At 40.0% G+C, this 106,354-nt stretch overlaps 5 protein-coding genes across 10 annotated transcripts in view; 2 read left to right on the forward strand and 3 right to left on the reverse strand.

The window, feature by feature from the left end:
• Positions 1–3,417: 3,417 nt before the first annotated feature.
• On the reverse strand, positions 3,418–15,396 carry il13ra2 (interleukin 13 receptor, alpha 2). 3 transcript variants are annotated; one of them, XM_071205409.1, is made up of 9 exons: positions 15,068–15,396; positions 13,925–14,319; positions 13,498–13,649; positions 12,861–13,017; positions 12,671–12,788; positions 12,113–12,297; positions 10,926–11,080; positions 5,160–5,307; positions 3,418–4,253 (listed from the first exon to the last, which is right to left on the reverse strand). In XM_071205409.1, exons 2-9 carry the CDS (start codon positions 14,001–14,003, stop codon positions 4,135–4,137), a joined length of 1,113 nt encoding a protein of 370 aa, XP_071061510.1. In that variant the 5' UTR covers positions 14,004–14,319; positions 15,068–15,396; the 3' UTR covers positions 3,418–4,134. The 3 variants fall into 3 exon arrangements, with proteins under 3 accessions (XP_071061510.1, XP_033955309.1, XP_033955310.1); XM_034099418.2 differs by having other exon boundaries at positions 4,213–5,307; positions 13,925–14,022; positions 14,209–14,319; XM_034099419.2 differs by having other exon boundaries at positions 4,213–4,340.
• A 9,915-nt stretch (positions 15,397–25,311) lies between these two features.
• lrch2 (leucine-rich repeats and calponin homology (CH) domain containing 2) lies at positions 25,312–58,374 on the reverse strand. The gene is made up of 21 exons (XM_034098729.1): positions 58,065–58,374; positions 48,304–48,448; positions 47,933–48,059; positions 47,383–47,488; positions 46,407–46,543; positions 46,102–46,232; positions 45,524–45,611; positions 44,365–44,461; positions 44,139–44,236; positions 43,917–43,984; positions 42,284–42,388; positions 41,698–41,766; positions 41,351–41,410; positions 40,528–40,576; positions 40,238–40,378; positions 39,169–39,219; positions 38,999–39,062; positions 37,017–37,129; positions 31,794–31,931; positions 30,175–30,252; positions 25,312–29,661 (listed from the first exon to the last, which is right to left on the reverse strand). The coding sequence occupies exons 1-21, from the start codon at positions 58,372–58,374 to the stop codon at positions 29,542–29,544; spliced, it is 2,295 nt and encodes a 764-aa protein (XP_033954620.1). The 3' UTR covers positions 25,312–29,541.
• A 5,999-nt stretch (positions 58,375–64,373) lies between these two features.
• Positions 64,374–75,894, forward strand: LOC117458329 (U2 snRNP-associated SURP motif-containing protein). Of its 4 annotated transcripts, none has more exons than XM_034098724.2 (24): positions 64,374–64,481; positions 65,784–65,868; positions 66,352–66,463; positions 66,817–66,917; positions 67,083–67,150; positions 67,234–67,343; positions 67,426–67,490; positions 67,594–67,759; positions 67,860–68,059; positions 68,583–68,626; positions 69,731–69,835; positions 69,915–69,981; positions 70,183–70,352; positions 70,437–70,599; positions 70,693–70,772; positions 70,874–70,961; positions 71,042–71,173; positions 71,578–71,764; positions 71,992–72,072; positions 72,151–72,214; positions 72,322–72,472; positions 73,679–73,789; positions 75,264–75,442; positions 75,529–75,894. In XM_034098724.2, exons 2-24 carry the CDS (start codon positions 65,791–65,793, stop codon positions 75,647–75,649), a joined length of 2,643 nt encoding a protein of 880 aa, XP_033954615.1. In that variant the 5' UTR covers positions 64,374–64,481; positions 65,784–65,790; the 3' UTR covers positions 75,650–75,894. The 4 variants fall into 4 exon arrangements, with proteins under 4 accessions (XP_033954615.1, XP_033954618.1, XP_033954617.1 ...); XM_034098727.2 differs by having other exon boundaries at positions 64,389–64,456; XM_034098726.2 differs by lacking the exon at positions 64,374–64,481 and adding an exon at positions 64,514–64,730.
• Positions 75,895–76,340: 446 nt separating this feature from the next.
• On the reverse strand, positions 76,341–91,460 carry wdr44 (WD repeat domain 44). Its single transcript, XM_034098723.2, is given in 21 exon segments — positions 76,341–76,938; positions 77,015–77,149; positions 77,251–77,378; positions 78,889–79,004; positions 79,109–79,210; positions 79,316–79,507; positions 79,588–79,710; positions 80,459–80,575; positions 80,949–81,010; positions 81,102–81,240; positions 82,435–82,586; positions 84,965–85,071; positions 85,174–85,257; positions 85,630–85,766; positions 85,869–85,964; positions 87,074–87,213; positions 87,878–87,983; positions 87,985–88,491; positions 88,683–88,766; positions 90,018–90,051; positions 90,942–91,460. Coding segments are annotated over 21 exon segments (2,727 nt in total). The 5' UTR covers positions 91,019–91,460; the 3' UTR covers positions 76,341–76,849.
• Positions 91,461–94,123: 2,663 nt separating this feature from the next.
• klhl13 (kelch-like family member 13) overlaps positions 94,124–106,354 on the forward strand; it is a 34,136-nt gene continuing 21,905 nt past the window's right edge. Inside the window, 2 exon segments of the mRNA XM_071205389.1 lie at positions 94,124–94,239; positions 95,907–95,978. The gene's annotated coding sequence lies outside the window, so the exon portion shown is untranslated.

Consider the following 106,354-nt stretch of genomic DNA (forward strand, 5'->3'; position numbering starts at 1 on the left):
TGTCAAAGGTGACGTGGTTACATGACAAGCAGGCGTAGGGTTTCTAAATCCTGACACAGAAGTGATCAAGTTACTTGTTATACCACGCATACGTAAAGCATGTTGTGTTTAGTTAAACATTGGTGACGAATGCAAAGTAAAACATTGACTCAGGCCAGTTGGAAAAAAAAGTTGTATTCTCTACAGTGGAAGAATATTAAAAACATTTAAGGATGCACAAACACCCACAATGTACCATCTGATCCACATAGTTTTCAAATAAGTTTCCTTAAGCGTGTTTCCTTTTCTTTTACTTGGCAGAATAATGTTTTAGATTAGTAGTTTTGGGGTTGTAAAGGTCAATATGCAGTAGATGATTTGTAAGCGCTCCACCCACACGGTTACTGCTCTGCCTTCGTTGCCACTTCAGGGTAAAAAGGAATATGCACTTAAACAAATTGACTCATCAAAGGCTTTGTTTTAAAGCAGTAAAACGAGTCGCCCATTTCCCCTGCGATCTAATTAGTGTACTTGCTTCTGACTCCACCATGAGCGACTCACCCACGTCTTCCTCCATCTACTGGTTGAACTTGATACAACCTGGTGCAAGAGCCCTCCAAACAAATCCTTAAAGTTGATATTTTCTCCTAAAATGAAGGGTGATATTTGCAATGTGGCATCATTAACTACAATATGCATCCATAATCAGTTTTGTCTGGTTTGTTACCTCGGTTCTCTCTCTTTGCACTATGCAAATCAAATGGTGGAACAGATGTTGTTTTATTACAAATCAGACATTAAAACTGACCTACTGTAAAACCCCATCTCCAAATTGCAAATTATCAACACAAGTTTATTTAACATGGCTAAAGCACAATAATTGTTTCCTACAGCAGCTGAGGATACTTCTTTGCCTGTGCAGCTGCTACATGCTCTCATCTCTGAATATTCTCAGAATGACAGCTTTTCCCAGCAGAGGAAACAAAACCAGAGCAGCACAAAATCACTCACTGCAGCTGTTTGGTCCGACAACACATTTAGTCTCGTTCGATTATCATTCTCAAGCAGTCAAATGTATTTGTATGGAAGACAATGTGGCCCCTTTGGAGAGTAGCCTGGCCCCTGGGAGCAGTAACCAGCCAGGCCCTGCACTCTTTCACTCTGCAGGGACAGATTCCAGTTACTGAGCCTGGGGGCCAGAGACAGCCATGGACCCTGATGTCTTGACGCCTGAGGAGGATAGCATTTAGATATATGATCAACTGAGATGGTACAAAAAGACATCAAACTATAAATGCAGACCTGAAGCAGTCCTGTGATCCTCAGCAGTGGACGTCCTCTGCTGCCGAGTGAGGCAGATTAATGGACTGAGAAATAACACCTGGGCTATACATTACCCTCCAACCAATCCTCTACCAAGCCTGGCTCCACCAAAATTACATATTAACCTGAAAAAAAAACGTGTTCTCCTCGATCTTTCTTGTGATAACTTGCACTCCCCCCTGTTTCCCGTTAATTCCACACACTGTTTCTGTTCTGAACACGGTGCTTGAAGAAACCTGGCATGAATACAACAGTCAAATAACTTGCACACTGTAACTGATTTACTAAGCTTCAAACCGTCCATTATCTTCTGTTTTGTCATGCAGTAACAGACAGTGCTTTAGTTGCAGCAGTTCTGACCAGTCCTCGTTGAAACATGAATAAGACTTTTCAGAGTTTGTATGTGGGCTTTATTAAATCACTATTGATCAATCATGTCAGGACAATGTTATCATCAATAAGCTAAATGAATGAAACAAGAGAGACACAACTACCCATCGACACACACACACACACACACACACACACACACACACACACACACACACACACACACACACACACATGGTCGGGTGTGAACATGGCGACCTGCTGCTGTGGGAAGCCGTCAGCTGCCAGGCCGACCTTGTGGATGTCAATGAGTGTTGGATCAAACACCGAGAGGCAGAATCAGACCGCAGCCAGATGGTTACTTTCCCAACATGAAGGAAAATATCATGAAGTTTAAATGTTGTATTTAATTCAGATCACTGCAATACACTTTTTTGGCATGAATGCTACTAAAACAGTATTGTCAGAGCGACAAGTAATATTATTCAGAAAAGAAGAGGACCAAGGTGAAATTCATAAAAATCAAAAAGTACCAGTCTAGCAGTCTACCAAGTCTAGCAGGCCTAGCATTACTATACGTGTGGGGACCTACATCTGTTTATACAGTCACTTGTGGGGACTCGCCTCCCTTATGGGGACAAACTGGAGGTCCCCATAAGGGGAATCATTAATTTTAGGGTGAAGACTTGGTTTGGGTTAGGGTAAGGGTTAGGGTAAGGGTTAGGGTAAGGGTTAGGGTGAGGTTAAGGGTAAGGGTTAGGCATGTGTTGGTTAGGGTTAAGGTTGGGATAAGTCTCCAGGAAATGCATGTAAGTCAATGTAATGTCCCCTGAAGTGATGTATACATGGTGTGTGTGTGTGTGTGTGTGTGTGTGTGTGTGTGTGTGTGTGTGTGTGTGTGTGTGTGTGTGTGTGTGTGTGTGTGTGTGTGTGTGTGTGTGTGTGTGTGTGTGTGTGTGTGTGTGTGTGTGTGTGTGTGTGTGTGTGTGTGTGTGTGTGTGTGTGTGTGTGAGAGAGAGAGAGAGAGAGAGAGAGAATCTGTTTAAATGGTTCTGAAAACAAGGAATCATTCACAAAATGTAATGTAAACTAAAACAAGACAAATAATTATGTTAGTCAAGTTTTTTTTAATAAACACAAGTGTTCAATTTTAGGCCCACTGACCCAGGTTGAGTGAAGTATATTTAAAATCAAAAGTTTTTCAATATGAGATCTACAATTGTAACGTCTGTGTTAACTAAAGACAAGAAACAGACAATTGAAAGTGCCTGCAGTGATTCAGATCTATCTCAGGCTGAATTAGCTTTAAATGTTTTAATCCAAATGTGGTCCTCCTGGAGCACAGTATATGGAGAGATCATGTGTGTGGCAAGATGACCAATGAAATTACAACCACTTATTTCATATATTTTACAGTTGTTTAATCTGTAGTTAACTGAAGGAGAAAAAAACACTCATTTTGTCATGCTATGTGCTATAGCTTATCCGAACACCAGAGGGCAACATAAGCTTTAACAAAACTAAAGTGTCCTTTGTTCCAATACTTCAAAAATCTAAAACCAGGTAAACAACATAATATTTTATTTTACATGTTAAATATATTATCATAAGGGTACTGATTATTCACTTAGTTATTAACATCAGGTGTTTTGTCTACTTGCAAATGTAAGGGCCTTGCTCATTAGGATTGATTCACACATTCACACGTTTAGCTATGCCAGCGTAAAATTGATTACCTAATTTCTCTGATCCAATCAGCTTATAAAAAGTAATGACAACAATACATTTTGACCAATTCAACTATTTAATAAAAAAAACACACAGCATACAATGTAATCGACAGATGTTGGCAAGAGTTACATGTTGGCAGTCAGGTTGATTTACAATTCAAAAACTTCCAAAGACAAATGGCAAGGATTAATGGCATTGAAAACATCTGAAACTCATTTATTCTCTTTTACGTTGTTTCAAGTAATAAAATCTAAATCTGTTGCATCAAAACAAAACAAATACTTTAAAAAGGATTCTTGTAAATTAGATTAAACATAATAAAATATATGTTTGTTGAACTAAAGTTGAGGCAAAAAGTCATCAATTTAACAAAAAAAGACTACAAGACATCTGTGGCATGTGGCAAGACATCTGGCATATAATAAAACTTCATAAAACTAAATCCCAAAGAACAAATACCGGCACTTGCTCCTGAACACAACATCTGCATTTGATGCAGGAAAAAAGTAAACAAGAAACTAAAAAAAATCATCATAAAGAGCGATACCAACCACCAAAACATTTCCAGTTAAAATGACTGGAAAGTAGTTCATGTTGATTCAGGCGTTTGCATACACATTTTGATGAACATTTTCATCGTGTGTGTGTGTGTGTGTGTGTGTGTGTGTGTGTGTGTGTGTGTGTGTGTGTGTGTGTGTGTGTGTGTGTGTGTGTGTGTGTGTGTGTGTGTGTGTGTGTGTGTGTGTGTGTGTGTTTAATGTGTAAGAGTACTCACACTTTCAGCACTGCCCCCACACACAGCGACAGCACCAGAATGGCAAGGATGGCAAAAGCAATGTAAACATAGACAGGTACAATGTCCCATGGGTTAGATGCTACCTCTCTTTTTTCTAAAACACACAAACACACACACACAAATACACACATACTTAAATGTATGTAATTTAAATATGTATTCATTTTATTGTCTTATCCCCCTATTAATAAAGGATTTATTCAATTGATTGGTCGGTTGGTCGGTTGGTTGGTTGGTTGGTTGGTTGGTTGGTTGGTTGGTTGGATGGTTGACAAAGGTTGACAAAGGTCAGGTTTATTTACAGTTTACTCAAATAATCAATAGAACATCTATGAATTAACATAGACGCGTGGACTAACATTTCTTCACAAATGTCACAAAATATAAAGACTAAAGGATTAAATTATACTCAATAAAACCTGCCAACAAGGCAACAACTTGATGAGGTGAATATCAGCAACACATTGAACATGAGGCAGGAAGCTGGATACAACAGTTATGGGTGTCCTTCTCTAATTGGCCAGGTTTCAATTATTGAATGGCCGTGCAGAAAAGAAACCTCATGAAACAGACAGATTTCCACAAGGGGGCACTCAGTGATTACTTAAAGACCTTTTAAACACAATTTGATGCCGACATCAGGGTTCCTCCAGGTCAGTGTGACTCTTGAGGAATTGTTTATTTAAACACAAAAATCACTTAACATAATTATTACTTAGAGTGAATCAGGATTTGGAATGCCAGATTACAAATAAATCCCTCAGCAATTATTTCACAAACAAACACTACATATATAACTCATGGGAAATTCTAGAAAAAGACTGGGACAGTATTGATGAGCCTTTTAAAAATATTGTATGTTTTCCATAGTAAGCTAGTTTGTCACAAGCTGGTAACCTGATTTCATGCTAGAAGTTGTTTTGTTATAGAGAACAATAAAATACTGGGTTTACTGTGTTTTCCCATCATAATGTAATGTTTACATTTGAAACATCTTTACCTGGTTGGCATGTCTGAGGACTCCACTCACTCCAGAAGCCCTTGTTTGCACAATACTTGCTCAACTTGGACCGAACCCTGAAGCAGTTTCTCTGAGTGTCGTGGATGGAGGACAGTTTTAGACTCTTCTGATTGGTTAAAATCTGTTGCTGTGAATGACAAAAAAAAAGTATATCATTATTTAAATATAATATAAGTAAGTTAAAGCACATTAACTGTAATGCTTTACAGGCTAAAAGCAACATTATTCACCATTCATGTAGCCTATTGTTTGGTTCATTAGGTTGTGTCACACTAAGGTTTGATACATCTTCTACTTGCTTCTTGCAGCACTAACTAGACACACACAAAGAGTTGGCACATGGTGAAATAAATGCTGACATATAGCAGGCAAAGACCCGGATGAATGTCTCACGAGTGAAGGTCTTATAAACGTAATAAAACTATAAAAAAGTAAGCTCTAAAAGTAAAGTTAATCTAAATTATATCCAAATCAAGATACAGTCTATTGCAATTTCCAAATTGCTAGATGCCCAATATTTGTCAGAATACATATTGAATTAAATTCTGTCATGCTGAAAATATTTCCTGCCTTCTACATAATTTCAGGTGTGTGTGGACTGTCAATGTGTGAAGCTCTATTAAAAGAAATCTGAATGAAATGGAGTTGTGAAGAGCAGAGGCGTAGCTGTGGGTGGGCCCGGGTGGGCCTGGGCCCACCCACATGCACGTCTGGCCCACCCACAGCCAATCAGCGCTTCATAGCGCAGAGCCGGGAAGCCCAGAAGGAAGTGCCACAAACTGCAGTTCATCTAGTGGCCGACAGGGGATGGATGCAAAAAGGAGCAATTCCCATAGACCCCCATGTTAAAATGCCCAACTTCACAGCAGAAATAAACATGTTTCCAGCCTGGATCCAATAAAACTTATTCTGGATATAGTTAGATTCCACCTTCATGACAATGGAATAGGGAGTGCATTTTTTTACCGTGAATTTTTATAGTAAGTAAAGTAACTTTTGCCGTGAGTGAATGAAAGTATTATTTCTTCTTGAGGTCTGCAGTTTAGCGTGGACACATTTGCTGAATATGAAAACACTCAGTGTGTGCCCACTGTGCGACTGTCAAGGATAAACAACCTGTGCCCCCGATATATGTTGTATGTATTATTGCTACACAAACATTACATTGCAGTTTAAGTGTCGCCAACTCCGTTTAAGAGATCTATCCCCCGTCTGTGTGCGAGGGGGCGAGGCAGTTTACACACACGCAGCTGCTACATGCAGCAACACACACACACACACACACACACACACACACACACACACACACACACACACACACACACACACACACACACACACACACACACACACACACACACACACGGAGGAGATGGCGGAGAGAACGCGCTCCGAGCTGTGGTTAAACTATAGTCGTGTCGATGTGGACAATACTCGTTACCAAAAGTGGAATAAGAGTTTAGCATGTAAGGGCGGTAACACGAGTAATTTGTCTAAACATTTATCAAAAGTGCTCCACATCCAGACGGAGGAATGCACCGGGTTCGACTGTCTTTCTCGCAGCTCTGTAGCTTCATCCACGAGTAACGTTTCCACGTCAGGTGTTATGTATGCTAGCAGCAATACACGGAGTTAACTCCATTATACAAACATAGGTTAATGATTAGAGGAAACTGAGTTATTTATTTTGTTAAAGTTTCAGCTATTCTGTTTACAGTTCTGTCATCAGATTATTTAGTACGATTTGTTAAAACATTGTTGTTTCTTTTGATGTGAAATATTATGTATTTAATTTAAATAAAAAGCAATGTTAGTTTTGTTCACAATTTGTTTAGTTAGTTGACCTCATTTTTTTCTCCAAAAGAACCGATAAAAGTAATGTTAAATGACCGGATCGATAAGACATAGACATACTTTATTGTCATTTCAACAAGACACAGAGTGTACTATTAAAACGAAATTTCGTTGTACTGGCTTACAGGAACAGGACAATATAAAAACTTGCTAAAATTGTACATATAAATAAATAATAGTGACGTGGTGCTGATCAAATTAAAGATAAAGTGTGCGTTTCAAATATAAAGACTTACGATACATATAAATAAGATAGACATACTATATAACAAATATGTGCTCTTTACACAGCGTAATGTAATCTTTATGTTACTGGTCTACTTGCTGTTCAGCAGTCTGATGGCTTGGGGAAAAAGCTATTGCAGAATCTGCTGTTCTGCTCTTAATGCTGCGGAACCTCTTGCCGGAGTGCAGCAGGGAGAACAGAGCGGTGAGGATGAGTGGGGTCTTTAAGGGTGTGTTCACACCTAATAGTCCGCTCTCTGGTGCGCACCAGACCACAGTTTGTTACATTGTTTCATTTTTCAGAAGGTTCGGTTTGCGTTCACACGGGCAAAACTCAAACGGACTATAAACTACGGACTAAAAGTCATGTGGGGTACAAACGCAAATCCCGGCAATTTCTAGCGGAGCCTCCGCCATGGAGCATCGGCACTTTCGGCAGGTTATTCTCATGCTGCTGTTAGTCTGGAGATCAACAGACATATGATTATATAATCAGACAACGTCCGTTAAAAAACATTATTACATGGCTTTGTTGACTGTATACAGTTTGGCTGAAACTAACTGACAAGACAAGAGCGACAAGAAAACAGCGGTGCAGTAACCATGAGAGACGTTCTGCAGTCTGCAGAGGAGGGAGTTTCACCGACGACAGGTGTTCTTACTTTTATGTAGCTGACGGAGAATTTTTACTTTACACGTCACTGTTCAACACTTAATTCTGCTTTACTCTTTAACTAAACAACCGCGGATGTCTTGAAAGACTCTTTCGCTAAAGATTTTTGAAGATATCCGCGTTCTTGTGACTCGTAAATACTGTGCTTCCTATGTTTTGGTGCGGACTGCGTTCACACCAGCGATGAACCGCTCCAGAGTTCGCAAGCAAGCGCTCCGAGACCACCTATTTTAGCGGACCAGAGTCCGGTTGTTTAGTTCACTTCAGAGGTCTCGGACTGCGTTCACACCGACCCAAATGAACCGCACCAAGCGGCTAAACGCACCAGGGTTCGATTCAACCGGACTATACAAGGCAGGTGTGAACGCACCCTAAAATGTTCTGGGCTTTTGTCAGGGAGCGTTTCGGTGTCTCTGATGGGAGGGAGAGAAACTCCGATGATCTTCTCTGCTGTCCTGACCACTCTCTGCAGAGACTTCCAGTCTTTGGCGTTGCAGTCTCTCGACCAGATGGAGATGCCGCTGGTCAGCACGCTCTCTTTGGTTCCTCTGTAGAACGTGGTGAGGATGGGAGGGGGAGCTGTGCAGGAAGTGTAGGCGCTGCTGTGCCTTCTTAAATAGTGATGTAGTGTGAGTGGACCAGGTCAGACTGCTTGTGTTATGCACCCCCAGGAACTTGGTGCTGTCTGTAGTCTTCACTGCTGTGCCGTTGATGTGGAGTGGTGGGTGACAGTGCTTTTTTTTCCCGAAGTCGACAATCATCTCTTTTGTTTTATCGACATTCAGGATCAGGTTGTTGGTGTTACACCAGTCTGTCAGATGTTTCACCTCCTCCCTGTAGGCCTGTTCGTTGTTGTCCCTGATGAGTCCCACCACTGTTGTATCGTCCGCGTACTTTATGATGTGGTTGGTACTGAACCTGGAGCATAAGCATAAGCGCTATCGATAAAAGTAGTAGTACCGTTAAAGCCTTAACGATACCCATCCCTATGTGGATATCAGTTGTACACACATTCTGAGGCCGCCGTGCCTATGTTTTTTGTTTTCACTGCTAATTTATGCTTATGTTCTATTAGTGCATTAAAAAATCATTAAAATCATTAATGAAGTTTCAGCTCAGACCCCACACTTAATATGTCTCCCCCTGGCCCACCTACATTTCTCCAGGCCCACCCACACAATAATTCCTGGCTACGCCACTGGTGGAGAGTTGCATGTTCTTTGGTTTCTCACTTCATTGAAGGCAATAAGTGAACCGTGCTCCTGTTCTAACGCCCCATTGAATCTGTCTGCCTTACTGGAAGTGTGAGATCACAATCTCATTCACTGCCAATTCCATATTCTACCTTGCCCAGGTGGTGGTTTTGAGTGGTGAGTTGCAGTTAAGTTCTGCATCCGTCTGTGACAGTGCTCAATCTCAATCTCAATCTTTATTTATTTATATAGCACATTTAAAACAACCTTCGGCTGACCAAAGTGCTGTACAGGGCAGGCAGTAACTACAATAGTGAATAACCCAATGGGAGTACGATAATAAAAACAATAATTAAAAACATAATAAAAAGCACAATAACTAGAAACAATGCAGCCGCATTTTGGACCAGCTGCAGGCGACGGATCAAGCACTTGTCAACAACAATATAGAGGGAGTTACAGTAGTATAAACGAGACGTGATAAATAAGTGGATTAGCTGTTCAAATTCCTTACTAGGAAGATAGGCTTTTACCTTCCCCAGAAGCCGCAGCTGGAAGAAGCTTGTCTTGACAACTGAGCTTATCTGTTTGTCAAATTTAAAACAGTTGTCAAAGATGACTCCAAGATTTCTGACAGAGGGACGGCTGTAGGAGGCTAAGGAGCCGAGTACACTATTAAAGCCATCCAGGAGTTCAGACTGTCCAAATATTATAATATCTGTCTTCTTTTCATTAAGAGTCAAGAAGTTGATTTCCATCCATGATTTTATGTCTTTCAGACAGCTAAGCAAGGCAATCCTAGATTCCTTATTTGCTGTTATAGGCAGGTATACCTGCAGATCATCTGCAAAGCAATGGTAAGAAATGTTGTGCTTTTTAAAAATTGACCCCAGAGGTACTGTAGTAAATACAGACTGAACAAAATGGGGCCCAGGACAGAGCCTTGTGGGACCCCATATGCTAGTGGGGCTGCAGCTGAAGAATACTGGCCAAGATGCACAGAAAAGGTCCTTTCTGACAGATAGGATTTAAACCATTTTAGGACGTTACCTCTAATACCGACACACAGTTCAAGGCGTGATAACAAAATGTGGTTGTCAATGGTGTCAAAAGCAGCAGACAAATCTAAAAGCACAAGCACAGCAGAATTCCCAGAATCAGCAGTTAAAAGAAGATCATTCAAAACTCTTAGAAGAGCAGTTTCCGTGCTGTGGCGTGATTTAAAACCAGACTGAAACTTCTCTGATATGCAGTTTAAAACAAGGTGTGACTGCAGTTGTGCTTTGGGTGTTTCCGTCTCTGAAGCGATGGGTGTGGACCTAGCTCAGAGCGATGTGGATCTGTGTTCAGTGAGTGGTGTATGTGTTGTGTGTGTTCCATGTGTTGCTGCTGGTGAGCAGTATAAGGTGTGTTTTATGGGGGGAAGTGTTACGTGCCGTAGTGTGTGTGTGGTCGTGTGTGTGTGTGTTTTCCTCTCTCTCCCTCTGATTGTCCCCAGGTGCAGCCTCTCCCCAGGTGCTCCTAATTGACAATCAGGGCTTCCTTATAGGACCGGAGGAGGACGGCAGTGAGGGCCTTCTTTCTCTCCTTCTCGTCTGATAGATAGTGCGGTAAAGGCAATTTCTGAATATTTACTATATGAGTATAAGACTCGAAATTGGCCTTATCCTGTTGTATGCAAGTGACTTGGCAGGGATTTTTATAACTATTGTGCATTTCACAATTTATGTGGAAACAATTCTAGGGAGTGCAGTTAGTTTCTCTCAACAGAAAAAAAAATTCATAATAAGTTAACCATACCGAAGTAATTTTCCCATCAGGTCCCTCTTGATTGTGTTCCACCTTCCACTCCAGGCAGTGAGCAGGGACCCTCCCAGCAGGACTGTTCCAGCGGAGATCCAGCTGCGCATCAGGATCTGTTCGCAGATCAAGCTTCTCTGTTGTTCCCGGCTTTACTGCAGACAATTAGGAACAGATTTCAGATTGTGACAGGAAGCTGAGAGGATCAGATAAACCCCCAAAACACCTGCTCAAACTATGAGGGCGGTAATCACTCTAATCTCTCTGATGCCCCGGCCACACGAGGACGAAAACGGCTAAACGCATAGGATTAACGCAAACGCAATCGCAAAAAACCTTCCGTCCACACGCAATATTCACCAGATAGTGTCTGTCCACACGAGACCGCTCCGTTTAGCTCCAACCGCTGGAGAAGCTGCAGTACATATGCAGGAGCTTGTACGTGGCGCTGTAACTTCCTCCACAAAAACAGCGAAGAAGCATGGTTGTCATGGTTGCCCTTCTGTTTATTCTCCGCGGTGGGGGCCGAGGGAACCGGGCAGAGTTTTTCGCCAGTCAACGTGTATTAAAGTTTAAATCTTCCGACAAAATTATAAAAGTGCCGGTCAAAGGTCTTCTTTGTTATTTATTGAGCTTTAAAACAAATGAATAACGACTCTATATAATATAATAATAAAATACACGGAGCCTCTCTTTTTCCTCCCTCTCTTTGGACAGCGCCAGTGTCTGTCTCATGCAGCAGCTGATCCAGTAATGAGTGACCCGGCCGACAGTAATAAACATATTTATAACTAGTTTAGGTAGTTTGAGAGGTGTCTCCGTCCTGTCAGATTAGACTTCACTCGCGTTTATGTCCATATCGAGAGAAAGATAAATAATCTGAATTCAGTGTGCAGTTTACTTTGACGCGGGGGTGAGCAGCAGAGGTGGGGAGAGGCAGGGCTATTGCCTCATCATTATCAGAAAATGATCGTATAGGGCGTACACACGGAGCGGTTGGACCCCCCAGAGCGTTGCGTATGCCGTTCTATCCACATTGGGACCCGTTATCGTTTCCGCAGTCGTTTAGTGCCGTATTCGGTCGTCCTCGTGTGGCCGAACGGTCTATATGGCACTAAACAGTAACGCAAACGACCGTTTTCGAAAACGGTTGTTGTTGTGGTTTAACTACTCCAACATGCATGCACCTTGGTTTGTGATTTGAAGGGAGACAAATGCTGGTTTCAGGGGTCCTTCCTGGGAGGAGCCATTCACACAGAAGTTGATATCAGTGAATTCAGGGAGGGAGCTCTCTGTGAAGTTGCAGCCGCTCCTGGTTTCACCTGTTTTGACATATGTGGGGCATTCCTCTGCCTGCTCCAGCTCCTTGTGCCTACAAATCAGATAACAAACAGCTTAATGGGAGCTATCTGTTCATCCAAACAGTTGTATTGCTAGTGAGTGAAATGTGAAGAGGTTTAAGATGATCTCACATGGTACAAAGGCATTATTTTCATGGTACTCAAAAACTCTCAGAATTCAGTAAACTGTTTTTTAGGATAATAAACTATTCTCAGCACAACTGAGGCTGTTTGGTCAGAGAAGTGGACAAAGCCAAGGGATCAGCAAAGTCTATGATTCTAACTTACAGTCATGATTACCTTTAAACATTTTCAAAGATTTCTATCTAATAGATACTTCTTTCTGAACCAAAGTGGTGGATTGGCTCAAGCGGCTATAAGTCTCATAGTGGTCACATCACATACCAGAAATAAAGATGTTGCTGTGAGTTGGCCGGCAGCTTTGGGCTTCTTCCCCAATTGCACTCCACGTATTTCATGTTATGGTAAACACAGACAAAATCCTGCACAGGGGTACCAACGCCTAGAGGAAGAAAAGGTGATAAACAAACCATATATGTTCTTATGTTGTTGTTCAACATCTGACAGGACTGACCTGTGCTGGGAGGTTTCTGGACCACTTCAGTGTAACTGGAGCTCTTGATCAAAGTGTCGTTGGTGCACGGACCTCTCAGCAAAGTGTACACTCTCACTCTGATATCTTTCATCAGATCAAACTGGGCTGTGTAAGTCCTCTTAAACGTCCTGATAGGCTGCAAATCCAGAAACACAACCATGGTATTTACATCACAATTTATATTTGTGTAAACCACACTCAACAGCGATGCCTTTTGATATTTCTGAGTCAGGTTCCTGGAAACCTGACGCTTTTCTTCCCTTTAAGCTTTTATTTATAGTCTGTTATTGTCAGTCAGTCCTGACTCCTATTTAAAACCAAATTCAATAATAATATACTTTATGAGACTTGGCTGTGGTAAAATGATATTCAAACTCAAGCTGCAATAGCATGCTGGATTTTAATACTTTTAAAATCCACGTGCAATTGGTCCGTCTGAGCTTCATTCATGCATTTTCATATTCATCCACCACATACAGATAAGATCATTATCTTAGTCATAAATTATTAGTCTTCTCACTTTTCATTCCAATCTGACTTAAACACCAGTACATTTTATAGTTTCTTTATTCAGTATATGGTTCCATAAGATTGTAATAAAGTGGTGAGCACTTACACTCCAGCTGTCACTGTATGAGTTGAAGTACTCCAGCTGATAGAGATGAGAGCACTCTGTCTCATTGATCTGACCGGCTGGGGGGCTCCATGAAATCTGGAGACGTCCGAAATGCCCAAGGTCTAATATCACAAGATCGTCAGGAGGATCCACTGCAGGGGAAAACATATATTTAACAATTATTTAATGAACAGTGTCTTTTTATTGAATTTTTTTTTTTAATTAAACGGTTAATATTGAATCTGTGTTCAGACACATTTCTTGTAGACATTTGCACAAACTAATTAGCTCCCACACTTGCAACACCTGCAGAACTACACACTTAATTTGCCTCCCCAGTGAATGCATCTGCTTTTATTTTTGACTGGTTTCCTCATCATGCATGCGACTGATAAGTTAAATATGATGTAAACAAAGTTGGACCCACCTGTAAGACCATCGCAGTGCATGCTCTCCCTGCAGGTTATTAAGAGCAGCATCACAGCCATCCAGGATACACTCGCCATCTTCTTATAACCAAGAAGACTATAAAAAAAACTCAATAAAGAAGTTGTACGATCTATTTAGTTTGACCGGATTAAAAAAAGAAAACAAATTAAAAACCTTCCCAAAAATTGGTACAAAATTAACCATTTAATATTAAACCAAGTATAATTAAATAATAAAAACTATAAATATAACTTTAATTCAAACTCAATGTAGCCTACTTACGTTGCGTTAGAGACCGTGTTCCTTTAAAGCAGGATCAGTCTTGTGTGGACAAACACTGAGGGAATATTCCGAGAGGGAGGGGCGTCTGTTCTCCGGTGGTGGTGTCTCACTCTGCTGAGGGAAGTCGGTGAGACTAGGGCTGCAGTCGGATAGTTTAAAAATCAGCTCCTAAATTCTAACCCTATCGTCTATTCCTTGACCTCTGAGTGAAACGTCACGGGGTTAAGGGATAGTGGATAGGAGAATTTAAAAGGACTTAGGAGAAGAGACTGCGGTACTTTAGAGAATCCGAATGCACTTTCACTATCCGACGTGTTTATGATGCGCCAGCGGACGTCATTGTGTGCGTCTGCTGCTGTGGGGAAACTATGGAAACCACAATTTTCTATACAGCGGACGACAACATGGATGTTTAATAAGAACGAGGGACTACTGTAAACTCATCTAGAGACTCTGCACCGTGCTCTGATGCTGCTGCTTTGCTTTATGAACGTGGACAACAGAGAAACATATTCTTCAGGACCAAAGTTGGAATTGAAATAAAAAAGGAAAGTGAAACTGCTCGTCACCCTCTCCCTCCGGTCCACATTAATACAAATGATCCCAATACGTATGATTGTATGAACTAAAGATCTTAAAATCAATACAGATGTATTTATTATAAACGTTAGTCCTTAACATCTATCACTGTGTATATCACCATTCAAACATCTTTTAAAAGTTGAACAAACCCCACACAGCTCAGTGAAGACTGAAATGTTGACTTTATTTGATAATTTCAGTAAAAACTAAGGTTCATATTTCTCTCTTTGATTATAATACTGATGAACGTTCAAAACAAAGCACTTTGGCAACTTACCACCTATGTTTTAAAAAGCTTAATAAGCACCGTAACTTTCATGATATAATTTCTCCGTCATAATCGTTTTTTTTCCGTGAACGGCCGACTGTTGAGTGACGGCAAATGCTGCGGCTGCAAGGCATTGTGGGGCAGCATTTTCGCTTCTCCTGCCGGTTAGGGAAGTCCAGTGGTTCCTAAGCTAAAGGAGGTTATACAGGAAGTTTGAAACCTCCTTTCCTATCATTCTCATCATTCTAGAGTATTCGAACGGCACTTATCATGGCTGCCACTGAGGGACTTCCGGGTCATTTCACTCCTTTAGGAAGGTTCCTAAGCTAAATGGACTATTCGACTTCAGCCATGGCCCCTTATCCGCAACTTCGTTTTGGCGAGAATGCGATGTGCTGAGGAGGAAGGGGGCTGGCATGGGGGTGTATGCTAATTATTACGATGTTGCCAGAATTTGTGAATGGAAAAAAATAATTTACCTGGGATGTCTGCCCACAAATACATACTAAATAATCATCTCTTGAATCTCCTGCAGACAAAGCAACCAACTTGAATCTCAATAAATCACTGAAATGATTAAATTACTCTGTTGGAGTACAGTTTATCCAATTCGAAATTATTTGTATTATTATTCCCAGCCACAATAATGTTTTCTGTAGTTTCTGCAATCATACAAACATACACAACCAATATTCAAATCATGATAAAATATTGTAATATCTCAAAATTAGATAGCCGAAAGTCTTATTGAATTAAATCTATACGAAAAAAACATCTGCTGAAACTATGCAAATGTGCAGTGGTCAAGCAAACTAAGCTAGTTAGTGTGAGATCAATCTTTAAAATATACATGTTGACTATAACTATAGCCAACATGTAACCTTCACACCTCAACCGCTCCCTGAGGTGTCTTCACCACGAGACACTAAAAAAGGGCATAATCCATCACTCGCTTTCCCAAAATCCTGTTGTTTTATGTTAAGACAGACTTGGATCACTGCCTTTGAAGATGAGTTGTTGAACTTGATTTTGTTCTGCCATGCACCACATCAGTGCCAGTGCATTTCCTTAGGTACTGTAATTAAGTACAATTAATAATAATATCTACATCTTCACTCAACTTCAATTATTTGATAGCTTTAGTAAAATACAATACACACATAAATTATAATGCCATGACTATATAGTTTAAGACAACAAGCAGTATATAAATTGCCCCGCATACAGTATACTGGCAGATACATTAGAAGGATTACCCATCAATGCATCAATACCTATTTGCAATTTTTTATTTAGGATAGTTTGATGTTCAAACTTACTCATGTTATATACTTGTCATAAGTACATTTGTTCACACCGGATGTTGACTGCCAAGCCTCCCAAGGACCGAAACTACCTTGCAGTCTTGTAAACTACAAATAATGTACAAATATGGTAGGGTTCTGTGTGTGTGTGTGTGTGTGTGTGTGTGTGTGTGTGTGTGTGTGTGTGTGTGTGTGTGTGTGTGTGTGTGTGTGTGTGTGTGTGTGTGTGTGTGTGTGTGTGTGTGTGTGTGTGTGTGTGTGTGTGTGTGTGTGTGTGTGTGTGTGTGTGTGTGTGTGTGTGTGTGTGTGTGTGTGTGTGTGTGTGTGTGCTGCACTTGCTGCCAATTCTCCAGTTCTCACGCCGTTCCTCATCAATCAATCAATGTTTATTTATATAGCCCAATATCACAAATGTTACATTTGTCTCAGTGGTCTTCACAGTGTGTACAGAATAGCAGTATGACAATACGACACCCTCTGTCCTTAGACCCTCACATCGTACAAGGAAAAACTTCCGAAGAAAACCCAGTTTAAAGGGAAAAATGGGAGAAACCTCAGGGAGAGCAACAGAGGAGGGATCCCTCTCCCAGGACGGACAGACGTGCAATAGATGCCGTGTGTAAATTGAAAAGATAATACATTTGCAACATAGGTAGTCCAAATGTTTGGAAATGCATGTGTGTATAATAGGAAGATGAATCCACGAGGATATCCATCCAGGACCGATGATCCAGGACCACAGCCACGACTCAAGATCCAGCGCTCGCGATCCAGGACACAGGACCGCAGGATCATCCATGACTCCGGATCCCAGCGTATATAGACACCAAAAAGAAAGAAATGTGGGGAAGCTGGGTTAATCGGAACATGAGTGTACACGGGTATAGACAGAGAGAAGGAAGAAGTAAGATGTCCCCCGACAAACTAAGCCTATATCAGCAAAACTAGGGGCTGAATCTAATCAGCCCTAACTATAAGCTTTATCAAAAAGGAAGGTCTTAAGCGCACTCTTAAAAACGGATAGGGTGTCTGCCGCCCGAACACAAACTGGAAGCTGATTCCACAAATGTGGAGCTTGATAAGAAAAGGCTCTGGCTCCCATTGTACTTTTAAAGATTCTAGGAACAACCAACAACCATGCATTCTTGGAACGCAATGCCCTAGTAGGACAGTAGGGTATAATGAGTTCTTTAAGGTAAGATGGCGCCTGCCCATTAAGGGCTTTGTAGGCGAGAAGAAGAATTTTAAATTCTATCCTGTGTTCTATAGGGAGCCAGTGTAAGGCAGCCAGAACAGGAGTAATGTGGTCCCTTTTCCTAACTCTGGTTAGTACACGAGCCGCAGCATTTTGAATCAGCTGAAGCGACTTGATTGACTTCTTGGTACTCCCTGATAATAAAGAGTTACAATAATCCAGCCTAGAAGTAACAAATGCATGGACTAGTTTCTCTGCATCGTTTTGAGGCAAGATATGCCTGATTTTTGCAATGTTACGTAGATGGAAGTAGGCGGTCCTTGAAATTGATTTTATGTGGGCGTTAAAGGATAAATCCTGATCAAATATAACACCAAGATTCCTTACAGTCTCACTGGAGGCCAAATTAATGCCATCCATAGTTAGTATGTCTTTAGATAATTTGTTTCGTAGATTCTTCGGGCCAAGTACAATAACTTCAGTTTTGGTCGTGTTTAACATCAAAAAGTTTAAGGTCATCCACGTTTTTAAGTCCTTAAGGCAGTCTTGAATTTAATTTAGATAATTAATTTCATCAGGCTTGATTGATAAATATAGTTGAGTATCATCCGCATAACAATGAAAGTTTACAGAATGATTCCTTATAATATTGCCTAACGGAAGCATATATAATGTGAACAAAATAGGTCCGAGCACTGAGCCCTGTGGCACTCCATGGCTAACTTTGGTTTGCGTGGAAGATTCATCGTTAACACGTACAAACTGAGAGCGTTCAGATAGATAGGACCTAAACCAGCCTAAAGCAGTTCCCTGTATGCCAACTAAGTGCTCTAGTCTTTGCAATAGGATATCATGGTCGATAGTATCAAATGCAGCACTGAGATCGAGCAAAACAGGAATAGAGACAAGTCCCTTGTCTGAGGCTATTAGAATGTCATTTGTGACTTTAACCAGAGCTGTCTCTGTGCTATGATGTATTTTAAAGCCAGACTGAAAATCTTCAAATAAATCATTGTTTTTTAAGTAATCACACAACTGTTTTGCGACCGCTTTCTCAAGAATCTTTGAGAGGAACGGAAGATTAGAAATAGGTCTATAGTTGGCTAAAACCTCTGGATCGAGGTTGTGCTTTTTAAGAAGCGGTTTCATCACTGCTACTTTGAATGATTGTGGAACATAGCCTGATAATAAAGACATATTCATAATATTTAATAAAGAAGTGCTAATTAATGGAAAAACCTCCTTCAACAGCTTAGTTGGAATTGGGTCTAACATGCACGTTGATGGTTTAGAAGAGAGAATCATTACATTTAATTGTTCAAGGTTAATGGCTGAAAAGCATTCTAGTTTACTATCTAGTGTAATATTAGAACTTACATTTCTGGGAGCTGTTGATAACACTATACTGGTCAAAGGCAAGAGGTCATTAATTTTGTTTCTAAGAGTAACAATTTTATCGTTAAAAAAGCACATAAAATCATTACTACTGAGTGCTATGGGAATAGAAGGCTCAATGGAGCTGTGGCTCTCTGTCAGCCTGGCTACAGTGCTGAAAAGAAATCTTGCATTATTCTTATTCTCATCTATTAATGAAGTCATTGTTGGTGATTTTAACATCCATGTTGACAACCCCCAGGACAGAGGGGCAAAAGAACTGGTTTGTGTTCTTGATAGCTATGGACTGACTCAGCATATGACGGAGCCCACGCACAATAAGGGGCACACTCTGGACTTAATTATCTCAAAGGGTCTGAATATCTCTAAGGTTGTGGTGACTGATGCACTCTCTGACCATTCCTGTGTTTTCTTTGAGAGCTCTATTTCTGTTCACAAAAATGTTCAAAAAGAGGTAACCACAAAGCGATATTTAACTGAAAATACTAAGGAAATGTTTACTCAGAATTTTTCTTCCACACTTGCCCCTGCTAACATCTCAGTAAATGAGCTAGCTCCAACTAAGGTAAAGGAAGTGACTGGGAAGAAAATATCTCCATGGAGAAAGGCCATGACCGTGAAAACAGAGAAAAGAGAATGTCGAAAAAAGAGAATGTCGAAAAAAGAGAATGTCGAAAAGCGGAACGCAGGTGGCGAAAAACAAATCTCCAGGTTCACTTTGAAATCTATAAAGAGAGACTTGGCCTTTATAATTTGGAATTGAAAAACGCACGCCAATCGTTCTTCTCTGACATCATTACCAAAAACAAAAACAACGCACGTGCCTTGTTTGCTACCGTCGACAGACTAACTAACCCCCCAGTGTCAGTAGCCTCTGAATTTCTATCCACCAGGGCGTGCAATGATTTTGCCTCCTTTTTCACTGACAAAATTCAGAAAATCAGACAAGCAGTCAGTGCCTCTGCATCAGGTACAGCAAATGTGTTGTCTCTGTGTCCACTTAACATCAAGTCAAACACCATGACACAATTCCATCAGATTAATGATAAAAACTTAGAGGACATTATACAACTTCTGAAGTCCTCCTCCTGCTGCCTTGATATTATTCCAACAGGATTTTTCAAAGATGTTTTGCCTTGCATGGCCTCAGATCTACTTCATATAGTAAACAAATCTCTTCACTCAGGTATTTTTCCACAGGCCCTGAAAACTGCAGTCATTAAACCGCTCTTAAAAAAGAATAATCTAGATGCTTCAGTAATGAACAATTACAGGCCCATATCAAACCTCCCATTTCTAGGTAAAATTATTGAAAAAGTTGTTTTTCAACAGTTGAGTAATTTCTTGCATTTAAATTACTGTTTTGATGTGTTCCAGTCAGGCTTTCGTCCAAACCACAGCACTGAGACTGCTCTTGTAAAGGTCTTTAATGACATCCACTTAAACACAGACAGTGGCAGAACTTCAGTGTTAGTTTGTCAGTTTGTCAGTGTTAACAAATCTATTAGAAAGCTGCAGCTGATTCAGAACGCCGCTGCTCGAGTCCTCACTAACACTAAGAAAGTGGACCACATCACTCCTGTTCTGGAGTCTTTACACTGGCTTCCTGTGTGTCAAAGAATAGATTTCAAAATATTGATGCTGGTTTATAAAGCACTGAATGGTTTAGGCCCAAAATACATTACTGACCTCCTGCTAAACTATGAACCATCCAGATCTCTCAGGTCTTCAGGGACTGGTCAGCTTTCTGTCCCCAGAGTCAGAACTAAACATGGTAAAGCAGCGTTCAGTTATTATGCTCCAAATATCTGGAACAAACTCCCAGAAACCTGCAGGTCCGCTGCAACTCTTACTACTTTTAAATCCAGGCTGAAGACTTTTCTTTTTGTCGCTGCTTTTAATTGAACTTTTCATATCTTAAACTGCACTGTAACTTTTATCCATGTACTTTTTCTAAACGTAATTAAACTCCATGACATTTATGAGAGGGACTGCTCGAAAGCAGAGATATTTGGAATATCTGGCATCGACGGATGAAAAATAGTGTTTTGGTAACACAGAGTGTTTTGGTAACACTTTTAAAGACTTTGTTATGGAAGCAAAGCAGGGGAGGGGGTGTGTACAGCCTCCTGAGGGTCCGATTGTGGATGTCATGCGAGCAAAATATGGTGAAGAAAGTCTGTCTAAATTAAATCATATTTTAGACTGCACTGTAACTTTTATCCATGTATTTTTCCTTAATGTTTATTTTATTAGCACTGTAACTTTTATCCATGTACTTTTTCTTGTAATGTTTAATTGAACTATTCATATTTTAGACTGCACTGTAACTTTTATCCATGTATTTTTCCTTAATGTTTATTTTATTAGCTTTTCTTTTTTAATGCTTAATGTCTTTCATTTCTTTTTTGTAAAGCACTTTGAATTACCCTGTGTCGAAAAGTGCTATATAAATAAACTTGCCTTGCCTTGCCTTGCCTTAGTATTATTAGATCTCAGTGCTGCGTTTGACACTGTTGACCACAACATATTACTAGACCGACTGGAAAACTGGGTGGGACTTTCGGAAACAGCTCTAAATTGGTTTGAATCCTACTTAAAGGACAGAAACAACTTTGTTTCTATAGGTAAATACACATCTGAGTTGACAAATATGACATGTGGGGTGCCTCAAGGCTCCATCTTGGGGCCTCTTCTCTTTAACATCTACATGCTACCACTGGCTCAGATAATGAAAAACAACAAAATAAGTTACCATAGCTATGCGGATGACACACACATTTACGTAACAATTTCACCAGGAGACTATGCTCCAATTCAAAAACTGAGTAAGTGCATTGAACAAATCAATGACTGGATGTGTCAGAACTTTCTCCAATTAAACAAAGATAAAACTGAGGAAATGGTTTTTGGAGCCAAGGCAGAACATATAAAAGTTAGCACTGAGCTTCAGCCTGCAATGTTCAAAACAACAGATAAAGCCAGAAATCTAGGTGTAGTCATGGACTCTGACCTGACTATCAACAGTCACATTAAAACAGTTACTAAATCAGCCTACTATCACCTAAAGAACATATCTAGGATTAAAAGACTAATGTCACAGCAGGATTTGGAAAAACTTGTCCATGCTTTTATCTTCAGTAGACTGGACTACTGCAATGGTGTCTTCACAGGTCTCACTAAAAAATCTATTAGAAAGCTGCAGCTGATTTAGAACGCTGCTGCTCGAGTCCTCACTAACACTAAGAAAGTGGATCACATCACTCCTGTTCTGAAGTCTTTACACTGGCTTCCTGTGTGTCAAATAATAGATTTCAAAAATACTGCTGCTGGTTTATAAAGCACTGAATGGTTTAGGCCCAAAATACATTTCTGACCTCCTGCTAAATTATGAACCATCCAGATCTCTCAGGTCTTCAGGGACTGGTCAGCTTTCTGTCCCCAGAGTCAGAACTAAACATGGTAAAGCAGCGTTCAGTTATTATGCTCCAAATATCTGGAACAAACTCCCAGAAACCTGCAGGTCCGCTGCAACTCTTACTACTTTTAAATCCAGGCTGAAGACTTTTCTTTTTGTCGCTGCTTTTAATTGAACTATTCATATCTTAGACTGCACTGTAACTTCTATCCATGTATTTTTTCTTTTTATGTTTATTTTATTAGCTTTTAATTTTAATGACTGATTTTAAATGCCATTTTCTTAATGTCTTTCGTTTTTTGTAAAGCACTTTGAATTGCCCTGTGTTGAAAAGTGCTATATAAATAAACTTGCCTTACTCTGGACCAGATGCAGACGAGATGAATCAAGGGTAAATCAGAAGGGAAACTATGGACTTGGGCAAAGACTTGAACAAAAATACTGCCACAGCCAGGAACGCATGATTGTTAGCATGTGTACCTGTTTGTTCAATTAAAGTGCTGACATGCTATCCAAATCTCAATAACACTACCATGGAACTGGTAACATCTAAACACTCAGGTCATTCCTTGAAATGATGTGAGAAGTTCATACTGGATCAACTTGACAGCTGCAATGATTTATTTTTCCCAAGAGCTTTTGTGCTAAAATGACAGCTTATAGTTGAGCTGTGTGGCAAATTAAGTCTAAACGAAGTGGATTGCGATATCTCTAAGTGAGAACAGTACAGGTTGGTTATACATTCATTCAAAATCAGAGTGAAAAGTGGCAAAAAGTAAAGCATTGACTGAACCTAAACATGAAAAATGCTTTCGCCTGATTTTTATAACTGTACATTCCTGTAGATTGATTGCTGACATACAGTAGAGCTAACGGCCACAGGCTGAAAAGGGCTCAAGGGTAAAGAAACACAAATACATACCCTGAGCAGCTAGATACCTAATAATTGGTGTTCTTGTTTTGACTTACAGTGTTTATATAACTGTATTTCAATCAGGAAAGGCCTTAATGTTGTGTCTCGTCAAATGTGTACGTTTTGTTAATGTATTATGTCTGTCATTTCATGTTTAGTCAGGTATTTATGTCAAGTCAGGTTTTCATGTTATTTCACGTCATGTCTGTCTATTTAGGTCCTTTATCTCTCGTCAGTCCCTGTGTTTCATGTCATGTCTCGTTTTCCATTTTCCTGTTTTATTTTGTACTTACCTCTTGTCTCTCATTTCAGGCCCTGTTACTTCCTCCCCTTGTGTGTTTTCCCACCATGGTCAGCGTCTGCCCGCCCCTGATTGTTTCCACCTGTTCCCACTCACCTCATGTTTAAATAGTCTTGTCTCTCCCCTGTCCTGTGTAAGTTCGTCTGGTTTGTTTCCCCAAATGGTCGTGCCAAGCCTCAGCAAAGAAAGGATAGTTTTCACTAATGTCAGGTTTTGTTGTTTTAAGTTATTCTTAAGTTCTCTTTTTGTTACGCTTTGTTTTTTCCTCCTTGTGAGCGCTTTTTGTTAAATCCAGTACCTACTCTGTTAAGAGGGATTATCTGTTCTTTGAAATTAAAATACATTTGTTACATTCAAGACTTTGTCTCTGGGTCGTGCATTTGGGTTCTCAAGTTTGTGTCGAGGTTGTGACACTTAAGGTGATTAGAACCCCTTGTGATATGTGTTATGTTTATGCATGGGGTTGTTGTGTTGTTTCCTGTTGTTGCTCCTTTTACCCCTCACTACTCTGTCTCTCCTTCTCTGCAGGGCTGGTGTGTGACAGGGGGCGTGGCTGGTATTCTCCTGGCTGCAGATGAGTCACACCTGTTCCCACTCACCTATTCAACCTTCTCTTTAAGAGCCTGGCCCTCACCTCTCTGCCAGAGAATTAAATGCCGTTCGACAATCCAGAATGCCTTTCTGCAGCCTTGAGTCTAGTTTTGTTCATTTTGCAGTTTTTGAGTAACTTTTTGAGTTTTTGCCAGGGACGTTTTCCCTCTGCTTTGTTTTTGGACCTTTGGACCTTGGACCAGCCAGCTCCCTGTCTTCAGTAACTGCCTTGGACTAGCTTTCTTTATTAAACACATTGAAACTTTATTTGTGTCAGTCTCTGCTTTGGGGTCCTAAGTAGTATCCAAACGCCACAATATCAATCTTAAGTATTTAATGATAGGATGCACAAGGTCTGGATTTAGTGAGGAGATCAACCTGGGCGCTGGATATGATGACTGGAGGTGAAGGAGGGCTGCAGCCATGAAGCCTGAAAGGTCAGCTCTTGTCAATAGAGAGTAGAATAGATCTAAAGTCTGCATATTAGAGGCAGCGAAAGAGGATGGATCACAAGTGCAGTCATCCTGATAGAACTTGCGCTAAGCTTTATAATAACTAGACATTCCCACTATTTGCTCCATCTTGCAACAGGGAGATGATCCCATGCACGCAAGGGGACTCGTTGCTTATATGTACAACGAGCTGGTATATTTCCACAATAAAGAACTGCATCAGCAGATGGTGGCACATTAAAGAGGCCCTTTTATTCTTTTTTGGGGTTTCTCCTTTCTGTAGATGGTCTGCAAAGGCTAAAATCCTAAACTACACTCCACCCCTGTCTGTAAAGCCTCCATTCGACTCCTTTGTTAACCTCAGTAACATACCGACATCACTATGTAACACTTCTTCCACACATTGTACGCAATAGGCTAAGGGTTGGGACATCTCTAAGCGGTTGACCAATCACAACAGAGCCGGCCAATTAACCAATCAGAGAAGACTGGGTTCTGGTTTCAGACAGAGGGTGAAAAGAGGTGCTGCAGCACAGACAGTATGAGAAAAAACAAACACTTTTTGAACATTAAAGCATGGAGACAGCAAAGAAAGAACCTGAAAATGAGCACAATAGGGCCCTTTAAGTTACTGTATGTGGCAGATCCTGAGGTTAATGCATGTAAAGTAAAGAAAGACTGGGCTGCAAAGAATTTGACTTTATTTTATATCGACCATTTTTTTTTAAGAAATCCCTGGATTTTTTACAGATGATATGTACAGAAGTTCAGCTTCAGCCATTTGTTATTCTTGCATGCATTTGAGTCATTACAAATAAATACAAAAAGCTTATATACACACACTCACATTTTCTTGGCAGTGTAGTATTTAGACATGACTCACTGTTTCACTGTTTTCTTTGGATGAGATGACAATTGTTAAACCCTAAAATAAATAAATCTGACGGCAGGTCTGATACAAAAAAAGGATGACAGGTAAGATCTAGTGCAACGAGGCAGAACACCGCTTGAGGTTAACACATAACATCGAAAATCACATTTCTGAATGTCTATAATGTTTTTGTTACAGGCTTGTAAAGGAAGTGCAACGGAAAAAAAGGGCTTGATCCATCATGGCTTTCCCAAAACCAATAAACAGCATCTTTTCTAACTTGCTTCGATACATCATAAAAAAGCCTTACCCAATCGATAGCACCGTTCTTAAAGTAAAACTGTTGACAGATGATAACTGGCATGTTTAAAATGGCAATCATAATACATTTCATCAGTACAGTTTTCACATCTGCATCGTTCCTCCAAATAGGGTCAACATTTAAATAAAATAGGTGTCAATTTGGACTGAATATGTTCGTAAAGGGAGATATTCATCACTAAAATCATTCCTGAAGAAATCCCCTTTTGATGAACCTCCAGTGTAAAAGGTCAGGGACAATGTTCACAGTCCAGATTCTTTTTAAAGAAACACAACCTAAAGTTAAACTGTTTTAAAATTAAACAATGTAAACATATACTTGAAAAAAAATCTTGGTTATCACTGCGAAACATACAATTTCGTAAAATCATAACAAAAGCCTTCTTAAGCTCAACAACTCCTGCTTGTTGCTAGAGCATCACTAGATAGATATCTGTCTACAGTGTTGACAGTGCCATGGTTATGCTTTTGCTCAAACACTGAAGGCTGCGATGAAATGATACCTTCATGATTTGGCACTTAGATAAAGCAATGAAAGATCAGCATGCGGTAGTGTATGCAGGTAAAAAAACAAGAGTGGCATCAATGGGAGGTTTAAAAACAGAGTACAACATCAGGTTGTAAGGTAACAACGACCTGAAGGAAACTGTTGTAGAAGAGAAGCAAACAAACTTGGACCATATTCATTTGAAAACATGTAGGGAGATGTACCGGCCCAGGCATGCAGTGCATAATACCCTAACAAAGGAAAACCATACAGATGTTGAGTCATGTGGAGCCCTTTCCCCAGTGTCCCCCTAGCTTTGAATTGCCATCAATAAAAAGATAAAGGAATCTCAAAGTTTGAATGCAACCCATGATTATTTCCAAGTTGTGAAGTCGCCACATCTTGTGGAAAAAGTGTTGAATCAAGCTGTTTTTGTTTTCTACAGTAAACAAACGTTTCTTTCCACAGGCGAGTGACTTTCAAGGTAATTTGCCCAGCTCTCCCTTTCTATGCAATTTACACGTATGTATATTTATTAATCCTACACCACTTTACCACACATGATCAAACCAATAAAACTCACCTCTCTGTGAGCCCCTTATGTGCCTTGATTCATTCGGTGCCAGTATCTTGGCAGTCATTTCTTTTCACCTAACTCCAAAATGCAAAGAAACTGTGAGTCATTTAAAAAAAGCATTTGAATATTTATAGTAACATATAGTACAGCAATACAAACCTACAGTAAAGAATGGCCAGATATTGTTGGCTAAAGTATATTTGACACATCCGTTTTGTTCCTTCATTGCCTCTAAACCTGGAAGTCAAGACATAGAGTTTGTGAGTATGCTACCTTCAGTAATAATACCTTCGTTGTCCTTACTTGTTGAGAAATTACCAACCAGCTTCTGTGATGCTAACGAAGCGCTGTTAGCTACACTTTCTTAGTTTACATTTCAGATTATGCTTGTGTTTCATTATACTGTAAGTGCTAAATATGGGCTATACGTTATGTAGACGCTTATGAAGATGCAGCACGCTGTTGCACACTTTATGAACATGTGTCCATGTTTTTAAATTGTAATGATAAATATAAAGTGAGCATTAAAGACAACCTTCACTGTACACTGCTGCAGCCTGAAGGAGTGTAATGGACCAGGGTATTATTAACTGATAGTCGATAGTATTCTGCAGAAGAAAAGGACGTGACATGAGACGCGTACAAACTTCACACTTGGCATAATGCCCTGCATTGTTTGGAATCCATCCAGCATTTCTTCCTTGGAAAATGAAATCTTAAAATCTGTCATTACAGGCAAGTACTGTCGAAGGCTGAGGTTCTCAGGAACAGCATTCAACGTGTAACCCGCCCGTGGGATAGGCAGCTGACACTATGAAAATAAGCTGAAAAACATGCCCTAATATAACCTCAGGTACTCCTTATCAGAGTTTGTTTGTCTATGACAAGTAGACTATTGTGTTATTTGACATTGAACTCAAAAGTAGAACATCTGTTTCTGTTGCACAACATCTAAAACATCCTGTGAAAAAAGGAGAAGAGAGAAATACAGGGAGAGAAAGGTGTAATCCAGGTACTTATGTTATAGTGTAATTAGAGTGCAGCAAGCCGAAAAACGCTCCTCCTTTAGGGCACAATATGTCGTGTTTTTAGGTGTTACCATTTTGTTGAATTTGATGGCATTTGTGGACTTTCAAGATGTTGTCCCATATGTTTCAGCAAGACAGACAATAACCTCATAGTACTTTATGGCACCTTTTGCATCATGATTAGCTTTGTCTTCACTACACATAAAAGCTCTGCTCTGCTTCTTGTGTTGTTAACATGGGCTTCAGTAGCTTAACTAGCAAGTCTTTAATCAAAGCCAGAGGTCATTGAACATGTCACATCAACGTGTCACTGATAAATGTCCATGTTATGGAGTCTTTCAATTCTCAAATAGTCACTCTATATGTAAAATAAACCATTAAAGCACCTAAATAAAAACCTTTTGGCCGTTATCATTGACAGAACAGTATAATGAAGTCCTAGTGACAGTTGAATACTTATTGATTAATAAATCTTTACTTTACACTATTATTGTTCAGCATTTTGGATACCTAATTTAAAAAGGTGACCTGCTACTGCCTGGACTAAGTTGAGAAACCTTCTCAAAGTTAACAAGTTCAGCACAAAAAAAAACGAAATATTTGAGATCTAAATGTGCAGCTGCATCACACTGGTACCAAGGGGTAGGATGCAAAAAGCAACAACATATAAATATAAAACAAAAGAATAAATAATAGAATTTCCCTGAAATAATGAGTTGTAAAAGATTCCTGCCTGGCACGAAGATACAAGCGTGCCATGTGTGGAAGGTTTGCGTGGACTGATTTGTGTCGACTATGGCCCAAAATGGCAATGATATTTGGCAACGACTGGAAAGAAAGTATAAAAGCTTTAGAAAAGTCGGATGACAGAATATTTATCAGAAACCTTGCACGAACAATAAAAGAAATGCTATAAAACAGGACCATTGTGCTTTTGGCTACAACCAGCACATGTTCTTACAGTGGTCAAATGTCATAGCATGCAGCTTTGTATTTTTTGTAAAGTAGTCAGTTAAAATCATTTTTAACAGGAAACACCCAGAAAAACCAAATGACTAATGACCTACAGAGAGGTTTAGTTCTTATACTTTTTTTAGAAGCACGCCCTGCCTCTCCCTCAAGAAAGCAATAGAGTCAGGATTTCGGAGCAGATACAGAAGTGAGATTATGTAAAACAAAATTACAAAAGGTCAGATCTCTTTAGTGAAAGAGTGAGTCACATGTCTGTCATCTCCTCACCGCAAATATCTCACACATCAGCATTGAAATGTTCTCAGTACTGGCCTTTGCAGGTTCAATAAGCACGGAGCATGTTGAGAGGTAAATACATGTCTTCATCAAAACATTGGATCTTTTCTGTCTCTCCTCGGGGAGTCCAAGCAGTGCAGGAACACACATTGACCCCCAGCAACTAGGAACAGTATACAAGTGGAAATCTGATGGACAGGAAGTAGGGTGGCAGCTGACATCATATAAAAAGACAGAGGAAGTTCCCCTCCTGTCTCCTGGTTCAGTCAGGCAGAAGCAGACCCCTGTTGGGTCCTCCCCCCGGGGGGCGCTCTGCTCCCTGGTGGTGGTGGTGGGGGGTCGACTGGAGGGCTGTGGGTTGTACACAGCATTCGGGCTCTTGTCAAACAGCTGACAGGGGGGTGGGTCTTAATGGAGGCAGATCCAGCAGAGCCTGGATCGTCATGCCAACCTTCACCAGGCCGCGCTCCTCCAGGATGTGATGGGGAAGGCACAGCTTGTCCTGAGTCGAGACACATCAGTTACACTTTATCTTAGCAGATGATTTATAGTTTAATTTGCTGAGGTTGGGAGATTTTCCAACTGTGAAATGTTTAATTAAATGAACCTGTAATCGAAACTGTTGCTTGTTTTCCTTGGGCAAACCTTGGAATCTTTGTGGCTGACTAAATCATGTGTGAGAATTGTTAGTAACAGCACATTGCCTAATTCTCTATAAAACTGATATTTGCATATTATATTTAGAACATTCACCCCTGGAAATGTGTACCTCTGTAAACTTGTAACTGAGTGCATTTAATTAAACTATTGCCTTTTTTATGCTTAAATAACCGTTTTTTTACTGCTTTAATTTGTTTGTAAAAGCAACCTTGCAAAAGTCGCAGTATTTAAATAAAATATAAATAAAGAGAATTCTATTCTGTATAATAACTTTGTAAAGGATAAGTTCACACACAACAAACAAAATACACCATTTCTTTAAGTAAGTAGTAATGAAATATTTAAATAGTATTACCTGTGTGACACCCAGCTTCTTACAGGCATCCAAGAAGTTCTCCACATTCCTACGGCATTTAGCCATGCTAAGCTTTGGCTGGAGGCCGGAATATCAATCATGTTAGAAAATATAATCAGGACACACAACACTTTTCATAAAGCTGTGGGGATTTATAGGTCAACAACAATGCTTATAATTACTCCCAACTCTTAAAGGGACCCTATTAGGTCGTGCTTTTTACAGTACTACGGGTTCCACAGATGACATTTTTTTATGATTTTTTGTCAAAGCACTTAAGTAATTCATTGCTATCGGGATGTTAAGAGCATCGAGCCGGTTTCTCAAACTTACCTACCACACCTTTAACGGAAAGAAAAAAGAAAAAAGAAAAAAAAACAACACCACCAAAACATCACATGTACAAGGTAAAGTGCAATGTTGCACTTTTCTGTTTTTTTGTTTCTCTTATTTTCCTATAATACTGTAATGATTGACTGTGAATAACAAAATATGAAAGACAGACCATCTATTTATATGTATTTATTTATTTTGAGAAAGGGGCAGGTAATATAAGATTACTTTCTTCTCCCTGCTCCTTTTCGGGTATGGTGTGTTTATAGATAAATGTTTTGTAAGTAATTGTTATACATTAAGTTGTGCATACCATGAACTGAACAAATAAAAATGAAATGAAATATTTGTATTTTGTGCCTCTACTGTGTCATGTTTCCATGCTTTAATGTTAAGAAAGGTCTTTATTTTTCCCATCTGCCTCTTTTCACCCTCTGTCTGAAACCAGAGCCCAGTCTGCTCTGATTGGTTAGCTGGCTGGCTCTGTTGTGATAGTTCAACCACTAAAGCTGGAGCCACACGAGAACGGTAACGGTCGTATCTGCTACAGTTCTCTATCATATAGACGGTTCGACAGGGAAACGCAGATAACGATAACGGGTCCCAAGGTGGGTAAATCTGCGGTCGAAGCGCTCTGGGGGGCCAAACGGCTCTGTGTCTACGCCCTATACGATCATTTTCTGATAACGATGACGCAATAGCCCCACCTCTCCTCACCTCTCCTGCTCACCCCCGTGTCACCCGCGTCATTGCTGATGTGTTTCGCCAACAACATCAACAACAGTTTTCCGAGTGTTTCGATACAGGTCCCGGTATCTCGCAGGACAGTGCACCCTGCTTTTGGTGTATTTTGTGGCGGAAGTACAGCGCCACTTACAGGCCCGTCATATGTACTACAGCGTCTCCAGCGGGTCGAGCGGTCTCGTGTGGAAGGACCATGGGAAGGACACGTTTCTGGTGCCTATTGCGTGTGGACGGAAGACATTTTTGATAACGATTTTGGTTTGTTTGCGTTACCGTTTTTGTGTGGCTCCAGCCTAAGACATGCCCCCTTAATCACGTACAGTGTTGGATTGCCAGCCAATCGAAGCGCGAGTGTTATATAGCGATGCCATGTTGTTGAAGACAAAGGAGGATTCCAATGGAGGTGTTTCAGGCACGGGGGGGGATTTTAGCCTTTGAAAATATATAACACTCGACAGGAAAGAGAAAACCTCAAGAAGCATAATAAGGCCCCTTTAATTATGTCAAGTGAGAGAGCTTGTTTGTGCTTTCAGTGTGCTTACCACAGCGGGAGACGGTACATGGATGCTGGCGACTGACCGAGGACAGATGTGATTGGCTAGATGGCAGAGGACCACCCCGTCCATCAGAGCGGCTCCAACATCCTCTGGGAGCAACACCTTCAGTCTGGTCTCAATGTTCTGCAAACACATCCACAATGACCTCATCACATCACTATTTACATACACATGTTCACTCACATGTTTTCAGACTGTCTGTTCTTTATTTACTCGCTTTATAAAAGGACCAGCTGATGTGCTTCGGAGAGTGTCCTGACCTGCACTGCACTATCTGAGTTAGTCATCTTTTGGCAAGTTGATAAATATATTCACCACTGCAAATACTTTGAGAATATGTGTTTATGTTAACTTGGTAGTAGATGAGTGGTCCCAGCACATGGCCTATAACTATAACTGCAACGTCTCAGCTTTAAGTCTGCATGTCTTGTATATATACAAATAGAAAGTAATTTTCCAGTTCTAGTGTTGTGTTGTTATGTTGATAAATAAGAGTTCTTATAAAGCACATGTGTCAAACTCAAGGCCCGGGGGCCAAATCAGGCCCTTAGTGGATTTAATTTCGGCCCGCAGGATAATTTCTAATTGCTATTAGTTCTGGCCCGCCAGTATATTGCACGCACACCTTCACTCAATCCTGAGGATTTCCTCAGCTCAGAGCCTGACCCCAAACATTGATGAACTTGCACCGAAGATGAGATGCCAAGTATCTGAACTAGCATCACAGAGCAGCACACTGAGTTTAAATGGATGTTTCCTTCTGCACTTTTTTTTTCTGTGGAGAAATGTAATCATAAGAAATGACTCTGCAGATAGAGCCATAAGAAATGAATGCAACTGATTATTTAATGTTTAATGTTGTTTTTATAGGCAATAATTTAAGCTTTGTTAGTTCCAGGTTTAATATGTGCAAGTTAATTTCAATACGTTTTACAATAAACATTGAACTAGTACCGATTTTTTTATTTTGGCCCACTGTATATTTTAGTTTGACACCCCTGTTATAAAGTAACCTTCTACCACTACAGTGTTTTCATTGTTTGAACTATTACTGAAGATTGACAAAAGTCCCCCTCTATTTCTCTCTTTCTCTTCACCATAACTATAGTCTCTGTCCCTCTGTTTGTGTCCAACCCCTATATATATATATATATATATATTAATATATATTTCCCTTTCATCCTTCCATGTTTTGAACATCTAAATGAGAATGCCATCATAATGCATGGTGCCAGATAAAGCTGTGTTTTACAGTATTTTCTTTTACCCCAACCTTGCTGCTGCCCTTTGGTAAACAGCTGTGTCTCAACCCCTTTTGTGCCCGAATGGTTCTTGGTGATTGAGTTTCACAAAGTAGAAGAAGTCACATACCACAGGGTTTCACATATCACAGAAGGAGTTGAAATAATAAATATTTGGAACCGTTAACATGCAGAAAGCCTCTTTGTGTTTGTGTATGAGGGTAGAACAGGTCCGACAGATCAAAGTGGGCAGAGTCCAATGAGTGTTTGTCACCATGATGGAGTCAGTGGGGAGCAGCGAACACATGATGCAGTTTAGCCTCATTTTGTATCGACAATAGTGATGAATATATTACTGATTATCACAATGAATTCAAAGCAGTTGAAGAATTTGTTGTAAATGATTTTTGACGGACAAAGAGTTCTTCTGCTCTTTACAAATGTGAAATCTGGTCTGTCACTCCTGCTTCTTTTCTGAAAGCCCTTCTGACCTTTTCCCTGGGAATAGAAAGCTGTGTAATCTCTCACCAGCAACAACAATGATTTTATTGAGATAGAAAGTTCATCCATGTAAGAGTCAAGACTTGACTGTATGGTCGATGTCAAGGGTCAAGACTTGAAAGCCAACATGGACAAGAAGACCTTGAGATTTTTTTAAATAATGGGAAAATTACTGGGGATTTCTAGCAGAATTACAATGTTACTAAAAAACTCAAAAATAGTCAGATTTATGTCTCCTTTTATCTGTAAGCTGTTCTGTTCGATAGGCTAATACTTTAAGTGTGAATCTATACGCCTACTGTTTGAGCTTGCTTTATGGTTTTCACTTTCTTAGGTTCATTTGTTATTTTTATAATTAGGGTTATCAGTAGGTGAACCCATGTGTTCATAAAATAGTGTATGTGAGTTTAACTGTATATTAAACAGAGCCTTTTCTCTCAGCTCAGAAGCAGCTTTTTTAAACTGTAGTATGTGCTCATGTGTTTCATTGTTGGTGGATAGGCTACTGCCTGAATATGCTTACTGAAAGACAGGTTCTCCTATAAATAAAATCTCTGAACAGAGGACACTTTTTTTGATACTAAATATCTTGGTTTTTTCTTCTTCTAAGGTCACATTGTTCTGTTGTGTTAGTAAAAAAACATCTTATTGATATTTCTTTCCTTTTGTCTTTATTTGCATTGCATTTGATAACAAGGCAACACAAAAGTAACGGAAAGTAATCCGGTTAAATTACTTTTATATTTTGGTACTCAAATTAGATTACTTTTTTTTTTTTTACAGGCAACTAGTAATTGACAAGGATTACATTTTTAAAAGTAACCCTCCCAATCTTGGTTCTTTTATACATGACATACTCGATCTTTCTGCCTAACTAACAAAGCGCCTGAAAGCATGATCTGATATCTTTCGCTAAATCACATCTCTGTTTTTGTTACTCCTCACTATTTGGGTTACCTTGATCTTATCCCTCAAGCTACTAACCTTTGGTTTCATGCCCAGCCTACCGGCTTCTCACATACTTAGGTGTGTCTGACAGTCTCTGACTTGCTGCTGCTCTCACCTCTGTTTTCTCTCTTGGTGCAATAAAGTTTAGGATGTCAGTTTGCCTTCACTCTTCTTGTTATGCTGTGGACATACCTGGTATCTCACTTCTACTACTATCTGTTCAATCTGAATTTAAGCCCAATTCAATGTAATGGACCAGGGTATTATTAACTGATAATCGATAGTATTCCGCAGAAGAAAAAGATGTGACATGAGACTCGTGCAAACTTCACACTTGGCATAATGAACTGTGAGCCCTGCATTGTTTGGAATCCATCCAGCATTACTTCCTTGGAAAATGAAATCTTAAACTCTGTCATTACAGGCAAGTACAGTAGAAGGCTGAGGTTCTCAGGAACAGCATTCAACGTGTAACCCGCCCGTGGGACAGGCAGCTGACACTATGAAAATAAGCTGAAAAACATGCCCTAATATAATCTCAGGTACTCCTTATCAGAGTTTGTTTGTCCATGATCAGTAGACCATTCTGTTATTTGACATTGAACTCAAAAGTAGAACATCTGTTTCTTGTTCTCAAGAAAGTACTGCAGTCGCTTTACCGCACCATTGTGACGAAAAGGGAGCTGAGCCAGAAGGCAAAGCTCTGTCTACCGGGCCATTTTCGTTCCTACCCTCACCTATGGTCATGAAAATGCTGTCCTACTAGGGCATTGCGTTCCAAGAATGCAGGGTTGTTGGTTGTTCCTAGAGTCTCTAAAAGTACAATGGGAGCCAGAGCCTTTTCTTATCAAGCTCCACATTTGTGGAATCAGCTTCCAGTTTGTGTTCGGGCGGCAGACACCCAATCCGTTTTTAAGAGTGCGCTTAAGACCTTCCTTTTTGATAAAGCTTATAGTTAGGGCTGATTAGATTCAGCCCCTAGTTTTGCTGATATAGGCTTAGTTTGTCGGGGGACATCTTACTTCTTCCTTCTCTCTGTCTGTACCTGTGTACTCTCATGTTCCGATTAACCCAGCTTCCCCAAATCTCTTTCTTTTTGGTGTCTATATACGCCGGGATCCGGAGTCATAGATGATCCTGCGGTCCTGTGTCCTGCATCGCGAGCCCTGGATCGCGAGTCGTGGCTGTGGTCCTGGATCATCGGTCCTGGATGGATATCCTCGTGGATTCATCTTCCTATTATACACGCATGCATTTCCAAACATTTGGACTACCTATGTTGCAAATGTATTATCTTTTCAATTTACACACGGCATCTATTGCACGTCTGTCCGTCCTGGGAGAGGGATCCCTCCTCTGTTGCTCTCCCTGAGGTTTCTCCCATGTTCCCTTTAAACTGTGGGTTTTCTCCGGAAGTTTTTCCTTGTACGATGTGAGGGTCCAAGGACAGAGGGTGTCGTATTGTCATACTGATATTCTGTACAAACTGTGAAGTCCACTGAGACAAATGTAACATTTGTGATATTGGGCTATATAAATAAACATTGATGGATTGATTGATTGATTGAAGGATGGGTCATGACCAAAAGAACGAGATCGCGGATACAAGTGGTCGATATAGGTGTTCTCCGCAGGGTGGCTGGTGTCTCCCTTAGGGATAAGGTGAGAAGTTCAGTCATACGGGAGGGACTCAGAGTTGAACCGCTCCTCCTTCGCGTCGAAAGGAGCCAGTTGAGGTGGTTCGGGCACCTAGTTAGGATGCCACCTGGGCGCCTCCCTAGGGAGGTGTTCCAGGCATGTCCAGCTGGGAAGAGACCAAGGGGTAGACCTAGGACCAGGTGGAGGGATTATATCTCTTTGCTGGCCTGGGAGCGCCTTGGGACCCCCAGTCAGAGCTGGTTGATGTCGCCAGGGAAAAGAAAGTTTGGGGCTCTCTGCTGGAACTGCTACCCCGCGACCCGACCACGGATAAGCGGGAGAAGATGGATGGAACATTGAGTTAACAAATAGTTCCTTGCAAAGATTTAGAGGTAAACTGCGCAAATTAAGTTGAGTTCTGTATTTACACCCTCCACCTGAAAGAAGGAGCCTCGTTTAGCTGTGAGTTTGACAACAAAAGGAGTTAGATCCGTGATGGAGTTGGAGTGGATAAGGATCGGTTTGGAATTGGGCCTTACAGTTATTAAATCCAGGGGGAAAATATGATACCATCAATGAAGAGGGTGTTACTCATTAACAGGCCTTTAAGAATGTGCTCACAGTGAATTAACCCCCTTTCGGATTTATTTTGTCAACGATAATCGTGCAGTTTTGCGTCTGCCCTATTGTCTAGAGGAAATAAGATGAGTCATTGATTGGACTGATACACAATGCAGTGTGACTCATTTTCTTAGAAACTGAATGGACGCACACACAAGTTATAAACACTGGAAAAAAAGCAGGATCTGGCAGGCTTCTACTTCACCACAGTGACTCAACGCTTTGTGCAAAGATATAAACAAGCTGTGAAGCTCCTGACCTGTCGCAGGATTCCTATCTGCTCGATTTCCTCCCTCAAGTGCTCCATCTTCCTCCTCATGGTGAAGCTGGGGTCTGTGGAGGCGTACTCCTGGCGGCTTCCTTTGGCGAATGCTGAAATAATAAATGGAGTCTTTTGAGTTCCAGATCATTTACAGCGAAACAAAAAAGACGTTATTATAGTAGAACAGCAACCATTGAAGCGGCAAATTCCACTCGTCAATTCTCGATTTCCCGACAAAAAGCCAAAGCTCTTTGAGTGAAGATAAGCGGTAAATCTTGATGTTATCTGCGTTTAGACGCCACAGTAACCAAGTGTAGAACATTTAAATCACTGCAGCTTACCGCCAACGGTTTTTCTAGAAATGAATATGATTATTATCTTTTGTCCTCATAATACAACAACAAAGTACAGGCCAGTACATTTCCTAAACACATTTTCTTCTCCTAAAATGTTTTGTTTTAATTTAATCCCCCGCAAATCCTTTCAAATCAATGGTTCCCTTGTTTCTGGAAATGAAGCTTCTTACAACATATAATACGGTTGTTTTCCAAAAATCTTCAGTTTAATGTGTGACAATATTCAAAGAGTTGTTTTCTGCTCTTATTTTAAAACTAATTCACACTTTAATTTGACTTAATCAGACTTTCATACAACCGTCATCTCCCTGAATATTTGGCACCTACTGTATATCTGTGTTTAAGAAAAAATTAGATACAGGGTTCAATTTGATGATGTTTCTTGTTTAGTTAGAATTAGATCTTCCTTACAGTCCCAATGAGAAGAACAAACCTTCTGTACCAATGCAGTGACTTTTACTTTACTACATTATAGCTTTATCAAGGCAATATTTAGGGAGGAATAACATACATTTTAAACATGACAAACATTTGCACGGCTCAAGCTTCTCCACTTTATCCTTAATTAAAATAACTGAATACATTAGATGTTTGACTGTGGAGACAGAAGTAATTATATAAGGTGTACATTTGATCCTATCGTACTAGTTGCAACCTTATATCAAAGTTAAAAAAATGATTGCACTTTAGCCAACTCAAAATAAAATGCTGATTTAATGCATACCTAGTAATGGTTAAATACAATGTTGCTACTTTGTACTTCTACTACACTACAATCCAGAGGAGAATAGTGTACTTTTACTGCACTATGTTTGTAACCTTTAGTTACTTTGCAGATTTGTATAAGTGATGTGAAATATAAACACTTCACACTTAAATGAGACTGAGAAGTCATATCATTAGCTGCACTTCTACCAGCTTTGATAACACATCAATAATTACAATCAAAACATATAATATATATATGATTCTGGAATGGGGCAATCTGCATAATACTACTTTTGGTACTTTAAGTATATTTTGATGCTAATACTTTTACTCAAGTGACATTTTGATTGCAACTTGTAACAAGAGTATTCCTACACTTTGGTAGTTCTACTAAGTACCAGGTCTGAGTATTTCTTCCACCTCTGCATACTTTAATAAACATGCAGGACTTTTTAAAATGGTAGCAGAGTATTTCTACAGTGTGCTACTTTAAATGAAATGTCCTCCACCACTGGGGACAGATAGCTATGATGACAAATGATTTCCATGAGTCTTTCCAAATAAAACAACATGCTGACATTGGCCGATGACAAGTGTGCTGTGCCTTGTCCTTGCCAGAGCTCTGATAGAAGGATTCTGAGGAACTGTTGATCTGCTTTCTATCAGAAAGCAGATCAACAGTTCCTCAAAATCCTTCCCCATTTCTAGAGAAAGGACGCTGGGACTCCACCTAAACAGAATCCGTCTTGGCTTCAGAAAGGAGCCTTTGTTTTATATGAAGCAATGCCTCAGCCACTGCACATATAAAAAAGGTTATCTCTGTGAACCCATGTTCCATGCATATCCCTGCAGTGGAAAGGAAAACCACTGCGTCTAAGAGTTAACTCGGTTATGCTTCAAGCCATTGTGTTTTACCTGATCTTGGCTTCAGTCCAAACACTGTTAGGGTGGTGCTGAAATCTGCGTTGCTCAAACCCTCCTGGAAACAAATCATTTATGAAAATCAGAAAAGGGTATTTTCTTAGAACTGAACATTGATGAAAAAACATTTCGCATGTTTTCTTCAAGGTGTTTCTCACACGTACCTCACACTCATCGTTGCCGTTGGAGTTTTTGCGAGCCGTCTGACACTTGTACTGTCAGGAAAGAAAACACATCATTTTAAGATCTTACTGACATACATGCGCTTAGATCAGTGGTTCCCAACCTTTTTTCCCAAGAGCCCCCCCAAATGACTCCTGTTGGAAGTTGCGCCCCCCCCGACACACAAAAATGCTACAACTACTGTCACAAACTAGATGAATGTGAAGTATTTTTGCTAAAGGAGGATGAAAGCGTAATTAAGGAGCACTATTGGAGTGACTTTGATGGTTATTGGACTCAGGATTAATTCATTTGGATTCCCACTGTATGAAGAAATTAAAGGACGGCGCAGAAGTGGAAACAATTCACAAAGGGATTGAACTGTTTAAAACACATGCTCAAAGTAAGCCGGATTTTGCCGATGTGTTTATGTGGATTAAAAAGTCGTAAATAATCTACAAAATGGAGGAGACCGATCTGATCGGAGCAACTGTGACAAATAATCCAACTGAAACCGGCATGGACAATGACTATGTTTTAAAAATGCGCTTATCCAGACAAGCCCGGTTTGGACACTTTACGGGCAGAAGAAACATTTCTATCAAAGAAAGAATTATACATTTCTGTCTTTTTATGCCTTTAACTTGAATTATTATTCAAATTAATTAATCAATTATTTTTTATATTTTATTGTAATGTAGAGACAAGGCTTTTATTGCCAATCATATATTGCTTTACAATTATATGTAAAAAAAAAAAAAAAAGTCTAAATATGATATTTGGCCTCAAATCATCTGAGGCCTGGCCCAGGTTGGGAACCACTGGCTTAGATGATTTAAAATAAGACAATCGTTCGTTAAATGTTATTATTAAGTCAGTGAACCATAAAACTAAAGAAACATTTGAAATGATCCCAAAACATTCTACATGGCTAGACACCAAGTACTGTATGTAATAAATCATCAAGGAGTTTGAATGTTTCCTCAGGCAACTAAAGAGGGTTTGTTCTGCAGAAAACCCATTTCGATTAGAAAGCTGCTGTCACTTAGAGACGTGTGTTCACTCTCACACCTTCAGATAATCTTTTCTCAGGTACTTGTTCCTCCTGCGCTCCTCATTCTGATTGAGGACCGGTGGGACTTCGGGCCACTTTGGATCTGAATCTGACGAATCGGTCTTCAGGCTGCCATCAAAGGAGCAGGAGGAAGACGGCTGCAAAATGAGGCGGATTAAATTAAAATCATTTTCTCTGCATCCTCCAGAGAGAACACATCACATGAGAAATGGGAGACGTAATAAACAAAGGCACAGAACTTATTTTTTGTTTGATATGTTTGCTTTAAAGTAAGAAGAGTGTGTACCTGTCCACTCAGCACTGAGGCTCCACTGCTCCCTTCATCCAGAGAGGCACTGGAATAAAGACACGTGGAGCATAGGATGACTATCTGTGTTTTACATTAGAATGACATTAAAAGGCACTATGAGCCTAAATAAATCCTTCTGGTTACTCTGTCTGAAATTTGGATTTGCAAGTGCTTGTTCACTACCTGCCATCATGTGTGATTAGATTTATAAGGTTTATTAGAGACATTTCCTTTTTTTTATTTCATGGACGTTAGCACTCACACTATAAGTGCCTTGAAAAGCGATACTGTACCTTAGTGTTTTTATTCAAATAACCTGCTTACAACATAACTTAATGGATGTTGTATGATTATTATAAGAGCATGATGTCCTTTATAGTCTAAGTAGCCCATTTGGTAGTTGCTAGTTTGGTATTTGGCCATAACATTAATGTAATGCAGCTTAATTTCATATAACATGTACACTAACTTCAATCTATATATGAATATTGTATATTAAATAGACACTCTACAGGTATACATCTTTTACTGGTGATACGTGTATATACACTGTTTTGTTTATTTTCTACTTTTGATCTATATATTTACTTATACTATGTTCATTTTGTATTTTATTGAATGTTGTATTCATGTGCAATGAGTTGTCTACATGCTGCTGTGACGAAATCATTTACCAGTCTGGAATCAATAAAAATTGATCTAATCCTAATCTAATCTAATCTCTAACAGCCGAGAGAAAACATTATACCAATAAAAGCAAAATGATTGCTAGGTATCTGTTAATTGTTACAACTGTAAAGACCTGTGGTACAGTACTTACCTCCGAGGCTGGGGGGGGGGGCGCGGCTTGTTACCCAAGCTTCCAGAGTGACTCAGAAATCTGCCGACACAAACAAAAGTGTGTCTTGGTACAACGATGCACATCAACAAGCCCTGTGACTATAGCACTGACTCATGTTACTCAACAACCTGTACACAAAACAAAAAGAAACAATTAATTTAGGGGTGGAATTCAATGGAAATGTGGCCTCTTGAGCAACAAAGGGCGATCACAGAAAAAAGTCAGCTAATTCCACTTCTCTTCCCACTCACTCATGCACATGGTTGAATACCCACTGTAACATAAAACAACCTGTGAATTACGATAAAGGAAGTCTCTCCACCCACCTGTGAGCCCGGCCGGTCACCCTCCGTCGGTGAATAAGACTCTCCGCTCGGCAAATCAAGGATCGTCGTCTAGAACAGAATAGACGTCGAGTTGAGGAAGAACGCAGCGAACACGAGAGGATCAGGATGGGGCAGAGAGGCAGTGAGAGACATGCTAATAAGGACTCCAATGGCACACGTGAAATGGAGATGTATTTGAGGATGTAAGACAAAACATCAGCGTTGATATTGAGAAACAGAGAATGAAAACACCCAGTGATGAGAGGAGATGTACTCAAATGTGAACAGATCTATTGAGGCGTGTGGTGCAGTGGTTTGTGTGTTGGTGTTAGGATCTGGGGGTCACAGGTTCAAACCCCACTGCAGTCAGCATGTCGTTGTGTCCCTGAGACACTTCACCCCAGATTGCTCCTGTGGGGATTGCCCACAGTATTGAGTATGTAAGTCGCTTTGGATAAAAGCGTCTAACAAGTGACATGTCATGCAATTTAAGGAGAATGTAAAAGCAAAAATATTTTTATTTTAGATGATAAAGTAAGTATGGGATGTCTGTTACTCTACTTAAAGAAAAGTGAGACCCACACACCTGTTCTGCTGCTCCTGCTGAAGAAGTTGAACGGCAATCTTCCTCAGATCCAGCACTTCCTTCAGCTCGTCATCCTCCTCCTCAACTAGCTGCTCCTTATCGGAACTGGGAAAAAGTTCAGGATGAAAGTTATTAACACCGGAAAAACTCTGGATATTGACTCACAGGTTTAAACATTTGGAAAACTCATTATCTTGCCCAAATTCATAAAAAGGTCATCAAAAAACAGCTGTCAAAACACGAAAGCCTTCTTTGATATAATAATAATAATGCATTTCATTTTTTATTAGAGCGCTTTTACAGGTGCTCAAAGCGCTTTACAAGTACACATTACACATATTAGACATGTAAGAGTCATTACTGCGCACATTACCCACAGGAGCAAATGCGGGTAAAGTGTCTTGCCCAAGGACACAACGGCCTGACGGCCCGTCCACACAGCGGCGTGAGCTGACGCTTGCCGGCGGGCGTGTCTGAAACTCGACCAACAACCAATCACATGAATCTCCCGCCCCTGACACACAAGCAGCGGTTTGATTGGCTAGAGCTTGTACTGGCATATGATTCGATTGGCTGACGCTTCTGCCGAGGCGTCAAAAGTTGAACATTGCTCAACTTTTGCAGCGAGCCACACCAGCTACGCTTCACGTCGCTTCCCACGATGCATTTCGGCTAAAAGTAACGTCACCCCATTCAAAGTGAATGGTGAAGCGTCAACGCACGCCGCTGTGTGGACGGGCCGTGACGCAGTGGCGGCCGAGGCGGGATTCGAACTGGAGTTCACCAACGCCCCTTGATCTGATGACCAACCCTCTAAGCACTGCGCCAAAAAACCGCCAAAAAACCACCCCATATACAAACTAAATGATGTGTACATTTTTTAGACCACTTAATGATGAAGTTGTTGATGTCATGTAGTGTTAGTCCCTTCAGCCAATGATTGTCAAAAATGTGCTGAAGTTTTAGACAGCCTACCAACGTGGACCAGAATACCAATATAGCTTTAAATATATATTTTATTTAATCGTGGCACCCAACTCCTTTTTTATAAATGATCAGAACTTAATTTGAACAGTTCTAAGACCAAAACGTATAGGTGATAGCTGACCCTTTACACTTAGTTCACAAAGGGAATCTGCTGGGTTCACTTTTGTTTAATGTTTCAGGTGCAATTTTTAGTCGATTGCATTCTTCTTAAATATATTACACAGAAAAAGACAGTTATACAACCTTCAAAATGTTCCTCCAAGTTTGAAGTTTCTTGTCATGTAGCTAAATCACTTTATAATAAATATGAAGTAAAACCATTGTTTCTTGAGCAGTAGCTAACACATTCCTCTGTTGGCCCTATAACGGTCTTGAACTAAGGTAACCGAGGATCAGGATTTATACATTAGCAACCTTGGGATAAACAAAATAAATGTTTCTGAGGAACATCAAATGTCATTCTGAATTTTCCATGGGCAAGGGCTAATGGCAACCAACCAAATGTTGACTCATTGATGTGAAACTCCTTCTACAGAAATCATGGCAAGCCTTTTTCTGAAAAATAAATGGCATCTATTGTATAATAATAAGACGATACGTGTTTATGCAAACATCAGAGTGCAAATGTACTGAACATTGGACTCACCCTGATTCCTCTTTCCAGTTCTCTTTATCTTTGCTTTGGTGAGACATGTTAAGAACCTTTTCCAGTTCCTGAAACAAACACACACACACACACACACACACACACACACAGACACAAATCACAAATGCATCGACAGCACTGGATCTGATCTCTTCCTGTCCTTTCTTCACTTTTCTTTATGCTCGAATCTTCCTTCTGGTGTTTTGATGTATCGATTCATACCTTTATACAAGACACATGACCGCTCTGCTGCCCGTCACACTCTGACAGAGCAGGATCCTTGTCCGGGTTGGGGTCTATAAAGTCATAGAGATCCTGATCTGATAGAGGGAGGAAGCATCCGCGGTCATCAAATAAACGTTCAAATTGTAGGCACTTCATTCAACCACCCCGCGCTCTCCCGTTTTATTGCTTTCAAAGGGAATATGTGATACTTATTTTGGGTAACCTTTGCAAGAGTCCATTTTGGAGAGGAGTGAGAGGGCATCAGCACGGGCTGTCTCTGAAACCTGAGAGTGGAGGCTGACTGTGTCGTCGTCTGAAGGCTGCAGGGGGGAAGAAGAACCACAAGTCAACTCTTGTTCCTATTTCAGGGATTTAACTGAATGCATCGTTGACTGGATGAAGTCTCTAATGTTGTTCTGATCCCACGGATATAAAAGTGTTTTGCAACAGTAGCAGCAGGAAGGTTACTGTGTCTGGGACTCCCACACACATTTCCAGATGTTGATTTTTCCACAACAGTCATGACTTAATCCCCTGTCTGTCCACAAGTTACTCTCGAAGAAACTTTTAAACTAAGCCGTAACACCATAAGCAAGTCCTTCCAAAGCAAGTGCCAAATTAGCTTCCAACTCTCAAAAGATAGTCTGTTGCCGATTGCAATTGTTATCGGTCTCTCAAGTCTGCCTTTTTTTCCTCATAAACCAGTTTTTTGAATCACTGCTTGGCTACTTTGGCCTCTTTTGATTAGATTTTTGCAAGCATACTTTTGAATTGTGGATTGTGAGGCATAAAAATACTGTGTTATTTCCTGCCTGAAGCCAAAAGGTTTGAATTTGTAGATTAACATGAATATGAAATATAAATCACAGGCTTATCACAATCTGTCTGTGTTGTGTTTTTGTCATGTATAGTTCTGTCTTTGGTTTCCTGTCTCTGTGTTCCCCCTCCCATCTGATTTGTTACTGCTGATTGTGTGCATCTGGTGCCCTGTGTTGTCTCCTCCCCCTCACCTGTGTCCTGTTCAGTTGATTAGTTTGTGTGCATTTAAGTTCTGGTTGTTCTGTCTGTCTTTGTGAGATTATTGATGTTGTTGGGAAGGTTTTTTTGTTCAGAGGGATTTTTGTGTTTTTGCCTTGCCTTATTTTACTTTGTTGCTAGTTTTGCAAATAAAGTATTTTGAATTTGGATATTCTGCATGTGGGTCCTGTGTACCTTGCCCTCCAGCCGTGACAAGGCAAGCAGCAATGTATTATAATTGTCCAAAGGCCATACTTTGACGTTCTTGTATCTTTACATTTTTCAGTAGTAAAGTAGTAAAATACAATAACATGATCATCACGAATTGGCCATGCCATTAGCATCTTTAGGGTTTGAACTCGGACCTCAGTCGTAGACAGCCTCTTGTCGCCATTGTCACTACCGATTCCAGAGTCAGGCCCGTGGTTCTTACTGGGATAAAAATCTTCCATGCTGGAAAACAAAACAAACTGCTCATTAGGCCTGTATTTTTGTAACCAACGTAACCATAACATGTAATTTGCAAGCACACAATTAACAAAAGTAAGTCATTCTGTTAGAGTATCAACTATAAGGCAACTCATGTATTAGTCAATCAGCAGAAAAAACAATCAAGTCATAGTTTAATTAAAGAATTTTGGTAATTATTTGGTGAAAGGTAATTTTTCATGCAAAAATGGCAGAATATTACTTTTTTATTACTTACTTAGCATCTCAAATATAGATATGTCCTGCCTGTATATGTTCAATATCATGTTAAACTTAATATTTTGGACACAAAAACAAGATATTTGATAAACTAGGATAGTATTTTTCACTATTTAAGGACATTTCATAGACCATATGCAATTCAAAACTATAATTTGCATTAATTGATAAATATATATTTTTTAATGCAGCTCTTTATGTCATAGTCAAACATTTACCGTAAATGAGTTAGTACCTATCTGTGAGTGGCTGAGGGATGCATCGCTTGCCGAGGGAGGGGAGGTCCAGGGTGTCCGGCTTCTTGTCCGTCCTGCACGCCTGGATGTTCAGGTACTTCAATATGTGCACTTTGCCCTTCAGGCAAATCTGAAACATACAAACGCACACGATGTGTTTCTGTAGTCTGAGTTGTAAAAATCCTCAGTCCTCCACTAGATGGTGCAACTGTACCTGGTTTGTAGAGTGAAAACCAGAGAAAGAATTTGTGCTCCATGTTGACAACATATTTTGACGTCAACAGAATTGTACAAATGCACGTACCTGTGCGGGTGGAGACTGCATAGGATTGTTATCTAGGATGATGTGCTGCAGCTGCCTGAGTTTCCTGTAAGCCGGAGGAATCTCTGTGATCTTATTGCAGGAAAAGTCAAGGCGGATGAGAGGTAGGTCAGACAACTCTGTAAGCAGACCAGAGAAAAGCTTTTGTTAAATGTGATGTACAGTTAACGAAATGCAATGGGGGACACATGATATGCTTTGTAATGCTGGTGGGTTAGACATAGTAGGAGTGCAGCATAACCCTGAGTCATGTCCACATTGATCTGGTTTCCAGGCTGAGCTACTGAATATAGTACCATGGCATCTCAAAGGAGTACTCCAGTTTGTATTGTTCTATATATATATGGGGAACTCAATTAAAGTGGAAGCACATTACTTTTCTCTAGTATGAGTCAAGCTCCAAAAATGAGATATCCCACAATTCCCAAAATTCCCCTTGTTAGGTCGTTCACAGTACATTGTCTTTTTGAAATGCAGATATTCCATTTAAAATATTCTAGTCTCACAGCTCCTCTCTCCACCTTTAGGGTGTGATACATATTTTTAAATAAATTCACTCAAATTCAAATGCAAGCAGAGAAATGAAAGGTTTCTGCAACTGCCTTTCATCACAGAGTTCAAACCCTCATGTGACCTGAACACACTTTACCAAACAAAGTGCCCTGAATCATGGCAAACACTTACACTTAAGGCTTTACTTTTGTAAAATATAAACAAAATCAAAGGCTGCATGGTTTGTTGCTTTATGTGAAATATTTTTTTTTTAAGCATGACAGAACTCCAGGATTATTCAATGTTGCTTGATACATATTATTAGCTGAACCCGTGGTTAGTTAAAAAGTTAAAAGTTAAGTTAAGTTAAAGTTAAAGCCTTTTATTGTCACTATACACAAAGTATAACGAGATGCAGAGTGCATAGTTTATGAATGAATGGATGAATCCGGTGTGATGGACTGACCCTCAGGCAGCATGTGAAGACAATTCCTCCTGATGTTCAGTTCTCTCAAAGCGTAAAGCCTCCCAACCTGAGCCGGCAGCACCTGGATCTCATTACAGCTCACATCCTGCAGGGGGAGACAAAGTGTCAAGAATGAGATTGTTCTGGCAGTACCATTAAAATACACACACACATACCATGTATACATCACTTCAGGGGACATTACATTGACTTACATGCATTTCCTGGAGACTTATCCCAACCTTAACTATAACCAACACATGCCTAACCCTAACCCTTACCCTTACCCTTACCCTAACCCTAATCCTAAACCTAACCAAGTCTTCACCCTAAAATTAATGATTCCCCTCATGGGTACCTCCAATTTGTCCCCATAAGGGAGGCGAGTCCCCACACGTGACTGTGTAAACAGATTTAGGTCCCCACAAGTATAGTAATGCGCCACACACACACACACACACACACACACACACACACACACACACACACACACACACACACACACACACACACACACACACACACACACACACACACACACACAGCTCACCAGTTCCATCAACTCTTTGGCCTTGCCGATCTCCTCGGGGATGGACACCAGCTTGTTGTTGCTCACAAGCAGAACTTTGAGGGGGAGGCTGAACAAATATTTTGGCAAAACTGACAGGAGATTGCGGCTGTAGGGAGAGATAAAACATTGACCTATTTTAAAAGAAGTATACATGTAGCAGTGAGTATGCAGACACGGGGAATAGAGTGTCAGCAAAAGAGGAAATGTCTGTCTTTCATGAAACATGCCCGGCTTTCAGTGTCCTAAAAAGGGAACAAGCACTTCTTCAAGAGATATAAAACCGGACACACAGGACACACACTTATTTAATAAGACACAGGAGACAAAACACAGTGATAGCAATGACTCACCTGATGTCCAGGTATGTCAGCATCTGCAGGTTGATAATGGCTTCTGGGACGCACTTGATGCAGTTGTGGTAGAGGTTGAGCGACTCCAGGGGGGCGAACAGACACAAATCAGGGGGGATTTCTGTCAGTCGATTCTTGGACAAATCTGCAAAGCAAAGGGACAGGAGCTGGTCAAATATGTGCACTTGGAAAACACATCGGACATTATATTATCTTTAAGATCTCCATTATGTTTGCATCAAGCATGAGGCGATATGTTTCAAAGAGAAATCAATACATCTGTGTGACGGAGCCTCCTCATCGAACACTGGTCTAAGATTTCACCAGAGTCTCAAGCCTCGAATGGTTTGAGTGCTACTGGCAGTGTGATATCTCAGTATTTCCAATATGGATCTCACTGGGAGTGGCACAGTAATGGATTTCATTTGTATGAATGTTTGCAATGAATTAGAACTCACTCCACATCTTCTCTTTATGTCAAATATCAGTTCCAAGCGGAGAGATAAGGAGATAAAGACTCAAGATGTATTCAAGAAAAAAAAATGTATATCGATGTATTTCTCATTTGAGCATTTATTAATAAAGTTATTTGTATGACACCTTAGTATTTCTGAAGTTATGGGACTGAAATGTGTGTTTTAGCACATAAATGTGAAATATATTTAATGAAATGTGATTTAGTGATATGTGATGTGACAGAATGCATCGGATTTATCTTAAATTGCAGCATCAGTTTGCAGCTAAGGCTGTATTTAGTCACTGTTGTATTTTAAGCTAAATGCTAGCACAGCAACAGAAATAAAATGACAACATGCTAATGTTAAGTAGGGATAATGTATGACATCTTCACTTTCTTAATTTGCGTCTAACTACTCATTGGCTGATTGACACTAAACACAGAGTAAAGGCTTATGGTAATGTCTTTGGTTTTGCAGGTAATTCAATTGATTAACAAAGACAGGGAAATATTGATATTAGTTCCATAACAAAGGTACAATTAGTATTGAAATGTGTCACCTGGTTAGTATAGACCACACTATGACTCATGTGCTCTGCAACTAAAGACAATTAGCAGCAAAATCACAGTCCTTCATTAACCAGCCAAGGGTGGTACTATTCTGTAACAAAAAAACAGTCTGAATATAATCGTTGCTCCAGTCAATCGATGTTAGCGTAGCGTCTCATTTGCATCTTCCTCTTATGATAAAATATTTAGATACTAGCTCTCTTGCCTAAGAACATGGAGGTAGAGAAGAATACCCATTCAGCACTTTCCCATACACATTACAATGTACTATATTATAGTCATCATCATTAAGCAGACTTGTAGAGGCCTACATTTCATACATGCGTTTTGTATAACGCGTAAAGCCTCGATCAAGTCACATCAAGGTTGCTTGAATCACTCAAACAGACTAAGACGTTTCCCTGCACACACACACGCACACAAATCCACACTATCTTTCTATTTCTCTCCATCGTCAATTAAATAACACAAACAGCATCCATTTAAAAAGGAAAAGTGAGGCTACATGGGGAAGGTGAGAACAATACATTTAAAGACCACATAATTGATAAGACTTCACCTTCAGACACATATTGATTCAGCGGCTGCAAATTAGAGTGTGTGCATGCCTGTGTATGTGTGTGTGAACGATCTTGTCTCCTGAATTACCTCTGGGTGACATGATAATTAGGTGCCTCTGTGAGGACCTGCACAGCCAGCCACAGATAAAAAGGGCTTTCAATTATTCTGTCCCACCTCACTGATGTGCCACAGCCATACTGCTGAAAGCAAAAACGACTCCATCTCCTTAATGCATGCAATCACATAGTTACCAGCCTTTATTAAACAATTAAGCGATATGGGCACTACTTTGCACTCACTGTCTGACTGTTAAAGAGGACATAATAAGCTTTTGGGGGTTTTTCTCTTTATTTCTAGTGTGTTTTATAGGAGTTTTTTGCATGTAAATGGTCTGCAGAGGCTAAAATGAATGTAACTATTCAACACTCACGCTTCTATTGGCTAGCGCTCCAACACATTGTAAGATATAGGCTAAGGGGCGGGACATCTCTAAGAGGTTGACCAATCACAACAGTGCCTGCCAGCTAACCAATCAGAGCAGACTGGACTCTGGTTTCAAACAGAGGGTGAAAAGAGGTGCTGCCGCACGGGCAGTATGAGAAATACATTTAAGTATTTTAAAATGTAACAGTAGAAGAACAAAATATGATTGTGAACCTAAAAACATGCTTAATGTCCTTTTTTAGAGGTTTCTGTTTTCCGAGGATGGATTACTTATGTCAGTAGCTTTTATTCAAGGATATTTTTAATAAATGTATGCAGACATTAAAGCCTTTAATCCTTGTCATAAGGCGAGCAAAACTATTGTGTCGGTGCTTTTTTGATAGACTTTCTTTAACAAGTATTAAATGTTCAGAAATAGACCCGACAGAACTCTCTGTAGCTGTGGTCTGAGCTCTGACAGCAGCCAATAAGCAGAAGTGAGACGCAGACCATGAGACAGTCAGTACGAAGGGGAAATTAAGTCGTGAGGTTGAGGGAGACAGACATTACCACACAGGGAAAGACCAAAGCTGGGGTCACAGGGTCTACTTGTTTTCCATTAAGAGTCAATTGTGCCTCTCCCTGAGGCTCGGACCTTGATGCTGTAACGCAGCTGTACACAGACCTCCCTCCCTCCAGCCAAACAACTGGGGATTCTTCTGTAGCGGAGGAATCATATGGGTGGATGGGCGATGGGGGTGGGTGGAGGCAGTCTTTGTGAGCCTGTCCGTCTCCATCCCCTTTTCCCTCCTCCATCCCAGGCCGAGCACCATCTGCAGCTCACAGCCGGGCTTTTATCCTCCTACTGGTCGCCCACTGCTCCATCCAGGCTCCACCACGCTGCACCCTCACGACAAATCACTAATCTATTCATTTATGTTAGTAGTGCAGATGATGTCTGGCTATGTTTTTCCATGACACAACTAACTTTATACTAGCAGACATCCTGCTGAGGGCTGGAGGAAATAACAGACTACAGTCTCTCTCACTATACTGCTGCTCCTGAACGGAAAATAGCAGGTTGCAATTTTAATCTTCAACCTGAGATCATCTCAAGATTCAAGGCTTTTATTGTCATGTGTGCATACAGTAGCTACAGTGTAGTTATGACGATGAAAATCTTAGGTCAGACGCTCCTCCAACAGTGCAATACAATAAAACATAAAATAGTGCAAGTAAATAAAATAAAATAGAATATAATAGAAATAGTGCAGACTAGTCTATATACAAGTAATTGGAATATTGATGTATATATATATATATATATATATAAGTTGCAAACAGATGAATGTTATGGATGTTCTTTCAAAAGTTCAGGTGTTTAGCAGTCTAATGGCCTGTATCTTAATAAAACGGTGCAAGAATATCACTTTTGGTCGACCAGAAATCCATACATCAAGTGCAGAAAACTGCAAAGAAATGTACACGCAAAAATACTACCATCCAATCATTTATTTTAACACCTCAGTGACTTCTATACAGCGCTCAATTTAATGAACATGTCAAAAACATGATTAATTGGGGTTAATTATTTGCACTCGGGGGAAACGCGTGTCTGGCTGGCCGGTTAGGGAGTGGTCTGGAGCCTCGCTGAGTTTCAGGAACCTTCTGCTGGTCAGGGATGTTATGAGCTTCTGCTCATCAATCTGCTCCTGGAGATACTGGGGCTGTACCGCTGTCTTTTCTTTTTTTTACAACCGAAGCTTTTACTGACGATTTTTATTAAGCTTTATAAGCCTGTTACCACATTATCACCCTAAAATAATTTAAATCTAGGAACTAAATCCACAATTTGAATACAATTATTCATCAGACTAAATGTGTTACTCTGGTTAAAGCAGCAGAAATGTTGTTTTTGAAATGCAAAGAATATAGTAAGTAATTTTACACATTAAACATGTTCTGACTTTTCGAAATGATTGCATTGCATTTTTTCTTTAAATAAATACATTTAGATTTGTACGTCATTTTTTTATCACACAATTCAAAAAACATACGATCCACAACAGGAATATAATTCTACAAATAATTGTATACTCATAATATTAGTGTAGTAGCCTATTCTTTATCTGTAACCGTGTTGACATATTGGGTTTGGATAGAAAGAATATTCATGCCAAAAAAGGATGCCTAGTATTGAAAAGTTTGAACCTTATCAATCTGCAAACCGGTACAGGTACAGCCCGAGGAGATACACCAATGGGGTTTCTCATAATGTTGATAATGAGCCATGACAACAGTGATAAGATGAGCTAACAACTGAAGCTGGTGTCCAGGAGGGCTCAGGACTTTTGCTGAATCACTGACAGGTGGATGGTGATGGCGGATGGTGATGGAGCGGTTAAACTGTTGTGTGTGTGTGATGTTTGGCGGGGGGCAAGCAGCTGTATTTGCACGGTTTATTTGTGGGGGTTGTCTGTTGGTGCTTTCATTTGGGACATTTCACTTTTACTACACACACGCAGGCATTGCATTACAGTCACACAGTCTATACTTCCCCTACCAGCTCTTCTACGCTTCAACCCTTGATGTTCAGCAACCCCATACCGACAACATACTGTATATACACAATAAACATACCCAGACACATTATTATAAGCACTTAAGATATAAAATATGAATGCTCACATAATGCTTGATTTATTTTGTATGCTTTGGTCCAAGGAGGTGATACACACATAATCCATAATGTATGGGTCACAGTCTTGGTGTTTATATCTTCTCTGGTGAAACTACAAACGGTCATGAATAAAGTATATACTGAGTGGAATGAAATCAAAAAATGTACCCATATTTTGCATTATATATGAGGAAACAGAAGTCATGACTGTACACTTGACCCCTGGCTGATTCTCACGGAGGAGGTGTCGGATCAAACCGAAGCATGCTCTAAGGTCTTATTCAAATAAACAAAAGCACAGTCTGCATTTAATGACACAATAGTTTCTTAATTTATTTGCAGGCTTCTTTTAAAGATTATGAATGGGCGTTTGTTGGTTTTTACTTCTCTAATTTGCAGGGTGAAACCATTTTGTCTTCGATTTATTGCATTTTGAGATGTATATGTAATGAATTATGCTTATTTTTTGGCAAAATAAATACTAAAACATTGTTTAATTAATTAAAATAGTAGTTAATTCATAGATGGATCATAATTTAAATAATCACATGCTGCAGCCCTAAAATTAAGTAGAACACAAAAACAAACATATTTTAACTGCACCTAGCATTACATATTGGCCTAATTTACGAAAGTTATGTAAGGTACAGTGGGCTAATCATACTTTTCCAGTTAACATTTAATAATCTCCAGTTAGCATTTCCTGATAAGCCTTTCTCAACTATTTCATTGGTGAAAACAGACGGACAGACGCCAGTGCGTGCATAATACAAAATTCACAATTGTTATTTCAATTTTGGTCATTTAGCTTTACTATTGAAATATTTAACAGTGGCGTCATTTGGGTGATAAGGCATTGTGTTCCTGCAGACAGGTATGCACATTTCTTGTCTAGTTGTCTGACCAGTTTGGAATGTGTTTTTTTTCTTATATTACTATGATCAAGCAAAAAATTGTTAGAAGTAAAGAAAAGCAGCACGCTTTGGAGACAGCTCTTTAAAGTAGCCTCCCTCAATAAATAAACAGCCATGATAAGAGGAAGGACAGGGAAGACTTTAATAAGACGCCTAAGATATTTCTGAGCACAAACAATGAGTAGCACAGTGAAGTGCTCTGCTGTGTTTTTATTTGCCTTGGGTCTAATAGCATTTTGACTGAGTGTCTGTCATGTGCTTTTACTTTAACGAGCCGTGACACTCAGCAGTATTTACACTGGTTGATTATTAAATCCAAAAATAACAGCACGATCCTTTTGTGTCCTCATGGAGACTGTCCTTCACAACTAAACTTCTCAGGAATGTAAACAAAGAAGCATTCTTGGAGTTCGCTTCAAGTCACGATCAAATACAAATGTGTGATATTCATTTTTCCACCTTTTTTAGAAGATGGACACGGTATACAACGAACCTTCGAGTTTTAGGTTTGATCATGGCTGTCAAATCACCTTTGCATGCACTCCCAGTTGGCTAGAAAACTCACCACTTTATCTTTTCTTTGACCTTGCATACTTTTCATTCTGAGATTTATTTGGCTGTTAAATATAACAACACACCCTTCCCAGAGGATACAAGAAGGCGAGAGATTTGTAGTGAGACAGATGCTGTCTTCATTTATGAGGCAGAATAAAACAAGGGAATATAAACCTAACCACATGACCCATATTCTTAAGTAAACTCAATTCCTTATGTTCTCTCAAAACCAAACAAAGTTGTTGGTAAAAAACGACGTGTTTGGATTCCCCTGAGCTACCATACAAAAACCCATATGTTGCCTGTCTGAGAATAGTGCACATGTAAACACACTAGCGCTGCAAAGAATGATCTATTAGTGGTCTACTCCAAGTCCTTTTTAAAGAAGCAAAGGTAAAACTTCTCTAATTTCTGCTACTTCAATATGATTTGTATCTATTTTCTTTACTCCTTTGTCAAAGTAAAAGTAATATATTTGAATTGGGGAAAAAGACAATCATATTGGTCTAACCTTTTTTTAAACCTTTAGACCAAACAAATATTCCTTGGAGAAAGGAAACGACAATAGAAAAAGTTGTTAAATGCACCTAAAAAACAACCGCAACCGAAGCCCCTCACTGTCTGACGTGTGTGTAACCTGGGGGGCCAGCTAATGACAGGCAGGGGCATGCTGGGAAATGAACCTGAGCATCTGCCCAAGTTGGTGCACTGCTCCTCAGCCCTGCTCCAAGGTCAGGGCAGCAGATCGGAGCTCTCTCCCATGGGAAAACAAACTGAGTGGAGACAAACTGCCAGAAGTTCACTGCAAACAGACACCCCTGTGAGAGCCTCTCTCTTCCTCTGTGTCTACACACACTGGGGCCTTCTGCTGCTCATTAGTCAGATGGAGGCCACTCGGTTAGACCCTATTCTATGAAGAAAACGAAAAAATCCTAACACAGCAAAAGGATGAGGTTGAAATTATAATAATACAGAATTAATGCTTGGATGCAAGGAATAGTTTGGACTTTGATATTCCAAGGGCATTTGCCTTTATATTGCCATGGTCCAAAGACATCCTATCATTATAATTCTCAGAGGAAACAGTACATTTCACTCCTCAAAAGTGTATTCAAATGAGCTCATTTTTCATTCAATTTAAAAGCTAAATCTATCGAGTAAAGTGTAAAGACTGTAAGCAGCGTCTGTTCAATTCACAGCACAGATTGGAGATGGTGTAAAGGATGTTACTGCAGCGAGGTGTTTATCTCTGTTAGCACATTTCAAAGTGAGACTTCCCTCTGGCACACCCAGGCATCGAAATGAAGAAGTGAAAAAAAAAGGTGAAAAGACTGCAGCAGTGACGGGTTGCAAGCAAGACAACAAAGGTGTCAACATATCTGTTGTGACTGCTATCAGTGTTATGTAAATGCCCTCGGCAGTTATTTGGAAATCCTATATACAACTCTCTTGATACATTTGGACAGTCCTGCTTTAGATCTAGACAAGCTGATCGTTATTAAAGGATATTGTGTGTGCAGTCTGCCCAGGAGTCCAGAAATAGTGCTGACTAACTGAACTTCCTGTTGTGTCCGTCTCCTCTTTAAGGACCTCTGTGCATAATATCTATGGCACCTCGTCAGGATTTTCACACTTTTTAGACACAGGTCATTTAAAATAACAGATCACTGACATAGAAAAGCAGTATCAAGTCCAAATTGTTCAACCTAATGAGGGGGAAGCCTGATAAGCTGCGGTCTATAAAAACGGTATGTTTATTTAGAGCTAAGCTCAAAACCACCCTGTTTTCTCAGGCCTATGAAAGGTGTCAGTGTGTGAGCAAACCCTGTGTCTATAAGTAAGTATGTATTTACTGTGTTTAAATGTGTGTGCAGGTATTGGGTGTATTTAAATAGTCTTTATTTCCATGTTCTTCATTGATACCACTGTGCTGCATATGCCTGATATGTTTTGCATGCCTCTTTCTTCGTTTTTGTCTTTCTTTTAAATGTAAAGCATTTTGAGATTCGTAAAAATGCAATAAGCTCTATACATAAAGGTGCCTTGCCTAAAAAAACGCCCATCCAGTGGATCCATGATTTGTCTCAATGGAGCCATAGTTTTTTTAAGGAATATAGACTATAAATTGAATTTTCAATTAAACTTCGATTCCATGCATTACATTACATGTCATTTGTTAGACACTTTTATCCAAAGCGACTAACATACATTGAGTACTGTGGACAATCCCCACAGGAGCAATTTGGGGTGAAGTGTCTTGCCCAGGGACACAACGACATGCTGACCACAGTGGGACTCGAACTTGCTATCCCCTGATTCAAAGTCCATCATACTATCCACTGAGCCACAGCCTCCCATGCATGTGTTTACATCTGTCAGTCGAACGGTTAGCAACAAGCTGTCAGTATATGAAGAGATACCAAAGTCGTATGGCAGAAAATGTAAATCCCTGGGGGGTAAGGGGCTCTCCAGCAAACAAGCTGCAGCTTGCCATGAGCTGCACATGACGGAGTGACACCATATGGTACCTCTGAGAGGAGGCAGCATATGTCCATTATCATGAATTAGAATGATTTATATTTAATTGTCAATAACATTCATTTAATCAGCCTTTATATGATGTATATCATATAGAAATACATTAAATAATCTCCTTCACAGGGGTTTCTTCTAACACAATCTTATCAGTATAGTCTATTGTGTCATCCTTCATGTGTAAATTAGATCATCCCTTTATTAAATCACAATGTCTAATATAGTCTGCATTAGACATGCTGTGATAGCACAGCAAACAGAAAACATGAGACTAATACTGACCTGCTGACTGACCCACCTGACTATATGATACATTAATATACTTCCTTCTTGTGGACATCAAATACTAAACCAAAGAACATGTAAATAATATCTATGTGCGTACTACTTAATGAAACCAAAAGCAGACAAGGGCTTCCTCCCTGGCAGATCTTGTTATATGGGCATACACCCAGGCAGGCAGGGGGGTGAGGCTGCAAGTACACTGCATGCATCTTTTGTCTGGTAGTGCCGAAAACGAAAAAAAAACAAAAACGAAAGATGAAGAAGCATGAGGGCCCCCTACGTTTCTCACATGCTCACGACAAATGATAATCGGTGCGCACGAATTTACAACTGCCCTATAGGTTCATTCATATTCTGCTCCAGTAGCCCGGTGCCAGATCCAATGCAGCTCGGTGTACAAACCACTGCACACACAGCGCCTGGGTGCGTCTCATTCATGTGTCCCAGGAGGGGGGTGGGTACTAAAAGCCGTAAGCGTCGACCAAAACAACCACACAGCAGCAGCCGAGCCCCTTGTGCAATAAACTGGTGTCATACATGACCCTAAGTGGACAGTAATTACAACCAGGATGTATAGTGTATTATTTCCAGCGGACGGTATCCCTTTAAATATTGTCACCTCCACGTTACTGCGCCTCTATCCAGAAAATCACGAAAAGCCATGGACAATGCGGGCATGTTGCATACACAAAGACATCAAATGTGTGAGTGAGCACATTTTTATATCATGAAGCACATTGACTCGTGGGTTCTTGTAGTCCATGCCTGCACAGCAACCCACCTGCTTGTGTTGTGTCGCTCAGATCCTGGCTCATCCCCGGGTACTCCCTCAGCTTCCTGCCGCTCAGGTTGAGTATCCCGGAGCACACGGCATCCTCCAGAGCCCGGTCCAGGCTGCGGGCCGTGTGGTGCTGCTGCTGGTGCTGGTACTGGCTGAAGCCCGGGGTCCAGGGAGGTCCGCTGGAGTAGTGATGGCTTTGAAGAGCCGTGACAGCTCCCACACCTCCCTGACTAGACGCCATTTTCGTAAAAAAGAAATTACTCTTACAATAATAAGAGCGCACAGCGGCAGTATCTCCGCCCATGCGCATACGGGCTTCATTCCCTGGACGGACGCTAGGGGATGGGCTTCTGAGGTGGTGCTGCTGGTGATGATGATGATGATGGAGCTGGTGATGGTGAGCATGGTATAGTGGTGGCCATTTTAGGCTGTTACCCTTCCTCCACCTGCTAATATCAAACTCCCATCAGGGGACCCAGTGCAGCACAGAGGGGACAGGGGCCCTCATGCAATCTAACATTCAGATGTATTTAAATGAGGCTACCAATGCCTGGAGGACAGTGGATGGCATTTGACAAATTACAATTGAACTATCAATCAATCAAGTTTTATTTATATAGCCCAATATTATAAAAAAAACAACACATGTTTGCCTTAGAGGGGTTTCAAATCGGCATACAACACCCTTTCTCTTGAGATGCACATCAAAATCACATTTACCTAATGCTAATGTAATGCAACCTTATACTCTGATGTAAAGCATCATATGTCTGTATGATATTATAGACTTACAGCAAAGTACAGCACCCATAGGGTCATTACCGTTTGTTTGTTTGTTTGTTTGTTTGTTTGTTTGTTTGTTTGTTTGTGCAATTATGATTCATCATCTGCTTCCACTACTGGTTCGGGAACAAACTGAAAAGAGGAAGCTTTGAGCGAAATAATAATTGTTACATAGATTGTCACTTTGATAACTTCACAGCAGCCTATTATTTAAACAGGTTAATTCTGCATCCTAATGAGGTTCAGGAGAGATTATGAGCAGTAAAGCCTAACGGTTTTAATTTTTCAAACAGTCCTCTGGTTGGCCAAAACACACCATGTCAATCCATGCTGTTTGGCTCAAAAGATTCCGGGTCCCTGGGTGTGGGATATATTTGTGTGTGTGTATGGGACATATTATATAACAACCCTAATTGAAAGCATACGTGCTCAGAAACGCATACGTTAACTGTTCATCTGTGGAATGTTCTCATTATGGGATTCCTTGCACCTGTTTAGGGAGTTGGCAGGTAAATATATAGCATGGTCAAAACACCATTAAAAATGATAGGCCAGAATATCAAAAACACCATTAAAAATGATCTAGGCCGAAATATCAAATAAAGTACGATTGACTAAAGGAATTCAGGATGGTGCAACAATGGTAGAGAAAGTCAAGGTGAAGAAGGAGGGCCTGCCCTGAGACCCTCATGGTGTCTGGTACCTGAGACCCTCATAAGAAAGGCATAGCAACTGCTAAGAAATGAATATAAGAAGAAGCCTGAACATTGTAAAGGCAGTCACTCAATGGACCGACTCGTGTTGGCTGAACTCTGTTGAATCTTCAATTACATTACATGTTAGACGCTTTTATCCAAAGCGACTTACATACTCAATACTGTGGACAATCCACACAGGAGCAATTTGGGGTGAAGTGTCTTGCCCAGGGACACAACGACATGCTGACTGCAGTAGGGTTTGAACCTGTGACCCCCGGATCCGAACACCAACGCTCTAACCACTGCGCCACACGCCTCGATAAACTCTATTCTATTGGAGCTCTTTTGACTCTGTTGATTTTTTGAAAGTTAAATAAGTGTTAACATAGTGGAGTCAATATCACCATACGGAGCATTTGAGACTTCCCCATTTCCAAAAAAAAATCTGAGATTTTCCATTAAACTTCATATTCATTGTATTAAGTATACGTTATGCTGTTAGAAATGGATGTTGGTCAAGCTCTCACACTTTTTATAAATTAACTGCAAGTACATGCAAACAGCAAAATGTATCCACCCTGTCATGGACAACATTCAAAGAGTAAATACATTGTAATTACATAGTGATTATAAAATGTACATTTTCAGAAAGCTATATCCCTTTCTCGAATATATTTCAGTTAATGGAAAAAGTATTTGGATAATAATGAAATTATGGCAAACTATTTGTACCATGTCCACCCTGTCATGGGAAGTATTGCTGACAGGGTGGACAAGGTACAAATAGTTTGCCATAATTTAACCTGACAGGGTGGACAATGACAGGGTGGACATTTTTGGCTAATATTAGCATTTAATGAGCACATGGTGGACCTTCAGTTAGCAACATGATTCAGTTAGCAAGGTGACTGTGTACTGTTTATAAATATATTTCAAATTTCTGAAAGGTTTTTATATTAATTGACATTTCACTATGACAGAGTGGACATGTTAAGCTTGACAACATCCAACTACACACATAATATGATTACAATTTCGAAATATAAGTTTAAAAACTTACTTTGCCACTAGCCAATGTCTCAGCCTCCATTGAGGAAAGACATGGTGGTAGTAATGTCACTGAAAACATCAGAGGGTTTTTTATGGGGCAGTTACCCCTTAATGACAGGGACAGGGTGGACAGCAAATGTCAGGGACACATGAAACATTTTCAATATTATTATGAAAATAGAATATACATGATCAAAATGACTGGTTTTATCAAATAACTCGTTGTGGACAATAAAACCATATCATTTTTTTTTTTAATGTAGTATAATTTAACCACTTATTACACACACACTGTAGTTATGGGACATGCCAAAATCAAGTACATCCAATGAAAAAATAAGGTATAAAATGAAGGAAACACATTTCAAGAGACTTATCATTGTACTGATATGTGTGTAAATGTTTGGCCTTTTATAATAAGACCTCAGAGTTTCATTATTCTGCTACATTTTCATGATAACTGAGTGATTCTGATGGGGACACCAAAGTTACTTTATAGTGATATTGACCCAGTGTTGTGAAGATCTGGAAGAAATCCGGCCCAACTCCAGAGGTTTCTCCACAGCAATGGCCACCACCAAATGTCCTATAAGCAGGGGAGCGTAAGGGGGTGAAAAGTTAGGACGATTCTTAGGGCCCGTGACTGACAGGGGCCCAAACAATTTTAGAACAGAAAAAAAAATCACAAAATCCCTGCCTGTAAGTGACTCTCCGGTTGACTGGTCAGCCATATAATAATTTGTTGTTCCTGTATACAATTCAAGAGTGCCAAGTCCATTCAAAATCTTACTTTTTGTTAAAATAGCATAGCATCAAAATAAAGTTATGTATTATAATGTTGATTCAATTATGTGTTCATCACTTTAGTGTTGCAATTAATACAAAAGTAGCTTATTTGAGAAACCTACTAACAGGGAATGTCCTTCATAATAATACATCACAGTCTATTAGTTTATGTATGATTTGTATCAATAATCCATTTTTTGAAAGTAACTTAAGTTATGAAATAAATAGAGGTGGAATAAAAAGTGAAATAGAAGTACAAAGAACCATATCATGGAAATACTCAATTACATCAAAATTGCACTAGAGTAAATGTGATTGGCTCCTTAATGTCATAAGAAAAGAGGCTATTGACATCATGGGAATTTAAAGAAGCATAACTTGTTAAAGTGAGCACAGGAATGATTCGACTACAATACATCACCTAAGAAAGACAAATGTCTATGATAATAAGAGAAAGTCTTTGTCATGAACAGTGGTGTAAAGTAATTAAGTACATTTATTGAAGTACTGTACTTAAGTACAATTTTGAGTGACTTGAGTATTTAAATGTTGTGCTACTTTGTACTTCTGCCCCACTACAATGAGGTACATGGTGTACTCCTACTCCACTAAATGTATTCAATACCTTTTGTAACTTTTCAAATTTTGATTAATGATTTGAATTGTTTTATTAATGGTTTGCATTGTATCCAACCGTTAAATAAGACTGAGGGGAGAAGGGGGTAAATTGAGCCAGTGGGTACATGTTACCACCCCCTGTAACCAGGCTACGCCTTATAGTTGTAATCACGTGACCAGAAATTATGCAAGCTCCTCCCATTTCTCATTGCCTGTGAAAGAGAGATGCTTATTGTGGTCTGGTAAGTAAACATGTTTACAAAAAAACGTTTTTTGCTTGTCAAAGTACATTTTCTAGATGTCAGCTATATCATTAAGCTAAAGATGACTCTGAATTTTAATGCTAGGCTATTTTTTCTAAAATGGTGGCTATGGGGTAAAGTGAACCATGGGGTAAGTTGAGCCAGTTTTCAATGGAGAAATGAATGAAAGTAGGCCAAGTTGATAATAAGAGCTCATTGTAGGCTACATTTAAAGTTGGATTTACCCTGTGTTTGATTGGTAAGATCAGGGCCGGCCCTCGGCATAGGCAGTATAGGCGAATGCTAAGGGCGCATCAACCCATAGGGTGCGCCACAAATTGGGGAGAAAAAGAAAAAAAAAGTTAGAAATTAAAAAGATTATTTTTTTTTTTTTCATAACAACACAATATCCCGATTTTGGATCAACAAAGTACATCTTATTATCTTATACTAACATAACTACGCCTATATTGCGTACAGTGCCCATAAACTATGGCACACCCCCCCCCAAAATCAAGTTGAACTGCCCCAGCCCCAGTAAAAACCAGAGGTTTATGTGAAATCGTTATTTATTTTTTGAAATAATGGTAGTGTGCAATTAGAGGTTTTAATTTTATATTTGTGTTCATTTAAAATAAATCAAACTCCCAAAAAACGTACACAGCTTCTGTGTGCTTTTATTAAGCGGCCGCGGGGGGGGGAGCTTTAGAGAGCTCTCTCCTGAAAGACTGAGAGGCTCTGATAACCTCAGCTCAGTGAGGTAAAGGCACACCTTTATATGATCATTATAGTTATAAAAAAATAAGAGAATAGGTGAAAAACAGTTATAAAATAATATATGACAGTACAAAAAAGTTGTGATTTGTAAAGTATCCATAAAGAAAAAGAAAATCTACTTACAGTTCTGTTTCATATGGGTGTTGTTGAGAGATGTATCCATAGAGCTCCTAATGTTGCTCTCAAAGTGCACCAGATTGATGCTTTTAACTTCAATATTAAAAAAAAAAAGTCTTCCCGGGGGTGCATGCCCCCGGACCCCCCTAGAGAAGGTGAGGTCCCCCCCACTTAAATCATCTTCAAATGGATAGGAAACTAAATACAGTTGCACACATCTTGTGTCCATATCTTTCTGTGTTGGTGGTGATGCCACAACCATGCATGCGCGAGTCATAGTAAGTGTAAAGGCCCTGACACACCAACCCGATTTTGGGAGTCAGAGGCCGTCAGAGGCTGTCGGGCATTCGCGGCGCCGTAGTCAGGTTGGTGTGTCCCGCACCGTCGACCGTGACACGCCTTATTTGGACTGCCAGACCCGATGCATGGCCGATTCAACATGTTGAATCGGCCATGCATCGGGTCTGGCCAGCTAAAATCTTGCCTAGGGCAGCAAATTGGTCAGGGCCGGCCCTGGGTAAGATGTATGAAATTGTATCACCATTTGTATGATTACTTTTCCTTTTAACGTGTTAAAAAAAAATCAATCGAAATCAAAACTAAACTTCTATTTGGTTTGTTATTTATTGTTTAAAGTTACCTTTAAGATTTGTTGTAGGTATTTCCAGGTTTGAACAGTGGTTCAATTTACCCCTAACCCGGAGCAAGTTGAGCCACAAGACCACTTTTTTTTAAGAAGTAATATTTTCACTGCCCTTGATCAAATATGAATTCCTATCATTGCCATTGATATGAGACATCCTGAATTATAGGTGTGTGCTTTCATTTGACTATGTGTCAAGCTCCTTGCTTAGAGGACAGCATAACTAAAAAAAATGGCTCAACTTACCCACTCTCCCCTACATCTTAAGCTTTGATGCATTATGCATTAATAATTATAATCAAAATATATAATATATAATTCTAAAATTGGCTAATTTGCACTTTTAATTTTGGTACTAAAAGTATATTTTGATGCTAATACTTTTCAACTTTTACTTGAGTAGAATTTGCAATGCAGCACGCTTACTTGTAACAGAGTATTTATACACTCTGGTACTTTTACTTTTACTTAAGTACAAGATCTGAATACTTCTTCCACCTGTTTTGACTACAGTAGTGTATGATAATGAGAGAAAGTCCTGGTCATGAATATGTAGCAGACAGACTCAATTTATTATTACCGTGCAGTACCGAGCAGCGTCCTCCTCACTCAGCTCCAGCCGGATGTCTCTCCACTGCTTCATGTTGTGATAGAAATAGTCGTCGCAAGCCAAAAATGGTGAAGCAATAGCATGACACACATTGTAAGTTACTGTTTTAGCTAAGCTATATTAAGCTATGTGCATGCAATGTGTACGGAGAGTCGGTGCTTTGTGGCGTAACAGAAGACAGTATTAGACTGAGTTATGTTAGCAAGCGTTAGCTCAGAGAAGCTGCACGACATCCACAGTTAGCAGATGTTAAGATAAAGATGTATCTGTATGGGTCGTGATATTATCAGGATAATTGTCGACGAAGATACATAACCTGTATTCAGCATGCAAAGGTTAACGGTGAGTTAGCTTATCATGTCACTTGAGTCCAGAGACAGTGAGCTAAGCTAAACAGTGGTGTAGCTAACGTTAGCAAAGTGATAGCTCATAGTCAGTCCAGGCCTTTTAAACACCGTTTGTGCTAAAAACCGACCAAAAACAACGTGTGCTTTACCTCTGCATGAGAGGACATCTCGAGCATTTGTTGAATGGTGTTATCACGTTGAACCAGGTAGCTGTATGTATATACTGAATTCAATGTGCTTGCTTGCAGCTCACTTGTTGTGAAAGTGTTGTGATATGTTATACAGCTTGCAGTGTGCATGTGGTCTGCATACTGCTAGATATAGCTTTGTGTTCAAATGTGTGAAGTTGTAGTTTTGGTAACTCTTGCTTATTTTCCTTACACATGACTTGTATCTTTTATCTGACCATAAATACATCATGATACACATAAGTAAACAAAACGCTGTTTAATAATATTGGGAGGGATGAAACCCTCTTTAATGGTCACACGTGCAGAGCACACACATGTGTTCTCAGCTTTTAACCCATCCTAGTACCAGGAGTCTAGTACTAGGAGCAGCTATTGCACAGCGGCCGGGGAGCAATGGGGGGGAAGGGGGATGTCCGGTGCCTTGCCCAAGAGCACCACAGCAGGGCAGGAGGTGAACTGGGACCTCTCCAAGTAGCAGTCCACACTCCATTTTTAGGTCTGGTCGGGGACTTGAACCGGCAACCCTACAGCTCACAGTCCAATCCCCTACTGACTGAGCCACTGCCGGACTCTCCCTGAAAGTGATGAACAGTTTGTTTGTGCACATAATCATAGAGGATGTCATTCATCTTTGAGACAAGGATAAAGATAACAGGATTAGAGTCATTTCAATGAATTAAAGCCCTACTTCTAACTACCAAAAGCCAGGCTGTTAATACAAATAGGTAAGGGGATTTTGTCAGAGATCTAATAGAGATTTGTAAGTGTGTCAGCAGTTGTTAGTCATTTTTGAAATTTTATCAATGAATTACTTAATGATTGTATTCATTTGTTCTTCATATTGTTATTTTTTCCAGGGTAAGCATGGCTGATAGAAAGGGAAAACCGATCACTCCGATCAAAACACTCTCAAAGAAAGAACAAAAGGAGCTCAAGAAAAAGGTAAAGACGATCGGGATCTTGTGATTTTGGATCTGATTTAGGCATAGAGCTTTGTGAATTTAGAGAACAGCATTTCGTAGCAGGGCTAAACGATCTGGGAAAAAATTGTAAAAATTGCGATTATTTTTGATATTACAAATGTGATAGGATTGCAGTTGCGATATAATAAGAGGGAATCATCCTTTTTTCATTGGAAAATAAATCAAAAATAAATATGGTTTGATTTTTTTGTGAACATTTGACCAAGCAAGGAATAATGTCATCCGCACAATACAAATTGCCGGCCAGGACAACGTATAATGAAATATTGCACTTATCCACATTATGTTGCATATTAATCAAACTAATTAGCCCTATTTCGTATTTTGAGGATACACATATTGCCTGTAAAAAGACATTGTATTCAACGATTATTTCATATTTAACTTGATAAACTGTGAACCATTGGACGGAAATGATGTTTTGTGTATGTAACATTTCCAGGAGGAAGAAAAAGCAGCAGAGGTTTTTGAAGAATTCTTGGCTTCGTTTGAAAACACCAAGAAAGGTGGAGGGAAAACGTTTGTCCATGGGGGAATCGTGAATGCAACTAAAGGTTAGCACACAGTAGGAGTTCCTGACTATTCGATCTAGCATTAAGATACCTGAAAGTAGCAATTAAAGAATATCATGCTGACTTTTTCAGGGCCCATATCTTTTTTTGAAAGGTTAAATCTACGTTGGCGACCTGTAGTCAGTAGTCCACTATCACTTTTAGTTTAAAGGTCCCACCATGTCATGGCCATTTCTACTGATCATAATTCCGTTGTTGAGGAATACTAAAATAGATTTATACTGTGCAATTTTCCAAACTCACATTGGTTTCTCATACAGCATCTCTGTATAGAATGTGTATTCACTATCTGTTCTAAACGGCTTGTTGGAGATTGCTTTGTTTTATTTTTGCAGAGGAGAAGGCAACCGAGGTCAAGAAAAGTGAGCTTTATCGACCTGCTTCGAATTTTGTCCCCTTTCCCCAGCATGTATCATCTGCTGAGAGCAAAAAGGCTGTAAGTTGTTGCATTGATGTTCATGTTATAGAATCATTTACTGAATTAAGTATGGATGTAAACTTACTTTTGACATTATCTCAACACCTCAAACTTTTAAGTGCAATTGTACAAGCAGCCAGTTGTGATATGATAATCACAATGGCTCCCTTTTTTGATTAACAGACACAAAAAAGAAAGTCAGACGAAAAGAAGAAGAGTAATCTTGAACTCTTCAAAGAAGAGCTTAAACTGTAAGTCTTTTTCAACGTTTTTTCCGATAAGTTGATACATTTTTGGCCTACCTAAACTTATTGTGACATCTGAAAAAATGCAGAATCCAAGAAGAGCGTGAGGAGAGACATAAAAAGAAGACCAATGACCCTGATGGGGGGGGAGGAGGAGGATGTGGAGGAAATCTGGATATACTATTATCTGGACGATCGGGTAAGAGCCCTCTTAAAATACAAGAGTTTTATAAGTGGAAAAAATGACCTAAAACATGCTAACCTCAGCTTTTTCCCTACAGTATTATATGATGACCTAACAGTGCCAACCACCACTAACCTCTACATCGGCTGCATTAGCCCAAAGGTAAAACATGTCTTTGACTGGACATTGGACTGGACACTGACTTTGATTGGCTCTGCATTGATACATTTACTTTTCTCACCATTACATTGTTCTGTTCTTTCAGATGAACGAGGAAATTCTCTGCAAAGAGTTCGGTAAGTATGGTCCTCTGGCCAGTGTGAAGATAATGTGGCCCCGAACAGACGAGGAGCGCTGCAGGACCTCCAACAGAGCCTTCGTGGCTTACATGACCCGCAAAGATGCAGAGAGAGCCTTGGCTTCACTCGATGGTAAAAATAGGTTTGATTTACAGGCAGATAATAACCTTTCCCCTGTAGCTTTTATCATGCTGTCCTGTTCCACTCCTACTGATTATGTTTTGATTTGTAGGTAAAGTCATTATGGGGTTTGAAATGAAGCTGGGATGGGGTAAACCAGCTCGTATTCCACCTCAGCCTCTCTACACACCGGTGGGGGTGAGGGCCACGCCACCCCCCCCATCTGGTCTGCCTTTCAACGCTCAGCCGAGGGACCGCTTCCGCAACGACTTCACCAAGCCGCTGGGCATGTCCAAAGGAGAGATGGACAAGGTAAACATCTCTTTGTTCTCCCGGGTGTCTGCATGTTTTATTTCAGTAATGTGTGTTTCACTAAGCAGTACAGGCGCTCATATTTAAGTCATTTTTCTTGTAAATGTCACTAAGCTAATTGATTAGAATCACAGACTCCATCTTTAATACTACATTAAAATACAAGCTTTTACAACTGCCCTGCTTTATCATTCAGTGTCATTTCTCAATGTCTTGGAAACTAATCTGTAATTTCTCATCATTAATTATTAAAAGTTGGGAACAATTTTTATGTTGCATGTTTGTTTATTCATCTAGTTAATCACACTGTCCGAGAAGTGCCATATCACACGATGCAGGTGTATCGAAAAGCCCTAATTCAAATTATTCTGTTTGACTGTGAGATAAATCAGCTTACATTTTCACAGACATTTCACCGACTATGAATGCTATCGTCGTTTTCTATGCTGTATGTATCCTGCAGTGTTTCATCTGTACGAGTACTCACTTTTTTAATATTTTCACCGTTTGACTTCACAAACAGACTCTGTCCGAAGCCGTAGTCAAAGTGGTTATCCCGACAGAAAGGTACAGACACTCTTCTTTCTACGACCGATCAGCTGTTCTAACAGTGTTACAGGACCCTTACAGATTGTGTCAGGAAGGAAGTTCCAGTCCTAAGAGCTGTACAAAAAATCTCACGATAGAACATGGTTAACGACCCAAGGTCGTGTTGCATAGCAAAACATCAGTGGACATTTTGTAATCCGCAACTAAAGACTTGAGGGCTTTTGTTGTTGAAGCCAAAGGTCCCCATGGCCTCCGATTTACCTACAGTAAATGCACTTAGTATGTTTTTATAGCCACTTAATTTTCTCTTTTAGTCTAGTGCTCAATTACCTCAGATTATTCATGTTGTTCCAGTCATAGTGTTGATGTCTTTTAGCGAACAACTTTGATCCCTGGCTTTCCCATTGGTAGGCTGAGACACTGCAGACGGATACAGCTAGAAGGCAGATAGATGTAATGTTAACTCACAATGCAGATTCATGCTAGTGCCATAAATAAAACAAAGTTCTGATTTAAGATACTGTGTATAGTACTGAATAATAATAAGAAGACTTAATTGCAATGTTACAAATAATCAGGTAACACTGCATGAACATACTCTCAGGCTTAAAGCACCAACACAGTAGCTTTTTTTTTCATAACTGCAGCCAGGAATGTTTTCACCCTGATTCTCAATTGTCAAGTATACATTTTGAGACCCTTGCATCTCAAGAAAATATCCTACGTCCAACTAAACGGCAACCGTGTATGCATTTTGAAGTTGAGACAGTTTTATTACATACTGAATATAAAAAATGGCCACAAAATTGCAATGTGATTTTGTAGGAATCCTCTCAAAAATCAAGGTAAAATGGCCAATATTAAAATGTTGACTGTGACTCTCATATGTCTCATATTTTTTTGTAGTCCTCTAGATGTCTCGTCAAAATGATTGCGTCATCACCTTGAAATATAACTATGAACAATATGAACCATGTTCTACAGCTCAATGTCCCACAGGCTGTCGTCTTGTAAAATAGTGAATGCTATGACATCGAACGACACTGTTTGAGTGTAGAGAGGAGATTTCATGTTTTAACTGAGTGCACACCCCGGTCTGATGCCCTCTTATTTCCCCAACAGGAATCTATTATTCCTCATTCACAGGATGATAGAGTTTGTGGTGCGTGAAGGACCTGTGTTTGAAGCTGTTATCATGAACAAGGAGAAAAACAATCCAGACTACAGGTGAGTGTTTTGCTGCACTTGGTCTAAAATGTTATCGTAAAGGGTATAATCTTAATTTGCTGTTTTTTCATTTTCTCAGGTTCCTTTTTGAAAACAAAAGCCAGAAGCATGTGTACTATCGCTGGAAACTATTCTCCATCCTCCAGGTATGTTTTTGTATTCCTTAGCCTTGTTTCTAAAAGATTTATCTGGGAGAACTTCAAACTGTTCAATCATTTAAATGGTAATCTCATTTGATGGGAAATAGCTATTCTGATTTGAAACACAAGCTTTTACTCCATGAAAATGAAATGACGGGTGTTTTTATATGTGAGTTTCTAGGTTTCTGACCTTTATCTTCTCCACAGGGACAGACCCCGACAGAATGGAGGACCGCAGATTTTCGAATGTTTCGGGGGGGCTCCATGTGGAGACCCCCTATCCTGAACAACTACTCTCAGACCGGTGAAGATAGTGCCGAGGCAGAGGAGGAAGCTCCCCCTGAGGAAGAGGTGAAGAAAGGGCAGCTCAAAGCAGAGTAAGTGCAGGCATAATGACATCTCCATACGTACATGATTTAAGTTGGATTGAATGTAATCCTTTGTTATTCTTTACGATTCAGGCACAAGCAGAGGTTGGAGACTTTGCTAAAAGAGCTCACTCCCAACAGAGAAGATATCGCCAATACCATGCAGTTCTGTCTTCAGAGGGCAGACTCGGCAGAGGAAGTCGTGGGACACATCACTCAGTCTTTCTCCTTGCTTCAGACGCCCCCTCAGAAGAAGGCTAGTTTGCCTCCCTTGTGTAATCGAAATGTCACTGAATGTGTTAGTAAAGTGTGTTACTCACATCAGTTTTCTTCATCCTCATTCCCACAGATTGCCAGACTATATCTCGTGTCAGACATCTTGCACAACTCATGTGCCAAAGTGCCCGGTGCATCATATTATCGTAAATAGTAAGAGATGTTTACCCTAAATCAGCTTTAACACCTGTTTTATGTTGTATTTCTTCTTCATGTGACAGTCTAACGTGTCTCTGCCTCTGTTTTTTTTTCAGTTTTGAAACAAAGCTTACACAAATATTTGGAGACCTTAATGCAGCGCATAAAAACATACAGGCCAGGCTGCAGGCAGAGCAGTTTAAGGTAATCACGTGTTTCATTTGCCTCGCATTTCAACTTAAACCAGAACAACATAAAAACCCTTGTCCTCCCTATCCCCCCAGCAAAAGGTCTCGTGTTGTTTTAGAGCATGGGAGGACTGGACCATATACCCCGAGCCATTTCTAATCCACCTTCAAAACATCTTTCTGGGCTTCACCAAAGCTGTAGAGGAGACGATGGAGCCAGTGGTGGAGGTGAGCTGAATATTTAACTACTCATTGATCCCATCGTCTACACTCGGTGATTAATCGAAACAATCATTGGCAGATGAATCTATACTGAAAGTAATCAGAATACCTTTATTAGTCCCACAGAGGGGACATTTACATTGCTACAGCAGAAAAGAGCCAAAGACAGCTTAATGTTACCTAAAGCGTGCACAAAAGTATTAAAGTAATAATATTAAAAAGTTACACATTATACAAAATACACATCCTGTAACAGTTCTGAGGATTTAGCAGCCAGGCATACATATATATATTGCACATAGTTGGTATTTAACAACAAGGGGTGTTATAGTCTATTGTTGTGTGTGTGTGTGTGTGGGGGTCTAATCGTTAGTTGCAGGCCTGATGTGCACTTATCTGTCTCCTCGCAGGAAGTATCCTCTTATCTCGATGGCGCGCCATTGGACAACGCGCTCATAGACGGCTTGCCTCTCAGAGCGCCCGTGGATGACCTCGACGGCTGCCCCTTAGGCTGGGACCCTCTGGACGGGGTCCCTGTTGACGACATTGACGGTGTCCCCTTGGGAGTTGCCATTGACGACATTGATGGCATGCCATGTGAGTCCACCACAAATCAAAAGCACGTCTCTGAACCAGAAGTCCACCGTCTCCTGTTCCCGTTATCAATGATCTCTCAAGTGTCTAAGATCAATACACGATCAGTCCATGGCTTGTTGTCTGCAGCTGCAGTGGGATGCAAGCACAGGATTTTCCAACAGGAAATTATAAAGTCATCAACTTCATTAAATGGCTGTCCTGACCCAGCTGTCTCTTTTTTTCCTCAGTGGAGGAGGGCAGTGTTCCTCTCTCCGGCGTGCCTTTGTCGAAATGGGAGAAGACGGTTGACTCCGGGACGTTTTCCCAAGGTAACACAGGTCAATATATGCTTATCATATCAATCCCGCCCTCTGTGATCCTGCTTACTTTACTCGTTTCTTTCGTAGTCATGCTTGGGTCCAAGTGGGACATGGTGGTGGAGAAAACCAGTGCGAATGAAGTGAAAGTAAGGTAAGGTTCCTGTGGTTTGCATCGTTGCATCTGGCTACATCTACGAGAGGCATATTACACAAACCCGGTTTAACAATGAATAATTCTCCCTCCCCTCCTGGTGACAGTGCCAACTCGCAGGATGGTGATGACGACTCTGAGAGCGACAGCAGTGATGACGGCGGCGGTTCGTCCAAATATGACAATGCATATTTCCAGAGCTCCCTCAAAAGTTTTCAAATGTCCGAGAGCAAAAGGAAACGGTTGAGAGAGCTGGAGGCAAGTCCACATTCATGAATTCATTCATGAGAGGAATACAGTATTAGCGTTTGTATAAAAAAAATGTATTTGTCCTCTTTAATCATTTCCTGTGGTTAGACCCATTCTTCCTCTCGCTCAGTGGTTTCCAACCGTTGGGTCAAAAGATCGCAGGGGGGGCGCCAGGCCTCAGATGATTTGAGGCCAAATATCATATTTAGATTTTTTTTTTTTTTACATATAATTGGAATGCAATACATGATTGTCACTAAAAGGCTTGTCTCTACATTACAATCAAATATAATTGATTAATTAATTTGAATACAAATTCAAGTTAGTAGCTATTATAGGCATAAAAAGACTGAAATGTATAATAATAATATAATATAAATGTTTCTTCTGCGCGTAAAGTGTCCAAACCGGGCTTGTCTGGATAAGCGCATTTTTAAAACAGTCATTGTCCATGCCGCTTTCAGTTGGATTATTTGTCACAGTTGCTCCGATCAGATCGGTCTCCTCCATTTTGTAGATTATTTACGACTTTTGAATCCACATAAACACATCGGCAAAATCCGGCTTACTTTGACCATGTGTTTTAAACAGTTTAATCCCTTTGTGAATTGTTTCCACTTGCGCCGTCCTTTCATTTCTTCATACAGCGGGAAACCAAATTAATTAATCCTGAGTCCAATAACCATCAAAGTCACTCCAACAGTGCTCCTTAATTACGCTTTCATCCTCCTTTAGCAAAAATACTTCACATTCATCTAGTTTGTGACAGTAGTTGTAGCATTTTGACACTTTGAAACTTTAATTACCGCTGTTGGGCGCAACTTCCAACAGGAGTCATTTGGGAAAAAAGGTTGGGAACCACTGCACTAGCTCACGCTTTATGCCATGTTACAAACATCTCCTGTCAGAAATGTTTAATTTTGAATAGAAGACGCTATTAAAGAGGCCCTATTATGCTTTTTGCCACAGTAGAGGCACACAATACAAATACCAACCTGAACATGAGCATGTCATCTTTCTTATGATTATTATTTATCATTACTTATTCAATATAAAAAGTCGAACCATAGTTGTATTGTCATATGCAATAGCTTTACAGTCTGCATTTGACTCCATAGTTGTTTGCCTCCCTACAGTAGCATCTTCAACCGTGTAACAATATGTGAAATGGTAGTAAATAAATATACAGAACTGATTGGATGTGTTTTGGCACAGGTGAAGGTAATGAAGATCCAAGATGAGCTCGAGTGTGGAAAGAGGCAGAGGAAGTCGGGAATGAGCATACAGCAGCAGGTGGAGCACTACAGGAACAAACTGCTTCAGAAGGTGAACTCTATTCTTCAGTTGAATCTGGAGAGACTTAGTTTGTAGTTGATAACATTTGTATAGCCGTATGCACAATAGCGTTCTGGAGATTAGACCCCATCATACTGTGATGAATTAAGGGGGAGGAGAAGCCGACTAGAAAGAGAAACCCCCCGGGGTCTAGACTGGTGGCAGTGAATACTAAGGGAAAATAGAAAATCCGGAGTGATGAGGGTTCTTCTGGGCTTTCCTGCCTTGGATCTGAAAAACTGGAGGTGGAGGGTTGCATCAATTCTCCTGAACGATGCTGTCAGGGGAGAGAAAGAGCAGATTTTAACGTTTTGCCAGGTGTGCTGTGATTGGCTGTGGGGAATAAGATGCAGCCGATTGGTTTAGCTGGGGTAAGTTGCGCCTTTGCTTTATTGAGAAAAGGGGCGAGTGAGTGAGGGAGAATTGTGAATGAGAACGAGTCTTCCTGAAAGAACTTGCGCTGAGCTTCATTTAATAGTCTCTTAAGCACAAATAAAAACCATGACTGATGTGTAATAGAAACATTTCTTTAATCAGGAACAGCATGGGGCAAAATTTACAAAAGTGCTTGCTATTAGTACATTAAAATTAGACTGTGAAATTAGTCAGTTGGCACGGTAAAAAAACAGTGTTACAGACACGCCCAAAGTGAAAATGCAAAGCCAGGTAGCAAGCCATTTTAGATCTGCACCAACTGAGAGGGAGCATCTAGCTTCAGCTGCTGTTTGTGTCCTAATGTGTTTTCCAAGTTGTTGTTTTTTACTATAAACCGATTCTTTTGAGTATTTTCAGAATATTTTACCCACAAGATACCCATTTTCAATTACTAACCCTGTGGTATTTACCCAAAAATACAGAAAATTATTCATGAAAAAGGGTAAATTGGGGCTTTGATCAACAGCAAAACTTAATCAACAAACATCTTCAAAAAGTTTCATCTCCCAGAAGAATGCTCACTACTTACAAAACACATGCATTTCCGCTCACACATTTCCAGTTAAAACTCTTAGAAAATGTTTCAAAATATATTTTCTTTTAAATAAGGCCACCATTTCCCTCAATTCAAAATAATTTTCTACATTTTTTGTGATTAGTTTTTGTTATGAATTATAGTTAACCCATGGTGAGTATTTGATATACAAATACTTTTGTGGTTGTAGTATTTCAGTTACACTGCTTGATTCATTGTTTTTGACACAGGAGTTTTGTTTCCGTGTCAAAAAAACTGTTACCCTGCCTGTAAGTGTTAATGCTGATATCTTTCATTTCTGTAGGTGTAGGTGAGCATGTGTTAAATGGGTCGCACAAACTAAACAGCTCCCCCTTGTGGAGAACCTGCACTATGTTTTAGTTGAATTAGTAATTGATTAGAAGCCAGTTGTGTCGTATTTTGCATCTTAACAGACAAAAACAATAAAAGCCTTTTATCTGACTTCATTGGGATGTTTCACCGTGTCTACTATAGGAGTTTGAAAAAGATGAAGACAAAAACGAGAGACTGACATCAAAGCCCAAAGACAGGTCGAAGGATGACAGGAGGGACAGAGATCGGAGCAAACGAAGTGTTGAGGGCGTCAGGAGACGAGGAAGGAGTCGAGATCCAGACGACCACGCCCGAAAGTCGAGGAGCATCTCTCCTTTAAAGCAAGTGCCAAGAGATTTATTTGTGGAGCCGATGCATTCATCCATAACGTCTGTCAGTCTGTTAACTTTCAATTCTTTTTAAACAGGACAAGGTCTCCCAAATGGTCCAAGCGTTCCCGATCACCATCTCCAGACCGGAAGACCAGGAAGTCCAGGTCGCGGTCGCCACATCGCTCCCATAAGAAAGCAAAGAAGAGCAAACACTGACTCTCATCCATTGCCCTGCTGGTATCCATGGGTTACACAGTGCTCTTTAAAACAGACGAACATGTCCGCTCTTTTGGTCCCAACTCACTCTCCATGCAAGACTCTGCACTCTTTTTTTTGTATGATGAAGTTTGAACACTGTAACTAATTATATATATTTTTGTTTTAATGTTTGTTTTTAAAATGATAAGCTGAAATGTTGCTGCAGAGTTCTGACACTAAATAAATCACGGATGTTGATATAACATGTGTGTGGAGGAGATGATTTGTAGGGCCAGGTATCAAAACTACTTTAACTGGTCATTTTTTAATGTCAAAACATTTCGTCAACACGCATTCCTCTAGTTTGTGTGGACTTGAGTAAATGAATAGAGCATTATTTGGTTCCGTTTACAAAAGCAGCAAGTATGCAATGTTACACACTGAATTTACAGTAACATTAATAATGACATGTGCTTTCATTGATAAAAAATAATATCAAAACGTCATTAAGAGCCAATATTGTTCTTGACCATTTTTAAAGATACCCAGCCCAAATCAATAATAGCCGTATACTGATTTCATGTACCGTAGATTTGCTGTCATCTGCTAAAAATGTTCGATAAATTACAGAAATAAGATTTAGAAGTTTAATTTAGAAAAGTGATCTAGATTTAGGCACAAATCATTTCAAACCACCTTGCTTCAGACAAATGGTTACATCTCTTTAAGACACATAAATGAGTGACTGACATTAGGACTTAGCTTTTCTAAAACGTGGGAGCAAAAGAAATTAGTAAGGTGCCCATACTGTTACAAAATAACCTAATCTTGCCATACTCCATCCGGGCCACACAGCTGTAGATGAACACGTATGTTTCTGAACAGACAACACACACGCTTGGCATTTCTGGCTCTTTTTTCCCTTAGCGCAGAACCGTTCACAGTTGCTTGGTATTCAAGATAAAAAATAGAAACGTGACCGGGATTCACACTTCCTCTGTATTGTACAGTCTATTTCCTCCATTTATTCCCTTCTATGTTAGGGTCCATGTTTTCCCGAAAGAAGGCTACAGACGGCTCGTTGTCACAGAGCGATAACCTGTGACAAAGGTTAGGTAGTGGGTGACGTCAGAAGGCCCCTGACAGACTCTCCTTCGTCTTCAGGAGCGATCTCCTGCAGTCTGCCTGAGTGTGAGGAGCTGACAGCCTCTGCAATGCTTAGTACTTTTTTACATTGATGAAAACCTTGATGGCTCCAGTGAAGTCAGCAGAAAGTAGAACCTCTGTGTGATCCGTCTTTAGGGCTCCTACAAAGGACAACACTCAATTTAAAGTACCGAAATGTCTTGATGTTGTGAAATATGCCCGTAAAGGGAAACGTACCTGAGGGTATGGTTTCAGAGTCAGTGGAGTCCAGGCTCTTACACTCTGCTTCTGGTTTGTCTGCTCCAGGTTCTGGCGGAACAATAAGGCCTGGGTGGGGTGCAAATACTGCTGAGGTGACCACTGCATTGTGTGCTGAAAGATAAGTCAAGGTTTAGTGTCAGTTCAATCAAGAGGGAACAATAAGTTATACAGATAGTTGCATTAAAATCAAGCTTAACATACAACATAGTTACCTTTAATTCCTTCCCAGAAGTCATTGCGGTCCCGTCGTACAGAAGTGAATTTGCTCAAGTCGTGGTAAGTGCTCCAGATGTACACGTACTTATCCTCTGAACCACTGACTATAAAGGAGTAGTCATGACTGCAGGAAGACAATCCTACAGTTAATTAAGGCACAGTCAAAATGACAAAGACAAAGTGTGCTTTATGGTGGCAGGGCAGATTTTCTTTACTGTAAAAGGTCAGTGTTCATGTTTAACAGTTGGAGATGACAGTAAAAAAACATGAAAAGGAAAATTTAGGCAACACCTCTACTTTCAACTGCAACTCTTGCATGGAGTCTATTGCTCAGTAATGCTAGTTTAAAGTGGACCTATCATGCTATATTTGAAATATATATTGTAGGGCCATACCTATACAAAACATGTCTGTGACGGTTTTTTTTCAAAATACCAAACAGTTCACCCATTGTAGCCATGCCTCATACTGCTTAAACCTTTCTTTTGAAGCCCTGTTAGAGAAACGCGGATCTTGGGTCCTTAGCTTGGAAAAAAAAAGAAGAGGAGGCGGAGCTAATGCCTGATCAGAATTAAATTAAATTCTGCTGTGATAAAACGCCATCCTGTTTAAACCACGTCAAGGAATATTTCTGAAATAGTATGGAGCTCACATGCTTTTTCTCTTGCAGGTTTATCACAAGGTGAGTTATTTTTGTATTTCCTGTTTTTAAAAACACATGTGCTCTCCAGTACAGGTTAGCTCCGAGTGTTAGCGAGGCTTGCTAATGTAAACAAAGACGAGATTACGTCCAAAACACGTCAGGCATTGTTTCTGATAGCAATTTTCTGTGGGTCCGCTGCCGATTTGACGTCAGTTCGGATGGAATCTGTATCCGCTCGTTGTACACCCGTTTTTAAAAGATTTGGGTACGGAGGAAAAGAGAGAGGGTTTTATTTTCTGACGCTGCGTGAGTTCCCCGACGCACCGGGGACACATATGTATGTATAAAGACATCACAAAGTGCATTTTGCATGATAGGTCCCCTTTAAAATAATGAAAGGGGCCCTAATATGCTTTTGGGGGTTATAAAGGTTTTTGGGTACCACTTTACAATAAGACTACCCTTATAAAAGGGTTTACGAATAATTTGTAATTAATTTATTAATTAGGTTGTGAACACTTTATAAATCATGAATAAGCTTTTATAAGACATGAGATAAACAAGGCACCTGTGACCGGTTGCTTGCCAAATAGTGAGCCCACATTTATCTGTACTGCTAAGTCTTATATTGGCTGCCGAGCTTACTTCGTCGTCTTCAACAGCCAGCATCCTTGGTATCTGTTGTTCACCGAGTTGATTCTCGCTAAGTAGCCAATATAAGGCTTAGTCATCTTGCCAAATAGTGAGCCTGTGTTGATGTATGCAAACTATGTTAGAACTGGTTTATAAATTGTTCTTAATGATTAATAAAGTGTTTACTACCTAATTATAAACCCTTTATGAATCCTTTATAAGGGTAGTCTTATTGTAAAGTGGTACCGGTTTTTGTGCATGTAAATGGTCTGCAAAGCCTAAAATCCCAAACTCCCTCCAGAAGTTGTTTCTCTCTCACACACCTTTATTAAAAACGAGGAAAGAGAGCCATCCTCACCTGAAGCTGGCCTTGATCTGGCTGCTGCTGTTGACATAACCTTTGTATTTCATGGATAAAGACAAGTCCCTCAGGTCATAAAGGCGGATGCGGGAATCGTTTGAGGTCACCAAAATCTGTCAAAGGGGGGAGGTCATTTCAGAGGTCTGTTTAAAATGCCTAATCATAGGGACATCACACCTATGATTGAAACATGTATCTGTAGTGCAGATCGTGTTACCTTGTTCTCTCCAGGTAGGGGCTCAATGCCGGTGATTTTGCGTCCTACTTTGTTCCTGCCTCTAGTGGACCTCACATGAATTTGAGTGTGGTATTTCAGACGCTAAGGAAGGGGAAAACAGAAAATGCATTTAACTGGGAATTAATACAAAACGTTTTGATGATATAGCAGTTAGCATTCGCAGGAAAGAGTATCTTGGCTCGGTACCTCCGTGTCATAGAAGATGCATCGGCCATCGTACGTGCCGATGACGGCGTACTTCCCATTTTGGCAGAAGTTAGCTGCCGTGATGAGACGTGTTGTGCCGTCCACCTCGTTCCACAGCGCCACCTTCTTGTCAGGAATGTTCCAGAGTCGTAGCTTCCCATCCAGAGAGCCACTTAAAAAGTATCTGTCATCCTGGGAAACAAGAGGAAAGCGTTGTATAAAGTAAATAAATACAGATGTGATTTATGATGAGGGAAGGTGACTCGACTTACTCTGGGGTGGAAAGCAATGGCTGTGACGAAATCAATGTGCTGAAAGCAGCAGAGACACTCTCTCCTCGATATGTGCCACAATCGCACCGTTTTATCCATGGAAGAGGAGAGCAGGAAGAAGTTCTAGATTGACACAAAAAAATGTGTAAGACGAGATAAAACTAGAATTTTTCATTTAATCGTTTATTTGAAGAGGCACATTGATGAACATTGAAAACAAATAATGCTTTAAAAACGTAAATATGCCGGATTTTAGCTTTGAGCTAATTTCCATCCGTAGTCCCTCACATACAACATTTAAGAACATGACATTTATATACATAGCAAAAATAAATACATGATATGCAGAAAGCGCATGAGCAGCATATACTTTTCTTGTACTCTCTTGTACAGCTGTTCTATAGGTTTCAGGTTTGTGGCACAAGCAAACGACCAGTTTGTCAAACAGTATTCAATGTGGGATAGAATCATACAGTGGAGGTATGACTTTGCAGCATTGACAGTTAAGAAGGGTCTAATTTGTTTAAAATGTTGCAAGTTGAATTTAACGGTATTGGATACTTTCTTAATATGTTTCTTAAAAGTCAAGTTCGAGTCCAATATGACTCCAAGATACTTGAAGTGGGAGACTAGTTCTATTTCTGCTCCGTTTAAAAACACATTGGATACTTCGCATACTGTTTGTTTTGCATTTAACTGTAAGCAAATGTTGTTCAGCCAGTGTTGAACCTTGTCCAAAGCATTTGAGAGACAGGATGAGATCATTTCAGTGTTTTCCCCATGTACAAAGATGAAGACGAGGGATGAAAGAAGGATGAAGAGGGCAGTAAGACATCACCTGATATTATCATGTCTTTACTTATTCATTTACCTTTGACCAGGACAAGTCCAAAAGATCCGCCGTGTGGCCTTTATACTTGCAGAAGGGAATTTGACGGAAAGGGGCGTTTCTATCTTCTGTGTCTGGGTCCTCTGGAGCACAACTTGCCTAAGACAACAACAAACAACAACAAAACTGTAAAAAATACACCTATTTCTAAAAAGGGAAAGAATATCCATTTCTTAAAATAGAACTGCACAGCTTTTTGTAATTTATCATAAACGTCTTGTATTTTCTTTTTTGTATTTATATATCTTGTAAAAAAAAAAGTATAATAGTTGTGACTTCTCTTTAATTATTTCATGTTTTTATATTCTTTCATTTATGTTACTGTGTTTATTTATTCCTTATTATACACGGAAGTGCCTTGTTTGTGAAACCTATTTGGCAATAAATACAATTCTGAATTTAATCACTGATTTTTATATTTTCTTCTAACACTTGATAACCGTAAGTAAAAGGTATTATTCATTTCACTCACCAGGTGGTCGTCAGATTTGGAGGAGCATAAACTTTCCTGAGAAGGAGACGGTGAAACTCGACCTGCAGGAACCAATCAGAAAGCATCTTACTGCAGCCAAAGCTGGCCATCTAAACGTATCAATCATCACACCACAACAAAGAAAAACCTTACCTTCAGTGTTGTACTTCATTCTCATATTATTGAAGTAGTCAAAAGCAGTCTTCAAGACCCAGATGCGAACCACATTGTCCTGGCCGGCTGTGGCCAGCAGCCTCCCGCAGTGAGAGAACTTCATCGTCCACACGGCCCCCTGAGGGGAAGACACAGAGGCTGTAATACTAGCCTGAAAGGTCCCCTATATACTCCTTTTCATCAATATATTACAGGTCTCAGATATATACAAAACATGTCTCTGAAGTGTTTGGCTCCAAACACCAAACAGATCATTGCAACATCCCATAATCCCCTCTGTTTCAGCCCCGTTTCAAAAGTGCTGATTCTCTGTCTGTTACTTTAGATGAAAATAAGGAGCCCCTTCCCACGACCCTCTGGGAGATATTTGGTTTCACACCAAGTACTTTGCCGTACTTAGTGCCGGCACTTAGTACCCCAGGGCACTAAGTACCAATCGTGTTCACACTGGAGTACTTTTCCCTGAGGGAAGATTACGCAAATGAGCCGCTGATGTCACTTCTTCTGCTTTGGGTTCACTGGCAGGCCGCAAACCACTTCACGGCGTATACTGCCACCCGAAGTCCCCGGCCGGAAGTCCCCGGAGTTAGGGACTGGCTTCAGTAGAAGCTGCTGGGACTCCCAGCAGCTTCTACTGAAGCCTTCAGAGTAAATCACCAGAACGCAGACACCTCCTCATCTCCACCGCTCCCATGTTTTCTTTTGTGTTGCCATAAGTTAGTCTCTCTGCGTTTCTGCGCTGGGCTAATGCTAATAATACTAATGCCACAAATACAATGGCGTCTTCACAAAACTTTTCAGAGTTTTACGGGGCGTGGTTTGCAATTCGCCCAGCCAATAGAAATTGGTACTTTTTTGGTACCACCTCTCTAGCAGGCAATAAAAATGGGTAGTAGTTTGGTGTGAACGCGACAATAGGGGTACTAACGGAACTAAATGGGAAAAGTACGGGGGAAAAGTACGGGGGGAAAGTACTCCGGTGTGAACGCGCCTATTGGTGCTCTAGGAGGAGATTCAGGTGATAAGGTGGGGGTTTACCTTGGTTGGTGATTGGCTAATGGTTACACAAGCCAACAAATCGTTATGACATCATAAAGTGGCCGAAATCTGATCAGCTCATTTTCAGACAGGTTTTTATATAAATGGATCAGGACAAAAAGTGAGAGAATCTTTGTTCCTGAAACTGTCAGAATCTCTTTACACAGAGGGGACACATGTTGATGTAGAAAAGACAAGAAAAAGTGGATTTTGCATAATAGGTGCCCTTTAACTGGCAACCTTCTTTAAGCATTGTAAATGAAGATGGTCTTACCGTGTGCTCTCCACTGAGGTCCTGCACAACCTTTATCTGATCAAAGTCAAAGGGGCCCTTGAAGCTGTGTGCTGCCTTGAACTTGGCGGGCCGGGTGTAAGGCATGCCCTCATCGTCACTCGATGACGGATCGTCCTGGTCTGTGTGGAACACTGAGCCGAAACAAAAAACATAACTCAGGTTATCAAACCCTTCGCAGCAGCAGGAGCGCCAATATCTCATTGGAAAATCCTTTAAAATTGATGTTCTCTTTAGAAGCAACATTTATCCTCAGATGTTTAAAGGAATGGTATGCTCATGACACTCATTTTTAAATAATTATCATCCGATAAAACAGACCAGTCTCTGCCAGTCTCTCTTTTTTTTTTTTTAATCCGATGACATTATCAGTGATTTTAAACTGATTATATACCGAAATAACATCAACACTGTGGGCGCCGCCATTTCCCGGACGTGACGTAATCCATGCGTTTGGTTTTCGAAGACACGTTGATCTCCATGTTATTTACTGTAGTTTCTCTATTCAAATATGCCTCACTGTATCGCGAAATATTGCCATAATTCGGATAGGAACAATCCACGGAATGCTCGGTTCCATCTGTTGCCAAAAGGTAAGCGTAAGAAGTACATTCGGAGGCAGTGGCTAGCGAAATGTGGCCGGCCCGAACCGAAAGATTTACAGGCTCATGTATGCAGCGAACATTTCAAATTTCCGGACGACTACTCTGAGAGTATGATCAAACATAACATGGGATTTAAAGAACAACCATTACTCAATGGAGATGCAGTACCATCGGTCTTTCTGGTGTCATCACCGACCAGGACACCAGTTCGGCCAGTAGAGAAATCGCCCTCTGCAAGTGTGAAGCGACGGAGGAGCAGAAGTAGTGCTCGGAGTAAGAATAAGGTATGTTATAGCGCATTTCCATTGCAGCGGCTAGCCCCATTTTAACGTCCTTTAGCGGCCAGGCCAGGACAGTTTTTGGTGGCCTTTCCATATAGCGTAGTACCGGCTAGTGTGTATTTTACGCCAGTTTTTTCCGGCCCCATAAAATCGTGATTCTATGGCCAGGGACAACGAAGCTGAGTATGCTAAACTAGAGAGGGAATCGCTAGCAAGGGTGGTACTACATGCATACATATAGTATCTTATATCATCTTCCCATTATACACACATGCATTTCCAAACATTTGGACTACCTATGTTGCAAATGTATTATCTTTTCAATTTACACACGGCATCTATTGCACGTCTGTCCGTCCTGGGAGAGGGATCCCTCCTCTGTTGCTCTCCCTGAGGTTTCTCCCATGTTCCCTTTAAACTGTGGGTTTTCTTCGGAAGTTTTTCCTTGTACGATGTGAGGGACTAAGGACAGAGGGTGTCATATTGTCATACTGATATGTATGGATGAATTCCCCCATCCAATCTCTTCACATTGGTCAAAACTTGTTCCTCTGCTGACGAGTCCGAACTGAAATACCCCACCATGTTTCCGTGTGTTGACAAAGTGAACGCATGGATGACGTCACGACCATCACGTGACTACTGAAAATGGCAAACATGGCGGCGGCCAGACGGAATATACAGGTCTTGATAAAAAAGAGCTATAAAATCATTATTTACCGGGGAATATCGCTGATTTTTTCAGGGTATGGTTTAAACATAACATTTCACTAAATACTGAAGTTTTGATTAATTATCTAATGAGTGGACCATTCCTTTAACAAATGTTCGGTGTTAACTGTTTCCATTTTCATGATTAAGTAGAGCTTGTTCCAGATTTAATAGCCTCACACTCAACAGTGAAACATTTCTCAGGGATGCATGTCAAATCGTGCTAACGTATTGGAAAATGTTCTGATAAATACCCTCACAGGGAAGACATGTAGATACGCGAGATCACTAAGCAAAGGGAAATACATGCCCTGCTCAATCTGCTTGGTGAAGCAAAGTTGGTTGAGTTATTTATATGTGGTTTTTGATGATTCAGTAGTGCACATATTTTAATGTTGCCATTAATGTTAATGACAGCGTGTGATGCCCCTGTGGGTTCATCAGTGGAGAGGGTGTGGCTGTCCTGTCTTGGCTGCATTGATCGCACTGATTGCAGTAACTCAGGGCACCTGGGTCTGGTGCTCTCCAGCTAAAGCCTCTCTGCTCCCGTCTGTTCTCTCTCTCTGCTTTTTCCTGCAGAGCACCCGGCTCTGATGAGTATAAACCAAAGTGAATTATTTGTCCTTCAATATTCTCAAAGCCCACATCCGTTTATAAATGGCCTTCTCAACAAAGTGTCTTCCCCTGCCTGCACTTCTCTTTACCCTGAATTCTGTTCTCCTTCCACTTGTAATTTAACACAAAAAAGAACCACTATTATAAAAAATGTACATAAGAGTTTAAAATCACTATATACTTTAACATGTAGTTTGGAGCAGTAAGAATATAGGTACTTTTCCACAAAAAAACAACAAGAAGTGTTTTCCTGAAATCTAACTATAAGCACAATTACTTCTGATAGTTGTGTTCTTTTACCTTCATCTCGCACACTTTTCACTTTGTTGACTGCCTTCTCTCCGTATTCCTCAGCCAGATGCTTGGCCTTCTTCACAGACTTGCCCAGGAACTTTTTAAACTGGGTCCTGGTTATAAATAAAAGGGACAAAAAAAATTATCTATATTTGATCACGTGGTGAGAAGGGGAAGAACATCAATTCAAGGAACAGGCTACGATAAGTCCTTACGTTTTCTGTTTGAGTTTTCCTCCATCTGTGTCAGCCAGAGGAGCCTGAGCCTTGTCATCGTCGTCCGACTGCGCTGCATCATTCCTGAGAGGAACATTTAAAAAAAGAAATTACCGTTAGCTTAAAAAAGGCTTTGAGTGGTGGGAAATTGCTACTAGAAAAAGGCAGTGCTATAATGAGGATGTGTCTTATATCAAAAAGCCTATTCCCTTTTTTAGGAAAAACTCTTATTATTAATAGGAAATCATTTCTATTGCATAATCTTTCCAGTTTTTGAATACACATGTGTTTTTATACTTGATAAAGCACTGTTTATTCTTTAAAACACATTATTGTTCTCACAAAATAACTACTCATTACATGGAACAGTGCTGAGAAAGATACAGATATGATTCTGGCGTCTCTTGCCAATACAAATATGACATTACTGCAACTGAAATATTATTCTCTGCTTACGAAATGTACTCCTTGGTCCTCCTCATGATGTGCAGAGTGAGGGGGTTTATCGCTGCAGGAAGTTTCTCCTCTGCCTGGATTAAAGGGATCTCCTCTCCAGTGTCCAAATTCTTGATCATCACACTGGCAAGGATTTCCTGTTTGAAGATAACGTATAAGGAATGCGCCAGAGGTTGGGTTATGGCTCGTATTCAAGTTGAAAAATGTGGCAGTAACAACAAACAGAGGGGGAGTCTTACTTCATCTGTCAGTTCTCTACCAGAGTTGGAACGTGGCCGCTGGGAGCCTGGAGTTTCTCCTCCGTCGTCAAACGAGGCCCGGCCATCCTCATTTTCCTGAAAAAACAAAGCAATGGTGAAATTGTGCAAATAAAGTTTCATTTTGAGGATGGAGCGAATTCACTTGAACAGACTGAATTCACAGGATTGCTTCATTAAGGTGCGGAAGCCGTTTTTGACATTGCTGGAGGATAATTCATAATTTAATTAAAGAGCTCTGCTGCTGCTTGTATTTGACTTACTCTGTAAAGACTGCGTAATTCTTAATTGTGTTTGATGTTTGGCAATCCATCCACAGGCTTTTTTATTTTTTTGTTTTCTCTTTGCCTCCTTTCGGTATTTTGTTTTGTTTTGTTGCTAGTGGGTTACCCTTGGCCTTTTTGTTTATGTCTACGATGCAGTCGACTGGCAGCTTTAGACTATTCTCAGGAATTGTCAATGTAATACCCAGCTTTTTTTTCTTTTCTTGTACACCATGTAAAGCAGGGTTATTCAATTGGCGGCCCGCGGGCCAAATCCGGCCCCGGGGTGATATTTACTGGCCCTTTCAGTATAATGTTAAAAAGTAAAAAAAAAAAAAATGTAAGAATTTTTTTTTGGGCCAGAGTGCTTTTATTCCAGAGACGGTGTTAAACTGAGAGATAGAGGGGAAGACATTGCCTGGAAACTTCGGCGGGCTCGGGTTTCGAACTCACCTACAAGCTACTGTAGTGACAACTCCTGTCATTTATTGCATCTCTGCGTGAATGATTAGATAATTTCACCTAAATGAAATCAAATTAAATGATGTCGATGGTTAAATTAGCTGTAGGCCTACTGAGTTCTGAACTTGCCATTTAGATCTATAAAGGCCTTGGGGCTATGTTGTTTGATTTAATTAAACACAATATATGCACTCCACTATGCTGTTTACTGTATCTGAAGCTCTTAATATGATAGCTCATATTTCAAGCCATCTTTTTCCCGGCCCCTTGCTTTGGATCATTTTCATCAACCGGCCCCCATTCCAAACTAATTGAATAGCCCTGATGTAAAGGTTCGGGCACCTACTTACTGTATACTGTGTATGTCTTTGCTTTATTGTATCTAAAAGAAAAATTCAAAATGAAGTTTCATTTTGAGCATTTCTGGAGGGAATATTCGCTCAGTTTTGCAGCCTCACTGACCTGCGCTGTGACCACTTTGTCTCCACTGATGGCGCTGGCCAGATCCAAGGAATGCTGCAGCTCTTTGGTGAGGCTCCGCACCGTGCTGCTGGGAGACACTAGGCCGGACGGCTCCAGGACCTCACAGCCGCCTGCAGACACTGGACAACACAACAACACAACACTTGACAACCTGTCTGCTTTGTGTTTATGAAAGCAGCGGTATGACTTGGTAGTGGATTAAACAGTAACATAATCAGAGAAATCAATTTGCCGGGATGCTTGTACTCGAACATAGAGGAGAGGACTCTGTGAGCTGTTCTTTCATTATCTCAAACACATAGCTGGGAAAACTCATGTGTAGCAGTGAGCGAATGTTCCCCTTTTGTCAAATAAAAGGTTTCTAAATATAGTATTGCATGGTTAGAACAGCTATAAAATAAAGTGTTTCCGGTGATGATGGCTGCCGTGTCTTTGGCTCCTCTCCAACCCTGTTTTATTGTGTTGCACTGTTGGAGGAGCCTGTGACCTACGTTTTTCATTGACTTATGTAGCTATGCACAAATGACAATACAAGCCTTGAATCCTGAATGGGTTGTGAGACAACAGCATAACCCTAAACACATTTGATTAAGTAAGAGATCATAGTTGTTTTTCAACGTTTCCAAACCTCCCATTGCTCTAAAGTGCTTTCTTTAACAGAAACAGCAAACTCTTAATTAAAAAAACAAAAACGAATAAAGTGATGCCTCAGTGTTAAATTCAACGTTTACATAATATTTTCGGTCAATGGTATCTACTTGAACTGTGAAGTGTTCTCTGTACCTTCCAGTCCACTTGGTCTGAGACACTCCTGAGACTTCCTGGAAGGTAGAGTCTGCCAAGCTGGGGGGGGCGGCCTGGGTGGAGGTCCTCCGCTGGGAGGGGGGGGGGCGAGAGGGAGGAGGCTTCTTGGTGCTTGCTACAATGTCTGGTTCCGCTGTGAATTTCCGCGGGGGTTTCAGAGGACCAGAGGAGTCCGAGTCAGCCGACCCATCTGCGAATGGGACCTGGTCTAAGATATCTGCAGGTCTGTGCCCCCACTCCCACTCACCATCCACCCCAGCCCCCCCAGGGTGACTCAGTCTGACGGTGCTGGTGATGTCTGGCAGCTGAACGCCTTCTTGAGAGCCGACTGATGGCCCTGGGAGGTCTGCGGGTTCAGGTATGGAGCATGCTCCGTTTGTTGCAGCACTTTCCTGTTGATCCTCTGGCCTCTCCACAGGTTGAGGTTGGACAGCCGGTGCTGCTAGCCCCGCAGGAACTTCCTGACCATTATCCTCTTCCTCCGCCTCCGGTTCTGCTCTCACATCAACATGAAGCTGATCCAACAGCTCAGCCACCTCGGCCACTTCACCAGCACTTCCCTTTTGACTCTCCTCAATGATGCTATCAATGATCTTTGAGGAAGAGAAAAACAAAACAGATACTATAATGCAAGTTCCCACTACAACAGAAATATGTGAAAGATAATATGTATCTATGAAATCCACACTGCCATACAATATATTCCAAAAGTAACAAAATATGAAGAAATCTCCATGTTATCATAAATCACACAGAAATAGGGCCATTCAATTAAAAACCATACCAGTAGGGGATCATCTTGCTGATTCTCGGATGCGGCCACTCCGCAACTCACATCTTGTGCAGCGTTTACTGGTCTCTGTGAAAGCTGTTCAGAAAACTATTTTAAGACACGACAATACATACAAGAAAGGAAATAACACATCTCACATGCTAGCTTTGAATAACATCAAGGTGCAGCCACAAAAACAGACTTGCTTTCTCACAAAGAAATATTCTTCTTTAAACATTCCAAAAGTTCTCTAGCTTTTCACTTTCATTATTTTATTTGATGCAGACATTGAGTGACTGATTTTGATCAAATTCCCGGATCTTCATGCTGATTTTATCTATGCATGAAACACTTTCCTTTTATACAAGTTCTCTTTGCTGCAAACTCAATGTTTTCAGTTCTCTTAAACACAGGGCTAATGCTGGTCCGTGAGCAGGTTTCACTTTCTATTCTGATATCACTTCAGTATTGTGTTGCAGATAAAGCAGTACATCTTCGCTATATCTCGTAAGGAACAAAGCCTAATTTGAATGTCAGTTGTAACTGCCTGTGTGGGAACAACGTGCAGAGCAACAAGGCCAGATTATATCATACATAATAACTGTCAGTAAGAAGCTGATACGTTGCCAATGGATGACTATTCACAGTTAATGACTCATTAATAAAACAAGGCTGTTTCTCACACAGGGTATCAATAGTTTAACATAAATTAACTTAAGGTGGGCGCGGCATTAACGAAAACTACAAACACTGCATTCACCTCTAGATATTTACCCACTGTAGGGTTCAGTTCCAACAGTCCTACTAGGGCTGCTCAATTAATCGTATTTCAATCACAATTACGATGTTGGCTTGCAACGATTATGAAAACAACATAATCGAAATAAAACGTTTATTATTATTGGTTTTTCAGTTGAATTATACTTAAAGTTCAGGGTAATCAACTGTTAAAAACATACTGTTCAACTTATAATAATAATCGTGATATCAATTATTGACCCAAATAATCGAGATTATGATTTTTGCCATAATCGAGCAGCCCTAAGTCCTACCTACCTCCAACACTAACAATCATATGATATATATCTGGCAAAAAAAAAAAACTAGTTTCAATCTACCTCAATACTCAACAAAGGATTTGAAAAGAATATGATCTAAATTGTTTTACTTTAAATGAATCTAATTTAAATGAATGTATTAGTATGTATTATGATGTATTGACGTTTTCCACATCATTTCCAAGCCTTGGTAACACTGAAAATACTGAAAAAGTTAGAATAATCAGTCCAATAGCAACTCCGCAAACAGTGCCTTGTTTCAACAGTGACTGGGCTTAGATAAACATACCTTGGGAGAAGGAATGAAAAACTTTGCAGGTGACCTAGAAAAACACAAGGGGAGAGTGAAAAAATAAATAATCCTTATCATGTAATTATTCTGGAAATTCTGAAAGCAATTCACAGACAAGAATGGTATTCACTTCACTGGTGTTAGGGACGTTATTTAGTAAGCAGATGCATTCAGATTCTGCTAAAAGGTCAATGAATAGTTTTTGTTCTGAACTTGATAATAAGTAATAAATATTAGTAAAAAAAAGAGCAGCTAGATTTACCAAAATGATTCATGTCATGCATGTGTTATCAACTGACCATTCATTGCATGGTAGCCTTTACAATGTACAATTACTCTGAAAAAGCAAACACTTATAATTTACAAATGACAGAAAGTCCAGGGGGAAGCTTCACAGTTTCACCTTGTTGTAACTGATTTAATGGATCATCATAAATAAGTAGGACTCCTATCATTATTTGGAAAACAGCCAATGTTTCCTGGTTTATTTGGACTTCAGTCGATACAACCACCAGCCAGCCAAAACACCGAGCTAACACAATGACATCTAGAAAAATATAGTTGGTTTTACAATAAGCAGCACTGTAAATTCACAATCTAATCTCTGGAATAAGATCATGTGACTTGTTAGGGTTGACTCTCTCTGCACTTACATTAAACAGCAAGTGAACTTAGGTATCCAACACATTTTAATAGTTTATATACAGGACTTACAGGACAGTATTTAGCAGCGACTTGAGGCTCTGATGCAGTTCAGTATATAACATTATCATTTAGCAAAGTTATCTTTAGCTTTCATTACTAACGGTTGCTTATAAGTTGTTTGATTATTATAACCTAGCATGACACCTTAAGCAGACAAGTGTATGCATTGGACACTTTTATGTGAAGTCAAGTTATGAAAATGTAAAGTTTCCTTACACTTTTGGAGATGGAGTAAAGTGAACGTCCTCAGGAGCATCATAGAATTCCTCGGTGTCACTTGTATCTGACGCCATGCTAACATGAATTTAGCTTACAAGCTACTCAAATATAGTCGCCAGGCAGCTGTTTAAAAGCCTAACCTGCGAATCAAAGTACCACACACATGCACTTGTCCTCTCTGTGTGTGTATTATAATTTAAACTACTTTCCCCCGGGGTCGTCAACCACTTTTTCTGTCCAACGTCACGGCATAACGTTACAGTATGCTAGTCAAAATGCTAGGCTAACAAATGTAATCTACTCGCACGGCGGACCAACGCCTACTGCTGCTAGCTTTCTACCCTCTTATAAATCTGTCTCCTTCACAGCACAGTATTTTCTATGAAAGCACCAATAAAGCGCGTTTTTACAACAGCATATACTTGGTCAGCTGTCAAGCTAACGGAGACAGTGACCCGCGTCATAAACAAACCAGAAACACACAAAAAAAACATCTGAGCGAGCTGAGTCAAAGGGCGGGGCTGGGGGGCTCTCTTCTTCTCCCTCACTGATATTACATGGTTTGTATGATTCTGTAATATTACTGCCCACTACTGGATTCTTTGAGGAAAAGCAAGCAGGAAAATGGGAAAAAAAACAGGGATGGGCTGTCATCATGTGACATGGGATGCTGGGTATGAAGAAAGGAGATTTGTATTATAAGATTGCACACGAAACACGAGCCTATTGGCAAATAAGCCAATCACTATATTTGAAAATAAAAAACGCAAAAAAATCTATCTATCTATATATCTCTAATCTATCTATCTGTCTATCTATCTTTCTATTTATTTATTTATCTATCTGTCTATCTATCTATCTATCTATATATCTATTTATCTATCTATATATCTATTTATCTATCTATCTATTTATCTATCTATTTATTTATCTATCTATCTATCTATCTATCTATTTATCTATATATATATTTATCTATCTATCTATTTATCTATCTATATATCTATCTAATCCATCTTCATTTATCCATCTATCTATTCATTAATATGTATTCATGATCAAACCTTCCATAATCCACTTGTATCCCGCTCTATACCTCAGAAACCTGCCGATGAAATGCTGTTGTGTGTCTTCCTCATCTTGGATCTTGCAGTGGTCATGCATACATATTTTTTTCACAGTTCAAACACAGCCTCCTTCACTATACAGGATCCATTTCTTGGAAAAAATAGAAATAGACGATTCAAATTGAATCAATTTTTTATCGTCACATATGCACAAACCACAGTGAAATTGAGGGTCTGCATTTAACTCATCCTCGTATAAGGATGCGGGCAGCTGCTATAGACTGCCCAGGGTCAGGGAGCAGTATGTGGAAGCAGAGTAGAATATTGCTGGGTGCCAGTCCCTCTGTAAATGGTCTATTTTCGTACTTGAACCCTTAGAGACTTGGTCCCTGGACTGAGCTACTGTCGCTCTCCATGCAAATAAAAACGTATAACACCAACACTGCAAAGCTTTACTGATTATAATATTATACAGCCCCTGGTACACTAACACAGAGCCATTCACAGTGAGAATCAAAACATTGCATTTATTTGAAAATGATACAGATTAAATTGATTCTGCAATATGTGTGGGAAATGTATTTATATTTATAAATGTTGATATTACTAGAAAATGTTATTACATGGTACTGTTTATCAGTTTCTATAATAGTCAGCCCACTCATAAGCTGTAAATTGTTTGGTAAAACATGCACATAGATTAGCAGCTGTGGGTCCTATATTGACTCAAACATAGGCAAGCACTAAGAACTGCTGAGCAGCCAACAGTACAGATAAATTACAATTGCAATTGTACTTGACGTTTGTTCCAAAGCGCTCTTTGTTGCAAACCATGTTGATTAATACTGATTTGTTCCTAATTAATTATTGGAGTGGCAAAAAGGTGGCGGTGTCATTAATGAAAAAGCCTCATTGCATTTTAATTAATTGCATTAATTTGTTTTGGTAATATTGTAGACTGTGTGCATTTTTATAATCGAGCGTAGAATAAATATGCATGGCAAAAACCAAAAACGAAATAAACCCCAAACTCTGAATGTGTTTTGCATCATAAGATTGCATTTTTTATCATTTATATATATATATATATATATATATATATATATAAATATAATCTGTGTATACAGTGCAGACCAGGGACGTGCACAGACATTTTGGGGGGCAGGTGCTCAAGTGAGAAAAAGGGCACTTCCCATAATCATTTATAAAAAATATATAAAACAAAAACTTAAATATAGTTGCACATCTCTGACTTACTGACCAATTTATTTTAATGCCCTCACACTCACGCAATTGTTTAATACTCAACAGATTTCTACAAAATAATCAGCTGACACAGAGTCAATGCATGGTCTTCTTTATTCACTACGCACAAGAGCAGATAACAAACTAGTACAATTAACAGTTATTAAATGAGCAGCCAACAATCAAACACATCAGAACTTTAGTCTAATCTCCCGACCTGATATTTTTATTTTGTATTCAATCAATATATTTTTGGAAAGGGAAACTGTGCGCAAACAGCAGTAGATATATATTCATTTATTTATTTTTTAAAAGGGGGGGAAAAGGGCACTTTCTCTGGAGGAAGAAAAAGGGCAGGGGCTCAAGCCCACTTTGATGTCTATGTGTGCACGTGCCTGGTGCAGACACTGTACACACATACCGCAGTTCTTATTTAATCAAGGACTGCAGGCTGCATTTAAATCCCTCTTATCTCCCTGATAATAACCTCAAAAAAGTCCTACTTCTTTTGTGAAAATGACCACATACAGCAGGGCACTTGGGGCTCTTCATTGGATTCACCGTGTGTGTTGTTGCAGTAATTTGTAAAATAATAAATAAAGATAGTTCAGGCTGTCACTTCATACTTGTAACAGGGTGCCTATCACTATCCTTGTATATACTGCTGGGTGTTTCGAAGAAAACACTATCTATAGTACCCTAATTAGTCGAACAAAGCAACACAATATTTGTTACAGGGTACAAATGCCTCACAGAAAGACGACTCCTCTTTGGAAACACTTTATTTAGTAACGGAAGTTTTGAGCCAATGAGAAAAGATTGCCATACTCTTCCACCAATGGGAAGTTAGGATGCTCCGGCTCTCCTAGTAAGCCATGACTTCATTGGATAAAACAAGGAAGGAGGCTACAGGCCAGGGTATAAGTGGATTTGAGGCTTGGAGGAAAACAAGGACGCTAGTTAACGTTGTCTCGGCGTTGAAGGTATGGAATATGTTATTTAAAAGTTTACAGAGTGAATTCAAGATACATAGGGTGGTTAAAAAAGCAAATGTAGTATATCAAGATCAACAAATATCAGTTTGACAGGTAGTCACAGACATATGATGGCAAACCAAGCAACCACACTAACTAATAACTAACCAAACTAACTCATGTAAAGACCCCGGTGTTTTACGTGTTTTCTGTCAGTAATGAAGCTACAAAAGATATCGGACGAAGAGCTACTTACTTAACAGCTATGTAGTCGCTTGTCTTGATCTAACGTTGTTTCAAGCTAGCCAATGGTCATGTTTGAGGGTTAGCTTGGCTAGTTAGCATTAGCCTGTTCCAACTGGAGATGTTAGGACTTGGCTAAAGAAACATGGCCAGGAAACTAGCACAGCTTCAGTCTGACAGCTTTGCCTCTTGTGACAATGTATACGTTTAGCGTGGCTTAATAAACAATAGCATTTTTAACAGCCTAAAGTATTTGCTAGCAAGGAAGTCGGCTACCTCCATAGTTTCTGCCTACATGTTTCAAGCTTAGCTTTTAAAGGACTAACCTCACCGTCTTCATGCCTGAGCTCAGCGCACAGCACTTAGCAGAAGCAAACTATCAACTCCATCTGTTCAGTGTCACTACAAACATGTCACTTTAACGTGTTCATATCAACAGGAACCAGGCGGTTACGGAAACTTTTTAACAAATAGTAATAGAGTTTACCAGTGGCAATTATTTTAAAACATCTAAGCACTCCCTTTATTTAGTACATCATGTCAGCTGAATTACCCGGGACATTGTTCTGCCAAGTAACACACACACACACACACACACACACACACACACACACACACACACACACACACACACACACACACACACACACACACACACACACACACACACACACACACACACACACACACACACACACACACACACACACACACGGCAGATATTTATAGCTTAAATTAGCCTAGTTCTGTGTAAAGCAACAAGTTAGGAATATGATGCAACTGTCACATTTCAGCTGGGGTTGGGGATCAAGAAACGCCCATGCCCCCTTTCATCAATGCATGTAGGACATTTTACATCCAAAATGAACATTAATGCCAATATATTATCTTGATGAAGTAATATGAGCACAGGCTGTTGGGAGCTAAAGTATGTCAACACAAATGTTTGCTTTTAGGATTAACATGCTGGAAAGTTCTGATATTTACTGAAGTCGTACGCTGTTATTAAACCTTTTCTGACACTTTTGAACTGTCATGTTGGGCTTTTCTATTCACTTGTTCATCTCAGTTGGGACAAAGTAGCTTGTAGATGTTATTACATATTTAAAACTGTGTGAAATCGTAAGAAAGTCTAACTGTTGATCTGTAGTACAATATTACATGTGTTCTCTGTTTGTTTTGGAGATGTGAGACACAATTTATTAAACTGGCATGCATGACTTACTGCATTACAAACGTGTCTTGGTTACGGAAATTGATATATTTGTCTAATTAGGCAAAACATTGTATGTGTGCGGACAAAATTAAACTCTGATATAGTACAGTTGTAAGACTTGTTATTGCTAATCAAACCATTACTACCTGTAACATATTTGGCTTGTTTTTCTTGTGTTAAATGTAATATTTGTTGATGGTACCATGTTATTTTTTAGGTGTGGTTTTGGCAAGGGTATGGAGCACCCTGTGCACAGAGGGGAGACGATGCCCATCGGACTACACGACAGGTAATGTGCAAATGTCTCTTATTCCGTTTTTTTTCTTACAATTTTGAGTATGTGTATTAACTAACTTGAACTAGGCAAAATTATTTTTAAAATGGTTGACCGTTCTTGAATTGTAAACATTACCTGAGTTATCAGTGCTGTTGTCAGTCCGGTTTGGAAAATGTCTTCTGCCTGTAATTGGACGTGTTAATCGGGTAATCCGTGATTAGATTGTAAGAAAGAAAAGAAGTAGGCCTAGCATCAATTACCTGGGACAAGGGTTGAGAACTACTGCTAAGAGTCTTACTAAAGTGTCACGCAGGATTTAAATGACATTACTTTGTTTATGCGACATTAATTCACCTTTGGCAGTTTGCCAATGCCTGAATGGCCTCGACATGGTGTTGCTAATTTATCACCATTTGCCAGCTGTTGTACTCTCAAACAATTTTGTCACTGACCAGATGTGGAAGTTTAAATTGAATATAACGACAACTGGGGTTGATCACTTTGTTCTTCAACTTTAAACAGTATATCATCAAATGATGCAAAGTTAAGATTAAAGCTATGACTTCTAAAAAAATGTCCTCAGCGGACACATTTGGCCCGGCTTCTCTTGAGTTTGCTGGAAAGGAATATCAGTATAGCCGTGAGTAAGCTGCAGGAGAAACAAATGGAGAAGATACAGAAACTTGGTTCAGTTGCGCAACCTCTGTTCTTTAATTGGTAGAATCACACATTTTACTCCGTTTTTGTGGTAATTATTTTGCGATAATAATCGACTATGTTGTAATTGTTACAAATGATCAGTTTCTTTTGACATCAATGACAGCAGGCAGGTGAAGCATAGTCTGCTTGAAAACTGAGTGTAAATAATAGAGCAGAGCAGATGACAATATGAACTTGCTTTTTATTTCTTTAATATCGTCCGATCAAATGATTCCATATACTGATTCCTCTTGGATTAAGACCCGAGTGTTGCTATACAAGGGTAGATTGTGTGAGAGTTTTTTGTGTATTTGCTTCCATCTGTTTGCAAACTGTTTTCCTTTAACATAACTGTGACAGTGTGGAGGTGGATGAGAAACTAAACCAACTGGATGAGCAGTTATGGAAAACAGATATGATCATTAACTGTTGAGTTGATTGAAAGAAGCAACAATCATGGCATCAGTTCTCCCTCTGTGTTTTGTTGTATCAAACATTTTAAGTTTTCTACACACAGGGGTACATATCTTAAAAATGAACATCATAACACTGATTGTTTGGAATATTGCAGTGATATTATCTTTCCAAGGGAGTTGCGTTTTTGTGAGGAGAGTAATAATAGTATAACTGAGGATGACAGGTGGAGCTCTGAGCTCTCGGGCTTTGACAGAAGAGACCAAATGACTGCTGCCCTTGCAGTGGAGGCAAGGTCCTTCTGCCATTTATAGTGTTGGCTGGGAGGGACAATAGTGGAAAGCCTTAAAGTGTAATGAAGATTGTTATGAGGATGGAGCTGCAGGTGGATGCTTCCCCCTCAAAACCTCCCATGAAGCCTTTTTTCCCTTTAACTAGATTGTGCCATCTTCCCCACTTGCAGTTTCAACACTTTGAAATACATCTAAAACATGAAAAATATCATTTTAATTTCGTGGACTACGCATAAGAAAATCCTTATTGCATATCATGAATATCCTGACTCAAATTAATTGCGATTAACAATGTAATCCTGACAATCATCAAATATGCTTAAAACATACTGCCATTTCTCTACTTAACATTTAGCTAAAAAACAAATATTAGTTTATTGCTTCTCAAATAGGACACATCCTCCCTTTTCTTTCTTTGTGACAGTCTTAAATGAGGTGGTCATTAATCACAAGGAAGACAAATGGGGACATTGTTTGGCTCTGTTCTTGCATGATAATTCCTGTATCTTTCCAGACTCTCTTTTCCACTCTACTTTGATAGCTTGTTTGACACATTTTCTAAATAAGGTCATGCGAGGATATTCACGATTATCTGGATAATTAAAATTCAACATGTATACTTTATTGTGAATGTTTTTAAGAAAATGTTTTACTGTCCCATTTGAAATGATGGCCGCTGTTACAATTCAATGCTGTTTTTTTAATACTTGAGAATCCTCATAGTGAGTGTTCCCTGTTTCTGATGGGCCATTTCTTCTGTAGTCAGTGGACTCATGTATTTTGTATGTGTTACTTGCCAGTCGGAGTGTATTTGCTTTGCTCCCTTGATGATTTAGGTACAATTTGTATATATCTCTTAGATGGTGGTTACAAAGGGGCATTTATATGGTTACATTTGACTTCAAATGAACTTCAACAGATGCTGTTCCTCAATCTCTTGCCAAATAATCCAACAGATCTAATTGACTTCTTAAAAGTCTTCTGTTTTCAGTGAGATATTAATTTTTCTACTTTTCTGGTTCTCATATTAGGTATTTTCGGCGAGTATCTTTTCAGAAATATCAGATAATTCGCATTTGTGTCACTTCAGGTCTTGAATATTCTAGTGTCATGACCTTTATATATAAAGTCTATGGTCATGACATATGGTGAAAAATAATACAAATATTTGGCATTTTATTTTCTACTGTGCCCCCATTGTTTTTTGAAACGCAAAGGATAAAAAGCATCATTGGATAGTTTAAGACTTTTCATATTTTGTAGATTTTTATTTAATTTCAATGAGGGACTTTTTATTTAAGAAGATGGTAACTTTATTTGGTTCAAAGTAATTAAATTGTATAAACATAATAGTTTTCTTCCTTGTACTCTACGACATATTTTCAAAGCACGTCCAGAACTGTAATCACATCTCATTTAACAAGGTGGCACTGTTGCTCAGCCGCTGGTCTGCTTACAGCCCTGAAAGGCTGATGGGAAGGCTGGGCTTCTCCCCCCTCCTACCATGAGACAACCGTAAATGCAGCAGGGCAAGCAGTCGTGGTGGATGCAATCTATTGGCTTCTCGGTGCTGCTGCTAGAGTCACAACCCTGACTGTAGCCTGCACTGCCTGTACCAGTGTATTTCTGTAGCTGCTGCTGCTGCTCTCCCTCCCCCTTAAATGGTGTGGGCAGAGTAGGATGGAAGACTGCATTGGAAACCTTTTCATGGAAATGGTCTTTGCTGTTGGTATTGCTCTAGCTCCATTCTGGTGACAACAACATGCCGTTAAAATGGAAAAGCGGTTCTCCTGTCAGCTGGAAATTCCCAGTGCCGGTTCTTAAGACATCCAGGTCCTCACCCCTTTCGCCTGCCTACATGTGAGTAAGAGACTAATGGTATACTCATTGTACCTTTTTGATGTCATTCATATAGGGATAGATTTTGTTTTTGATTTATTTGACTTAGAAATAACAAAATGTATTATTTGTTGCAGTTGTAATTAGGCAGAATGTGATTAAGCCTCGTAGTGTGTCAGGAGCTGTTCCTTGTCCAGCATGCATTTTATGGTTCGCTGGCAGAATGCTTTGCTCTTGGGCAGCAGGACTCATTTTGTCGCTAGTCTGGACATGGCATGGCAAGCGCCACATCCCCGACTCTTGCTCTCTCCCTGTGGCTATGTTTATTTGGGAACGGGGACTCAGCAGCTTGGGAGGAGCCTGCCTTTGTCAGGATGTCTGGCGTGCCCTGGTTTTGAAGCTATTGTCATCTGCTACTGTTCAGGAGGGGGGGAAGGGTAGAATGGAAGTGCCTCTCGCCATCATCGCTCTTTACCCCTTTTTCCTGAGCTCTGCTGGAATGGACAAGTGTCTTGTTTGACTTTGTGACATTGATAGGGCCTAATGAGAGTAACAACCAACATCTTGAAATGGGGGGAAAAAAAGGAAAACAGTTTTCATGGCAGGCTAGGCTAGCTGATATGGAATAGCCTGAAGGCAATTCCATAGGCTAACGAGGCTTACTTGGATGGATTTGTACGCAATTGGATTCATGCAGTTATCACGTAGCTTTGCTTAAGGGCTTAATTTTGGCAGTTTTACACAAATGTTTATTTTAAACATTGCTGCATCACAGCAAGATAAATACATCCTCTAACCTCAGTGTAGCAGGTGACATCTGCAGAAGGGCTAACTCTAAAAGTGCACAATATGTACATTTACCATACATGGCCTTAAACTTGAAGCACTAAATTGTGTCACTTTGTATTAAGTAATTAACAAAATGACATGATGGATGCTTCACCATTGGCGTTAACGACTTGGCAATTACATTTTAATCTTTATTTAACCAGGGTAGTTTCTCACACATACACGCAAAGTATTATATGTTGGCCTCTCGGCATCTTCACTGGAGCAGTTTGGGGGTTATGTGTCTTTCTTAAGGGCAGTTCAGGGGCAAATGTCCCCACCCATCTGTATCCAGGCAGTTTGTAGATCACACGTCGATCTTTCACCTGTTTAACTGATCTGGTTACACTATATAATATGATCTAAAGTGATTTGCCAAACATTTCAGTCAATAATTTAGTGGAATAAATTGAGCTGATTTAAATTAAATCTTAATTAAAATCTCAATCGTGTCCATGAAGAATTCAGGTTAGCAAATATGTTGACTAATTGAGCTAGCTACAAATAAAGTGGCGCAAGGTAACACCAAATTGGGACCAGAAAAATATATATGTATTACTGGTAAACAATTTTCTCTTTACTCCTGTAGTGTTTTTATCACTCTTTATAACACGGAAAATGTTCATACTTGCTTTATTAATTTCAATATATAAAGTCATAATCCTGCCCTGTGCTGCTCATCTCTGTGTGGTATATCAGTTAAAAACATTTGTGATATTAAAATCTTCATAATATGAGTTAGTGGCAGTGTTTAAAAATAACTGTGTAAAAGTGACACCGCTACTGCATGTTATCAGTGAGTCTGGTATTTATTTTTCAACACTTGACATTGTACAAAAGCAAGAAAGGAATGTCTTCCATCGGCATGTCTTTTTTTTAAATAGTTTTTTCGTTTAACTCTGCAAAGGAAAAAGCACAAAGGAGAGGCCATCGAGTGCCCTTCAGTGGCTGCGGATGGTGCTTGCGTGTCTTCACGGGAGATTGTGTGCGCACGCCAACTAGTGAAGCGTACACAAGCCTTGAAGCTCCACCCCCCTCTGCCCAGTGTGGAACTGCCCCACCACACCACTTACTATTTTGAAATGTGTATATTGTAAGCTGTGTTTTTAGACGGGCGGATATCGGGCCCCCAATTATAGGTTACCCTGTGGTCAGGGAGAAGTTGCTCTTTATAGGCCCTTTGAGTGGTGCCTCTGTCAGTTTGGCCTAAGACATTTTTAACTTGCTGTGCTGCTGGGGAAATCTTTCTATATGTATCCAGAGCAGCAGCACGATGATGGAGGACACATGAGAGTTTTTGGAATACCTGACCTACATGATGTGTAAAATAATAAGGATTTATTTTCACAATGTGCTTGCCTGTTTTAAAACGACCCTAATCCTATATATAGACTGTTAAACTGCCCCTGGTGCAGATTTCAGGCTAGCAACAGGGAATGGTTCACTGCCTCCACGGCCAATAGAACAATCTTCCGCTCAGTAAAGCATCATTGGGTTTATCTTTTATCCCCCAAAATGTCCTTGAAATGAATGCCATCCCTCATCACACAGCGGTTCAGTACCAAGCACTTAACATGTGTGACTGCTGTCTCTAGTAATCACCTCTTGGAGACGTCATGGTGCGCCAGCTAACTCGACTGCAGCAAAGCCTGTTCGACTCCAGTCCAGCGTGTGATATTCTCCTTTTCCCTCCCCGCATGGTCCTTGTCAGTCTGTCAACAATGCCGTTAAGGACAAATGGGATAAACATCAATCATTCCAAGCATCAAAAAAAAAGAAATCCACTTGACCTTCATATTTTTTGCTTTAGCACACTAGAGCCTAAAAGTCACCTTTCAGCTGCTGAGAAAAATGCAGCCTTCTCCTAACATGTGGCTACTCCCAAAATGAACTAAGTCAAAGTCACCCCGTCTTTGGAAATATTTCTAGTGTTAACACTTTAGTAAAAGCCAGTGTGACTCAATTCAATACAGAGTGTACAGAAATATAAATGAAAGCTTTGAAAGTCAGTTTAGCAGTCATTTGCGAATGTAGATGCTTCACATGTCTCATGTGGCTGTTAAATCCTTCTGCTGAAACCCCTTCACTACGGCTATACATGTTTGCAGTCTCCAAGGTAAATTGCCCATTAGTTTACATTCTTTGAAGCATACTTCATTACCAACCTGCATTAATTTGATCAGTTAAAAGGATAATCTAATAATTGGAGCGTAGTTGATTTGACGGCTGACATCAAACTGAGTAAGAGCTGAGTTTTGTGCTGGTGTTTTTTTTCTTTACCTCACTGACTTGAAAGACACTTGTTATGTTTAAAAATACATAAAACAGTGGAATTATACTCATGGGTGTCACCGGATATATCACAATGTGATTTGTGTTAATTGGGATGATGTGCCAGCAGAGATGTTAAAACTACAATGCTCTTAGACGAATGATTGTACTGCAGTAATTCACAATTTTTTCACACATACATTTTGTAGAGAACATTCTTAAAACAGAAGCACACGCATCTGAATATAGAGGATGTGTTTCTTTAAGGGCTGTTGTCAGATCCGATTGATGTTGTTGGTTGCGTTTGTCTTGTTATCTCCGGAAGGCATAATCCTGGGGGGATTATGTGTTGGCTTGTGTGGTAAGTGTGTGTGCGTGCATGTATCCACGGCTAACCTTGAATACTGCTGGACTCATCAGCCTTTATAGTTTTTGTCCACATTCCTGACTGCTCTCAAGGACATCTCTTAGTTTCGAAGATTCAACACTTTTGAAAAACATATTTTATTGACTTAATACCTTCATTGACTGCTGGCTTGTTATAACTGGCCGTAAATGATCAAACTGTTTTTTAGTTACTAGTTTTAAAACGTACACATCACACAACAGATTATGAAGCTGTGTCACAGGTGCAATAACTAACTAATTTGTTCACAATGTGTGCAAATGCTATCTTGATGCTAAATAATACACTACTACTCAGTATTTAAAAAAAACTACAAAGTACATTTCATCTTGTCTCGCTACAAACTTTTGGCTTTTATCATTATTTGATGTATTAGACATATCTTCATTTTCTTATTATCTGACGTTGGTCTTTCTTTGCGCCGTCAGATTTAGTGTACAATTATGAATGACAGTCAAATCCATCGTTGTTGTTAAAATGGACCAGGAATACACTCAAATATATCAAATGAAAAATACTCTAGGCACGGAACATCTAGCTGCTCCTTTGCTGATCTACTACAAGATAGAACTGGTAAAGATGTCAGTGTTGTGTAACCTGACGTCAACATTAACGCAAAAATTGTGGACAAGATGGAACTGGTAAAGACGTCACTCAGTGTTGCTTGAACGTTGACGTCAGGTTACACAACACAGGACAAATTGTGCTTGTATTCATTCAATCGAACATTACAACAGTATTCCTTTCATACAGACAGACCTGTGCTCTACTGAGTGCACCTTAATATTCCTTAAATGTGTTTACTTTGATGGAAGGCAGACAATCATTTGGTGTGCCACATCAGCGACACTGCCGCTGTCTGCCATGAAATGAAGACGTTATTAGAACATTATAAATGTGATTTCTAAATGCCAGGCGAGATGGTGTGTTTTCGTCATGGTTGTGTCCCAATCCACTTTCACCCATGCCTTCAGTTGCTGGAAAATGATCCAAATTTGAGCATTGTGGTGGACCTTTTTAATTTCCCTGCCCTTTTATCTGAGACGCACATAAAGTTCTTGCTGACTTGAGGCCATTTTGTACAAAAATCCGGAGCCACACAGGGACCGGGATCATTTATTTTCATTGGAAGGCCAGAGGGCAGGCTCAGGAGGTAGAAGAGCATCAAGGGAGTTCAGTCAGGGTAGATTGTCATGTCTGTGCTCATCTCACTCACTCTATTTCAAGCATACTACGTCATCGAGTGCTGCCGAAGGACTGTTCCAATGTCCAGCATACTTGGAATTCTACCAAGCCTGGCGTACGTCGTAGCAAGACATTTCGAGGCTGCACATGTGTAGACTCCACGGTCTTAAAATCCCCACAATGCTTTGCGCAAATGTAAGGCGGGGCCTCTCATATGACGCACACGTCCTGCACACTTGCTCATCTACTCTGTTCCACTCTTCGTTTTCCGAATGCCAGGAAGGATTCTTGCCTAGCTTCTGAAGGAAGTGACTCAAAGACATGTGCTACCAAGCAAGCGTCCTCGACATTGAGAAACACCCGCTCACTCAAAAAGATGCTTCGGAGAGGCTTAACCAAACTGATTTAATAATATTTTGCCTTGGTCAAAATACCTTATTTGCAGGTTTAAAGACTAGATTGTAAAAGTCTGCAGCATTGGATAATTAGATGATAAAAAATAACTAAATCCATACTGAACCCCATCAGCGGGTCAGTTAAAAACTACCTTACTCTTTGCCATTTTAATATAAATATTGTTTTTCTGCTCGTTACCATCGTGACAGTTAGGGAGGTTTTAAAAATATCATTATTGCTGACCGACTGTATATGATTGTGAAAGGGTTGGCAATTTATCGTCCATCTCGTTTAGATGGTGACAGATTAGGCCCATTTGTATGCAAAGCGGTGCCTCTTTTTTCATTTGAGTCGAGGCAAAAATATGCTGACGCGTCTTATTTCCCGTTGCGTTGACACATCTCTGGCCTTTTTGTTTAGTCACTGGTTGCAGTCCTTGGGTTCACATCCCCCTGCAGAGTCTGCCTCTGCTGAATAATTTCACATATCTGAAGTGACTTTTCATTTCAGTGGATCTTGATGTTTCTAAATGAAGAAATGCAAACTTTCTTCAAAATTCATATTCTTCTGGCTGTACTTTTCCGTTACCACACGCTCAGCTGGGTCGTGTTCCTCCATCCAGCATCGTTCAGGCTGATTAAGTACATGCTACATGTTGACAGATTGTCTGCTCCACCCACACGTTGTGAAGCTCGTTTGGCTTAACCTCTTATGGTGCTGCGGCTTTGAAATTGTTTTTGAAACTTAATTTTAGGTACTCGTAAATTCCCCAGCCTTGACCTTAAAGTGCGTTTGAATTATAAAGTGTAATTACAAAGTCATTCTAGCGCACAGGCTGCTGAGATGATTAGCATGATTGGAGCAATTATCTGGGGATCGTGTATGGATAGTTTGTCCTGGACAGAATTAACCTCCAATAACTTTTGGCACAACAGTGGACCTAATGCTTAACATAACGCACCAAGAACATGCACGCACACATGCACGCACACATGCACGCACACATGCACGCACACATGCACACACACATGCACACACACACGCACACACACACACCTGTCTGCACCATATACTTTGTTACATGTTGTATTTAGCAGTTTTTAATTGCCATTTTGATTAATCTTATAAGGACATTCTCTCATAAATACTGTAACTCTATTGAAATGTAATTTGTCCCTTTTATTTAATCTGCATTTCAATGCTAATCTATTTTTAAATCGGACTACCATGTTCGATTACCAGCATTTTAAAAGAGTGAATGGCACATCACAGCTGCCCTGTCATTTTGGTTAACCCAGAGCATTAATTATGGAAGACCAATACGTATCATGATGGGCAGAACAGACATTTGGCAGCCACATGTCACCGAGCACAGAATCTATGAATGGATACAAATAATCTAAATACGATATGTCATGACTGATTTAATTCATTAGAATGATGGATATTATTCACATTTTGATATTGTAATCCATCCACCTGACCCATTGTCGCGTAATAGATGCATCAAAGTCTGTTTGATGGAATAGAAGTCTTCGACCATACAGCTTACGCCTTTTTTCCGCCCAGCTGCTTCTCTGTGTGGTGCTGGGGAAAAGGAAAGAAGAGCTTCGCCCAATTCTGAGAAATGTTTTGGATAATCATGAGGCTGGTCACCTGGATGTTTTTTAGTTTGATATACATAAGCTAATTGGTCAGGTTGGCTTCAGATTGAGCCCTAGCACTGCAACGTTTGACGCTGTGTTTTTTATATAATATATTGCATTATATTATTATAAAGGCCTTTTTTATGTTTGCATTACTAAAAGCTTTACTTAAGCTGCTCCACTATGGCTGTAGGAGTTTAGAGATATGTTGTCAATGGGGCAGAGGTTTCCTTTATAAATAAAGTGTGTGCGTATAAACACAAATTTCTTGCCAATTTTTCTGCTGCCTCATTGTCTTTCTTGCTCTCAGGCTCTTCCTGTGTTCCTGTTAAAACAATATGTCATGAGTTCACGGTAGCTAAGAGCAACTTAAAAAATGTGGTGAATGTTTTATAAAAGTCTTTGTATTGC

This window comes from Pseudochaenichthys georgianus, chromosome 14, assembly GCF_902827115.2.
Source record: "Pseudochaenichthys georgianus chromosome 14, fPseGeo1.2, whole genome shotgun sequence".
Taxonomy (NCBI): Eukaryota; Metazoa; Chordata; class Actinopteri; order Perciformes; family Channichthyidae; genus Pseudochaenichthys; species Pseudochaenichthys georgianus.

What these genes read in the sequence shown, in the direction of transcription:
- il13ra2 (XM_071205409.1), bottom strand. Translation starts at nt 14,003, where the DNA reads ATGGCGAGTGTATCCTGGATGGCTGTGATGCTGCTCTTAATAACCTGC. An exon ending in CAGCAACATCTTTATTTCTG is followed by an intron (nt 12,298 to 12,670) that starts GTATGTGATGTG and finishes TCTGATTTGTAG; the next exon opens with GCACAAGGAGCTGGAGCAGG. An exon ending in CCTTCAAATCACAAACCAAG is followed by an intron (nt 11,081 to 12,112) that starts GTGCATGCATGT and finishes AATTGTCTGCAG; the next exon opens with TAAAGCCGGGAACAACAGAG.
- lrch2 (XM_034098729.1), bottom strand. Translation starts at nt 58,374, where the DNA reads ATGCGCATGGGCGGAGATACTGCCGCTGTGCGCTCTTATTATTGTAAG. An exon ending in CAAAATGGACTCTTGCAAAG is followed by an intron (nt 44,237 to 44,364) that starts GTTACCCAAAAT and finishes TCCCTCTATCAG; the next exon opens with ATCAGGATCTCTATGACTTT. An exon ending in AGATAGGAATCCTGCGACAG is followed by an intron (nt 31,932 to 37,016) that starts GTCAGGAGCTTC and finishes ATGTGTTTGCAG; the next exon opens with AACATTGAGACCAGACTGAA.
- LOC117458329 (XM_034098724.2), top strand. Translation starts at nt 65,791, where the DNA reads ATGGCTGATAGAAAGGGAAAACCGATCACTCCGATCAAAACACTCTCA. An exon ending in TTCAAAGAAGAGCTTAAACT is followed by an intron (nt 67,151 to 67,233) that starts GTAAGTCTTTTT and finishes GAAAAAATGCAG; the next exon opens with AATCCAAGAAGAGCGTGAGG. An exon ending in GCATCATATTATCGTAAATA is followed by an intron (nt 70,773 to 70,873) that starts GTAAGAGATGTT and finishes TTTTTTTTTCAG; the next exon opens with TTTTGAAACAAAGCTTACAC.